The sequence below is a fragment of the Vitis vinifera genome, chromosome 17 (assembly GCF_030704535.1).
Source record: "Vitis vinifera cultivar Pinot Noir 40024 chromosome 17, ASM3070453v1".
NCBI classification, from domain to species: Eukaryota; Viridiplantae; Streptophyta; class Magnoliopsida; order Vitales; family Vitaceae; genus Vitis; species Vitis vinifera.
Genome location: NC_081821.1, coordinates 4997775 through 5108664, shown reverse-complemented (window position 1 = coordinate 5108664; position 110890 = coordinate 4997775). Strand labels below are relative to the sequence as shown.

The following is a 110890-nucleotide window of genomic DNA, read 5'->3' as shown; positions in this document are numbered from 1 at the left end:
TAGATTCATGGGGGGTATGTGGCAGAGTCCCAACAAATTGGAGTGGCAAAAAGTAAGAATGGTAGGTGAGTAGAGAAAGCCAAAAAGGGGAAAAAGAAAAACCCTGATTTGGAGATGAAGCTGTAGATGTGGGTCATGGCCACATGCAATAGCTGTAAATGTGGTTCATCCATGTTGAAAGAGATCTGCCCCTGCCCAATTTATTAACTAAATGCGGCCTGCTGCCTCCTTACTTTTCTTTCTTTCTTTCTATCTCCATTTTTTTCCCTTTTTTTGACTCTTATTAAAGTCATCTCCACCAGCTTTTGGGTTTGTGCGTAGATGGTGCCCTTCAATTATGGGTATATTTCACTCATTGAATGGTTGAATGTAAATTTTAATTTTCCCTTTTTTTTTTTTTCAGTGCCTTCACAAGGTGCCCACAGTTCCACTTGTATCCGTGTGCGTGTTGGTGCCATCTGATCCATAGTATGCTGTAAGTTGAAACAACCCAACTAGAAAAACTGGAAGGTTAAAATGATTGACTCATGGGGGGGGCAACCCATCAACAGAAGCAATCTGAGAACTTGGGACAGGCAGGGATCGTTTGGTAGCATAAGTTGACAATTCATGGTGCAGGTGCCATGTGGTGAGCCAACCTCTTGAACTAGAACTAGGAATGCGACTCTTAAGGGTTAGGCCCCGACAAGTCTAGCTAATAAATATGGGTCCTGGTCTAGCATAAGAGTAGTTGGTTACGGGGGAGAGAGTTTGAGAATTAGTTGGGAAGTAGAAGGTGTAATTTTTGTTTTATTTATTCTTTCTGAGGAAGTGGATTTAGTTTATGAAAATAATGGGTTGAGATACATTACTTAATGAACAATCTTCTAACACAACCAACAACTTCCTATGGTTTATGACTCTTACAAGCCGTGTATCATGGCTTTAGATTTCGTGGGAGTGATAAATTCAGGCAGAGAATGGAAAGGAGATAGCATCTCTAACCAAACACCTGATAATTTTAAGTTCAAATTAGACCACCCAATTGCCAAATGTTAAGCGATGGTTGTAGGGTACTAGTAAAATCAACTGCTCCTGGCCACATATAATCAAAAAATGCCTAGGGATGGTGAAGAGACATGGCCCATGGGCACATTTGTAATGAAGGTGTGGTGAATTCATCACCACAAAAGTAGAGCATGGGGAGATTATACAAGTGTTCAAGTAACAGCTGTACAACTAGTGGTACTCTGGAGGACCAAGGTTCTAAAGTATTAACATCCAAAACAGGACAAATATTTAACTAGATACTGCAGAAAGAGGCCATCAAATATCTTACCTAACAGTTGCCTTGTGGGCTTGCCAACTCATTTCTCCACCCAGGATTCTAATGCCTCCATATGCTAACTACCTCGTAAACTCAAGGGAGGAACTTGCCTTTTCTTCAGACCTAATGTCTATTTCAAATCAACAGGCGGGATGTGGTTGTGTTTCTACATTTTTCTGTCAAATCCATTGTGGGTCTGTCAGTCAGATGTAGTCTCTGTTTCACACCAAAGTTTGTGTTCAATTGCAGATGAAATAAAAGAGAGCAACTTTCTAATAATATCGCCATAAATAAGTACTCCATAAATATATATATAGAGAAATTCTTAAGGGCCAGGAATACAAAAATTTATAATTGATGAAGGTATTTTATAATTTTTTTGTAACTTTTACTTTTCTAAATTCAATTCTTTCTTGAAACTACGAGAAGTTGCAAACTTCTTTATTTTTTAGAGTATTAAGTTTTGTTTATAGACAACAAGAACATCCATTAATGAACACCAAAAAAGGAGAGAGACACGCCCTATGTATACAGGCTGTATACACAGAAATAAGCAAAAACACGTCTCAAACAAAGAAACTCCACACTAACAAATAAAGTAAAATTAACCACAAAAAAAAAACTAGTTAGGAAAATCAATATAAAATCCAACTCCAAAGAATCCCTAATTCATTCAAAAACAGTCTGAATGAAAAGATCTAAACTCTAGTTGGAGGGTTCTTCATCTTTGAAGGTCCTTCATGACGCTCTTTCCAAACACACCAAAATAAGCAAATGAGAACTATGCGCCAAACTGTTCTATATTTCTTTTGAAACCCGTTAACTTTCCATTGAAGAAGGAGAATTCCATTTAGTGTAGTAAGTTTTAACTTTTAACACATCTCTTCCTTTTAAGAATCTATCTTTCACAGGTACGAGTCTTTACAAACAACTGCCTGTCCAATCCCCTCCAGCTTTTGCATCAATTAGAAGAATTTCTTTGGTTTTCATTGACAATAGCCTCAAAAGAATCACATGGAAAGCATAACATCAATTTGCTATAAGCTAAATCTAATGAACTTAAAAGAACATGAATTTTAATACCAACATCCCCTTACAAAAACCTAAGATCAGAAAACATGAAGATCACGATTGAGCAGCCAAAGAGGGCAACGGGTGAGGAAGCCCTTACAACTATGATAACATTTGGATACCGGTTGCGTGAGCAATAAGTGTTTAATTAATAGAAAACCCTTTGATAATATAATAACTGATGTTAATATTTATACACTAGCAGGCATACAAGTAAAACTTGACCACAGTTCCAGGTTATTAAAAGTAGAAAACAACAGAGATTTTCTGGAGATAGATCGTATTGGCCGTCTCTTAATCTGATGACTTCAGATTTTGGTTGTAAAAATTGGACCAGAAAGTTGAAGCTGACATAAATCCTCCTGTGTGCTTGAAAATCTGTTTCTCAATAGGAAGCCTTGGAAGAGATTACGAAGACAGGAGGAGGTAGCCACTAACCAAAATGCCCTGCAAAAATTGTTCTTCCGGTTAAGTGGTGATTCTCCTATGAATATTTCCAATTTGAGGTTTTGTTGTGGATCTCCCCAATTATGAGAATTGGAGTTTTGAAGAAGCATAATTCTTTAGTCCCCTCATCTCCGTTTCTCTCTCTTGCTCTCTGAACGTTCTCTCTCACTGCTGTGACGAGAAGATCTGCTGGGAGAGTCTCTGCTTCCACGTTTATGGTGCTTTGAGTATCTTCTGCTGCTGCTACTCTTTTCTCGAGAGGAACCTTTCTTTCTCCCTTTTGACCTTGAGTGATAACGATCTTGATGGTCGCTCGATATATCAGTGTCTGAACTATCACTTCTATGCCGACGTCGCCTCGAACGTTTTCTACTCCTTTCATCCTCTGATGACGAATCACTGCTCCAATTTTGGCGGTGGCCAGTGGGTGTCTTGGCTTTCCTACCCTCTTGATCCATCTTCTCTGCTTTGATTTTACTAGATTCATTCTCAGAGGAACCAGTGACCTTTATTTTGCTACCACTTGGGCTATCAAGCATAAGTTCATTATTTTGGGATCGAACCTCTTGTGTAGACTCCTGGTCATATGCTTTGTCATGCGGCGCCTCCTGATTTACAGAAGTACCTTTAACAGCAGTATAGGTAGAAGAAGGCTTATTTTCAACTGCCAGGGAGCTAATATTTCCTGGATTAACATCATTACTTTCCTTCTTAGGAGCGGAGGTTCTGGCTTTGTTTATGGACTGAGGCATATCAGGGGGAACCTCCAGGCCTAGTTCTTTACCCAAGGATTCTAAAAAGTCGCCAGCCATCAAACGGTTTAGTGTTGTATTAGCTGCTTCAATTTTTCTTTTTGGATCATCCACCTGATTACTAGTAGAATTCTCTACTTCATCATCTGAATCATCAGAGAAAATGGCCTGTACAAGGACAAAGAACCATTAACAACAAAAAACAAAAGGCATACCCTGCTTATAGCATGCTCATGCAAGAAAGGACAATTTGTATGTGGATTGTGTGAACCATAAGAATGTGCTTGAATAAAAGCAAATATGCAGATGCAAACTCATATGCAAGAGGAACTGCAATATATCCAAAACCTTGTAATTGAACAAGATTAGCATAAATGCAGGACACTACTATGAGTATAGGTAAGCAATTAATTAAAGATACAAAAGCACAAGTCAGTCATCCTGATTCAAGCATCCACAGAGGACAAAATTGAATATGAATAGGGTGCATCGGTGCATGAGGATAAGAATGAGTTTTGGTTTCCATGAGAACAAGTTTTTTTATTCCATTTCCATGTCTAATTAGTAATCTAAACACAGTAATGAATAAGAAATGGAATGATTTCCAATTCCCATTCTATTGTCAAGGATTCCAAATATCAATAGGAGTGGACTGAATAAAGGTACAAAGGTATTTTTCTAGTGGTTAGTGGTTGATACTCCTCCCAAGCTAAAAGAGACGATTTGCATAAGACGATAAGATCACCAGTATTTCATGGTATCAATTGGTAAGCAATTTGAAAAAACATTCATGGAAAGAATGTAAAATGATGGATAAGTGTAAATGAACAATGAACTGAATTCAAATTTTCTTTGGAGTCTATCATCACGCTAAACAGAACCACCTAGACTGGCAATGCTCTTGCCTTTCAAAACCCAAGGGAGGTAAAGGAGGCTTGCATAAGAAGATGTGCCTATGTGATGCCATTTTCTCCTTTGGGTTAAGAGCCAAGAAGAGACCTTTCTATTTAAACTAAACCCCATACGAGAATGAGTTTCAAAAATCTCGAAGAGCAGGAAATTGGTGATACAGGACTTGTTTTGTCAATGCTATATACTCAAGCCTTTGTTAAGTGGATCGCAAGAGAGCATAATGGTGGAACAAAATTCACAAAAGCAATGCTTAAGTAGTTGTGTAAGGCTGAGTTCACTGATGCAAATTTTGAATGTGCATCAATAAATAAATGCATAGCAAGAGAACTAATGGATATCAAATGATGAGCCTTTTCTAAAAATTAAAACCCCTAGTTGATGGAAGAAAGAATACCTTGTACAGGTCAACTGGCCTTTCAACTTTTTCAACTTCCATGTTGACTTCAATTTCCCTGGCATTTACATCTGTGCTGAACTGTTGAGGATCTAATTGAGCTACGGGCAATTTTGAAGTAACAGTTTCATCAACAGTTGTGGATTTCACAGAGTCTGATGTGAAGACAAGAGAATCCATCTTGCTTCTCCTTCTTGGAGCTGGCGGTGGCTGAAAAAAGAAAAATAAAAAGAAGGAAAAATATCAAATAGCCAACCATGCTCTGATAGACAAATGATGTGAATGTGCAGTTCTGAAGAAAACTTACACTTTGTGTACATTTATGGATTTCTCCTAGTTAACAAAACGAACCAGTAAAATCTAAAGAAACTAAGGATGAGTTTCTCATTATAGTGAAATAAGAAATTAGAAACATTATCTATGAACAAATGAGTCTATATATTCTGAAACAAAATCTTTTAACTTCCAACAAGAAAAGCTTGAATGTTGCAGATGAATAAAGGGAAAAGAAGTAAAGAAAGAAAGAACATAAGACTACCTTCAACTATGATCATAAGGAATATTGGAAGTCTTGTGGATTTAAGTAATAATAAATCTGGTGAACATGTAAATGTGTCTCCATTGCAAAAAGGGGGAAAGGGCTAAGCCAATTGCTCAGCACAGAAAAGAGAAATTTGCACCGTTTGTTCTTTAAAGATGAATTCAGGTTATGCTAAAACAAAAGGACAACAAGTTCTCTCACCAAATGAAAAATGCCAAGCGGAAAAAAAAATATAGATTTTCAGAACAATAATAAGAACAGGATTACTGAAGGAGGAAAAAAAAGAGGGTACCTTCCCCATAAATGGATCAATGATATCAAAGCGCTTGCACAAAATAGGTGAAGGTCGCCACTGAAACTCTTCCCGTTTTGGATACATCTTTTTTATTACCAGTTCTTCAGCTTGAGTAACCTTAGCTTGCTGTATTCAGACATTAACCAAACAAATTAAACCCAAAGCTACAAGCTTTTAATAAAAAAATGACACTTCCTAAGACATACCTCTAGTCCTCCAGGAGCAAACTCCATTACTGCAGTTGCTGACATCTCCATAAACTGTTGGGTAGAAAGATTACTTTCCTTGCCCCGCAACCCTTTCTCTATTGTCTCAGCTGCTGCCTCAAAATCCAATTTCTCACGAGCACGAGCAGCTTCTGACATATTACTAGCTCCACCAGAATCTGTAGAGCGAAGCCCTCCATGGTACTTTTCCTTGAGGAACAGCTCAAACCTTTCTTGCTTTGCAGGATCCTCTTTGAAAGGTTTTGCAATTTCTGACAACTCTTTCTATATTACAGCAAGAAAAAAGCAAACAAATAAATAAGTTCTTAAATTGTCTGTCAATACAAACAACACAATAAGGCACCACACACCAGTATTATGAGGAAGTAAAAATTTAGCCAGACTACAAGTTGGATAGCAAAGAAATTGCTAATGCGAGAGAGTCTGTAAATTGCAAATTGGTGATGGACACAAATGATCATGCTACTCACAAGTGATGCAGGTTTTGTAAATGTATCTGACAGATTGAATTGCAGTTGAATGACATCTGCAGAAGCAACAGATGAGTTTGTATCTCTGGAGCTTCTTTCTAGAGGCCTTTCTCCTAGAATTTTTCCACGACTCTCTGCTGTCATCTTCTGCACGGTAGGAGATGATTTCACATCCAATAGCTGCTTGCTTTTGTCATTATGCTTCTGTCGCTCCTCCCACAGCTTTCTTGCATAATAATCACAGCCATTTCCTCCAGTAAGAAAAGAAAACAATGGGTTTGACTGATTCTTCTCTCTGGAGAGATCCTCAAATAATTTACCACACCTAGCTACCAAAGTTGCAACCCCCTCAATCAAGAGTTTCAGATTATTATCCTCAGGAGCAATAGCCTCTGGGGGAGGGGGATCACCATCATGCTTGTTACTGTCATCGAGAGGAGCATGAAATTTGTGGTGGGGTACAAAATTCTTTGGAACAACTGGAGGATCGAATCTGAATGATAAATTGCAAAACAAAGCTGTATTAGAAGAAAATGAAGACCAACTTCATTCAACCAAAAGAATAAACACTTTTTCTTTTGATAGGCAAACAAAAAGATATATAAAAAAGGCCAACAAAAAAAATAGCCGCTATGTAATTTTTTTTAAATACAATTTCAGGATCTCCTAATCCTCAAAACCACTATAACGTTCTAAAACATTAGCTGTTATGGAGAATAAATAAATATAGTTGGTTAATGTTAGACATAAATATATAAACTTTCAGTACATTATAAGTCTACGACTGCCAATTACCTCTCCAACTGATAGTCAAGCTTTGATGCAACTTTAAAACCAGAGAGAACACCCTTTTCCTTGCTTCCCAACTTTTGCTTACTTTCAATGACCAAACCTGAAGGCTCTTCAACTTCTTGAATATAATTATCTTCAAAGTCATAACCTGACCAAGTAGTTAAATTAGGAGGGGAAACTAGATCCTTGGTACTTATGTGAAATACAGAAAGTTTCAATAAGGTAGAGAAGAACCAAATACTAATGGAAAAACCTAAAAATCAAATTTCGAACAAAAAAAAGCACTCTAAAGTCTAAACCAAGCTGACAACCAGCAAGACATGTTTTACTTAAATAACAAAACATCAGTTTTAACATCATACTAAATCACCCAACAGTAATCTCATGGAAAACATCTATAATATAAGAATCCAAAGAAAACAATAAAAGAAGTAATGTCACAAAAAAAGAAAATATATTAAACAATTAAAAAAGTTCCAACCCTGAAAGAAGCATAAGAAAGCTATTCAGTAACTGCAAATCAGACATTTTCTCTGGCAAGCATCTAACATTTTTTTTTGGTAAGCAAACAAGAATAATATTTAAAAGCACCCAAACAAAAAGAGCACACTAAAATACATAGGGAGTATACAAACGGTGCCAAACAGCAAAAGAAATGGATGAGAGAAACCGAAAAACTCCCTCCCATTAATTAGTTTCCAACCAATCAACAAAATCTTGTATGCGTGAGGTCTAAGAAGTACTATCTAACCCAAAGCAAAAGAGAACTCAGGACTAGCTTTTAGGAGTATGATCTCATTACTCCACATTTTCAAATGATCTACAATTTCTTTGTTTCCAAATAGTCGAGAACAAACAAGTGGCAGTCCACACCTTCCATCATTTTTTCCCTAAAAAAGTCTCATGCTAGCTTAACAGAGTCTCTTATCGACAGAGGTAACATTTACTCCATACCAAACAAAGATTATATCCTGATGCTACAGGATCTTTGATTTAGTACAATGTAGAAGGATGTGATAAAGCTGACTAATCAGTATCCAAGCATTCCAAACTACATTAACAGGAAAACTACATTCTAACAAGCATCTAGCATGGTACGCAGACATTCCATTCCTGTAATTTCTTATACAAATCTATAAATCTAACTAGAGCAATTATTACTACCAAGACAACCATTTTAAAATGTTAATTTCAAAACATAGAAATACATACCAGAAGCATAGACATCCTCATCTTCAACATCAAGTTCTTCAAGTGCTCCAATACCAAAACCAGGAGCAACCTTTCTTGCTGATGAATTCAAGTTAATGAGTTAAATCAACCGTGACTTTGAGACAACCAATTCATGCAAGCAAATAAAAGAAACATAAGGAAGAAGGCTGGAAGTAATACAGCTAAGGACACAAGAACAAGAGTGTGTAAGACAATGAAACTTACACTTGAAAGCAAAGAGATCATTTTTCAACCCCAGCTCTTTTTTCCCAGACATGCGTAGTCTCTTCTTTTCTGAAAATAAATCAAACTGTAAGATGCGATTTTCCTGGCAGCACCAGAGCTGTTAGAAGTAACCCTGTTTACTTAAAGAAACTACATACCCCTAAACTCTGGAGCATGCTTGAAAGGATCATAACCTAAACCATGCAAGTCCTGCTTTGGATTGAGTACATAAACCTGAAGACTAAGATATTAGAAACAGTTTCCACCTTCTAAAATATTATAGATGTCACTAATGAATTTTTACTTATAACCATACATAATTAATGAGATAGCACTAGAAGGTAAAATGCAACAATACTTTTATTTATGATTGCTAAAGTACAGGGAAAAGCATAATTCTGAGCAGCACTCTATACTAGTTTCAGGAGAGGAAGATCAATTCATGCAACACATAATCAGACGTATGAAAAGATTCCAAGGTAAAATCAAGCAATAAAGCACAAATTTACAATTAATGAACTCAAAGGATCAACAAGGAAAAATGCTCACTGGGGTACTTTCAGAAGACTTAAGATCATCATTCGCAGGCAGCTCAATGGCATTTTGAAGGTCACTCTTAACACCCTCAGAGACAGCAAGGTCTGTGCTCACATCATCAGAAGAAAGTGCTAGAAAAGCTTTTCTAGCTTCTCGACGAGCATCTGTAAGCAAATTAAATTATGAAGATACTATGTGAGAAAGCACTCAGACATAAATTCCAAGAGAAAAATGCTCTCACAGATTGATTAAATTTCCAAAAAATAGGCAGACAAAAGTTGTAATCACTACACATTGCATAAAAAAGATTGCATTTGACAAACATTGTTTGTGAGAGCCTGTTTTCTATCAGTAAATTAATTTGTTTGCTTCAGAAGAATAGACAGCCTGAAGCTTTCTTATCATAAAAAACCAAAAAAGGAAAAAGATAGATGGTACAGTCCCAACCAAGTTCCAAGCTAGGACACACTTCTTGAATCTTCATGGTAACAGTCGAGGATAAGAATGGGACTTGTTTCAAAAATTTACAAAATTTAATGGATTGAAGACATAAAAGAACAGATTTCTCATACTTCTCTTTAAGTGTTTTCTGAGCCTTTCAAATATGATTGTTAGGAAAAGCTCTTTACGTCTTCCTAGAGTTTCTTAGTCTTCCACACATTCTCTTTCCATTCATACTATATGTTTTGTCCATTTCCAGTTAGGTTCCCTCCAGATTTTGTGTTCAATTCAATGCACTTTCCCACTTTACAATTTTCTTATGCTTCTTGATCGTAGATCACTTCCCAACCTCAAAGATATCAGCCAAATCCGCAAGATTAACAAGTTAGATATACCCAGAAGAAACTATACAAATAACTTATTAAAAAACATCCAAGACAATTACAGGAAGGAGGATCTATAAATATCTCCCAAGCATGAGGCCAACAAAAAGGAAAACTTTAAACCATCTACAAAGTTTGTGAGAGAAAATTCAATCCTCTGAAATTTTCTTCCATCTCACTCTGTCTGGCTACAATGAAAAAGTTCCTAACATCAAAAGACCTTGGGCAAAACTCTAAGAATAGAAGTACACTAAAACCTGTCATTATGCATAACAACCGTGAACAATTAGGATTTGTGGATATGCTGGAAATTACAAAAAACATTCTAGAACAAAATTTTGTTCTTTTTTCACGGTCTAGGAATAACACAGCTTATGCTTTCACTTCGTAAATACGTATACAGGCATGCTGGTAATTACTAAAAATATTCTAGAACAAACATTTTTTTTGATAATCAGAAAGCCAATAGATCTTTTCCATTAATTAAAAAGATCAAGAAGAATGAGACATCCTTCCACAATGTAGAAACTTAGAGCATGACAGGGGAATGGACTCCTTAACAAGTAACTATAAAGCTGAACAAATGAGAGAAGTTACAAAAAGTGAAGCAACATTGAACAACCATTAAGTAGACTCAAGAAGGCACATAATCACCCATTGAATGGAGCATCCCAACTCTGTAAAGATATTGAATATTTAGCACAGCCACCTATCAAGTCTCCATCAATTTCTTCCCTTTTTAGCCACCCATGACATGACGACAACAGAATCCCCCAGACAATCCCAAAACTCTTGCTTGCACAAGGCTTATGTTATTTTTCCCACATCTAAGAACATAACAGCTTATGTTTTCATTTTGTAAGTTCAAATCTGTACGTGCTCGATACTCCATGGTGGAAAATTATTAAAGATGTGCACATAAAGAATGAGATTTAGGAGAGTAGAGCCAGAATTTTGAGTACTCATATCTGACAAGGAAATCAAACCTCTTTCTTCCCAAATGTTTTAAAAGGCTAAAGGCAATCTTGAGGTGTTTTGCTGAAATAAGGCGAGGCGTAAGCCTCAACATAAACAAATAAATCATAAAAAATTAGCAAAAAAAAAAAAATCATAAAATCACAACAAAATTGAATAATAAAAAAGACAAACTTTATAATGATAAAATTAATTATTTTTCATTGTTAATAATTATAATTTAGTTCCTTTTTCTCTTATAAAATTTAGCTCTCTCTCATGGTTTATTTTTCATTGTCAATAGTTGTAATTTAGTTCCTTTTCTCTCATAAAATTTAGCTCTTTCACATAGTTTTATTTGATAATTTTCAACATTATTGTTACTAACACTAGGATCCTCCAAGGAATATAATAATATCCAATTACTATATTATCCTCCCTATTTGTGTTAATATCCACTCATCCCTCTTTTTCTTCGCCCAACAATTGTAGTGGTATCTTTTTTTTTTTTATCCATCAATAATTAGATTATATCTAAGATCAACTACTAGGAGTGATAACAATTCCCTCATTCTTCTTAATCTCTTTTTCCCTTCCACTTTAAAATTTAATTGAAAGTCAAGTCATTATTTTATAAAAGATTTAACCAAGTGGGAACCCAACACACAATTCATGAAATCTATATCAGAAGTTCACAAAAACATAGATGATAGATCCCATTAAAAGTCATTGAATTATTGAGACTTAAGCTTCTTATAAAATATATGCCAAAAGCCCATAAAGGCTGAAAATCCTTTGGATATTTGAAGCTTAGGCCTCAACAGCCTTGAGGCTATAGCCTCAAAGCTATAAACCTCGACAAGTTGAGGCTTAAGCCTCAATTATCTTAACTGAGGCTATAGCCTCAAGACAAGGAAAATGAAGCACAAAGTAAAGGGAAACCCAAAAAATAAAATAAAATCATAACCCATAATCTGTGAATAAGTCATGCATGGGTTTTGTGCCTAGCAGAGCAAAAAGGATAACATGGAAAGTGTACTTATTATTATGTGGGACCAATCTAACCGTGGGTCTTTCCACATCATGAATACATCAAGTTTCAAAGTCACAGCAACAACAAACATCAATATTCAGTCTCAGGCTCACACGTAAAACACTTCATATAGAAATGTCAAGATGACAATTAATGTGTAATAGATTAACAAATCCCACATTAGGAGTCAGACATTAAACAAAATGCAAGATGTTTAGATTCAAAAGGAATATGGAATAGCATACCATACAGTGAATTAGTATGTGAATCTTTGATTGAGTTACCACGTCGCCATCCCATCTTCAGCAGCAATTTGACACCTGTCAACAAGAGCAATAAGGTCATAAAAGATTAAATAACTGAAGAATTTTATCCAGAACATCACTTGTAGATGGACTAAAACAAACCAATAGATTCTGTTGCCAGAAGAACTATTTCGTCAGGAAGAGGTCCAGGAATAGCTGATGGCCTGCAATAGCACAATTACATGAATGAAATCAGAAAATGCTTTCATTGTGCCTTCTGTAGAAGTATAAAAGGAAAACAGAAGATAAAAAGTTCACTGAAACCAAAAACTAAAAAATGAAAATTCCATGTAAAAAGGATATAGATTTGCTGAAGCAGACTGTCCATAATCAAGATAAACTAATTAAATTTTCTCTCAGAAGTTCACAACATAAAAATGAATATGTATGTCTGCTTGAGTTTTTGTGTCTGTATATTTGCACATATATATGGTATTGTATCAGTGCCAAAGCTAAATGCAAAAACTAATTTCTGGGAAGACAGCATCTATACAGAAGAATATTTTGTAAGAATCCAAAGTTTTCAAATGTCTAGTCTTCCCCAGTGAAGATCCAACATTTCGTTTCCATCTCACATTAACACAACAAATTCTTAACTCCCATAAGAAGATGATTAATCCCAAAGACTTGAGGAAGCAACAAAAATCAAATGGACAGAAATGTTAAAGAAGCACCGTAAATGATATAAATCCCTACACAAGGGGATATAATTGGTACAACAGCTTGAAAGGAGAGAAATCATAAAAACAGATGTGCCCAAGGTTCTGACACAGCACATTACCTGGAACTCCAAATATATATAAAGTGGTATGAAACTTAAAATCCAGAGGATGCCATGGGCATTATAATTATATAAATCAACCTTTTTTTCCATTAGCCAATGTCATTGATGAGAAAGATCTTAATAGCATCTCTTTAAGTAAGAATTTTAGCCTGATGATTTGAAGTCCCAGGAATTTGCAAAAGTTTGGTCAACTATTTGACAAGGTTTCCATGAACCACAGTTCCCTCAGGGTAACCCCAATTCTAAAAGATGCAGGATCTATAACTCCCATCTCTATTTTTGGAATAATTGACACCATATATCTCAAAAAACTTTGCAAGAGTTTCTACTCTTATACCCAAGCTTGAATAATTGATACGAAAGCTCTTAAAATCTTTGCAAGAGTTTCTACTCTTATACCCCAAGGTTTTGGGGATACAAATTGAAAAATATACCAGCTTTGGGTCAGAAAGAGGTTTGTTGACATTAGGGCAATCTTAATAACTTTTCTTAAAATTGATTGGCATGGTCAAAACTTGGGCGTTTGACTAAAAATAATGCAAAATGAGAAAACATAATAGGACTTTGGGAACATAAGGTAAAGTTGGTCAAAACTACTGTTGTTCACACACTTGGAAAACATAATAAAAAACTGCAATAGATTTTTTTTTTTTTTTTGATAGGTAAAGGAATGTATATATAAATTAGAAAAAAAAAAGAAGCAAAGTACACCAATATACACAGGACGTATACAAGGAGCACCTAAAGGAAGCCCTCCAAAAAGAGCACAACATAACAACATAACCTTACAGTAACAGTGTATCATCATCCCAACCAAATTATAAAAGTTAAATGAGAACCAATATATTTATAAAAAAAACTTACATCCAAACGATATTAATTTCAGTTAAAGGGAATTCAACTGTAGCAAATTTGAACACATTATAGTTCAGACTTTTTGAGAGTTTGCCTCCCAAGATTTTAAACTAGCGGTAAAAAAGTAAGTGCTAACTGAGGTAAATAGGTCCAACTTTAATGAGGTTATAAACCTATTGATCCCCCATTGAGCAATATGCATCAAAAGCACTTAGACAGTACCTTTGCTGTTGTTCCTTCTCAGCTTGTTTTCGAGCAAGTTCTGCAGCTGTGAATCCAAATGTATCAAACTGCAAAGATGTCCCCAGGGAATGGCCTTCCATTTCCTAAAGTAGGAAAACACAGAAAATTGGTTTAAAAATAAATAAAAACAAATATAAATATTAATATAAACAACTTGAACGAAATTATTATAATTAGAAGAACATTTTACACCAATATAACTTGCATAACATCTGATTAAATCTAGAGTTGTTGATACAGAATTAAATGAATGTCTCAAATATATGAAAAGAAAATATGATGACAGCTATCAATTCCTTTGATAAGTCGTTAAAAATATCATTACTTAACACACTTAGAAACAAAGCAGAAATAAACACATAGAAGACAATAAGTCTACTGAAATAAAAGGGAAGATGTGGTCTATTGAACAGAAAGGCAAACCCATTTACTATCAGCTTGGCCATTAAATCTTAAAAGAAAAGCAATGTAGAACCACAACATTAACAGACAAAAAATTTGAATGGCAGAAGAGAAGATACAACTCATAAATACTCCAAAACACTGTTTGAAAAGCATGGGTAATGTGTTTGAATATATGGGTGTATGGACCCACAACACAATGAAACAAGGATGCTCCTATTTCAGCATTTTATGCTCTTGCATATTGTTCAGCGCTACAACAGAGATCTGTCGTTGTCATCTCAATCAATTTTTTTGATAGGTAAAGAGAAGTACTATAAATAAAAAAGAGGAGATACCAAAAGCAACGCTCTTAAAATATACAAAAAGTATACAGTAAAAGCCTAAAGGCTCATCCCAGAAGGAGAGGGAAAGAAGCAAAAAAACATCACTTACCCTTACTTTGAACCTAACTAATCAATGAAGCTAACAAGAGAAATTGAACTCATATCTACAGACACCCTAGACCAAGACCACAAATTATATACAAAAGAATTTTTCAATCTTTGGATCGATAACTTCTCATTGTCAAATGCTAACAAGTTTCTTTTCTTCTAAATTGTCCAAAATATACATAAAGGGATCACTTGTCAAGCCCTTTTACGTGCTTTACCCATGAAAAACTCATGCCACCCAAGCAGAATTTCCTTCATCGAGCAAGAGAGAACCTAAGACACCCCAAAGAGGGAAAAAAGCAGATGCTAAAGAACTCGAAGCTTTGCACAGTGAAGAAGAAGGTAATCAACTGTCTCTACTTCAAAGAGGCAAAGGAAGCATCTATTTGCCAAATAGTACCTCCTCCTTTGAATTTGGTCCAAAGTTAAGACTTTCCCCTAAGATGCCTCCCAAGCGAAAAAAGCCACCTTAGGTAGTACACACGATCTCCAGATGCTACTACTAGGGAACAAAGGAGAATCTTTAGGCTCCAAAATAGAATAGAGAGATTTGACCGAAAAGTTCCCATACCTCAAAGCTGTCCAAATCACTCTATCATCCACATCCCTATGTACCCTAATTGCTTGAATCTTATGCAGAAAACACTCCACAGAATCCAACTCCCAATCGATAAAGGCCCTAGAGAAAAGAAGGGTCCATCCACCCCCTTCAACTTCAAGATTTCAAACATCCGCTACCCAAGCTTCCTTAGACAAAGAAATGGCAAATAAGGAAGAGAATGACTCACATAGTGGCTCATCTCTACATCATTTATCCCTCCAGAATCTTACTCTCTGTGCATTACCCACTTGGAAGGCCAACCTACTACTCAAAATATCATGTTCCTTCCTTATAGCTTTCCACAACCCCACCCCAAACCTCCCACTCACCTCATGGGAATGCTACCCCCCATCATCTTCTCCATATTTTTGGCTAATGACTTGCTTCCAAAGAGCATCTCTTTCGTTGGCATCTCAATCATGACAACTCCATTTCACATTGCTTAAGCAAATATGAGGAGCAAAAACATAATTAAAAAAGTACAAACCCACAAGAGTTGGCAGTGCTACAAAGGAATGAACTATGGATATTTAGACCGGTAAGTAATTCTACATTTGATGAACTAAAATACAATACATATAGTAGATTCAGTGTGATTTAGAGTTTTGGACAAAAGTTGAATCCTATCATCAAATCTTAAGATTTCAACTATTATGGTTTGGAGGATTTCTATCTCCATCATCAAAACCCTTTCTTTTATCAGGTGGAAATGACAACTAGAATTTCCTTCTCCAACGTCATTCATGAACCCTTCCATTAGGATGATTTCAGAGCAGGTGGAGGCTTTGGAAAACTTTCGTGACTTTGCAAACTCTATCCGTCACTTTGGAACTTGGTGGAGGGCAATGTTTGTAATATAGTCTCACTAACTACCTCTTGAGTCAACATTAATCTGATCTTTTCTTTTTTTATGGTTAACAATTTCCTTTTTGGTCCTTGCTAAGACCTAAAACTAGCATATCCCACATCTCTACCACAACCCCTTGCATCCAGAATTTACCTCCCCTCTACAAAAGCATTCCAAGACTTGAGAGACCATTTTCTCCCTCATTTTCTTCAATCTTTTTGCCAAGACCTTAGCTAAAAGCTTATATAGACCCCATCAAGCTTATAGACTTAAATTCTTTCAAGTCCTCAACACACTATAGCATCCCATTGAAATGGCCTTCCCGACTTTTTGACACCAAAAAGGCCCAATATTGACATTGATCGATTGTTCAAGCCACCACACCATGTGAAGGGGCCCTCCATCAAAGGGAGATCACACAAAGCTAGATCTTGTATGATCTACGTGAACCTTCTTATAGTTGTAGACAAGCCATCACCATTCCTACGCCCCCAAGGATCTAGTTGTACTAAAATATCTCCAACACACCAAGTGTCATCCCACAACCCTTTTACAGCCCCAAACTCAGCCCTTTAGGTTTCTCTATGATCTGTTACTGATCTCTCCAATTAAAAGAAGATTGCAAGAACCTCGCTTATATCCATTCTCAATAGCATAAAGAACTTAACTATCAAAGCTTGGAGAATAAAGTTATTAACTCACCAAAAATGAAGTGAAGTTTCAAGAAACTTAGCTGCATAATATCAAGTTATGGTGACCAAAGAGAATTGTTCATATATTTAACCAATATAACAAAAAAATATAAGGAACCTATTCATTCGAGCATGCCTCCTGATATATTATAATAATTACAAAATTTTAAGAACCATATATAAATATTTAACACCATAAGCATTATGAATCCTCTTTTTCACATAACAAAAATTGAGTATCAATGCAAAGGTATATGTCTTTAAAACAGTTCCCAAACATATACTAAATTTTCAGCACTCCAAATGCAGTTGCTAGATAGGTACTAAAGTGGAACCATATAATGCTAATTTCTAGGTTGACACCCAAAGTGCAGATTTAAACCTTATCCAGCAGAATAAAAAACAATATATTTATGTAAAGGAAGGTGAGATAACACACCGCTATCTCATCATCATCTAAGAAACTAAAAATACTCTGTTTTTTAACTTCAGCCCGGTTCTTCCGTGATGATGTAAATGACTGGGGAGCCCAACCTGCATGTTTATTTCACTCAGTTTACTCACTAGGCTTTACTCAAGAAATTCAGAACTCATGGGACCACTTTAGTTCAAATGCGCATAATACTATACCCTCTTTAGAGCCCACAGTATTGTAGAAACCAGCAGAAAACCCTCCCGTAAATGCTCCATGAAACCGCCTTCGGCCTTCTTCATCTGTAACCTGAAAATTCATAATTACAAAAAAGACAAAAATGAGGTTGAGAATATGCAATGAAATAGTAAAAATATAGCACCATATATTTTTACTTGAACCAAAATTATGCAAAAAACAGAAGTAAATTTATGCCAGTCCAACCAGCATTGATGATCACAAACAACATTAGATCCATATGTTTCCAAATTATATGTGAAGCTTCTGTGATGACATTCACTACCGGCCTTTGAACCATTGACCTCATGAAGATAACAAATCTTCAGCTCCATTAAGGAATAGTCCAGAATCAGGAGTTATTGGGGGCAATATTTCATAAAAAATCCAAGATGAAATATGTAAGTTAAAAAATAAAATTGGGTACTTATTTGGAATAATTGGGCAATCTAGATAATTATTTTTCGAATAATCGACAAGAATGAGTCAGGTATTATAGAAATATAGATTAATTTGATCAAAAAAACACTCAAAAGACCAAGAAAAATTCGGGAATACGTAAAGGATTCTGTAACTATCTAATTGTTGATCCTACTTATCTAGGTTTCATAAATTTATACCATTCTATTGAATTGTAATAGTAGAGTGTTTCCATGGTTTGGGATCAGAAAAAATAAGCACCTCCATTCGACAGAACCATGTGAATTAGTAATGGGGGATTTCTCCATTATCTTCAGAAACCAAAACAGCACGACGACACATTACAATTATACTACCATATTGTACTCTTATCATTTTTGCTCAATTTTCTCAGCAACCAAACAAAGAAACAAAAAAGCAAACGAGAATACCTCTTGCTTCCAGGGAGGGAGGCTTCGCAAGAGACCAGAAGACTCAGCAACAGCTTTCTTCTTACGACTGGTCATCTCTTCCTCACGCTCAATCGGCGTGCCGTAGAACACGTAATCTTCTTCGTCGGCGTCCATTTTTTTTTCTTAGTCCGTAATTGAGATTTGGAGATCGATTCAACACCCTAACGAAAATGAGTATTAAGAATTAGGGTTCCTGTGATCGCAGAACAAGAACCCCAAAGCAATCCAATAAGCATTAGCAAACCCTTCCTCCCTTCCATTTTCATTCTTTTTACCACTAATCGCCACGTAAGCAAAAAAAAACTCTGGTATTCGTAGTATTTTAATTTGGGTGCCATTCGCATACTCATGAGTATGACTCATACTTCTACTATTTTATAGTTTTAAAAATATAAATTCTTTTTAAACCAAAATCTATTGGATGTACGAATTTTTTAAGATTTTGTTTAAGAAATTTTGATAATAAACTTTTTTATTGCTTTATTATCTTCTAAGTTTTTAGTACCAAATTTTGAAAACAGAAAATAAAATCATGTATATAATTTATTAGCGTCTAAACACGTGGCACGAAAAAATACACATGATTTATTCATATTTCAAAGTAAAAGAAAGGAAAAAAAAAACAAAAAACAAAAAGGACGAGAAGACAATAAAAAAAAACAAATTCTTTATCATTGCTTTAAATTAAATCAATCAATATATATTATAATTAAATAATGATCATTTATACATTATAATTATTTTAAATCTTTAAAAGATATTTTGTTTCATTCCTTTTATACGTTGAAAAACAGAAATAAAAAGATAACCCCCCAATATTTTTTCATTTTTCCTTTTTCTTTAAGATCTATGTTTATTCAATAAATTTTCTCATTATATATCACCTAAGCAATACTCTTATAGCTTCCAGCTAGGGATGGCAACAAGGCGGGTTCGGGGCGGGGCGCCCCCCTCCCAACTCCGCCCCATTTATTTAAAGCAATTCTCATCCCCGTCCCATTTAAAAAATTAAACGGGGCGGGACGGGCGGGTATGCTACATTCCCATACCCGCCCCGTTTAACTTTTTATTTAATTTTAATTTTAATTTTTTTTAAATTACTTTTAAAATTTTTAATTATATTAAAATAAATATATTTTATAAATAATTAAATTATTAAATTTTTTATAACTTATTTTATTAAAAATAATTTATTATTATCTATATATTAAAAATAATAAAATAAAAATTAAATTAAAATAATTTTAAATTTTAAATTAAATTTAATTTTAATTTTAATTTTATATATAATCAGAGCGGGGCGGGGCGGAGCAATACTCGAACCCGCCCCGGGTTTCAAAAAAAGTCTCAAACCTGTCCCATACCCGTTTAGGAAAATAATATCCCGCCCCATTAGGGGCGGGGCCGGGCGGGTATCCGAAATGACCCGCCCCATTGCCATCCCTACTTCCAGCTCCAAAAGCATCGAGGGTTATTCCAAATATATCTTTAATTCTAATTTATTTTCATTCTTATGTTAAGTGTTAAGATTCCATTAGAAAAACTCGAAGAAGAAAACTCTGTATATTGAATTCATTCTCTCTCACAAAAATAAATAAATAAATAAATAAAAAATAAACCTATTTACATTATATAGAGGTTGAAAACAAATTTTGTTATAACTGATTTTCCAACTCACTATTTACTGAAAATAAAGTAAAAATAATGCATTATGTTATTCTCATATGAATACTACTACTGATATAGAAAGTACCACAATAATTCTTAATACTCGCTCTCAAGATGGAGTATATATTGTTAACTCTCATCTTGCTAAGCAAAAAATCAAATTGAGTTAGGAAAAGTGGCTTTGTTAGCATTTCTACAAGCTGATGTTGGGAAGAAATGTGCAATATTTTAATGATACCATTTTGGACTTTCTCTCTTACAAGATGACAGTCAGTTTCAATATGTTTGGTGCGTTCATGAAAGATTGGGTTTGTTACAATATGAAGTGTTGCTTTGTTGTTACCGAACAACAAAGTTGGTTTGGGATGATGCACCTGCAAATCTTTAAACAAGGCAAGTAACCACATTATCTTGTAAGTGGCATTAGCCATAGAGTGATACTCTGCTTTAGCAAAAGACCTGGAAATAGTTTGTTGTTTCTTAGATTTCCAAGAAACCAATGAATCCCTAATGAATACACAAAAACCACTAATTGATTTTCGGGTATTTGGACATGATGCTTAATCATTAGCAAATCCCTTTAATTCTACTACGGTTGAGGATGAATAAAATAGTCCCTAACCAAATGTGGCTTTTATGTATTGAAGCACATGACAAACAACTTGCATATAAGGAACTCTTGGTTGAGCAAGGAAGTGACTTAAGCGACCAACCAAATAGGCCGAATCAGATCTTGTTACAGTAAGATATAAAAGTTTTTCTATTAGCCTTCTATTAAGTGGTAGGGTCATTAAGCAATTCACCATCATCCTATGAGAGCATCTCACTTGAATCCATAGGAGTTTTTCTTGTTTTGCAACCAAGAACACTTGCATCCGAAGAAATTGTAAAGCATAATGACATTGATTTAGTGTGATTCCTTTGTTTGATCTACCAACCTCAAAACCTAAAAAATATTTTAAATCTCTAAGATTCTTCAACTTAAAATGACTATCAAGAAACTTCTTCAACTAATCAACATATTCTTGATTATTGCTAGCTATGATAATGTCATCTATATGCCCTAACAAAGCAATGAAATAATTGTCAATGAGTTTCACAAAGTATTGTTTGTAGTAGATTGAACAAATCCTTAACCAATAAGGACGGTGGAGAACTTTGAGCATTGACACAAAGCTTGTTTTAAACCATAAAGGGATTTGTGAAGCTTGCAAACAATATTAACAACCTATGACTCTCCCTCACAGTGAAATTTCGATGGCAAAGTCATATAACCTTCTTCTAAGAATTCACTGTACAAAAATGCATTCTTCACATCTAGCTAGGTCAAATGCCAACCATTAATTGTAGTCAAAGTAAGTAAAACCTTAATAGTGATTAATTTGGTGATAGGAGATAAAGTGTCCAAATAATCAAACATCTCTTGTTGTATATATCCTTTAGCAACAAGGTAAGTCTTGTATTATTCAATTGAACCATCAACATTGTATTTTATATGATATACCCATTTGTAACCTACCGAATGTTTTCTCTAAGAAAGTGTGGTGAGATACTAGGTTCCATTAGTTTCCAAAGCTTCCAATTCAGCATCCATTACCTTCTTCCATTTTAGAACAAGAACAACTTGAGAGAAGGAAGTAGACTCAACATTAGAAGAAAGTTGGCACACAAAATGCCTATAAAAAGGAGGTAACTTGTGGTAATCAAGGACCTGAGACAAATGATGGGATGTAGAATGTGGAAAAGGACTAGTGAAACCAGTGACCGAGTAACAATGATAGTCCTGAAGATAAGATGGACGTTTTATGAGCCTAAAGGATGCGAAGAAGAGCTTGTAGGAGTTAAGCTAGAAGTGGGATCACTAGAACCAAATATAGGTGGATGTGATGTGCCCGAAAAGGGAATATGAAACATAGTGTCAACAAAAATATCCATGTTAGGTTGTACATTGGAACTGGTTTTGAAAAGAAAATTTGACTCATGAAACACAACATCCCTTGAGATGAAAACAAAATTAGTGACCAAATCAAGGAGTTTGTATCCTTTATAACCAGGAGGATAACTAAGAAAGACAACAAGTATAGTTCTTAGAGAGGATTTTGACCAAGTTTTTGCCAATATTGAACCACAGTATAAACGCTCAAAAGCATGGAGATGTGAGTAGGAAGGCCTTTTATGAATGAGGAGTTCAAAAGGAGTTTTATGGGAAATGAGTGGAGATAGAATCCTATTAATGAGATAAGTAGAAGTTAAAATACAATCACCCCAATAGACAAGTGGAATATGAGATTGGAAATGCAATGTCCGAGCTACACTAAGAAGATATTGATGTTTATGCTCAACAATAGAATTTTGTTTTGGCCAATCAACACAAGAGTGGAAAGAGGCGATGCCCTACAAGTGAAAAAAAAAATCAGAAAAAGCTAGTTCAAGGGCATTATTAAAGTCGATGGATTTGATTTGGGCCCCAAATTATGTTTAGATTAGAGCAAAAAACTTTAGAAAAATAGTGGTAACATCATACTTCGAATGCAATAAATAAATCCAAGTGAAATGTGTACAATCATCTACTATAGTCAAGAAGTATTTGTAATCTTCAGTAGTGAATGTGTGAAATGAGCCACATAGGTCACAATGGATCAATTGAAATGGTGTATTAGACAATAATTATTAGAAACAAAAGCTAAGTGTCTTTGTTTAGCCAAATACCAAATAAAACAATGAATAGGTTCATTAGAACAATGAGAAAGTTCCAATTCATTTTTTTAGTGTATGTATTTTTTCATAAGAAGGGTGACCTAAACAGTAATACAACAAAATATTTTTGGAAAAAGAAATACTATTACAAGAAACAAAAACATCTTGGTTGTAGACAGAAAAACTAGTGAGGTCCAACAAGTACAAATTGCTAAGTCTTTTACCCATCCTATTCGTTTTGACCTATGTATGGTCCTAAATGACAATAATTAGACAAAAAATTAACAGAATGTGAGTAACTTTGAGTGAGATCACTGACAAAGTCTAGATTGAATTTGAATTGGGGAATGAACAAGACATTATGCAATGTGAAAGTAGGAGATAGCACAATTATGCTTGTATGAGTGATGGAAACAAAATGATCATTATGCAAAGTAACACAAGAATTAGATATAGAAATAGAATGAGCAAATAAGGATAATGAATAACAAATGTGGTGTGTTGTACCAGCATCCAAAATCCAAAAGGTAGGAGAAATGGAAAAGTTCAAACAAGAAGTTTACATTATATAGAGATCGAAAACAAATTCTATTATAATAGATTTTCTAACTCACTATTTACTGAAAATAAAACAAAAATAATGCATTATGTTATTCTCATATGAATACCACTACTAATATCGAAAGTATGCCAACAATTCTTAATAGATTCTAAACAACATTTCTAAAAATATTTGTGTGCAATGCAATCTGGTTGGTGTTTTAAAATTTGGTTACAAAATTTCTAATAATAAGAAATAAAATACTAAAAATGTTACCATTAGTATCCTTCTTTGGCAAATTTTTATGTTCATAAAAATTAATTTTTAAAAATTAATTGTACCCAAACAAAACCTTAGGCATTTATAAAATTTTATGCACTATTATATTGTTGTCCTAGTATAATAATGTTATAATTTGGGGAAAATAAAAGTGTTCCATGGTTAATTTTTTTATAAATTTATTTTAATTTTATTAATGAGGGAACTTAACTCTTCCAAAGTGTAAAATTTCTATTACTACAAATAGTATTAGAATTTTTCTAATTTTCTAATTTCTTCTCTTACTAGGTTATAGAAACGATAAAGTATAGAAAATATCATGTTCATTCAATGTGGTTGATTTCTCTTTCTTTTTTAAATATCATAAATACATCAACAAATTCAAGTAAAATTAATCAAATCATATATTATGATATTCATGAGTTTTATGGATTTTATTTCAATAGTTACATGAGGAGAGTGTGATACGGGCCTAAGGATGAGGATCGTTCAGGCAGACTAGAAAATTGGTCATATGTTTGGCTTTTTTTTTACAATCAAAATCAAACCATGGATTTTAAAATTCATTGTTGAAAATATGTTTCGAAAGACTATATGATTAACCTTTCAACTTAATATGTTCACAACTTAATTGACTTATTCATTTAAAATCAATTTTTAAATAAGTTAAATAGGTTAAGATTATAATCAAACTAACCAATTCAATTGTTAAATAGGTCGATTTATATCAAATTCGTGTTATATATATTGACAAAAAATCATGTTTATTAGATGGATTGAGATGGACACGAATTTGATTCAAATATAGTTATATTCAACCTAAACCCATGAAAAATATTTTAGGTTTGAACTACGTTAACATATTTTATCAAACTTTACCACTTTTAATATTAATGTGGATCATACTTGTTATTAAAATAGGGAAATCCCATTATCGAAAATGGAAGTAATAATAAATAGACTAGAAATTAATATCATTTTTTTGATGGGATACTCTTATAAGTGCCTTAAAAAGATATAAATAAAAAGTGTAATGTCATTTCTTGAACATCAACTATTCTTTGGAGTGCAAATTAGATTTTATGGTTTTAACAATGACATCATTGGACAACGATTTGAACAAACCATTTATCATGTTACTAAACATTTTTTAATAAGCCATCTATAGGGTTATATTAATAACCATGTTTAAAATACAATTAGCAGAATATCAAGGGAATATTTCAAGTTTAAATACGTTAAATATAAAAAATTTATTATTCTCAATTTTATTTGTCATAAAAATATTTATAAGATAATGTAGAGTTTAGATATTCACATAGCTTAAGAATGACAATGAGGCAAGTTCAAGATGGTCGTGTCGTTTATTTATATACATTCTCATTTTCGCCCAAAAAAACAAATTTAAGAAAGTTATTTTTATTTTTCAAAATTTTTAGTTTTTTCAATTTTTATTTATAAAATTTTAAATTGTATAAAAAATAAATAAAATTTATAAATTAATAAATATTATAAATATTTTATCATTTATTTTTATGAAAGTAATATTTTATGTATGTCAAAATTTTGAAAAAAAAATAATTAAAATAATTTTTATTTAATATTATATATATGATTGGAGTAGGATAAAATCAAACCCGAACCCATCCTAGGTATTAAAAAAAATTTCAAATCAATCTCATGCTCATTCACATTTTTCTCAAACCTGTCCTATTAGAGATGGAACGAGTACCCGAGAATACCCGTACCATTTTCATTTGTAACATACCTTCATTCACAACAAACGAGCCCCAAAGTTGACTCCAACATTTTTTTAATGACAATAACAGAAAAAAAGAAACTAAAAAATCTTGCCCAATGATGCTAAGATTTAGGAGTAAATTAAATGCATTTAGGAAAGGAAAATTATTCTTGACTTAAAAGCTGGTTCGGCAGTGATTAATGCTTTCAATATTTTTAACACTTAAAATTTTTTATCATTCAAGTGTTAAAAATATTATAAACGTTTTTTAGAATCCCTACCAAACGCACTCTTAATGAATCTTCTAGAATGAAATACTATGATTTATTTAAAGGGGTGTTTGATAAATTATTTTAATAATTTAAAATAACTTAATAAATTAATTTAAGTGATAATTAAGTGTATATATATATATATATATATATATGAGATAAAATAATGATATAAATTAAAACAATAAATAATTTTAAATAATAAATAAAAATAATTAGCTTATTCTTATATTCATATTTTTATTATATTTTTTATCCTCGTTTATCCTAATTATTTCCATGATTTTTTTTCTTTTAATTATAATTTATAAAGATAAATATGTCAATTTAATGATTTAAAATAATTTTTAAATTAATTTTATCAAACAACCTTAATATTTAACCTAAAAATTAAGTAATCAATTTTAAATCAATAAATTAAATATAATTTAACTTAACTTATTAAATAATAAACATTAAGTTTTATCAAACATGCCTTAAAATCAACCTAATTTAAATCTTCAATTTATTTTTAATATAATTTTTAAGTAAATTTAATTTGGGACTTATTAATTGAAGGGTTTTAAAATAGAAAATCTTCTAGTTCTAATTGTGGATGACAATTTTTGTTTTTGTTTTTTTTTTCTCATTTATTTGGCTCCGTTATTAACTATTTTTCATTTTGATGCAAAAGGGGAATATCCTCCCTCTTTTCAATTTTTTTTTTATATGGGACCATTTATTTTTCCTTTTTTTTTTTTTGATATTGATGTAATTATTTTTATTGTATGATTGATTTTTCGTTTGGGGTAAAATGCTTTTATTAAATTAAAAAAATGGTGATTTTGACAATTTAAAATTTTAATTTAATATAAATATATTTCAGTTTAGAAAGTTTAAGTATTTCTTTTATATATATATATATATATATATATATATATATATATATATATATATATATATAAATCAATTATGTTAAAAGGCATAAGTTTACATTAAAGAATCTTATCCTTATGATCTATGTAGAAGAGTTACACATTTCCAATATATCCGATATATCCCCGATATATCCGTAAAATCGAAATACCGATATATTCGTGATTACCGATATTTTCATCCTTGATCAAATCATTAAGTAAGCTTTCAATATTTTTTACCATACAATCAATTTCCCTTGAATCAAGGGTTGACAATTCTCTAAAGCAATGGATACAAAAGCATGCCATCTCCAACAAGCAAACAGAAAGATCAAATTCAGACAAGGCTCTTGAACCAGTCAATATGATAAATGCCAAGACAACCACCTCACAACCTATTCAAGTTCTGGGTTTTTGAGTACATGCAAGAATATGGAACCCCACAATCAACAAAAACATTTTCAACATTTTTCGCTACACCAATGGAACGGAAGGGGGCCAGGGGGTCAGGGGGCGTGGGGCGGCTATGTCTATATACAATGTCAGGACTATAGACTATAGAACTTGTACCACGAGCTGATTTGTCAAAGTAGGAATTATAGAATTATTAAATACTACATTTTCTTTCCAACGGTGATGAAAAGAGCCCTTTACCTAATCGTCTAGAACTTGTATTATTTTTTTAATTCATTTTTTATTTTTACTTTTCCGATTTTGAACACATAAAATAGAAGTATGAATTTATTTCTGTATTTATATTTTTTAGAAATTGTATTTATTTAATATAATTAAATTCTTTTTAATATAACATACAATTTTTAATGGTGGCTAGTTGGAACCTGTTGTGAAAGCCCAATATGGGTTTGGGAAGAAGATGAAAATATATAGAGGTAGTTGGGATAAGATAATCTATCCCGATTCCGTACGTTCATGAGTTTAATTTATGAAAATAACTTATTCATATTTGGGGTATAACTTGTTTCAACCTAGTAAATGATATTTTCATTTTGAAAGAATACAAATTAGTTGGGTGTTTGGATAAAGAGTAATTCTGGCTTGTAAATTTTGTCTTTGGACATTGCTTAGAGTGGTTGTAGAGTTGCTAGCACTCTTAGTTTAGAAAATATAAAACAAAATCAAATATAATTAAAATTAGTTAAAAATTCATATATTTTAATTTTTACATCAAAGGGAAAATAAGTTAAATGAATTTAAAAGGATATATAATAATAATTTATTAATTTAAAATGTTTTTTTTTATTGTCATTTCACTTTTTTTCTTTTACGTTTTCTCTCAAATTTTTCGAAAACTAAACGTAGTCAATCTTAAAGGATTTAATTTGGGAATAAATCAAGATTAATTTTGAATGGGTTAGGAATTACTTATGGCTTTTCAACCCTATGGTTAGACATGAGAGAGATGTTTTTGTTTTGAATTTGATTTATGTAGCAGTAGACTTGTCAAATGAAATTAGAAGAAAAATTCACTACATTTCAAAAGACTCGGCCAAATGCCTTGGAACCACTCATCTTGTTGCTTGAATATGACACAGATACATACAAGATGATTGGTTTCCAGGCATTTGCCCATGCTCTTTTGAATTTTATATGTAAATGTAACATGTAGCAGGATTTTCAACCGAGATTATTAAAAAAAAAAATATTATTTACCAATAGAAGGAAATGACAAGTCATTTGATAGTAATTCTAAAAAAGTGTTTATAATTTTTTAAATATTTAAAATTTTTTATGTTTCAAGTATTATAAATATTAAAAATATTTACTAGAATTGTTGTCAAATACAATCTATTTCTATTGTAATATTTATGAATTGACATCTCTATGCCAATAATAATTTTAGAATTAAGGGATGTTTGTGTCCCATATCTACTCTCATCAAAACTCCGGTATAAAAGTATTTTAATGGAAGATTATTTCAATTGAAGTGCTTCTTTTCAAAAATTTTGGTAGAAGTATTTTCTTTCAAAATTGTTTTTTTAAATCACTTATAAAGTATTTCTTTAACAAATATTATAAATGATTTTTTTAAATTTTTTTAAATTTAATTTTTATTGAGCTCAATAAGGATTCAATACAATAAAAGTTAGGGTGAACTCAAATGGGTGCACTAGGATGGATTGACAAGTGGAATAATTAACATACTAGAGTTTGAAAGTTTTGAAAGAGAGAAAAGAGTAGTTAGACTATTTTATAAAAGTGTTCTTTTTTTATAAAAAAAAATGCATAGAGCTCTCAATATATAGAAAACCATTTTTAGACACTCCAAATGATAAAAGTAGGCATCGATCAATCGAGTTCTGGTTTGATTGATTAAGTAGCCGTTGAATATTAAATGCACTAAATGTATAAGATATTTACAATAATCATACAAAGAGTGTATAAGACAACTCATTAGAAAAGAATTTGAGTATTTTTCTATAACTTATTTGCTTCTTTTCTTCATCAAAACACTTCAAATGTTTTAATAAATGACAATTAAAAAAGCAAGTATTAAATTTTATTTTCAAAATTTTAAAAATTCAATAAATATAAAAATAGAATGCTATTTTTTTAAGATAAAATAAAAAATAGAAGAAAAAAATATCCTTTGAATTAAAATTTAGTTTTTTAGTTGGATTTTAAGATAAAATTGAAAAAAAAAATTACCTTCATATAAAATAGAAAAACATTTAGAGGCTTAGTTTTATAAGGTAATGATTTTTAAAAATATTTAAAAATTTTGAGGTATCAAAATTTTTTTATTATCTCAAATTTTAACATTTTTGAGATAATGAAATTTTATCTAAAAATTCAACCAAAATATTTTAATTTTCCTATTTCAATTAAGATATTAAAATACCCAAAAATTTTACCATCTTATTGGTTCATCAAATGGTTCAAATTTACTTCTTGTGACCATCTTCACATTTCAATGCCGGCAACAAAGGATTCTACATAGGTCCTTAAAAAGGGGGGAAAAAAAAAAGAAAAAGTATTTTTGGATGTTGACATGTATGTGAGTGTTTAGCTAGGTTGGCAATTCCGGACAAAATTCCTAAGTGTCCCCTAACTCAGCTTTTCTATTCCTATTCGGACTACTTGACTTTGAAGACTAAGACTTTGCTAAGAGGCCGAGGTATGTAGTTGAGTGTGTGGTGATTGGATGTGAATCAACCCGGTTTTTAATCTTTAAATGTGTTAGAAAGTTGGGAAAAATGGTTTTTGGTGCAAGGATTTCATTCCTCTGTTTCTGGATCGATCCAAGTGTAGGGGTGGATCTATCCAACTAATGTTTTTTTGATCAAATCTCAGCCATTAGATTAAGGGTTTCTTTTTACACTTTAAAAACCAATCTTCTCTCATTTTTCTAATGAGAGAGACTGCAGAAAATGGGTGAGAGCAGCCACACTCCAAGGGTTCTTCATTTTCTCATTTTTGCTTTCCTAAGTTGGGGTTTTTGATTGCAAAGAAAATCCACTTCTCTTAATGTTTTCAAAACTGTTTTCAATGGATTTTCTTGAGCAATAAATGGGTTGATTCATTCCTTCATTCACATCTAAATCTCTCATTCTATTTGGGTTGTGCAAAAACCCATTTTCTTCTTGTGTGGATTCAAGAAGAGGCCGAGATTGAGCTTGGTGTGGACTCCAAGTGTGCTCCAAAAGGAGAAGCTGAAAATGAAGGTACTAGTCAAGTATTCCGGGAAGGATTGGTTGGCTTGAGCTAGGTAAAACCTTGTACTCAGTTTTTATTCTTCATAGTGGAGTTTTCAATCGGTGATAGGCCCGTGGTTTTTGATCTCTTCGGAGGTTTTCCACGTTAAAAATCTGGTGTTCATTGTCTCTTTCTCTCACTCTATATTTTGATTTATTTTTGAGGAGTGTTGAAGCATTTATAAATTGTTGGGAAAGTGTTGATGCATACATTATTGCTTGTGGATGTTTTGCTTTGTTGAAAAGTTATTGGAAGAAAAATTTCTTGACATTAAGATAGTCTAAGGTTAGGTAATCTTTGTTGAGAGAATTTTTAAATTGTTCTACAATACCTATTCACCCCCCTCTAGGTGTAGTTCATTATTGAGATTCACATTTTCAATTGGTATCAGAGCGGGTTTTTTAAAAGAAAAATCATTTTCGGTCCTTGAATCTCAATCATGGAACCTCATCAAGAGGGAGCTTCCATTGGGAGACCACCATTTTTAACTGGTGAAAATTATTCTCATTGGAAAGTGAGAATGCAATATTTTCTCAAAATGCAAAGTGAAAAAGTTTGGAACACCGTTGAATTTGGTTGGTCTCCACCTAAGGTGTTGGATAGAGAAGGTAGACCAACTAATGTTATCAAGCCTAAATTGGAATGGGATAGAAGTGAAAATGAAGCAAGTGAGAATAATGCTAGAGCCATGTACTCCATCTTCAATGCCATTAGTACAAATGAATTCCGTAGGATTGCTACATGTACTTCGGCTAAGGAGGCTTGGGATATTCTCCAAGTGACTCATGAAGGAACTAATGCCGTGAAAGTGTCCAAGCTTCAAATGTTGACATCTAGGTTTGAGACCATTAGGATGGATGATCATGAAACTTTTGGAGAATTTAATGCAAAACTGATGGACATTGTGAATTCTAGCTTCAATCTAGGTGAACCCATCTCTAACTCCAAGGTGGTTAGAAAAATTTTAAGATCTCTTCCTGAGAGATTTAGAGCTAAGGTCACCGCCATTGAAGAGTCTAAGGATGTGGATTCCTTGAAGATAGATGAACTTGTAGGCTCCCTCCAAACGTTTGAGATGACTCTTGTATCACCTAGGAAAGCTAAGGGAATTGCTTTAAAAGCTATTAAAGAAGAGTCCCTAAGTTCTGAAAGTGAAGATGATGAGAAAATGTCGGAGGGTGAGCTTACTAAGTTTGCTAAAAAATTCAAGAAGTACATGAAATTCAGAAAAGCCAAGAAAGAATCAAATGATGGTAAAAAATGGAGGAACTCAATTGGAAAAGAGAAAAAGATGGAGAAAGATGTGAAAAAGGAGTTGAAAATTGAGTGCTTTAAATGTGGGGGAAAGGGTCACTATGCATTTGAATGTCCCTCAAAGAAAAAAGACAAGAAGGCCATGCAAGTTACTTGGAGTGACTCCGAGTCTAATCAATCAAGTGAAAAAGAATCCAATGGAAGTGAGGAATGTACTAACTTCATAGCCTTTGTTGCAAGTGTCAATGAGGAACCTCTTTTAAAAGAAGCTTCAAGTGAGTCAAGTGAGTTAAGTGACTCCAATGATGATGACATGAGTTTTGACACAGCATATGAGACTTTGTATAAGGAGTGTTTAAGCCTTAAACAAGAACAAGTCAAGTGGAAGGCTTCTAAGAAGATTTTAACCAATGAGGTTGATGTTTTAAAGGGAGAAAAGAAAGCCTTGCTTGATAAAATTGCATTTCTTGAAAATGAACATTTGGAAGTGAAGGAAAAATGTGATGTGTTGAAAAGTGAAATTCAAATGTTCAAGGATGCGTTAAGTCTTAGGAAGGAAGAGTTACATCCTAGCTCTAAAAGACTTAATGAGTTGATTAATTCAGGGCGTAAATCTTTTGATAAAAGAGGCTTAGGATTTCTTGGTGAAAATGCTACTCCAAGTAGTAGTAAAACGGTTTTTGTTAAGCCTTGTGAAAAAGAATCTCCTAAGAAAACTCAATCTCAAATCAAGTTTCATTGCAATCATTGTGGAAAAATGGGACACACTTTTGATAGATGTTATGCAAGATTGTTTGATAATTTTCAAAGGAGGTTGACCAACCTAATGAATGAATGTCATGCTTTGAAGAATAGATTGTTGAATGAGAATAAGAGAGTGTCCAAGAAGAGCTCAAAGATCTCTCATAATGGTGAGTTGAAAGGAAGCACTTTGAATGAAAAGACAAAAATTTCAAATGTTAAACAAATTTGGGTGAAAAAGAATGAGTTGAAGTGTTTTGTTGTCCATACCGCACTTAGAGCTATTGAGTCACACTCATGGTATCTTGATAGTGGATGTTCACATCATATGACTGGAAATAAATCTTTGTTCACTTCATTCACTGAATTTGATGGAGGAAATGTGACATTTGGAGATGGTAATATGGCTAGAGTGAAAGGCAAAGGTACCATTTGTGCCCCCAACATTCCTAATCTTGAAGAGGTCTTATATGTTGAAGGTTTAAAGGCTAACTTAATTAGCATAAGCCAAATGTGTGAGAATGAGTTCAATGTCCAATTTTCACAAAATCTTTGCAAGGTGTTTGACTTGAATGATGTTTGTGTGATGATTGGCTTGAGAACTTGTGATAATTGTTATGTTGTTAGTCAAAAATCTCCTTCATCATCTTCTCTTGTGTGTGGAAGTTCTAAAATTGCATGTGTTAATCACTTGTTGAAACATAGATTGTTGCAAAATGAAAAAGAACATCCCATTGTAAAAGTTAGGATTGATAGGGGGAGAAAACTTGATGATGCCAATGTTGTTGATAGGTTAAAGAACCATGTTCTTCATTCTAGATCAAAACATGTGGACATTAAGCATCAATTCATTCAAGACTTGGTAGAAGACAAGATTGTTTCACTAGAGTTTTTTCTTATGGAGGGTCAAATTGCTAACAATGTTACTAAACCTTTGGATGCTTCTAGGTTTGAATCACTTAGGAGCCCCATAGGTTTATATACTCTCTATTAACTACCTCTAGAACTTGTCTAGGATTTTCTTCTTGAATATCTTTGAGTCCTAGGTGTCTTCTCAAGTTCCAAAGTGTCCTTGTGGTGGTGTTCTTTTTGTTTTGGTTCAATCTTTTCTTCATTTTTCATAAATTTTCAACATTTGCTGAGTTCATGAGAGTGACATGCTTACATTTTTGTTTAAAAGTTAAATTGACTCATAATGATCTTAAAAGCTTCAAGATGTTTTTATCTCCATGGCTTGATTGATAAACATGATGTTGAATCCTTGCTATTTTGATTTGATTAGATAAACCACAAAAGGTTAGTTTCATTTCTTTTAAGTGAGTAATAGCTCATGGTTGAACCTTGTGATTACATAAATGGTGAGTAATGCTTTTTGTAGTCTAAATGTAAACTTATGTTTATCTAATGAGCATTAAAAAGTGAGTAAAGTCACCCGGAATATCCTTGAGTGTTTTAAGATTATTCTTCCTTGATTGTTTGCCCTCTCTTTGAAATTTAAAAAAAAAAAAAAAAAAAAGGAAAAGAAAAAATATATATATATATTAAGCTTCCCGGAATGGTTATGGCTCCTTGGCAATGTTTCAAGAGTTAAAAGGCCTCCATTGCAAGAGTGGGACATCCCTTATGTTGTTATGTTGTAAAGGCCACCTTAGTGATCGTGAAGTAAAAAAAAAAAAAAAAAAATTGATCCTAAGGGTGAAGCTCATGTTCGTGTAATAATTTCAATGCTCAATGTGAAAAACAAATGATGTATGAATTTTTTTTGGGATGTGAATAGGCCGTGTTAAACAAAAATCCGGCCAAAAGAGGTGCAAATTGACTTCTTGGAACATTATCTTGAATTTCTCTAGGAAGGAAGTGTGTCTTGAAAATGATTTTTCACTTTATGGGTGGATATAGGTTTATAAGTGGAAAGAAATTAACATTCTCACTATTTTATGGTGTCATGAGTAAGTCTTCTTTGAGCTTAAGCTTCCTTGTTAGAATGTTGATAATCATTTGTTTTTTTATCTATTCATTTGATAAATTTGGAAGGTTCTTCAATCTTTATGTTTATTAATTTTGTCTAAAGTTAAGCTCTTGGTAGCATCCTTGATCAATATGAATCAATTCTAACTCCTTGATTGAAAGACAAGTATGTCATTCTATTGTATTTTAGCTTTGGTGAATCAAATTTTCAATTTTTGGAAAGCTTGTTGGAGTATTTCTTGAGTCTTATCGTCAGTTTTTTTGTCTAAGTCTTTTTTCAGTAGGGTGTCGATCGATCTGCTGAATTTGTGGATTGATCCACTGTGTGCACAGTCTTGTGACCGAGAGCCCTTGAACGAATTGAGGATCGATCCACCAAGATCGATACCACTTGCTCCAACACTTAGAAATTTTCGTGAAAAGTTTCTTGCACAGTTTTTTCCACTGAGAGCTCTTGAACGAAACTTGGATCGATCCACCAAGATCGATACCACTTATCTCTTAGTGAAAAAAAAAAAAAAAAAAAAAAAAATTCCTGTTTTGTCCTTGGTCTTGTGAGTTTTTTTAAAGAGGATATAAGGGGTAAAATTGTCATTCCGTGTAAAAAAAAAAAAAAATCAAAATCCCCAATCTTTAAAAACCCCTCTTCCATTCTCAATTGAGCCCTAATTTCAAAATCTTTCAAAAAGGGTCTTCATCTTCTTCTTCTTTTCTTCTTCATTGCATAAGCTTCCACCACCATGGTTGCTGAAATTTATTTCTGATGAAGTCCTCCTCCGTCATCATTCTTTTCAACATTGGAAATCTCTACATCAATGTTTCATTGGCGCCATTTCTTTTCCGGAGTGGCTCATTCACGGGTTTCTTAGCTTAAGCTATCTTTTTCGGGAACCTTGGGAGTTCGGTTTGTCCATCTTTCTCTCCACCATTAGCTTAATCTAGATGCTTTCTTTGTGTGGAATCCTTTCATAACAGATTTTTTTTGGAGTTTCATTTTTGCCTTGGATTGTTTTTGCTTTCTAGCAATGTTAATCCTAGGCTTTGTTTGCTCATTGTGAGTGCCCTCTATACATTTTCATGCTTGGAATCTATTTTCATGGTGATAAAGCATTTTTTTGGAAGTTTTTAAATGAAACCATGTGATGAGATTTAGGGGGAGTTTCGTATATCTTATGATGGGAGTTAGGGGGAGATTCTTGTATCCTATATTTTTTTTGGGATGTTGATATGGATGCTTGGTAATATGTGAATACTTGATTCTTGAGTATTTGACATTTTGTTGAAATGTGGATGTTTGTTAATTTGGATGTGAGATATTCTACTAATTGAATTGTCATCCATTTGTCTTTTTTCTTGGATAGAAAGGGGGAGATTGTGGCCCTTTGTCTCTTTCTGGGACAAAAAGGGGGAGAGACATTATAGTTATTATTTTGGTGATTGGATATATGTGGATATCTATGTGTTAATTCATTCAAATCTTGTGGAAGTGCCTTAGAATATGTACAGGTGCTACTAATGTTTTTCTTGAGATTTTTTTTGCAGGTATTGTAGTACCTAGGTTGTGGTTTTGAGTGAGTGAGTGGCCTTATATGAGAGTTGGGTGGGGCTTACTTACTTGTACTCATTCGTGTTGTAAAGGGTTTTGTCCCAGAATTGCCAAAGGGGGAGATTGTGAGTGTTTAGCTAGGTTGGCAATTCCGGACAAAATTCCTAAGTGTCCCCTAACTCAGCTTTTCTATTCCTATTCGGACTACTTGACTTTGAAGACTAAGACTTTGCTAAGAGGCCGAGGTATGTAGCTGAGTGTGTGGTGATTGGATGTGAATCAACCCGGTTTTTAATCTTTAAATGTGTTAGAAAGTTGGGAAAAATGGTTTTTGGTGCAAGGATTTCATTCCTCTGTTTCTGGATCGATCCAAGTGTAGGGGTGGATCTATCCAACTAATGTTTTTTTGATCAAATCTCAGCCATTAGATTAAGGGTTTCTTTTTACACTTTAAAAACCAATCTTCTCTCATTTTTCTAATGAGAGAGACTGCAGAAAATGGGTGAGAGCAGCCACACTCCAAGGGTTCTTCATTTTCTCATTTTTGCTTTCCTAAGTTGGGGTTTTTGATTGCAAAGAAAATCCACTTCTCTTAATGTTTTCAAAACTGTTTTCAATGGATTTTCTTGAGCAATAAATGGGTTGATTCATTCCTTCATTCACATCTAAATCTCTCATTCTATTTGGGTTGTGCAAAAACCCATTTTCTTCTTGTGTGGATTCAAGAAGAGGCCGAGATTGAGCTTGGTGTGGACTCCAAGTGTGCTCCAAAAGGAGAAGCTGAAAATGAAGGTACTAGTCAAGTATTCCGGGAAGGATTGGTTGGCTTGAGCTAGGTAAAACCTTGTACTCAGTTTTTATTCTTCATAGTGGAGTTTTCAATCGGTGATAGGCCCGTGGTTTTTGATCTCTTCGGAGGTTTTCCACGTTAAAAATCTGGTGTTCATTGTCTCTTTCTCTCACTCTATATTTTGATTTATTTTTGAGGAGTGTTGAAGCATTTATAAATTGTTGGGAAAGTGTTGATGCATACATTATTGCTTGTGGATGTTTTGCTTTGTTGAAAAGTTATTGGAAGAAAAATTTCTTGACATTAAGATAGTCTAAGGTTAGGTAATCTTTGTTGAGAGAATTTTTAAATTGTTCTACAATACCTATTCACCCCCCTCTAGGTGTAGTTCATTATTGAGATTCACATTTTCAATGTAAAAATAGTCCTCACAATAATTCAACATCTTTCTCTACCATTGAATGTTAGCCCAATTATCAATCGTATCTATCCGTAAAATACAATTGTCACAAGAATTCTTGCTTTGATGAATCTTCTGGGCAACTTGGTCCAGCCGTCAAGCCAATAGACAAGTTGGGACTTGAAAAGCAAAGTCGAACTCCACTTGATCCTGATTTGACAAGTAGATTTGGCCATGCATAGAAAAAAGGATGTACTTATTAATTTTTTTTTACTGTTACAATATCTCTATGCGTGGACTAGAACTTGTGCCACGAACTTACTTATCAAAATTGGAATTATTGAATGATTAAATGTTACGTTGTCTTTCTTTCCAATGGTGATGGAAAGAGCCCTTTACCTAATAGTCTAAAAAAGTATAGAAGAAAGTTATTTTCAAAGATCCGTGGGCTCGTCTAAATCTTTTTTTTTTTTTTGGTTATAAGATGGATTTGAAGGAACCACAAATCGATTACCCAGAATTCCTTTTCACCCCTAATTTATAGAAAATTTTAAAAATATTTTAATTCATTTTTTGTTTTTACTTTTCCGGTTTTGAACACATAATCCATCCTGAATCTATCTTGTTAACATTTTTATCCTAACCTTTAATTTATTTTTTCTTAAGTTCATGAGATTAACATAAAAGGGATGGTAAATTGGAGTTTGATTAGTGCAATAGTTTATTTTAGTGAGATTAACAAATTTTTCTAAGTAATAACCTAGTCACAATATGGAAGTCACTTGTCCATATTTGGGGCATAACTTGCTTAAACCTATTATATGATATTTTCATTTAGAAAGAACACATATTAGTTGGGTGTTTGGATAGAGAGTAATTCAGGGATGTAAATTTTGTCTTTCAACATTGCTTATAATGGCTATGGGGTTGGTAGCATTCTTAGTTGGTATTCTTAATAAATGATTACTATTTGATTATTGAGATAATGCTTGGTTTTTGAAAAGCATTAAAAAAAAATTTAGAGAAAATGATTGTATCATATTTGATTTTATTAGAAAAAAAAATTAAATATAATTAAAATTAGTTAAAATTTCATACATTTTAATTTTTTTTAATCTTTACATAAAAGAGAAAAATAAGTGAAATGAGTTTAAAATGATATATAAGAATAATTTATTCATTTTAATTTTTTTTTATTGTTTTTCACTTTTTCTTTTCTTATACTAATTATTTTCTACTTTTATTTTTTCACATTTTCTCTCAATTTTTTTGAGAAGTAGAGGTAGTCTTAAAGGATTTAATTTACGAATAAAGTAAAGATTAATGAGTTGAATAATTTTGAATGGATTGGGAATTACTTACCATTTCTAAATTTTGCATTATTATTAATAGGATCAATGTAGTTCATCCTTTTGGTAAATCTTAAACATTTTAATCACCACTAATGTACAATGTCTTTCCTTTGGAAGTAACTGGCCTATTGATTCCTTATATTAAATCATTGGACAACATGATTAACATGTTTGTGCCCATATTTAAATATGGGAACGGGCCATCTGTAAAAGATAGTTATACTAATCACACAAGACATTTGAATGAATTACATGAAGAGTATACAAGACAACTAATTATGAAGAAATTTGAGCATTTATCTACAATTTACTTCTTTTCCTCATCAAAATATTTCAAACATTTTAATAAATGACAATAAAAAAATAAGTACTAAATTTTATTTTCAAATTTTAAAAAATTCAATAAATATAAAAATAGATTAATATTTTTTTAAGATAAAATTAAAAATGAAAGAAAAAAAAATTATCCTTTGAACTAAAATTTAATTTTTTTTTCATTAACTTTTAAAATAAAATTTGAAAACAAAAAATAATACTTGCTTTCATATAAAATAGAAGTCTTAGTTTAAAAAGGAAATGATTTTTGAACTTGATGGATTTAGAAATTTTTATTATCTCGAATTTTAAGCTTTTTGGGATGGTAAAATTTTATCTTAAAATTCCATAAAAATATTTTAATTTTCCTATTTCAATTAAGATATTAAAATATCTAAAATTTTTACTCTCTTATAAGTTCATAAAATGGTTCAAAGGCTGGCAACAAAGGATCCTACATAGGTTTTAAAAAAGAAGGGAAGAGTATTTTTGGATGTTGACAAGTAAAAATAGTCTTCATAATAATTTAAAATCTTTCTCTACCTTTGAAAGTTAGCCCAATTATCAATCGTATCTATCCGGAAAATATAGTTGTCACAAAAATTCTTGCCCTGATGAATGTTCTGGGCAACTTGGTCCAGCCGCCCAGCCAATAGACAAGCTGGGACTTTAAAAGCAAAGTAGAACTCCACTTGATCCTGATTTGACAAGAAGATTTGGACATAAAATTAACAACATGAAGGAAAGGATATTATTTCCAATTTTTTATTGGACTGTTACAAATTTTCTATGCGTGGACTAGAACTTGTACCACGAACTGACCCGTCAAAATTGGAATTATAGAAGGACTAAATACCACGTTGTCTCTCTTTCCAATGGTGATGGAAAGAACCCTTTACATAATCGTCTAGTAAAACACACACACACAAAAAAAAAAAAAAAAAAAGGGGAAGAAGAAGAAAGAAAGCCATTCAAACGTGAAATGAAGATGTTTCTGGGAAAGGGAAGGTAGGTTATTTTCAAAGATCCACTGGCTGACCTTTTTAACTTCCTAAAAGAAAAAATAAAATTTATGAAAATTTTATTTACATATTTTATAAATTATATTTATTTAGGATCAGTAATCTTTTTTAAAATATAATATAAAATTTTTAATGGTGGCTAGGTAGGGTGAGCATTGAAAATTTGGTTATAAAAAAAATACTAAGGAAATAAGATGAAAATAAATTTAGGTTATATTTGATTATTTGAAAATATTAAGAAAAAAAAAGTGTTAAGAAATGATTTTTTTTGTATTTGGTTTCATTATGAAAAATATGAAATAAAATAAAATATAATTAATATTAATTAGAAATTTTTATATTTTAAAATTATTTAAATTTTATATAATTCATAAAAGTAATTTAATTTTCATATAATGGAAAAAAAAGTAAAATAAGTTTAAAAAATCATATAAAAATAATTTTTTGACTTTAAATTTATTTTTTCTTTTCTTTTCTTACACTTTTTCTTTCTATGTTATTTTTCTCATATTTTCCCATAAATTTTATGAGAACCAAATATACCCTTAGATAATCAAGTAGAGTTGGTATAAGATAGACTCCAATGATAACTTATTTTAGTTAGATTGTCAGAATTTTCCAAGTAATAATATAGTGGAAGCAACTTATTCATATTTAGGGCATAACTTGCTTTAACCTACTAACGTTAGTTGGGTTGTGTGTTTGGATAAAGAGTAACTCTTGGTTGTAAATTTTGCCCTTGGACATGCAAATAATGGGGAAGGGTTGCTAGCATTTTTAATTGGTCATCTTAATAAATGATTAAAGAAAAATAAATGTTAAAAAAATGATTCTCTCATGGTTTCACATGAAGAAATACAATATGTATATATAAAATAAAATAAGTTAAAATTGTATATATTTTTAAATTATTTGATTTTTATGTAGAAGAGAGAAACATAGGTGAAATGAATTTAAAATAATGGATAAAAATATTTTATTAATTAAAATTATTTTTTTCCCTCATTTTTTCTTTCTATCTTTTTCCTTTAATTTTTTTTGAAATTTTCTAAAAGCCAAACTTAAGCTTAAAGGATTTAATTTGGGAATAAATCAAAGATTAATAAGTTGAATAATTTTGAATGGGTTGGAAATTACTTGCTGTTTCTCAAGTCTATGATCCGAGATGAGAGAGATTTTTTGTTTTGAATTTGATTGATGTGACAGTAGTTTGTCAAATGAAATTAGAAGAAAAAAAATCAATAGATAAGTCAAATGCCTAGAAATCACCCATCTTGTTGCTTGAATATGACACTGATACAATACGAGATGACTGGCTTCCAAGCATTTACCCCATCTTTGGAAATTATATATAGATGTAACATGTAGCAGACTAGTCAGATTGGAAAAACAAACAAAGAAGGAGAAAAATCTTTGCAATCAATTGAAGAAAATGACAAGCTATTTTATGTATGTATATAGTAGACTAGACTTGTCAACTGAGATTATTAAAAAAAAAAGAAAAAGAAAAAGAAAAAGAAAAAACTCTGCAATCAATTGAAGGAAATGACAAGCTATTCTATTTTTATTTTTAAGGGGAAGTTAATATCACTTAAATCTGAACAAAGTTAATATCATTAAATGTTGAAGTTGTTCGTTTTATATATGTGTTTGGAAGTGTTAAGTTATTTGATTTAATAATATTTAAATGTTAAATCTATTTATTTTACATGTTAACACCGTTTATAAAATTAATTATTATTTTTCTACTTTTAATTTGAAAACAAATAATTTTTTTTTTTTAAAAATAGTTTAACATATTTCAAAATATCCTAAAATATCATAATTTATTATTTCAATAAAAATTGTATAATAATTAATTTTTTATTTAACTGGAAATTGATAATTAGGTAATAATTAAGATTTCTAATTATCTTTGATCAATAAAAAACATGAATTTTCTTTTGAAAGTGAACACTTGTTTTTATGTAATGTGTCTTCGGATTTGTATATCTTATATATGTGATTGAAATATATGTTTCATTGTTGGGACTAACTCATTAATTTTTAGATTCCTAACTTGGGAATAATTATTAAATTCTAACTTTTTATTTGTAAAAGTAATTGAAATTGATGACTTCACTAGATATTTAAATGAATAAGCAAATTATGTTTTTGAGCTCTAATTAAAAAAAAGATAATTGTTAATTTATTTTGATTTTATTGTATCACAAGAAGTTGAATTTAAAAAATTTGTTGTAAATTCATTTTTATTATAAATTTCATGAATTTTAATTTTATTCAGAATCTGATGATCAACTATGACATAAAAGTAGTAGCTGCATGGTGGTAAAAATTTGGTTTCGATTTGAAATTTTGTATATTTATTTTAGAATAGTTTCTCATCTAATTGAGTGATTTTTTATATTGTTGGTTTCATTTTTGAGTAACAATATATGAAAAAAATAATTTAGATCTAAATTTTTTGAAATGCAAAAGTAAAATTGACAAAAAAACAAAAAAAACCTATTTCAATTATATCCGTTTTTTTTTCTTCTCTAAATGACAACTTTACTAATTTATACTAAATTTATTTCTCATTCAATCCAATCAAACCCAACTCGAGTCTTATTCATACATTTTTTTTAATCCAAATATGAAAAATTAGTTTGCATTGAGCTAAAGTTAACATTATGTTAAATTGAATTTCGGACATATATGATTTATTTTTAAATTGACTATTTACATGATCCAACTCTCTAAATTAATTGCACTCTTTTAATCACCTATCTTAAAAAATAATCGACCCTAAAAATAATTGAAGTCTTATAACAAATTGCTTTAAGACTTGAGAAAAAAGGGAACAAACCCCTAGTCTTTTAATCCCTTGAATCAAAGATAGTTTCTTTCGAGGAAATAATGAAATGATAATACCATATTTTATCCTTTGTCTTGTTCACTGAAATCGAAAATCAGATATTTGTTATAGTCCGTTTCAAAATTCCATTATTCCATACCTGTATTCCCAAGAGTAAGGTCCGTACGCAAGCTAAACGTGGAAAGTAGCGCGCTTTAGCACATTGCGTAGAATGGGTGGGATAGTGTTGAGTAGCGTGTCAAAGTAATTAATCTTAGAAATGGTCCATTATGTTCTTCCTTGTGTACCATATAAATGGAAAAGTCAACAAACTTAAATTTATTTTGCTTCCACAACTATGCATGATATCATACAATAAGGGAATTGACTTTTCTTTTTTGGAAAATATCTTTTGAATGGTAGTTGATCTCAACTCAATATAAAATAGCAGGATAGAGGTTCTTTTTCTCTTATATAATATCATTGATCATCTTCTGTATTCCAAAATACCTAAAATCAACGAAGAAATGGTTATGAAGTTGGTTCTTCTGCTCATCATCTGCTTGCTATGCCTATGCCTATGCTTAACAGCTGAAGCATCAACACCACTTGAATATCTGGTAAAGCCAAATTGTCAGTCTCAATGCGGAAACGTTGTCATTCCCTTCCCATTTGGGATCGGGGAGAGCTGTTATCTGAACGAGTGGTACTCAGTAAATTGCAGCAACACTTCCGGTGCTGCAAAACCCTTCTTAAACCCTACTAAACTCAACCTGGAGCTGCTGAATGTATCACTGGAATACCAAACAGTGACAGTTTATAGTCCCATAGCTTCCTATGATCAGCAGAAAGGGAGCAGCGAGTTGCAGACAAGTATTAATTTAGACCAAAGCCCGTTTCTGTTCTCGACGCTCGATAATATATTCGTGGTGTTGGGTTGTGGCCATGCAAAACTCATGGAGCATGAGAAAATCTGGGCAGGTTGCACCTCCATTAATTGCAGCGATAGTTTTCCTGATCAAGGTTGCTATGGCATCAACTGTTGCCAAACCACAATTCCAACCATAGATAGCTACTATCTGAGCACCTACAGTGTGAAGTTTACCCTAGATGATGAAGGAAACAACCACTCTACCTCCACTCATGCCTTCTTGGTGGACAGAGACTGGTTTTCTCGCAACTTCACTGAACTGGAGGATGTTAGTGTGAAGTATGCTGCGTTATCGTTGTTGTGGATGATAAAAGAAGGGGACAACGCCGACTCTTCTTGTAACGGCTCCAATTACTACAGCTTGTCGATTGGATCTTATGTTCGTTCTTCTTGTGGCTGCCCACCGCGTTACGAAGGCAACCCTTATCTTCACGATGGATGTGATCATGGTATGCACTTCTTTCTTGATCGACTGTAATCCATGATTTCCTCTCAAATGCATGACCCCCATGTTCTTTCTAGGCTATGAAGCAGAAGGTTTCCTGAAGATTTGAAGGAAAATAACACCTAATCGGAAAATGAAAACAAATATGAAAGTTAGAAAAATAAATAAAAAATAAATTTAAAATAAAAAAATTATTATTATTATTTTTTATGTTATTTCAATCTCATTCTACTTATTTCAATTTTTTAATATAAATATCAAATAATTTAAAAATGTATAAGCTTTTAAACTAATTTTAATTATATTTCATTTTTTTCCATAATTTTCATAATGTAAACATACATGAGAAAATAATTATTTTTAATGTATTTTTTTCTTAGTGCTTTTTGAAATCAAACATATCCCCAGGTCTAGATGTCTTGGTGAATCCCTTCTTTTTTGATAGGTTGTAATTCCCGGTCTTTCATGTTGTCCTTAGGCTATCTTTCTCAATATATGTAGACAGACTTGTTACGTGCACAAAATTTTGGGTGTTGGAGCGTAAACTTTATTTAGATGATCTAGATACAAAAATGTCATATATCCCTTTCGAGACTTAAAAGTTTAGATAAACATTAAATTTTTATTTTTTACTTATTTTATACTATGATAAAAATGATTAACTTTATTTTAAAATATTTGAAATCTATTAAACTTAAACAAAACATATTAGTTATTAATCTAATTATATTAATTTGTTTGATAATGTTTTTAAAAAATACTTTAGCCTTAGAATATGTGAAATAGGATAAGTTTGTCCAAATGTTTTATTAAACACTAATAAAAAAAATTATCAAATTAACAAATTTCAAACTCAATTCCTCTTTTCCTGTAATGATTTATAGTTTCAAAATTCTTATTAATGGATTTCAATATTATTTATGCTCTTTGGTGTTCTAGTTGTCAAAGAATGTGCCAACTGTTTGAAGACATGTGATTATCGTTACATAATCGACAATCAAAGTTATCATATTGAGTACTATTGCATCACAAAGGATAGGTTGTCAAGACCTCTAATTCTAGGTAACATCTCCTTTATTTTCATGTCTTCGTAATACATCATTAAAAACATTTCCTCTATTTTAATGTCTTCGTAATTCAAAACGAAAAAAAAAAAAAGAAGAGAAAGTAATAAAGTTAGGTTTTAATCGAGTTATTGACTTATATTGGCATGTTGTGCTCCAACTTAATTCTAGATGTAAGTTATCATCATGTCTTTTATTAATTCCTCTTTTCTTGATCTTTTGATTGAAGATTTAGAGTTATGAGAAACTACTTATTAATCATTTCTAATAATTAGAATTGGATTAGGCTGAGCTTGTATTGATTCCCACAACTAGAGAAAAAGTTGGGAGGCGTAAGATCGATCATTTCAACCTGAGTCTTATATAAATATATATATATATATATATATATATATATATATATATATATATATTAATCAAGAAACATATAGGAAGAAATTTTGATTGAAATAGAGTTTTTTTTTTCAAATATATTTAGGGTTTTAAGATAAAAGTTCTAAGCTTGTAATATCCTTGAATAATAGTGAGTTTTTTTATCATCTTTGTCTATGAATATAGGATTTCAGTTGAACCACATAAATTATTATGTATTTTTTTTGTGTTTTTTGTTTTTGATTTGAAAGTTTTCTATGTCACTTCACTCCCACGTCCTTACAAGGCCTTTAGATAATGTATGTAGTTACTATTTAAGTTCAAACAAAAGAACAAATTTAGTTGTCATGTATGTGGTACTCTCTATTATAGTGATCCTTTTACTAATGTCTTTCACACTAAGTGTGTAAGGAACAAAATCATCATTATCTTACCTCTAAGATGGTCTAATTTGCCTCCTCCTTTTGTGTTTGTCAAAATGTATTGTTGTGATTTTATGGTGTATTTTCTTTATCATCAAGATCTTACACCTTTTCTTTATTTAACTTTTCTAAACTTTTTTGTCCTATATTTCTTAAAACTTAATGCTCAAGCTCCACATTTTTTCTCACATTAAGGAATTATTTACTTTAGAGGATTTTGAAACATGTACCTTTTACACCATTTGCACATATGAAAAACATACACTTCTTTTTCCTTAATTCCAACTTGCCTTCATTTACATGAATAAGTAGGACATTTTTTTTTTTAATTTGTATAATTTGTGGGAGAACCAAACCATAACCCTTCAAGAGTCCTACAATCAATAAAAATTAAAGAGGTCCAAAAGATAACAAGTTGATTTAACTACCATGACACAAAAGTCCTACAAAAGCCTTGGAATGTTTGAAAACATATATTGTGCTTCTCTAATAGAGTTCCATTCATTTGTCTTGCAATATCATTTTATTGTGGACTATGCTTAATTGTGTAGTATTTGAAAATACTTTCATTATTGTAGAACTCATTGAACTCTTTTCCACATAATTTCATGCTATTATATATTCTCAAGCACTTATTTTGGTTCTCATCTACTTATCAATCACAACTTTTCATTTATATATTGAACTTCCTAAAAATATTGTTAGAATTCTATCTATATCAACCTAAGGCAAACACCTAAAGGGGTGGGGGTTGAATTGGGTGTTGGTCGATCTCTTTTTACAAATTATAGCAATCATCGTTGTACCAACAGAAGCTTTCATGCAAGCAATGTTAATTTAATAACACAAAGACAACCCACACAAAAGTACATGGGGTTTTAATATGGTTTGACCAACCATACTTACATTCATGAATGAGAGAGAATCATTCCACTATATCATAAAGAATATTACAGATGACAAAAAATTGATACAATTATTGAGTTCCTAAAACATTTCATGTTTCCTCACTCCTTGTATCTACACCTTGAACGATGTGTCATTTTACTCCACTAGGTATGTCCTATTCTTCCTCACATCTCTATCCACTTCATATATTCTTTACAAGTCCATCTTCATCTCATAAATTTTTTCTCTTATGACCTAGAATATTTATAGAGATATTCCTAAATCTAATATTATGATGATATATGAATATAATAAATATTCTATAAAATATTCTTTATAAAAAAAAATTATATTGATTAGGAATTTGAGACTTTCTAACAAATATTAACTATGATAAATATAAGAGACAAATAAACAACAAAATAATAAAAATAATAAAGAATAATTGTATATAAATAAAGAGAGTAGGGAATAGAGAAATGCAAACTCAAGATTTATAGTGGTTCAACCTTATCTGGCTTACATACATTTTCCTGATCTAGCTTTAATCCTAAGCTTTAGATTCCATTATATTAAGACTTTTAAACCAAGCCCTCAAGTTTTATACTTGAATTAACTAGCTCCAATAGGCACTCACAATTTTCTTCAAGAGATGTCTCACTCTTGAACTTTCCAAGTGATACCCCATACTTGGTAAACCCTAAGTGATATCTTACACTTAAATTTTTCCTTCAAGTGATATCTCACATTTAAACTCTCCTCACAAGGTATATAATAAAAAATTTGATAAGAATAAAACTTTTAAGTTATAATTTAGTACAATGAAATACAAAAAAACTAAGGTTGAATAGTTTACTAAGATGAAATGCAAGTTTGAAAGCAAGTGTACTCTAAAAGCATTCCCCTAAGGTTCAAATAACATTTAAGAATGATTTAAAACTTGTCTTCCATCAATGCAAGAAGTTGGAGCTTCTAAATAGGAGTTGGAAGCTTAGACTAGCCATTAGACACGGTTTGAGTTCAACTAGTGGATCAATCGATTGACTAGCTACTAGCCATCAGGGTTACCATAGCCTAATTGAAACCTCAATTGGTTGCTTAACCGGTTGAGATTTAGCCTTGACTGATTGATGCTTAGCCTTGACCAATTAAGACTTGGATTAGACTAGTTGAAATAAGGTTCTACCAGTTTTTAGCATTTTTACTCCCTTCAACTGGTTGAGCCTAAACAGTTGAACCAGTTTCCTATACCTCAATCAGTTACATTGAAAACACATTTTTAAGACTAAATTAAGGTTGGTAAACCTTGGCTAATAGCTCCTCAATCTTTGAAAAACCTTTAAACATATTTTAACTACATTGAAATTTAGGTTTTTCCTCATTTCAATTTTTTTTTATCCAATTTATAAAAGAATTGAAGACAAATTAGTACTTAGATGATTTTAGGTGCTTAAGTAAATTAAATGCATGGTCCTGGTGCGTTAATAACCTTACAAAAAGATCTTATAGAAATGGTCTTGATTGATTTTTTTTTATTTTCTTTTTATTTTATGAGGTTTTCTCTTTCTTCTTGATTTTTCTTTGACTTAATTTATCTTTATGATTATCACATTTTGAAAACCTTTTTGCTTAAACACACTTAGATAAATCATTAGTTTCAAACCTTATTTTGTTATCATCAAAATCGAGATTAACCAAACCGTGGCTACTTGATCACACTTAAGAAATGGTCTTGATTGATATTTCTTTGAGGTCTGCTCATTCTTCTTGATTTTCCTTTGACCCGATTTATCTTTATGATTGTCACTTTAAGAGTATTCTTGCCTAAACACACTTAAGATAAATCATTAGTTTCAAACTTTGTTATATTATCATCAAAATCGATATTAAAGCATGTCAGGGTGGCCTAATTGGTTAGGGTGAATGCTAGGATGTGTGGTAGAGGAGCACGGTCCTAGCTTCGAATTTTGCCAATGGTTAAATACCTTGATTTACCTATTGCTAGTTGTTACGGGTGCGGTCAGCACCCTAAGGTTTGGGTCCCCGTGTCCTAAGGGCTTAGCCATGAAATGTTTCCTGATTATTTAAAAAAAAGAAAAAAAATCGAGATTAACCAAACCTTATCACTTAATCATTTTTTTTTAAAGGGTTGATTGATCATTTCTCAAGGTTGATTGATTGCCCTACAAATAGGATGTATTTTGTTGTCACTCCAAAGAAGGGTCAATTGATCCACCACACCAAGGATTGATCACTTAGGGGAATTTTTAAACTTTTTATCATCTTTTATTTTTTATTTGCCATATTTTTTGTAGCATGGTGTGGACCCAACTTTAATGCTATTCAAGGTTTCGTTTTGATATAAACATTTTTTCTACTATGAAAACCTTAAAAAAATAAGAGAATTTTGAGAGAAACATTAGTGTGCAATTCATAATGCTTCACTACCTTAAGATCTCAAAGTTGAAATCATGTCTTGAAATTGGTATGAGTCAAATGCTCTAAAGAGGTTTTCGAAGTATCATCTTCATGAAGTGATTGTGATCGCCACATCAAGGACATGAAAAGACTTTGAGTGTAGATCAAAGCAAGTCCCCGGAGGAATAAGTATGGAGTTTGGCAAAACCTTCCACTATTTTATTAATTTAATGAATTTGGCTTGTGACCTACGACTAGTAGTTTTCCCCTTGAAGAAAGTGGTTTTTTTTAAAGAGATTTCCACATTTGCCTACGTGTTCTTTAGTGTGGTTGGTGGAATATTTACTTTCTGTAGGTGATGTTCAATTATTGAATTAGAATCCAAACAGTAAACTATCTATTAACCCCTTTAGGTAGTTTCAAACATCAAGAACATGTTTTTTTTCACCCAATACCCTAGGGTAGGTTGTGTAATGATGGTCATGACATCAACCTCACAATGTGTGTATGCCCATTGTAGTATAAGGCTAATATATAAGGCCCAAATTTCTTGTTCACGGGGATGTTTTATATTTAACTTATAAATATTAATGATTTGATATTGATCCTTAGTAAATTCTATTTAATTAGTAGATCAACTAGTGCATTCCAATTCATTTTGTTGATTAACTTAAAATTTATTCTTTAGATAACACGTTATTTTAAGTATGTCAAATAGCTTTTAGCCTATCAAAAAATTCATTTGAAAAAAATAATGGTTACTATGATTTTCTTAATTGTAAATGAGATCTTTTTCTTTCATGGTTTAATTTATATTCAAATTTTCATATCATATCCTAAATCCATCAAAATAAGTAACTTACGATAAATAACTTTGTCTCAAGCTTGGAACCACATCTTGTTTTAATTTTGGATCCATCACGTTCTAATTCTTTTCATATTGTAGAATTTACATTACAATAATCAATAGTACTGTATCTCATGATCTTGATTGTAAAATTTGCATTGGGAATTATGGAAGATTAAACTGCTATTAAGCATGCTCTTTCAAATACTAAGATGAGGATATATGACCAGTTACAAAGTATTTATATTTCACTATATTTCATTCCTTGTGTTCTCAAGAAGATTCTAGTATTCATTAGTTTATTGACTTTCTTCATTGATTTAAGATAATAAAGTGTTTTTTTTTCTTTTTAATTTATCTCCAACTACTGCAGGTTTTAGCATTGGTGGTGGATCATTATTACTACTCCTTGGATCTTTTGGCTTGTACAAAGTGGTGAAGAAAAAAAAAGAGATTAGACTTAAAAAACGATTCTTTAAACGAAACGGTGGTCTATTGTTGGAACAACAAATCTCTTCTGACAAAGTTGCTGTTGAGAAAACAAAAATTTTCACTTCTAAGGAGTTGGAAAAGGCTACTGACAACTTCAATTTGGATCGAATTCTTGGTCAAGGAGGTCAAGGAACAGTTTATAAAGGTATGTTAACCGATGGAAGAATTGTTGCAGTTAAAAAGTCAAAGATAGTTGATGAAAGCCAAATAGAGCACTTTATTAATGAAATTGTGATTCTTTCACAAATCAGTCATAGGAATGTAGTTGGGCTCTTAGGGTGTTGCTTGGAGACAGAGGTACCTTTATTGGTTTATGAGTTCATTTCCAATGGAACTTTGTTCCAACATATTCACAATCAAGATAGTGACTTCCCACTTTCATGGAAAATGCGTCTACAAATTGCGATTGAGGTAGCTGGGGCACTTGCTTATTTACACTCAGCGTGTTCTATACCAATTTATCATAGAGACATCAAGTCTACAAATATACTTTTAGATGATAAACATAGAGCAAAAGTGTCAGATTTTGGAACATCAAGGTCTATTTCTATAGAGCAAACTCACTTGACTACTCTTGTACATGGGACTTTTGGTTACTTGGATCCAGAATATTTTCAATCAAGTCAATTTACTGAAAAAAGTGATGTATATAGTTTTGGAGTTGTTCTTGTTGAACTTTTAACAGGACAAAAGCCAATTTGTTCAACAAGATCACAAGAAGAGAAAAGTTTGGCAACACATTTTATTTTGTCATTACAAGAGTCTCGTCTATTTGATATTCTTGATGCTGGGGTTGTAAAGGAAGGAGAGAAAGAAGAGATCATGGCTCTTGCTTACCTTGCATATCAATGCTTAAACTTGAGTGGAAGGAAAAGGCCTACAATGAAAGAGATTACCATGGAATTAGAGCATATTAGAATGTCTCTTCCACCTTTGAAGGTTGAGCAAAATTTTGAAGAGAATGCATGCATCGAAATGGAAATAATAGGCCCTCTAGATAGTACTTCATCTTTTAGAAGGTCATGTTTGAATTACCCCAAAGCATCTTCCTCAGATGAGCAACCATTGTTATTTAACGCATTATGATTGACAATTAAAAATACAAGTGTTGTATTTTAACAATGTTTAGTTTGTATTGTATTATGATATGATTGTCTTATTTCTTGATGACTTTTATGAGAAATTTATGTTGTAGTATTTTAAATTGTCAAATTATCCTTTAATTATGTCTATCTAGATCTAGTAGCTAGGCATGTTGTATGTGCTAGGGTATGTGGCAACCTTTGTTTTCATGTAAAATTTTAGGACTAGATTAAATAAATTAAAAAAAATTACTTGAGTTAATGGAAACTTAGGATCTATTTAGAAAAGGTTTTTAAAACAATTCTCAAAAGATAATCTTTAGAATAATTCTTGTTGGGAATAATTAGCTTATAGTCCAAATAGCTTGGGCTTTAGCCCAAGCTTCCAAATTGAAGTTTCAAAGAACCTTCTCCTATGTGAAGAGATTCATTCTGGCTCTCCCTCCAACACTAGACCATAGACATATCATCCAAATTCCTTCAATCCTACCAGTCATTCCTCTCGGACCAGACGAGGAGGGAATAAAGGCATGAAAAGTGAATTTCATTAAAAACAAAACCTTGTCACCTTGGCCTACTAGGACAAGTATCTTTCCAACCCAAAGCTTCTTGCTAAATTTCCCTATAACTTAATTCCAAACTTCATCTCTTCATTTTCCAAGAAAGTGTTGTTTCCAATGTATCTTCATATTTTAATTTTTATTCAGCATATACAAAAAAATTGAAATTACCTTAAATTTGTTCTAAAAAACAATCAATTTTTCGAATAAATGCTTAAAAAACTGTTTTCTATCATAAATTTATTGACAGGGTTATAAAACTGTTTTCTACTCTAAAGAATAGAAATTGTTTTTAAAAAACATATGTTTCGAAGATGATATCCCATTGAACTCTGATAGGTTAACATAGCCCAATAGTCAAATACACATACTTGACTTTTAATGCATTGTTGATCCAAATGACATTAATATATTGAGGTCTCTTTTAGACCCTTTTTGAAAACAATACTAAAAAAATTAGTTAGTTTTTGAAGATAGTTTTTAAAAAATAATTTTATAAGAGTCTGCTTAATAGTTTCAAATATTTTAAAACTATTATCTTTTACATATTTCTTAAAAATAATTTTTACCTATAATACTTTTCTTTTTCCAATCATCTCCATGCTATGATTTTTTAAAACGCCTCCTTAAAAATAGTTGAAAACAATTTATATATGTTCTAAAAAAACACACTGTCTAACCAAATAAAAATAAAATAAAAAATCAAGTGTAAAAACCAATGCCCATCCAGACTCAATATTTATGGATCGAATGATTATCAATTAACTTGTTAAAAACAAAATTACGGAATGATTGAAATTTAAGTTTTGTGGGAATTTCACCACTCCCTACCCGTTTGGTATGGGAGAGGCCTGTTATGAATAGCAGTTGGCACTCCATCAACAACAATCCTTTTAATTTTAATAATTTTTTTATAAATTAATTAAGTATAATAAATTGATTACTCTTAATTATATTATTTTTTTAAAATATTCCTTTTAATGTATTATTAAAAATGCAAAATTCATAAGTCTTGTATAATAATTATATACAAAAAAAATACAAATGAAATTATATACATTTTTAAATAAAAATAATTAATCAGTAAATAATTTTAATATTAAGTGTATTTTAAAATTCTACATAATATTTTTTAACATCACAAATTATATACATCAAAGTTTTAAACAAAACTTAAATATGTATAGTATTATGCATTCTATCATCTGTTTTATTTATTTTTGGATCTTTTCAAACATTTTTATGAGTTTAAGCCATTTCCGTTTCATCGATATTTTTATCAAAATTTATCCATAAAATTTAAATACTGATATATCCTTGAAAATCAATATTTTCATTTTTACTATCATAAATAAAATTATTTTAAAAAAATACCTAAAATATCCTCAAAATCTTACTTTAGCTGACCTTATTTACCTCATCATCAATCCTAACTAATTAAATTTCTTTAATCCTTTTACATGCATGCCTAATTAATCCCAATTAAATTTTTTGGTACAAATGGAGTAACGCTAATTAACTTCAAATTTTTGTTATTTAAAATCAACTAATAATATTCATATTATACAATAAAAAAATCCACCTATGCAATCATATCAATTTTTTTATATTTTTGTTCAATAGACTAAATTTATTGCTAAATAATGTTAAATAATATAGAACAAAAATATTAAATAAAATCCATTTAGTAATTTATCCTAAATAAATTTTTATTAACTTTAGATCATTACTAAATAATATAATAAAATACACTAAATAACAAGGTCTCTTCCCAATCTCTTTTCAAAGAAGAAGCCTACAAAAAGCTGCAAAAATGACTTTATATATGTTCTCCCTTGTTTCTCTAAGCCGTACGAGACCACGCGGAGGCATCACAAATATAGATGGGAGATCATATAGGGCCTTTAGGAAGGGTTCAAAAATGTCGGCACCACACATTCCCAAAGTTGCAACACAAAAAAAAGGCCAAGGTATATAAGGTGGAGCCATTTTTATTTCCCTTGAAGGTGGGACTCTTGGAGCTCAACATGGCTACTGGGTAGGGAAGAAATGACATTAGGGCTTGTGGTGGCGCCATTTGGACGCCATTTTGACATAAAGCTTCTCAACTCCTTTGACACTTTTTCTATTTATTTATTAATCTTTCCTGATTTTTCTGTATCGAACAAATGATATCCTTGACCAACCTAAAACTTTGGTTGGTCAAAATAGGACTGTGTCATTGATCTTCATGCAACTTTGCTACTATAAAAATTTTCGTACTCTACTCTCCAAAGAAGTTCCCATGACTCGTTATTCATGAAAATAACTATAAACATCAAGGACTAAATGAAACATATGAGAAAATCAAACATATATAAAGTAACACATAATTAACTAGTTGGAGAGTGTGTTTAATATTTAAATTGAGCCTAAGATGCAATTGTTGCCCTCATTACCATGCAATGTATGACATCAATCAACAACCCAAAATCCAAAAGTTAAAATTAGTTCAAGTCCTGGATAACAACTCATATATCTCACTGACGTCAATTTATCACTTATGTATATACTAATACTACCTTAAAAAGAGAAAACCCTATTTGTAAAGACTCAGAGATGAATAACCATAGAGTTTGGACCAGTCTCAAGACTTTGCTAAAGGCACATATTTCCTAATAATTAAATACATAAATAAAAATTATCTTCAAATTAGTCTACCCATTATCAGATACCAATCCAGATAAAACGGATAAACATTAATTAGTCTACCCATTATCACATGACTTTGATTATATATATATATAATATAGGATGACTTTGCATTAATTGTTGATTTTCTTCATTAACTTTAGATAATAGGATGACCTTTTTTTAATCATCTTTGGGCATGCAGGCTTCAGTATAAGTGGGGGAAATGGTCGGCTGCTGTTGCAACAAGTCTCTTTTAATAAAGTTGTTTTTGAAGAATTTTCACTTCTAATGAATTAGAGAAGGCGATCGGCAACTTCAATAAGAATTGAATTCTTGGTCAAGGAGGTCAAGGAACTATTTATAAAGGTATGTTAAATGATGGAAGAATTATTGCAACTAAAAAGTAAAAAATAATTTATGAAAACCAATCAGAGCACTTTATTAATGAGATTGTGATTCTTTCACAAATCAATCATAAGAACGTGGTTGGGATTTTGGGGTGTTGTGTGCATACAGAAGTGACTCTATGGGTTTATGAGTTCATTTCCAATGGAACCTTATTCCAGTTTATCCCTGTTCAAAATAGTGAGTTTCCACTTTCATGGGAAATGTGCTTATGGATTGCTTCAAAAGTATTAGGAGCACTTTTTTATTTACACTCAGTTACAGGGAATTCAACCGTGGTGAATTTGAACACATCATGGTTTGGACTTTTTGAGGGTTTGCCTCCTGAGATTTTAAACTAGCAGTAAAATAGTAAGTGCTAACTGAGGTAAGTAGATCCAACTTTAACGAGGTTATAAACCTATTGATACCCCATTGAGCAATATGCATGAAATGCACCTGACAGTACCTTTGCTGTTGTTCCTTCTCAGCTTGTTTTGGAGCAAGCTCTGCAGCTGCAAATCCAAATGTATCAAACTGCAAAAGATGTCCCCAGGGAACAGCCTTCCATTTCCTAAAGCAGGAAAACACAGAAAAATGGTATGAAAATAAATAAAAACAAATATAAATATAAATATAAACAACTTGAACAAAATTATTACAGTTAGAAGATCATTTAACACTAATATAGCTTGCATAACATCTGATTGACTGTAGAGTTGTTGCTACAACATTAAATGAATTTCTCAAGTATATGAAAAGAAAATATGATAACAGCTATCAATTTCTTTGATAAGTTGGTAAAAATATCATTACTTAACACACTTAGAAACAATGCAGAAATAAACACATAGAAGACAATAAGTCTATTGAAATAAAAAAGGGAAGACGTGTCCCATTGAACAGAAAGGAAAACCCACTGACTAAGGGCTTGGCCATTAAATTTTAAAAGAAGTGAGATGTAGAACCACAACATTAACGGACTAAAAATCTGAATGGCAGAAGAGAAGACAAAAATCATAAATACTCCAGAACACTGTTTGGAAAGCAGGGTTATGTGTTTGAATATATGGGTGTATAGACCCACAACAGTATGTAACTAGGATGCTCCTATTGAAGCATTTTATGCTCTTGCATATTGTTCAGTACTACAGAGATGTGGCATTTTCTAATATTCTGTAGTTGCCATGTCAATCATGACGGCTCCATGTCACATTCCTTATGCAAATACAAGGAGCAAAAACAGAACCTAATTAAAAAAGTACAAACCCACAAGAGTTGGCTGTGCTACAAGAAATGAACTATGCCTATTTAGACTGGTAGCTGGTAGGTAATTCTGTATTTGATGAACTAAAATGCAATAAATACAGTAGATTCAGCATGATTTAGATTTTTGGACAAAAGTTGAATGCTGTCATCAAATCTTAAGGTTTCGACTATCAGAACCCTTTCTTTCTTCAGGTGGAAATGACACATAGAATTTCCTGCTCCATCCTCATCCATGAATCCTTCCAGTAGGATGATTTCAGAGCAGGTGGAGGTTTTGGAAAACTTCTATGACTTTGCAAACTCCATCAGTCACTTTGGAACTTGGTGGAGGGCAATGTTTGCAATATAGTCGAACTACCTACCTCTGGAGTCAACATCAAATATGATCTTTTCCTTTTTAATGGTTAACAATTTCATTTTTGGTCCTTGCTAGGACCTGAACTAGTACATCCCCCAAACCCTTGCCACTTGAGTCTAAATTAAATGCCTTCTTTCAACTAGTGGAGTCAGTCTAAATTAAATGCCTAAATTGGAACAATGACCTTATTAGTAATAAGCATAACATCTAGAATTTACCTCCCTTCTACAAAAGCATTCCTGGACTTAGAGACCATTTTTTTCCACCATTTTCTTCAATCTTTTCACCAGGACCTTAGCTAAAAGCTTACATGGACCCCACCAAACTTACAGATTTAAATTCTTTCAAGTCCTCAACACCTCCTTTCTTTCGGATCAAAACAAAAAAAAGTGGCGTTTACACCTTTTTCAAAACTTCCTAGCTTTTTTTTTTTTTTGATAGATAAACAAAAAGAGGATTATGTAAAAAAAAGCACCAAAACAAGCACACTAACGTACACTGGATATATACAACAACCATCAGAAGGCACAAGCAAAACAAAAGGACAATAAAAAATGACTCCCTCCCTCAATGAGAACCCAACCAACTAACAAAGTCAATTAATGACATTGAGTCTTTATCTATGTACAACTTGTCTAAAACAACAAATGACAAAGAAAACAATTTTTCGGTCTTTGGTCAAAAAGCTCCTTATTTTCAAAAGGCACAAGTTAAACAAAAGAAGGAGAACAAAAAACGACTCTCTCCCCTCAATGAAAACCCAACCAACCAACAAAGTCAATTAAGGACATTGATTCTTTATCTATATACAACTTGGTCTAAGACAACAAATGAGAAAGAAAACCATTTTTCAGTCTTTGGTTAGGAAGCTCATTGTTTTCAAATGATCTTTTGTTTCTTTCCTTCCAAATTGTTCAAAAAATGCATAAAGGAATTGCTTCCCACACCTTTTTTCATTTCTTCTTTACAATGAGGTTACGTCATCCTAAGAGGGTCTCTCTAATTGAGGAAGATAACACCGAAGACACTCCAAAAAGAGAACAATAAATATCACCAAACCCTCATCCTACCACAATGTAGAAGGATATGATCAATTGAATCATTTTGGATATGACATAAAAAAATATCTATTAGCTAATGTCCATCCTATCCTTTGAAAGAGATTGAGGGTCAAAACTTTACCCAGAGTCACCCCACAAACAAAGAAACTCAACTGTACCCTAAGTCACCTTCCACTGTCAAAACTTTACTACCCCCTCCTCCTTCTCTTGGAAATATATTGTCATTTCCACATTGTCAATCTTTTACACAACCTCTCTTCCACCCCATCTTAAGTTGTCACTAATTTATATGAGGCGCCCACCATAAGACCTAAGCAAGTGGATGAAAAATGTCCCACCTTACAACCTAATTCAAAAGCCAAATATTCCATGTTCTCCAACCTCCCAACTAGATTAAGTTTATCTTTAAGCTCAAAGGCCTCAAAGCACATAAGTAACCAACTTAAATAGGTCATTTGATCCTAAGAGGCCTCACAAATAACCTAAAGTATCATCCGCAACCAACAGATGGAAAACTTACTAAACCGTCAAAAAGTCATAGAGAAATCATCCAAATATGGAGCTTCATCTCCACTTAAATCCAACAAAGTACTAACACCTCCTCCTTTGAGCATGGCACCTTCAAACCCCTTGCTTCTTGCTATTCATAGCTTCATAGGTTATAACACTGGTACTAGGTCCTTAATCTCCCAATTTGAACAAAAGGCTACGAAAGGGTTGAGCCATCCCCTCCTTTATCTCATTCTTAGGAGAGCCATACACCATTCACCCTAATCCTAGGTAAAAAAAGTTCCTTATCCTATGCATATTAGCCATTTTAAGAAATAATTGAGTGTTTCTATCTCCCTTCTTCAACAAAATCCCTCTAAACTCCAACATCCAAGAAGCTTTTTCCAACAAGGCATACTTATAATACTCTTCCCTTGCTACCCTCCTAACTTCAACTTCTCCTACAACTAGAGCAACTCCCATCTCCTTAGAATCCTAGAGCTCACTTGATTTAAAGCCTGATCTTTCCTGACTTATACACTACCAGACAACCATTTGTTCCAGGCCTTAAGGAGTGTCTTCAAAGCCATCAATTTGGAAGCCAGAATGAAACTATAAGAACCTCTGAAGATCTACCCCATCCACCAATTCTTAAGCTAATCTCTCAAGCCGTCTACTTTGAGACAAATGTTTTTGAACCTAAATGGAGTTTTGCCTCTCCTCAACCAACCCCTCAAGCAAGTGATCAAACATAGGTCTCAATAATAGACACCACAACATCCCATTGAAATGGATTTCCTGACTTTCCAACACCAAAAAAGGTCTAATATTGACATTGACTGATTGTTCAAGCCACCACACCATGTGAAGGGGCCCTCCATCAAAGGGAGATCATGCAAATCTAGATCTTATATAATCTACATGAACCTTCTGATGGTTGCAGACAATCTATCATCATTCCTAAGTCCCCCTGGGAATCTAGTTGTATTAAAATCTCACCAACACACCAGGTGGCATCCCACAACCCTTTGACAGCCCCAAACTCAGGCCATTTAGTTTCATTTACGATATGTTACTGTTCTCTCCAATTAAAAGAAGATAGCAAGAACCTCACTTATATCCATTCTCAATAGCATAAAGAACTTAACAATCAATGATTGAAGATTAAGGCTATTAACTCAGCCAAAATGAAGTAAAGTTTCAAGAAACTTGGCTGCATGATATCAAATTATGGTGACCAAAGAGAACTATTCATATATTTAACCAATAGAACAAAAAAATATAAGGAACCTATTCATTTGAGCACGCTTCCTGATATATCAGAATAGTTGCAAAATCTTAAGAACCATACACAAATATTCAGCACCATAAGCATTATGACTCCTCTCTTTTACGTAAAAAAAAAAAAAAAAAAAAAAAATTGAGTACCATGCAAAGTTTGATATCTTTAAAACAGTTCCCAAACACATACTAAATTTTAAGCTGCCCAAATGCAGTTGCTAGATATTTACTAAAGTGGATCCATATAATGCTAATTGATGCCCAAAGTGGAGACTTAAACCTTATCCAGTAAAATAAAAAATATGCATATTTATATAAGAGAAGGTGAGATAACATACCGCTTTCTCACCATCATCTAAGAAGTTAAACATACTCTGCTTTTTAACTTCAGCCTGGTTCTTCCAGGACGAGGTAAATGACTGTGGAGCCCACCCTGCATGTTTATTTCAGTTCGTTTACTCACTAGGCCTTACTAAAGAAATTCAGAATTCACAGGACCACTTTAGTTCAAATGCACATAATACTATTACCCTCCTTACAGCCCACAGTATTATAGTAACCAGCAGAAAACCCTCCCTTAAATGGTCCATGAAACCGCCTTTGCACTTCTTCATCTGTAACCTGAAAATTCATAATTATAAAAAAGGCAATGTGTGGTTGAGAATATGCAATGAAATAGTAAAACTATAGCATCAGATATGTTTACTTGGACCAAAATTATGTAAAAAACAGAAGTAAATTTATGCCAGTCCAACCAGCGTTGGTCACCACAGACAACACTAGATCCATATGTTTTCAAATTATATGTGAAGTTTCTGTGGTCACATTCACTACCAGCCCTTTAACCATTGACCTCATGAAGATAACAAATCCTCAGCTCCATTAAGGAATAATCCAGGATCAGAGTTATTGAGGCAATATTTCATAGAAAATCCAAAATGAAATATGTAAGTTAAAAAATAAAATTGCATACTTATTTGGAATAATTGGGGAATCTAGATAATTATTTGGCGAATAATCAAATGAATTTTCTATAGATTAATTTGACAAAAAAAAAAAAAAAACACTCAAAAGATCAAGACAGATTCGGGAATAAGTCAAGGATTCTGTAACTATCTAATTGTTGATCCTACTTATCTAGGTTTCATAAATTTATACCATTGCATTGAATTGTACTAGTAGAGTGTTTCCATGGGTTGGGATCAGAAAAAATAAGCACCTTCATTCAACAGAGCCATATGAATTAGTAACGGGGGATTCCTCCATTTTCTTCAGAAACCAAAACAGCACGACACATTACACATTACAATAACACATCACATCATGCATTATCGACAGCTCATGACGCTCGATATTGGCAACGATGCACTACTATGCAAAGTGTTTCCCGCCAGCCTACAAGGACAGACCCTCTCATGGTTTCATCGCCTACCTCCCAACTCTGTTGGCAATTTCAGGGACCTGTCCGAAGCTTTCGTGGGACAATACTTGTGCTCCGCTCGACACAAGCAAAATATCAGCACCCTCCAAAACATAAAAATGCAAGATAACGAATCCTTGAGGGAATTCGTGAAGCGATTTGGTCAAGCTGTGCTTCAAGTAGAAGCTTGCAGTATGGATGCTGTCCTACAGATCTTCAAGCGAAGCATCTGTCCAGGCACTCCATTTTTCGAGTCACTGGCTAAAAAGCCTCCTACAACGATGAATGACTTATTCAGACGAGCCAACAAATATTCAATGCTCGAAGATGACGTACGTGCAGCCACCCAGCAAGTTTTGGTTGTTGGACTGATTCGTGCCCAATTGGTGTCTCAGCTGATTTGTGTTCAGCTGGTGCTCCTTGATTGAGGGAGTAATCAACAAAATTTATTACCTATAACACCATACACTAGGGTAGCAAAGAAAAAGCTACTATAGTATAGTGGCTCTAGGGTCGTTCACTGGGAATGATTAACAAGCAATCAATGATACCAATTCCAAGTGAATTGGTCTTGTTTCATTTCACGGTTAGCTTAAGAAGTAAAACACAAATTTTGATTGGCAAATGTTGAGACTTAAACTAACTAACTTAACAGAAGTTTGGAATAATTTAGGAAGAAAACATTCCTTGGAGAGTTAGGTTCACTGGGGTGGTTCCTCATGCAAAAGACACGGCTCTGGTCAAATGGTTCATTTCCTCGCATTAGAGATTCAACATATAGTCAATTCTCTAACCGGTGATGTACAGAGACTCCTTCAATTAGATTTCACTTTAATTCTCTCACTGATGCAACTTGCAATGGTTTAAGCCTCTCACTAAGCCTTAACCATTCAAGGTGATCTTTAACCTTGGATTACCCGTCAAAAGCTCGCAAGAGATAACTAATGGATGCCTCCTAGGAGTCCAAAAGCTTACCAAGTGTTGGCTATTCTAGAAAATCCTACCCTGAAGTCACCTACCAGAGGCTCGCAAGGGGTAAACTAGTGCATTTCCATGGTTGGAAATCACTTGCCTTACCAAGTGTTGGCCTAGGTGACTCCAATGTGTTTTAAGTTAACTAAAAACATTGAAATCACTAAAGGATTTCACTTCTTCTTCATTACTAGCTAAAACCACAAAGCTTTGCATTCTTGCACTTGGAACCTTCCTCGGCAACCTTAGCTCCAAGGAATTAGAGGTTTAGTTACTCATTCTCTGGGGAAAACTCCTCAGAGAATTCATAACTTAGAAATAAAATGAAAATACAAAGTGAGAAGGTAAGGTAGTAGAAAGAAATAAACTTTACTTGCTTACCCAAACGTTTACAGAAGGAACTCCTCTCTGAGAACAGGCTCCCGAGAGGTATATATATCAACATATTATAAAACTAATTGTTACAAAGATATTTAGTCTTTTTACTAACTTAAAAACTAAGGAATAATGTAATTGGTGGTTTACAAGGAGTATTTTGGGATTTAGACAACAAAAATCTAATGGAAAATATCTCCCAATGTCGGTAGCAAACTTCGGGAGGCTTCAGGAATCATTTCGCAGGAGAAAAATGGTCTCTGCGAAATTTCGCAGACACCCAAGAGGGCTGCGAAATTATTTCGCAACACCAAGCTATCTTCACAAGGCTGCAAAGTTGGCTTCCACCTTGAGGTTCCCAGCTCCCTTCTCGCGGCATGGTTCGTGCATCGTCAGAAGGAGAAACACCTTACTGTACAAAAATACTGCGAAATCACTTCGCAACAAAAAGGTGATTTCGCAACACTTTGCAAAATGCTTCCTTCAGCTCGGAGTGATTGGCTTGTAATGGATGCAACTTCTTCGTTTCAACTCCGAATTACACACCGTTTGAAGCATTGGATTGTTGACTTCCTGAGCTTTGAAATGGTATATAGCATGCATCATTTGGACTTCAAAAAGTGCTCCAAAAGTGGCTGCTACGACTGTCATCAAGAATATGCTTTATGGCAGATTCTCTTTGTTTTTTCTCCTTGCAATCCGGATTCACTCTTGGCAAATGACTTTTAAGCTTTGCCCAAGATTCCTCATAGCTCTCCTCAGTCTTGACTTGCTTTGGTGATGAAAATACTAACAAAAACACCAAAACTTACACAAAGTGATCAAAATTGCTTTAAAGGATCCTTAACATGCCAATTGAGTTAAAAGGCCTAAACTACTACTCAAAAGTGTTTAAAAGGATTAATTATAGGCTATCAAATAGCACTTTTTAAGTAGTAATCACGGACGGCCATCTAGAAGTGATGCGGAGAGAAATACTAAACCTCCGGATCGGCCAAAGCTGTCTGACCAAAGGCAGGAAGGGCCAAGTCGCCCGGAAAGGCCGCCTCTCACACCTCTTTCCATATCGTATGAGAAACTGCTCCCGATGATCCAGGGCTTGTCCGACTTCAAATGGCCTAGACCCATTGGAACGGATTCATCCACAAGAGATCGTAGTAGGAGATGTGTCTTCCACAAGGATCATGGCCATACAACAGAGACATGTCGAGCTTTTCAGTATCTAGTCGAGAGGCTCATAAAAGCAGGACATCTAAAGCAATATCTTCGCTCAGATACTAAAGGAAAAGTCACTTCCCAACATCATAATTCTGGAGCCCCCAGGGCCCCAGCCGCCCCCAAGGCCGTTATAAACTATATTAATGGAGGTCCATCTGACGAGGAGTACGACTCTAGGCGAAAGAGTCAAAAATTGTTGCGGGCCGCATCAATACGAGAACGCATCAATTCCATCCGGCCTGGGCTAACTGGAGGGGGCCCTCACCCCATAGATGGGACAATCATTTTCCCACCAATAGATCCCACCCGGACACTGCAACCACATCGCGACGCCCTCATCTTGTCTCTGGAAATAGGGGACTTCGATGTGCGGCGTATCTTGGTTGACCCAGGCAGTTCGGCCGATCTTGTGCAAGCATCAGTCGTTGGCCACATGGGACACAGTCTCACAAGCCTCGAAAACCCTGGACGAATCCTATCCGGATTCAACGGGTCTTCAACTACGTCCTTGGGAGACATTGTACTGCTGGTCCAAGCTGGCCCAGTCACTCTCAACGTACAATTCTCGGTGGTACAAGAGTTATCACCCTTCAATATCATCTTGGGACGCACATGGCTTCACTACATGAAAGCCATCCCCTCTACATATCATCAAAGGGTGAGCTTCCTCACCAGCGAATGACAAATTGACCTATACGGCAGCCAGTTAGCCGCTCGCCAATGCTATCAAATAGCACGAGAAGCAAGGGCTAACCAGGAGGATGCATCTCCCCCTGAACCCAGCATTGCACACGACCAATAGCAATTATTGGGTCCGGCGGACAAAGATCCCCCGGCAGTAGATCCCTTACAAACAATCCAAATTTCGGTGGAGAACACTCACCTCACGAACATCAGTTCCCTCATGACAATTGAAGAAACTCAGAGCATGCAAAACATTCTCAGACAGAATCATGACATCTTCACATGGGCACATTCTGATATGAAGGGAATTCATCCCTCTATTGCATCTCACAGGCTTAACGTCTTTTCAGCTGCCAAACCCATCCGGCAGAAAATCAGGCGTTTTCACCCGGATAGACAAAAAGTCATCCGGAATGAAATTGACAAATTGCTAGAAGCCGGATTCATCAGAGAAGTATCTTATCCGGATTGGCTGGCAAACGTGGTGGTGGTACCCAAAAAAGAAGGAAAGTGGCGGGTTTGCGTGGATTACACCAACCTCAATAATGCATGTCCAAAAGACAGTTTTTCCCTACCACGAATAGATCAAATTGTGGATTCCACTTTCAGGCAAGGGATGCTCTCTTTCTTGGATGCCTTCTCCGGATATCATCAAATCCCCATGTCTCCGGATGACGAAGAAAAGACAGCATTCATAACGCCACACGGCCTCTATTGCTACAAAGTCATGCCATTCGGACTCAAAAACGCTGGCGCCACTTATCAGAGACTGATGACAAAAATCTTCAAACCTCTGATAGGCCACACAGTAGAGGTATATATTGATGATATCGTGGTTAAAAGCAAAACCCGAGAGCAGCATATCCTTCACTTACAAGAAGTTTTTCACCTCTTACGAAAGTATGGCATGAAGCTAAATCCTTCTAAATGCGCCTTCGGCGTAAGTGCTGGCAAATTTCTAGGATTTATGGTCAGCCAAAGGGGCATAGAAGTCAGCCCGGATCAAGTGAAGGCAGTCATGGAAACACCCCCTCCCAGGAACAAGAAGGAGCTACAACGGCTCACAGGCAAGCTCGTCGCACTAGGGCGTTTTATAGCTCGCTTCACTGATGAATTGCGACCATTCTTCTTGGCAATACGAAAAGCTGGAGCACACGGATGGATGGACAGTTGCCAAAACGCTTTCGAAAAGATTAAGCATTGTCTATGCAACCACCCATCTTGAGCAGCCCCATCCCAAAGGAGAAATTGTACATGTATCTAGCGGTATCAGAATGGGCAATTAGCGCCGTTCTATTCCGCTGCCCCTCACCCAAGGAGCAGAAACCTATCTACTACGTCAACAGAGCATTGGCGGACGTAGAAACCAGGTATTCAAAAATGGAGCTAACGGCCTTAGCCCTTCAAAGCGCTGCCCAAAAGCTCCGGCCCTATTTTCAAGCCCACCCGGTGATCGTGTTAATCGATCAACCCCTTCGCAACATTCTGCACAAGCCAGATTTAACCGGGAGAATGCTACAATGGGTCATTGAATTGAGCGAGTTTGGAATCGAATTCCAACCCAGATTGTCCATGAAAGGCCAAGTAATGGCTGACTTCGTGCTAGAGTATTCCCGAAGACCCAGCCAATTCCACGAATCAAGTAAACAAGAATGGTGGACTCTGCGAGTTGACGGAGCCTCACGCTCATCAGGCTCTGGAGTTGGGCTCCTACTACAGTCTCCAACTGGGGAGCATTTGGAGCAAGCCATCCGGCTGGGATTCTCGGCCTCTAACAATGAAGCAGAATATGAGGCAATCTTGTCCGGATTGGACCTCGCCCTTGCTCTATCCGTCTCCAAACTTCGGATCTACAGCGACTCACAACTCGTGGTAAGACATGTCCAGAACGAATATGAGGCTAAGGACGCACGCATGGCGCGATACTTAGCTAAAGTAAGAAACACCTTGCAGCAATTCACCGAATGGACAATCGAAAAAATCAAGCGAGCTGACAATAGGCGCGCTGACGCCTTGGCCGGCATAGCTGCCTTCCTCCCTATCAAAGAACCCATTCTATTGCCTATACATGTGCAACCCAACCCCTCTGTCGCAGAAATTTTCACCTGCAATACCATTGAGGTACCCCAAGCGGACAGCCAAGAATGGACGTATGACATCGCAGAATATATCGGGACAAGCACTCTACCCGAAGATCCTAAACAGGCACACAAAATCCGGGTGCAAGCTGCCCGTTTTACCGTAATTGGGGGGCACTTGTACAAACGATCCTTCACAGGACCTTACTTTCGGTGCCTAGGGTATTCAGAGGCCCAGTATGTGTTAGCCGAGCTACACGAAGGAATATACGGGAATCATTCAGGAGGACAATCTTTGGCACATCGAGCCCATTCATAAGGATATTATTGGCCAACAATGAAGAAGGATGCGGCAGCCTATGTAAAAAAATGTGATAAATGTCAAAGGTATGCTCCCATTCCACATATGCCGTCAGCAACATTAAAATCAATCTCAGGCCCATGGCCCTTTGCACAATGGGGCATGGACATAGTGGGACCTCTCCCAGCTGCACCTGCCCAAAAGAAATTTCTGCTCGTTGCCACAGATTATTTCAGTAAATGGGTGGAAGCTGAAGCGTATGCTAGCATCAAAGACAAAGATGTCACCAAGTTCGTATGGAAAAACATTGTTTGCCGTTTCGGAATCCCCCAAGCCATCATAGCTGACAATGGTCCACAATTTGACAACATCGCTTTCAGGAATTTCTGTTCAGAGCTGAACATCCGGAATTCATACTCCACACCACGATATCCTCAAAGTAATGAGCAAGCAGAAGCCACAAACAAAACCCTAATCACTGCGTTAAAGAAAAGGATTGAGCAAGCCAAAGGGAAGTGGGTGGAGGAGCTACCCGGCGTCCTATGAGCCTATCGAACCACACCCGGACGACCAACAGGAAACACTCCTTTCGCCCTCGCATATGGAATGGATGCAGTCATTCCTACTGAAATAAGTCTTCCTACTGTCTGGACTAACGCAACAAAACAGAATGACGCAAACACGAAATTAGGAAGAAATTTGGATTGGGCAGATGAAGTGAGGGAGAGTGCAGTCATCCGGATGGCAGACTATCAACAAAGAGCATCCGCCCATTACAATCGCAAAGTGAAGCCCAGAAGCTTCAAAAATGGTACACTAGTCCTTAGAAAAGTTTTTGAAAACACTGCTGAGGTGGGTGCAGGGAAATTCCAAGCTAATTGGGAAGGACCCTATATAGTGTCTAAGGCAAGTGAAAGTGGAGCCTATCATTTACAAAAGTTAGACGGAACTCCATTACTTAGACCATGGAATGTGTCTAATTTAAAACAGTACTATCAATGAAAAAGAAAGACAAGTACAAATGGAAGAAAAAGAAATATTTTATTGATATATATCAATGAATATACAAAGAGGTCTCCGCACCACGAAAGTACAAAAAGAAGATTACAGCAAAAAAATTGCAAAAAGACAAAAGCTATCAGGGAGCAGCCTCAAAGTTTCTTCTCTTCACCCGGAGGAATTGAAGGGACATCCCGCTTTATACCATTCTTCTTCATACAGCAGCGATAGCCGAAGATGAAGGTATCATCCACTTGTTTTTGGTAGTCCGCTTCAAGTTCCTCCCTCTCTGCAGCAAACTCCCGTTGTAGCTCTTCCTTTTGCGCTGTTAAGCGCAGCTGCAAATCTTCTTTCTGCTTCTTTTCAATAGAAGCCTCTGTCCGGAGTTGCCTCACCTCCCCCCGCAGCCGGGCCATCTCATCCTCTGCCTCACGCAGGCGGGCCTCCATTGATTCCTCCCGGCTCTTTGCATCAGCCAAATCTGCCCGGAGGGCCTCATTCTCCCCCCCGAGCGGTGGATAAGCTGGCCTCAGCCTCCCCCAGTCTCAGGCGCAACTGATCTTCAGTATCTTTGTGCTGAGCGGCAAAGGCCTTCATATAATCAGTGGTTCGCAGCAGGTCAGTAAAAAGATCGTATTAATTGGCCATGCCATGGAGACCACTCACCAGCTGCAGGCAAACAGTCAAACAAGAAAAACAAAGTTAGAAATCACACCACAAACACACATCAGAAGGACAAAAAATCGAAAAAAGACAGTATACCGATTCCACCATCTCGAACATATTGGCTGAAGGCACAACAGTGGTCAAGCCGGGTGGAATCTGTTTCAGCTTATCTTCCAACTCCGCGTAGCTAAAAGAGCTAGCGGAGATGCAAGCCACGTCATTAACATGATTCCCACTTGATGAGGCGACAGAAGGAGACTCTTGTTCCGGATTCGGAGCCTCAACATTTTCGGCCGGATGTGGCTCGTCGGGCGCATCCTCATCCGGAACCACCAGGACGGCTAGAGTCTTAGTTGTCACCTCTACTTCGCCCCCATCCGGATGAGCGTTGTAGGCGGATGAGCAACTAACTTCAATCTCTTGTTGGCGATCTTGAAGCCGCCCGATGAGCCCGGACCTCAGGTTGCGCGCCGAACGAGATCTCTTCGAAGGTGGCCCCTTCACCAGAACAAGAGCCAAACGGTCCGGATCGTCCGAGGGCTGACTCTGGCTTTCTGCCCCCGCTTCCTCCATCGGGGTCGCGCAAACGGCTTCAGCTACATCGGCATCCGGATTAGGGGAGCCCGGATGGTTGATAGACGCAGCTTCATCAGCCAAGATAGCCAGTCGGGCAACCGTTGCCAAGGAGGTACCCGAGTGGTTCAGCCCCGCAACGTGTCCGGGTCCGCTTGAGATGGAGTGGGGGGCAGGATTCACTGGCTCCTCTATTATTACCTCCGCCTCGTGAGTAATTGGCGGAGGAGCAAGTTCATTGGGAGGAGTGGGCTCCTTCACTCCCTTCCCATTTTTCACTAGCTTCCTCCTTTTCGCTGGAGCTTTATTTGCAGGAGAGGCTGCGCCGCGTTTCTGTCCGGGAGCCTTCCGAAGAGTCCCTTCGTTCTTTTTCTTCTCCCGATTATCCAGGAGTGCTCGACGTTTTTCAACGTCAGCCTCTTTAAACTCCTGGTAAATCGGGAGATCCTTCATAGTATAATGCTCCCCAGGCACTACCTCCTTTGGCATTTTCCTGGGGAGAATGTTGACGACATACTCTTGGGACTCCCGGACGACCGCCATCAGGTTCCGCGCAGTCAGCAACGTCTTGTAGTGCCTCTCCTTGGCGTCTATCTCAAATAACTTGCTGAGACAGGCAAAAGACGCCTTTTCCACCCAATCCACGAGGTGACCCCTTTTTTCCGGACCTGCATTAACAGCAACAAAGGATTGATAATACCATCCGGAAAGATCAACAAAAAGACAACAAAGTAAAAATCCGGACAACAGTCGCAAAGCAAACTTACCCGGAATCACTAAAGAATAATTTGGAGAGAAGGGCCTCCCCGGACGCCCTGATGACCCTGCCCATGCACCCCGGACCGCCACGTGTCCCTTCGCCCCTCCCTTCGTCTAGTCGGGTAGCTCCGTCACCAGTTGAAGGGAGGGCAGGTGAGCGGACATGCTGAAGATGTCATTTTTTACCTTCTTCAGCGAATATACAAAAAACACCTCCAGCAGCGTCAGGTCGAGGTTATACAACATGCTTATGATGCTGCATCCCATCAGCACCCGGACGATGTTGGGGTGAATGAAGGCGGGTGGAATCTGGGTAAAATGCAGGAACTCCTTGAACAACGCCGGCAGAGGGAAGCGGAGCCCCGCGTTGAATTGTTCCTTTGAGAAGATAATGGTATTTTTCTCAAACTTCTCAGTCAAAGCAGGCACCTCCTCATCATTCAGTAGTTCCACAATCACGCCATTCGGGATGCAGAACCGGTCCCGGAATTCCTTCACATCCAGTTTGTCGGTCGCTTTCTCACGGACATCGCTAGCGCGGGCAGATGAAGTAGCTTTCTGCTTCGAAGACATTTTTTAGCCCGAGTTTTACCAAAACCTACATAGAAAAGAGTGCAACAGTTAAACACAGCAATCCAGAAAAATCAACAAACACCAACATTCAACACACAGTCGCAAGCGATTTGCCCAAAGCAAGTCAGAAATCAAGCCAATAAACAAACAAGCGCAACAAAGGGAAAACAAGAGCAAAAATGCACGTACCAAATGGAAATGTGGAGAAGAAAGGTTGCTGTCGCGACACAAAATCACCGGCAGGAAAAAACTCTAGGGTTTTTTCACTCAGAAAAGCAAAGGAAAGCACAGGAAGTAGAATAAGCAAAAAACTCTCAGAAAAAACGCAGTAGGAAAAATACAACAGTAGGCACAGTATGCTATTTATAGAGAGACAGCCCCTCGGAAAGCCAAACGCCTAAACAAACGCCATCATTGAAACGACATGCTGCCTGGGAATACCTAGAGTCGGCGGCTCATCATAAATGCCTTTTTTGGCTTCCGCACCCCCACTCGCCACGTGGCCCAACCAGACAAAAGATCGACTTCGGTTTCAAAAACCAATTATTTTTTAACCCACCCATTTTTTCTAAAGCAAAATAGGCAAGTTAAAAGGGGGGGCATTGTAGGGACCCTCCCCTCCGAGGACACATGGTACGCATCTTACAGTGACACGTGGCACGCATTGTCATCCGAGTCACCCTCATTCGGATCTTCCTATAAAGCACACATAACGCGCTTTTTCCCATCCGGACTGCCTCAAGGAAGAGCAAACGACGCTTACAAAGCAAAGGCATCCGGACGATTTCCATAGATGCGTCCGCTCCACAATTACATCCGGATAACCAACATGGGCCATCCGGATATAATTATCCGGATCATTGACTAAAGTAAAGCAAGTCTTACACGCTATCACAACAACCAGCCATGGCTCACGTCCCATCACCTGCAGAGTGAAAGGACAGGATGAGGTGACAACAAGTCACTTCCCACGATCATTCTACATGATCACTTCCCACGATCTCTGACAGCAGCATCACCTACCACGGTTTATGACAGCCGCCAGTAGGGTGGCGATGACCATGCTGCCTCCGAATGTCATCATGACAAACATAAAATATCTCCTCACCATTAATGAGAGAAACAGTACTCCTGGCACTATATATAAACCTTCACACGAAGAGGAAGGTAATCTCTCGATACCTAGAAAAATGCCAACTGACTTATATCTCCTTCTCTGACCATGGCTAACAAAACCATCGGAGGGTGCATCCGGACACCCTGTCCGGATGTCTTTTGCAGGTATAACGACTGAATCAAGAACCTTTATGGGTTGAGATCGCGTGTCCATCTATTCAGCAACTACGTGGAATACCAGGAGCGCGAGGTATCAACAACCTCCTCCTGAATATCTGGTGAAGCCCACTTGTACCGACTTCAACTGCGGGAATTTCACCATTCCCTACCCGTTTGGTATGGGAGAGGCCTGTTATGCCAATAGCTGGTACTCCATCAACTGCAACCATGCAAAACCCTTCTTAAACCATACCCGCCTCAATCTGGAAGTGTTGAATATATCACTGGACTACCAAAAGGTGACGGTTAACAGTCCCATATCTTCGTTGTGCAAAGATACAGAGGAGGTGATGACTGAAACGAAGGCAAACATCGACTTGAACCAAAGTCCCTTTTCGTTCTCAAGGCTAGACAACATATTCATGGTGTTGGGTTGCGGCGGTGCACGCCTCATGGACAAATCCAATGAAGCCATGGCATTGGCAAGTTGTGAAACGATATGCGAGAGTGGTTATGTTGATACTAAAATTTGCTACGGCATCAACTGTTGCCAGACCACAATTCCACACGCAAATAATTACTTTCGTAACAACTACAGTGTGAATCTTACAACAGAGAGTAAAGAAACGGGTTGTGTGACACATGCTCTCATGGTGGACGGAGACTGGTTTTCTCGCAACTTTTCGAGTCAAGATGTTATAAAAATGGGATATGCTCCATTGGCACTGGCATGGACGATAGAAGAGAATGACGAGTACGCCAGCTCTCGCTGCAACCGTTCTCTACACTATGACCTTGATAGGGGAACTTATTCTCGGGATCCTTGTACCTGCGGATCGAAGACAGAAGGCAACCCTCACCTCAAAAATGGATGTCAAGGTATGCTTCTTTCTTAATGTTGTGCTTCGATCTTGGATAAGCTCATACAGCAACAATCGAAAAAAAGACGATATCCTTACCAGTCTGGTTCTATGTTGCTCCTTGGGAAGGATACGTTCGTGTTTTGTGTTTTTTATTTTTTATTTTTATTTTTATCTTTTTAATGGAAATGTTGGTAATGAATAAAGTAAAAACCAAAGTAAATTTCTCAAAAAGCAGTTTTGGAAATATTTTTAAAAAATAATTTAATTTATATTATTTTGAAATAAAAGTGTGGACCCCGCATTTTGGCTCAATGCGTTTCCCACTCGATGGTGAAACTCGCTTTTTATTTGAAAAATTATGATTTCATTGTTGATTATGAAAAATGACTTGGAGTCGCCACTTATTTTTGTTTTATTTTTAAAGGGTAAACAAAATAAGAAAGAAAACCCTAAGTGTGACTCATTATTTTGGAAAATGTGATCTGCGAAAAACCGGATCGGGTTCGGGAGTCAGGTTACTTATCAGGAAGGTACGGTAAAAACCGTAGCACCCTTCTAAGCCCCTAAAACGGGTCTCTACTAATAAAATGAAGCAATCGTGGCATCTAATAAGGAAAATAATGAATACCCGCTTCGATCATGCACGTATGAGTATCAGAATATGTATAGAAAATAACCAGAGTATGAGCGAATGCGTACCTGGGTAGCAAACGGCAACGCGCTATCATGAATTATGGTTAGTGAGCAATGAACAGATATAATTAAGCGCATATCAAGGAATAGAGTAAACCAATCATGCATGGCAAATAAATTAATCGATCATGAAGTCAAGTATATGGGGCCCCCACCAAAGCCTGTTTTATCTTGCTTGAATCAATTCCGATAACTCCATTGTTCGGAATTACAGAATTTGATTCCTTGCTTATTTCAAAAACATTTTAAAAACAAAGGAAGTATGAAAAATTGCTTGCCATAAATAAAAGTGGCAGCAAAGCTTTATTAAAAATGCGATTTTGAAATGCTCTAAGGATGAAGAAAGAGGTGGAACGTCGGCTGGATAGAATTCCGGATGTGAGACATCCGGAGAAGGTGGAACGTCGGCGGGGAAGAAATCCCGGGTGTGATACACCCGGGTGGAATGGCGGCGGAGAGGGATTCTGGATGTGAGACATCCGGATGGAATGACGGCGGAGAAGAATTCCGGGTGTGAGGCACTCGGATGAAATGGCGGCGGAGAAGAATTCCAGGACACCCGGATGGAATGGCGGCGGGAGAAGGATTCCGAGTGTGAGACACCCGGATAGAAATGACGGCGGAGACGGATTCCGGGTGTGAGACACCCCGGAGGGAATGGCGGCGGAGAAGGATTCCAGGTGTGAGACACCCGGATAGAATGGCGGCGAGAGAAGGATTCCGGATGTTTCACATCCGGATGGAAATGACGGCGGAGAAGGATTCCGGATGTGAGACATCCAGATAAGGTAGAACGTTGTTATGAGTAGCGTGAAGGATAGGTATGAGTTGTATGGATATGGAGGCTCGGGTGAGTGGTTTTAATGGGTATGCGAAAGAGTGAAGGATAGCATGCGCCTGGGAGACCCCATGTAAGTGGGGGAGTGGGATGGAGAATGAATGAGAGGAAAAGGGGTGCAATGGAGGATGCCTGATTCCTGCAAGCTTGAGTGAGGAAATGGGTAAGACGACCTAGAGAGAGAGGTGTATAGATGAACGATGGGTATGGGGACGCTGGTGAGGTGAGCTTTGCTGCCAGGACAACTACTCCAGATTTCCTAGGATCTCCTTCAAGCAGGGATGAGAAAATAGATGCGTACCATGGACGGATATCTAGATCAGAGGAGGATAACAAAACAGAGCGCAAGAAGTAGATACAAGAAAATGAGCCCGACAAGCTATGCTTCATATCATACCAACAGGCTTAGACGATGGTGGGTAAGATTAAAGGAGTATTAGATGAAAGGTAAAGCATGGTTACAAAAATATTTCATGGAGAAATCAAAACCAGAGCAAACTAAACCACTACAAAACCATTAGCAAAAATATGAACGCATTCACTCCCAATCAACAAACATCATCCGAGAATCAACAAAAACAAAGTAGAAAAGCACACCATCAGAAGCTGACGAAGAATATACAATAAACGTACCTCAAAATAGCTCTCTCCAGCTAGGGGCACCAGAAATCGGACAGCTATCCTTTCTCTCAAGCAACCCGCTAAGGAATCCCTTTCCCCCTCCGGTCCTCTCAAGCTCAACTCTCCTTTCTCTCCTTTTCTCGTTCTTCTCTGTATCTCCTTTGTCTTTCTTGGATTTGCCTTCCCAATGATCTCTGCTGCAACCACCTTTTTCTTCTACACTCCTTCTGCAGTTGCCTTTCCTGCCACCTTTTCTGTCTTGCTTCCCTACAGTTGCCTTTTTTGCCACCTTTCCTTTTGCAGCTCCAAAAAGCGAGGTGGATTCCTTATGGCCATTAAGGATGTGACACGTGGCTAAAATGTGGTCTGCAAAAACAAATAGAGAAAAAAAGTGACCCATGCCTAAATGGGGGTCTACAAAAAGGTTGAAAATCAAAATGTTTTCAACTCGATTTCTATGTTTTTTTAATACTTTTCAAAATAACTTTTATCTATAATTCACTACTTTCAATCATTTTTCATATTTATGTCATTAATTTTTAAAAGATTAATCGATTAAAAACAATAAAATAATCTCAAATTTATAAATTCCACTCTCCCCTATTTGAATTAACATTTCATTATTTGAAAGAAGGTTTAAAAGATAAGTTATTTTTACAATAAAAAAATGAGGGTATTTTTGTAAAAAAAAAAAAGAGTATTTTTTAGGCCAAGTCTAAAAGGTTAGACTTATTTCATACTTTTTAATTGAATAATCTTCTTTTAAAATAGTTATGAGAAACAACTATAATACTTTACAAAAAAATATGCTATTTTCAAAATAAATTCCCAAAAAACCATTTTTTGTCAACAAAATTAGCAAACTTGTTTTCGATTTTCAATGTCGTAATGCAAAACATTGATAATGTGTGCAATGTCTCTCTTGATGCCACCATAGTTGACATTTTTTAATGTTAAATTAGAGTTGTTGATTCATACTGATGGTTTTGTTCATATTTCCTTGAAATTCAGACACTCGAAATTAAATAGGTCAATCTATGAGTAATAATTAGGTTAACAATATGAACTTAAATATTACATAATTATTAAACAATTATAACATTGTGTAACTTATTTTATAATTAGGTCAAATTAAGTCTTTTTTAAATTAATATGATTACCCTTGTAACTTGATATATTTACCACTTAATTGACTTATTTATTCAAAATAAAATTTTAAATGAGTTAAATAGATTATAAGTATAATAAAGTTAATCAACATAAATAGGTCAATTTGAGATGAATTCAAGTTATATAGATTAACAAAAAAAAAAAAAAAATCCATATGTTTATTAAACAAAAAAAAAAGTTGATACAAATTTGATTAAAACACAATTATATTCAATCTAAACCTATGAAAAATCTATTAGATTCAAATTGTGTTAACTATTTTGATCAAACTTTACCAACCTTGATATTAATGTGAATCATAACTTTTACTAAAAAAGATAATTTCATTATCAACAATGAAAATAGTTGTAAATAGGCTATAAATTGACGCCAATTTATTTATTTATTTATTATTATTATTATTATTATTCATATGGGGCAATCTTTTAAGCACCTTAAGAAGATGTCAACAAAAAGCCTAATAGCATCTAACAAAGATATATATATCCTAATTCCTATTTAAGTCAAACTTATATTCAAATAATTTAAGAATTGCATTATTATTAATAGGCTCAATATAATTCTTCCCTTCTACTAAATCTTAAACATTTTATTTCTTGGAGATCCATTGGACTGCAAATTAGAATTTATGGTTTCATCCAAACAATTGGACAAGCTATATATCATGTCACCAAACATTTTTCAATGAGTTGTCGATAGGTTATATATACCTAACCATGTTTTAGGATACAATTATATGGTTAGGATTAAATTAAGGTATAATTGAATAATACTTGTAAGTAAAAATCCTTCACAAAAAACAATTGGTCTATAGACTCTTCTTGTGACATACCGATGATTAATATATTTGTGTTCATATCTAAGAGTATAGATATGGAATTTGCAATAAATTTCATTAATAAAAATGGGCCTAAATTGATAAATAAAGCCCAATGAATATATCCCACATGATAGGTGAAGTCCAAAGCCTAAATATGACAAATTAAAATAAATTCAATTATACCTAAATTTTATATTCTATAATTTAAGTCTAATTTAATATAAAAACCCAAATCCACCGTTCAAAATAAAACCCAATTTAATATGTAAATCCCAAACATCCTAAATATGCATAATTGTCTTATACCTAAATTAAATAATTCAAAAGCAAAACTCATATTAATTATCAACCGATCCAACATATTTTACTAACAATAAAGGAACCCAAATTCTATATCAACTCACTAACAACAAATGGGCCCAAGAGGAAAGAGAGAGAAAGTGGTGAGATGAGAGATGAGGGGAATGGGAGGTGGTCGTCGGCTGCAGGACGTGTCGTCACTGGCTGGCCGACGGCGACTGGCCGATAATCGGCTGACAGGTGGTGTGGTGTAGTGGGTTTGGGTGGAGAGAAAAAAAAAAAAAAAAAAAAAAGAGGAAAAAATGGGGGTGGGGGGAGATGGTGGCGTGGGTGGAGTGGACTAGGTGGGGGAAGAAGAAGAATGTAAGAAAGAAAAAGAAGAAAGGGGGAAAAAATGGGGAGAAAAAGAGAAAAAAAAAAAAGGAAAAAGAAAAGACAAAGGAGAAGAGAGGAGGGGGGATACGGGAAGTGTCTTCCGCCGTAGGGAGTGGGAGAATGTGTCGTAGGTGGGGTAAGTGGGAGGAGAGAGGAGGGAGGGAAAAGAAAAAGGAAAAAATAGAAAAAAAAAAAAAAAAGAAAGGAGAAGAAAAAATAATAATAATAATAATAAAAGAGTTAATGGAGTAAAAAATTCATGTAGTTGAGATTTAAATTTAAAAATATAATTGAGTTCAAATTAATATAAAATAAATATTTAAAATAAATTTTGAAGTTTTAAAAGTTTTAAATTTTAAAAAATTTAATAAATACAAAAATAGATCATTATATTTTAAGATAAAATTAAAAATAGAAGAAAAAAAATTATACTTTGAATTAAAATTTAATTTTTTTCATTGAATTTTAAAATAAAATATAAAAACATAAAATATAAAGACTTTCAAAGTCTTAATTTAAAAAGAAAATGATTTTAAAAAATTGACATATTAAAAAAAAATTATCAGCTCAAATTTTAAGATTTTTGAGATAGTAAAATTTGATCTTAAAATTCCATAAAAATATTTTAATATTCCTATTTCAATAAAGATACAAATGGTTCAAAGGCCTGCAACAAAGGATCCTCCTCCTACATAGGTTTTAAAAAAGAAAGGAAGAATATTTTCGAATGTTGACTTGTCAAAACAGTCTTCACTTCTCTTCCTTTGAATGTTAGCCATCCATAATTCTTGCCTTGATGAGTCCGGCTGTCCAGCCAATTTTTATTGGGTCCTACAATATTTCTGTGCGTGGAATAGAAGTTGTACCACCAACTGACCTGTTAAAATTGGAATTAGACATTGTCTCTCTTTCTAATGGTGATGAACAGACCCCTTTACCTAATCGTCCTGCAAAATACAAAAGAAATAATTGAAATAATTAAAATAATTAAAAAAATTAAAAAAAATTGAAGATGGGAAGGTTATCTTCAAAGATCCACAGGCTCGTCTGAATTTTTTAACTTCCTAAAAGAAAAGTTTATTTACATGTTTTGTAAATTGTATTTATTTAGGATTAATATTTTTTTTTAACTATAATATAAATTTTTTAATTTGATTATTGGAAAATACTAAGGGAAGAAGATGAAAATACACTTAAGTTATATTTGGTTATAAAATATAATGAAGAAAGAAAAATGTTAAGAAAATAATTTTTTTGTATTTGATTTTATTATGAAAGCTACGAAATAAAATAATAAAGAAAGGAAGAATATTTTCGAATGTTGACTTGTCAAATCAGTCTTCACTTCTCTTCCTTTGAATGTTAGCCATCCATAATTCTTGCCTTGATGAGTCCGGCTGTCCAGCCAATTTTTATTGGCTCCTACAATGTTTCTGTGCGTGGAGTAGAAGTTGTACCACCAACTGACCTGTCGAAATTGGAATTAGAGAACAAATACCACGTTGTCTCTCTTTCCAATGGTGATGGACAGACCCCTTTACCTAATCGTCCCGCAAAATACAAAAGAAATAATTAAAAAATAAATAAAAATTGAAGGTGCTTATGCCAAAGGAATGGGAAGGTTATCTTCAAAGATCCACTGGCTCGTCTGAATTTCTTAACTTCCTGAAAGAAAACATAAATTTTATGAAAAAATTATTTACATGTTTTGTAAATTATATTTATTTAGGATTAATAATTTTTTTTAAAATATAATATAAAATTTTTAATTTGGTTATTGAAAAATATTAAGGAAAGAAGATGAAAATATACTTAGGTTTTATTTGGTTATAAAAATATACTAAAGAAAGAAAGAAATAAATAAAAATGTTAAGAAAATGATTTTTTCGTATTTAATTTTATTATGAAAATTATGAAATAAAATAAAATATAATTAATATTAATTAAAAAATTATATATTTAAAATTATTTAACTTTTATATAATTCAGAAAAGTAATTTAATTTTTATATAATAGAAAAAGAAAATGAAATAAGTTTGAAGAAATATATAAAAATAATTTATTAACTTTAAATTTATTTTTTATTTTTTTTATTTTTTTATTTTTAACAAATTTTTGGAGAACCAAATATAACCTTTGGTAATCAAATAGAGTTAGCATAAAATACAATCCACTAACATAATAACTTATTTTAGTTAGATTAATAGAATTTTCTAAGTAATAATCTAGTCATAATATGAAAGTAACTTATTCATATTTGGGGCATAACTTGCTTCAACCTAGTAAGTGACATTTTCTTTTTGAAATATTGTACATTAGTTGGGTGTTTGGTTAAAGAGTAATCCTTGGTTGTAAATTTTTTCTTTGGATATCGCTTATAGTGGCTATTGGGTTGCTAGCATTCTTAATTGGTCATCTTAATAAATGATTAAAGAAAAATAAATATTAAAAAAATGATTTTCTCATGCATGATTTCACTTAAAGGGATACAAAAGAAAATTAAATATAATAAAATTAGTTAAAAATTTATATATTTTTAAATTATTTAATTTTTACATAAAAGAGGAAACATAAGGAAAATAACTAATATAAATATTTTATTAATTTAAAATTATTATTATTTTTCTTCATTTTTTTCCCTTTATTTTCATTTTTTTTTCTTCATTTGAAATTTTGTATATTTATTTTAGAATAGTTCCTCATTTAAATGACTGATTTTTTTATATTATTGGTTATGCTTTTAAGTAACAATTTATTTTAAAAAATTAAATCTATTTTTTTAAAGCAAAAGAAAAATTGATAAAAAAGCATATTTCTATTATATTAAGTTTTTTCCTAAATGATTTATACTAAATTTATTTCTCACTCAAATGAAATAAAATTAACATAATTTGATTAGTTTTTAAAATAAGACTTATCCCGAATTTTCAAAAATGAACATGGTTTTATTTTGTGTGAAAAATTAGATTTGGGTATTATAATAAGGTTAAAAGGTTGGAAAGAGGAATAAGAAAAAAAAAGTAATTTTTTATTAAGATAAAAAAGTGCAAAAAAATTCAAAAAAAAAAGGAAAAAAAAGAAAAAAAAAAAGGTGCCCTTAGTGTTTCTATTCAGAAAATCAATCCTAGACCCAAGAGCATCTGCATTAAATCAGTGATAGCTGATGCTGATGGTCAACTCAATGGAGTCCTCTTACACAACTTGATAAAATACAGTCTGGAAATGATAGGGATGGAACATATAAACACTGAAAACGAATTCGAAATGATATATAAAAATAATTTATTAATTTAAATTTTATTGTTTAACGTTTTTTATTTTTATTTTTATATTTTTTTATGATTCTTTTTTATATTTTCTCTTAAATTTTTTTTATAATTAAATGTAATCTTAAAGGATTGAATTTGAGAATAAATCAAAGATTAATGGGTTAAATAATTTTGAATGCTTTGAGAATTGCTTCCTGCTTCTTAACCTTATGGTTGGATATGAGAGAGATGTTTTGTTTTAAATATGATTATGTGGCAGTAAACTTTTCAAATGAAATTAGAACAAAAATTCACTATATTTCAAAACACTAGGGTAATGCCTAGTAACCACTCATTTTGTCGTTTGAATATGACACACTGATACAACACATGATCCAGACATTTCCTCATGGTCTTTTGGAATGTATATATGGATGTAACATGTAGCAGAAATTTGAATTTTCAATATATATAGTAGACTTGTCAATTGAGATTATAAAAAAACAATTGGTATTGTAAGAGAATTCTTAATGAGAAATTCTATATTTTTTTTTCTCTTTGAATTTTTTTGTTTTTCGGATTTCAATAATTTCAATCATATTCTGTTTTTATTTTTTGAATTACTACTTTACTAATTTATACCAAATTTGCTTCTTATTCAAATTGAATAAAATTAACCTAGTTTGATTAGTTTTTAAAATAAGACTTATCCCAAATTTAAAAAAAAAATGAAGATGGTTTTATATTATATGAAAAATTAGATTTGACTATTATAATAAGGTGAAAAAGGTGGTAAACAAAAATAAGAAAAAAAACGATTTTTTTTAAGTTAAAAGTTAAAAAAATTTCGCCTTACAAAATTGTTTTTTAAAAAAGTGACAAAAAATAAAAAATATAACTTATAGGAGTTAAATCCAACCAAACCCAACTCGAGTTTAATCCATACATGTTTAAGGGTTTGAGTACGAAAAAAAGTTTGGATTGAGTTCAAATTTACTTCTTGTGACCATCTTCACATTTCAAGGCTGGCAACAAAGGATTTGTCCTTAAAAAGGGGAAAAAAAGAAAGAAATAGTATTTTTGGATATTGACTTGTAAAAACAGTCCTCACAATAATTCAATGTCTTTCTCTAGCATTGAATCTTAGCTTAATTATCAATCGTGTTGTCACAAGAATTCTTGCCTTGATGACTGGGCAACTTGGTCCAACTGTCAAGCCAATAGACAAGTTGGGACTTGAAAAGCAAAGTTGAACTCCACTTGATCCTGATTTGACAAGTAGATTTGGCCATGCATAAAAGAAATGATATACTTATTAATTTTTATAGACTGTTACAATATCTCTATGCGTGGACTAGAACTTGTGCCACAAACTGACTTATCAAAATTGGAATTATTGAATGATTAAATGTTACATTGTCTTTCTTTCCAAGGGTGATGAAAAGAACCCTTTACCTAATCGTCTAGAAAAGTATAGAAGAGAGTTATTTTCAAAGATGCGCGGGCTCGTCTAAATCTTTTTTTTTTTTTTTTTGGTAATAAGATGGATTTGAAGGAACCACAAATCGATTGCCCAAAATTCCTTTTCACCCCTAATTTATAGAAAATTTAAAAAATATTTTAATTTATTTTTTGTTTTCCTTTTCCGGTTTTGAACACATAATCCATCCTGAACCTATCTTATTAACATTCTTATCCTAACCTTTAATTTATTTTTTCTTAAGTTCATGAGATTAACATAAAAAGGTGGTTAAATTGGATTTTGATTAGTGCAATAGTTTATTTTAGTGAGATTAACAAATTTTTCTAAGTAATAACTTAGTCACAATATGGAAGTCACTTATCCATATTTGGGGCATAACTTGCTTCAACCTACTATATGATATTTTCATTTTGAAAGAACACATATTAGTTGGGTGTTTGGATACAGAGTAATTCAGGGATGTAAATTTTGCCTTTCAACATTGCTTATAGTGGCTATGGGGTTGGTAGCATTCTTAATAAATGATTACTATTTGATTATTGAGATAATGCTTGGTTTTTGAAAAGTATTCAAAAAAATTTAGAGAAAATGATTATATCATATTTGATTTTATTAGAAAAAATAAAAAAATTAAATATAATTAAAATTAGTTAAAATTTCATACATTTTAATTTTTTTTAATCTTTGCATAAAAGAGAAAAATAAGTGAAATGAGTTTAAAATGATATATAAGAATAATTTATTAATTTTTATTTTTATTTTTATTTTTTTTCACTTTTTCTTTTCTTATACTTATTATTTTCTTCTTTTCTTTTGTCGCATTTTCTCTCAATTTTTTTGAGAAGTAGAGGTAGTCTTAAAGGATTTAATTTACGAATAAAGTAAAGATTAATGAGTTGAATAATTTTGACTGGATTGGGAATTACTTACCGTTTCTAAACTTTATGATCGGACATTAGAGGAATGTTTTGTTTTGAATATGATTTATATGACATTAGACTTTTTAATTTTTTAAAATTTTGTCAAATATATAATTTTTCTAAAAAAACATGTTTTTAGATTGAAATTACTATTTCAAAACACTATCAAATGAACTCTTCATTAATAGATGTTTAAGTTGTTTGTTTTAAATTATTTTTATATGTTAACACCATTTATAAAATTAATTATTATATTTTTTATTCTTTTAGTTTGAAAACTAATAATTTTAAAAAAATTGTTTAATATATTAATTTTAAAATATACTAAAAATTAATTTATGAAAATAACTTATTCATATTTGGGACATGACTTGTTTCAACCTACTAAATGATATTTTCATTTTGAAAGAACACAAATTAGTTGGGTGTTTAAATAAAGAGTAATTCTTGCTTGTAAATTTTGTCATTGGACATTGCTTAGAGTGGTTGTGGGGTTGCTAGCACTCTTAGTTGTTCCTCTTAATAAATAATTGCAATTTAGTTATTTAGATTATACTTAGTTCTCATAAATTATTAAAAAAAAATATTAGAGAATAATTCTTTCATATTCGATTTTATTAGAAAAATATAAAACAAAATCAAGTATAATTAAAATTAGTTAAAAATTCATATATTTTAATTTTTACATAAAAGGAAAAAAAATAAGTGAAATAAATTTAAAGTGTTATATAAAAATAATTTATTAATTTAAAATGATTTTTTATTGTCCTTTCACTCTTTTTATATATATATATATATATTTTCTCTCAAATTTTTTGAAAACTAAACGTAGTCAATCTTAAAGGATTTAATTTGGGAATAAATCAAGATTAATGAACTGAATAATTTTGAATGGGTTAGGAATTACTTATGGCTTTTCAACCCTATGGTTAGACATGAGAGAGATGTTTTTGTTTTGAATTTGATTTATGTAGCAGTAGACTTGTCAAATGAAATCAGAAGAAAAATTCACTACATTTCAAAAGACTCGGGCAAATGCCTTGGAACCACTCATCTTGTTGCTTGAATATGACACAAATACATACAAGATGACTGGTTTCCAGGCATTTGCCCATGCTCTTTTGAATTTTATATATAAATGTAACATGTAGCGGGATTTTCAACCGAGATTATTAAAAAAAAAAAAAAATTCTTTGTCAATAGAAGGAAATGACAAGTCGTTTGATAGTAATTCTAAAACAGTGTTTATAACTTTTTTAATATTTTTTTTTTCAAGTATTTTAAATGTTAAAAATATTTGCTAGAATTACCGTCAAATACAATCTATTTCTATTGTAATATTTGTGAATTGTCATCTCTATGTCAATAATAATTTTAGAATTAAGGGATATTTGTGTCCCATGTTTACTCTCATCAAAACTTCGGTATAAAAGTATTTTAATGGAAGATTATTTCAATTGAAGTGCTTCTTTTCAAAATTTTTGGTAGAAGTATTTTCTTTAAAAATTATTTTTTTTAAATCACTTATAAAGTATTTCTTTAACAAATATTATAAATGATTTTTTTATAATTTTTTAAATTTATTTTTTATTGAGCTCAATAAGGGCTCAATACAATAAAAGTTAGGGTGAACTCAAATGGGTGCATCCTATGGGTGCACTAGGATGGATTGACAACCAGAATAATTAACACACTAGAGTTTGAAAGTTTTGAAAGAGAGAAAAGAGTAGCTAGACTATTTCATACAAGTGTTCTTTTTTTTTTTTAAAAAAAATGCATAGAGCTCTCAATATATAGAAAACCATCCTTAGACACTCCAAATGATAAAAGTAGGTATCGATCAATCGAGTTCTGGTTCAACTGATTAAGTAGTTGTTGAATATTAAATGCACTAAATGTATAAGATATTTAAAATAATCATACAAAGAGTGTACAAGACAACTCATTAGAAAAGAATTTGAGTATTTTTCTACAACTTATTTGCTTCTTTTCTTCATTAAAACACTTCAGACACTTTAATAAATGACAATAAAAAAAGCGAGTGTTAAATTTTATTTTCAAAATTTAAAAAATTCAATAAATATAAAAATAGAATGCTATTTTTTAAGATAAAATAAAAAATGGAAGAAAAAAATATCCTTTGAATTAAAATTTAGTTTTTTAGTAGGATTTTAAGATAAAATTGAAAAAAATAATAATTACCTTCATATAAAATAGAAAAACATTTAGAGGCCTAGTTTTATAAGGTAATGATTTTAAAAAATATTTAAAAATTTTGAGGTATCAAAATTTTTTTATTATCTCAAATTTTAACATTTTTGAGATAATGAAATTTTATCTAAAAATTCAACCAAAATATTTTAATTTTCCTATTTCAATTAAGATATTAAAATACCCAAAAATTTTACCATCTTATTGGTTCATCAAATGGTTCAAATTTACTTCTTGTGACCATCTTCACATTTCAAGGCCGGCTACAAAGGATCTACATAGGTCCTTAAAAAGGGGAAAAAAAAGGAGTATTTTTGGATGTTGACTTGTAAAAATAGTCCTCACAATAATTCCACATCTTTCTCTACCATTGAATGTTAGCCCAATTATCAATTGTATCTATCTGTAAAATACAACTGTCACAAGAATTCTTGCCTTGATGAATCTTCTGGGCAACTTGGTCCAGCCATCAAGCCAATAGACAAGTTGGGACTTGAAAAGCAAAGTCGAACTCCACTTGATCCTGATTTGACAAGTAGATTTGGCCATAAATAGAAGAAAGGATATGCTTATTAATTTTTATTGAATGTTACAATATCTCTATGCGTGGATTAGAACTTGTGCCACGACCTGACTTATCAAAATTGGAATTATTGAATGATTAAATGTTACGTTGTCTTTCTTTCCAATGGTGATGAAAAAAGCCCTTTACCTAATCGTCTAGAAAAGTATAGAAGAGAGTTATTTTCAAAGAAATGTGGGCTCGTCTAAATCTTTTTTTTTTTTTGGTAATAAGATGGATTTGAAGGAACCACAAATCGATTACCCAAAATTCCTTTTCACCCCTAATTTATAGAAAATTTAAAAAATATTTTAATTCATTTTTTGTTTTTACTTTTCCGGTTTTGAACACATAATCCATCCTGATCCTATCTTGTTAGCATTCTTAACCTAACCTTTAATTTATTTTTTCTTAAGTTCATGAGATTAACATAAAAAGGTGGTTAAATTGGAGTTTGATTAGTGCAATAGTTTATTTTAGTGAGATTAAAAAAAATTTCTACGTAATAACCTAGTCACAGACTCACAATATGGAAGTCACTTATCCATATTTGGGGCATAACTTGCTTCAACCTACTATATGATATTTTCATTTTGAAAGAATACATATTAGTTGGGTGTTTGGATAGAGAGTAATTGTGGGATGTAAATTTTGCCTCTCAGCATTACTTATAGTGGCTCTAGGGTTGGTAGCATTCTTAGTTGGTATTCTTAATAAATGATTACTATTTGATTATTGAGATGATGCTTGGTTTTTGAAAAATATTAAGAAAAAAAATTAGAGAAAATGATTCTATCATATTTGATTTTATTAGAAAAAAAATTAAATATAATTAAAATTAGTTAAAATTTCATGCATTTTAATTTTTATATAAAAAAGAAAAATAAATGAAATGAGTTTAAAATGATACATAAGAATAATTTATTTATTTAAAATGATTTTTTTTCTTCACTTTTTCTTTTCTTATACTAATTATTATGATTATTATTATTTTCACATTTTCTCTCAATTTTTTGAGAACTAAAGGTAGTCTTAAAGGATTTAATTTACGAATAAAGCAAAGATTAATGAGCTGAATAATTTTAAATGAATTGGGAATTACTTACTCTTTTTGAACTTTATGGTTGGACATTAGAGAAATGTTTTGTTTCAAATCTGATTTATGTGATAGTAGACTTTTTAATCTTTTAAAATTAATTTTTAAAATTTTGTCCAATATATAATTTTTCAAAAAAACATGTTTTTAAATTGAAATTACTATTTAAAAACACTATCAAATGAACTCTTCATTGACTTATGTTTAAGTTGTTTGTTTTAAATTATTTTTAAATGTTAACACCATTTATAAAATTAATTATTATATTTTTTATTCTTTTAGTTTGAAAACTAATAATTTTAAAAAAATTGTTTAACATATTTTAAAATATCCTAAAAATTAAAATATCATAATTTATTATTTCAATAAATGTTTTATAATAATTAATTATGTAATTAGTAGTAAATTGATAATTAGACAATAATTAAGATTTCTAATTATACTTAATTGATAAAAATGTGATTTTTTTTTAAAAAGCACTTGTTTTTATGTTTTTATGGAATGACATAAAAGTAGTGACTGCATGGTGGCAAAAAATTTGGTTTTGATTTGAAATTTTGTATATTCATTTTAGAATAGTTCCTCATTTAAATTTGTGATTTTATATTGTTGGTTTTGCTTTGAAGTAGCAGTTTATTGAAAAAAAAAAAGAAAGAAAAAGTCTAATTCTTTTGGAAAGAAAAAGAAAAATTGATAAAAAAAAAATACATATTTCAATTAGATTAGGTTTTTTCCTAAATGACAACTTCATTGATTTATACTAAATTTATTTTTCACTAAAATTATATGAAATTAACGTAATTTGATTAGTTTTTAAAATAAGACTTATCCCAAATTTAAAAAAATGAATGTGATGTTATTTTGTGTGAAAAATTAGATTTGGGTATTATAATAAGGTCATAAAAGGCCGAAATTTGTGATAGCTGATGGTTAAGTCAATGGAGTCCACTTACACAACTTGATAAAATACACTCTGGAAATGATGGGGACCCAATAATACTGAAAACGAATTTCATGGAAGATGGGGAATTTCCAATACTAATTCCGAAGTGTTTACTTTTTCAAATCAGCTGAATGTGCGTAGACCAATGAGAAACGGATGAAATCAAATGGTTCCCATGGAAAATCTTATTCTATTAATTTCCACATTGGAGTCCACTCACAGTTTTTCTCCTCAGAAATTCAATCCTGGACCAAGTCCAAGAGCATCTGCCCGAAATTTGTGATGGCCGATGGTTAAGTCAATGGAGTCCAAAATAAAGGTCTTCAAGATCGTAGGTGATCACGCGATTCACGTCTTGATTCCCCTCTATAAAGCTTACATGAAAGAGCATTGCCTAGGTACATCTGCTTGGTAATAAAACTAACCTCTGAAATTACAGAAGAAATGAGAGGGCAATGGGTGATTCAGCTGACGATCATCTGCTTACTATGGCTAGCAGATGAATCATCAGCTACTGCCCCATCAATGGCAAAGCCAGGCTGTGAGCAGGATCATTGCGGAGACATCCTCATTCCGTACCCGTTTGGCATGGGGAAGAGTTGCTATAAGGATGAATGGTTCTCAATCTCTTGTAGTCATTCGTTCGATCCTCCAAAACCCATTCTAAGTAAACTCAATCTGGAGGTGCTGAGTATAGAAATGGACCGCTTCCAGAAAAGTGTGATGGTTAACAGTCCCATATATTCCAACTGTGAAAATGGAGAGGTGGAGGTGACCAGTAGTCCTTGGCAAAGCAGAGATTTGTGGGGAAGCCCATTCCTTTACTCTCTTCATAACGATCTCGTGGGGGTGGGTTGTCACAATGTGCTGCTGAGAGACAGGAATGAGGAAATCATGGCAGGTTGCGCCTCCACTTGCGACAAGAGTATTACTACTAAAGGTTGCTTGTATGGCATCAACTGTTGCCTAACCAGATTGCAGGAGGATCTGGATTTCTACAGTTTGAGTACCACTGCGAGTTCTAGTGAAAGAGGGGATCCGGATTGCACATACGCTTTCTTAGCGTACAATTACAACAATGTTTCGAACGTTACTACCATTGTTAGAGATGCGAAATATGCCCCATTACTCATATCCTGGCTTATCCCAGAACAAGTCGACCCTCAGAACTGCGTCGATGACACAGTCTATACTTCACGGGGAAATTATCCCAATTATCGTTGTGCCTGTAACTGGGCTGAAGAAGGGAACCCTTATCTCGCACATGGATGTCAAGGTATGCTTCTTTCTTAATATCTTGTGTGTGCATGACATACTGATTATTGAAATAACTTGACATTTTTCATCTTTTAATTCTATTTACAAAATTAACCTTTTTCAATTAGCATTTAATTATACAAAGTTTTTATTTGTAAAAATTTTTAGTTACCAATTATATTTGTACGAAATTTCACTCGAAAATTCTACATGTGAATTCAAAGAGGAATGAGTTTTTTCATCAACAGAATGGAATTTCAGAAAAATAGAATTCTCTTTCATCATTGAGTAAAATCAAATGAGAAATTTCTTAGCATTTTTTTTCTTCCCAAATCAAACATAGCCTTATTTTTTTCCTTCATTTCTCAGTTTTTATTTTAAATTTTTAGTGTGCAATTATAACTTGGATATACAATTTTACAGTATCAACATTTTTCTGGTTTTAGTTGTTAGAGAATGTGCCAACTGTCGCTGGGGATGTGATGGCCGTTACAATAGCAGCACTTACAAATATGACTTCTATTGCAGCACAAAGAACAAATCAAAAGCTTTAATTCTAGGTAATACCCCATTTAATTTCATATGTCCATCTAATTCTTAGTAATATGTCTCTTTATTTATTTATTGTTCTCTTTTCTTTTTGACTTCTCTTATTCATTATTTAAAGTATTTTAAATAAAATTAAATTGATTTAAGTCTTTTCATCAAACTGTTTTTATATCTTTGACCATGCAGGCTGCAGTATAAGTGGGGGATTATTGTTGCTACTCATTTTCAGTTTTGGGTTATATAAAGTAGTGAGAAAACAATTGGATATTAGAGTCAAAAAGCGATTCTTTAAACGAAATGGTGGGCTGTTGTTGCAACAACAAATTTCTTCTGATAAGATTGCTTTTGAGAAAACAAAAATTTTCACATCTGACGAGTTAGAGAAGGCGACTGACAACTTCAATAAGAATCGAATTCTTGGTCAAGGAGGTCAAGGAACCGTTTATAAAGGTATGTTAAATGATGGAAGAATTGTTGCAGTTAAAAAGTCAAAAATAGTTGATGAAAACCAATTAGAGCACTTCATTAATGAGATTGTGATTCTTTCACAAATCAACCATAGGAATGTGGTTGGGATTTTGGGGTGTTGCTTGGAGACAGAAGTGCCTTTGTTGGTTTATGAGTTTATTTCTAATGGAACCTTATTTCAACTTATCCATGATCAAAATAGTGAGTTTCCACTTTCATGGGAAATGCGTTTACGAATTGCTTTAGAGGTATCGGGTGCACTTTCTTATTTACACTCAGCATGTTCCATACCCATTTATCATAGAGACATTAAGTCTACCAATATACTTTTAGATGATAAATATAAAGCAAAAGTGTCAGATTTTGGAACATCAAGGTCTATTTCCATTGATCAAACTCATTTGACTACTATTGTACAAGGGACTTTTGGCTATTTGGACCCAGAATATTTTCAATCAAGCCAATTTACTGAAAAGAGTGATGTATATAGTTTTGGAGTAGTTCTTGTTGAGCTTTTAACCGGGCAAAAGCCAATTTCATCTACAAGATCACCAGAAGAAAAAAGTTTGGCAACACATTTCATTTTATCCTTACAAGAGTCTCGTCTATTTGATATTCTTGATGCTCGAGTTGTGAAGGAAGGTCGGAAAGAGGACATCATGACATTTGCTAAGCTTGCAGGTCGATGCTTAAATTTGAATGGAAGGAAAAGACCTACGATGAAAGAAGTTACCACAGAAATAGATAACATTAGAGTGTCTGCCCTACATTTGAATGTTGATCAAAATTTCCAAGAAAATGCATGTGTTGTAACTGAAATAACAGAGTTTTTGGATATGGATGATACTTCAACTTCCAGGGGATCATGTTTAGATGACACTAAAGAATCTTCATTTGATGTACAACCATTGTTATTTAACACATTATGATAGAAAAATAGAATAGATATATGATTGTTGTACACCGATTGTATATTAGGTTGTGTTTTTAAGTCTTGTATTATCCCTTACCATATATATATATATATATATATCTATCTATGAGAAATTTATGTTGTATTTTCCACTTATTGAATTGTTATGAATTTGAACCCATGGTATACAATTCTTTATTATTCTCCTTGAACAATAATAACACCAATTTTTTTTCACTTCTTATGCTATATGTATATATACACACAAAATTCTCTTAAATAGAAAAACTACGAGTAAATTGAAATCTTTATTAATTTGTAGAAATGTGAGTATAATCTCTATTGTATCCTCCAATTCCTCTATCTCCTAATTCTTCCTTTATATATTATTGTTGAACAAGAATTAGCAAAAGCTTAAATTGGGTATTGATGTTTGCTTGAACTTTAACTCAAGTTAGGTCTTAATTTGGGCTCGAGCCTTAACTTTACATAAGCTCAAGCCTTGGGTTAAATTAAACCTGACATTTGTCTTTGATGATTAACATTCAATTATGCATATGTTTTGAGGTTAAAAAGTTGCTTTTAAAATATTAATTTAGTATTAATCAACTTTCTTAACTTAAATAATTGTTAGCAAATTGTTTGAAGAGACTTATGTGTTTTCAAGGTCTTTTAAACCATTTTACAAGATTTCAAGTTTCTAGGAAGAGTTCAACATATCATATGGAGAAGAGAAAGGGAAAAAAAGTGGATGTGAGAGAGGAAAAGAAACTAAGATTAAAAAGCACATCCTCGATCAATTAGCTATATAGAAGCACCCATGAGGTGCAGTATGATATGAAGACTTGAGCAAAAGTGCCTAAGAGATAGTTTTAGATGTGAATGCTTGATCTCAAATTAAAATTGCTTCAAACTTGATTTTGAAGTGCCTCAAAACTCATTCGTAATTTTCTTTTTCTTCATTTATTTTCCACAAAAGTTTCGTGCTAATTCAACAAATTTAAGATTTTGAGCAACATTTTCAAAATAAAAAATTGTGTCTATGCAATTTGTTCGGTGGTTTAAAATTTGGCTACAAAATTTGTAAGTAATAATAAGAAATAAAATAAGTAAAAATGCAACAATTAGTATTCTTTTTGGAAAAAAATTTATGTTCATAACAACTAATTTTAAAGCAAGTATTGTACCCAAATAAAAACCTAAGGTATTTATTATATTACAATAATGCTATAATACGGGGAAAATAAAAGTGTTCCATGGTTAATGTTTTGGAAATATGAATTATAATTTTATTAATGAAGGAACTTAAACTTTTTCAACTATAAAATTTCTAGTGCTACAAATAGTGTAGCAAATTTCTAGTTTTCTAATTTGTTTCCAATACTAGCTTATAGAAACAATAAAGTGCAAAAAATATTGAATTTATTCAATGGGGATTGATTTCTTTCTCTCTTTAAATATCATTAAATTTTCATATGTCAAAGAATTCAAGTAAAATTAATCAAAATCATAAATTATTTCTTGGATAGTTGGATTGACATTCATGAATTTTAGGGATTTTATTTCGGTGGTTACATGAGAAGAGTGGTAGTATGGACCTAAGAGTGAGGCTGGTTTGGGCCAACTTGTAAATAGCTCACATGGTTGACTCTCTTTTTTTTTACGATCAAAATCAAACAAGAGATTTTAAAAAATTTTGTTGAAAAATATTTTTTGAAGATAAATTCAAAAATGACTTTCACAAAATATTAAACTGTTGAAATTTGTTTACTTAAATAATTTTTTTTAAAAAAAAATAAAAACTATTCAACTTTTTTCAAAATTAGTCTTTAATATTTTTACTATGTTTTTTGAAATTTTCTCTATTTTTCCCCCATTAATTACTTTAACAAAATAATGATTGAATCATAGAAAATATGCAGATTTCTAAGAAATTTTGTAGCACATAATTTGCCTAATATAATTTGAAATATTAGTTATCGAAGTTTTTGTTGTAGCTTATTGGTTGATTCAGCTTTCACAGAGCTTATGCCTTATAAAAATGTAGAACTTTTTTGACCTTTGGAAAAGAATTTCCAATGTCGTAATGTAAAACATTGATAACGTGTGCAACAATGTCTCTCTTGAAGCCACCATAGTTGATCTTTTTGAATGCTAAATTAGAGTTGTTGATTTATATTGGTGGGCTTTGTTTATATTGCTTTGAAATTCAGACACTCGAAATTAAATAAGTTAATCTAAATATGACATGAGTAATAATTAGGTTAATGGTATGAACTTAAATATTACATAATTATTAAACAGTTAAAACAACGTGTAACCCATTTAATAATTAAGTCAAATTAAGTTTTATTTAAATCAATATGATCACCCTTGTAACTGGATATATTTACCAATTGACTTATTTATTCAAAATAAAATTTTAGATAAGTTAAATAGATTATAATTATAATAAAGTTAATCAACATAAATAGGTCAATTTGAGATGAATTTAAGTTATATAGATTAAAAAAAAACCAAGATGTTTATTAAACAAAATAAGGTTGATGCAAATTTGATTAAAACACAATTATATTCAATCTAAACCTACAAAAAAAATCTATTAGATTCAAATTGTGTTAACTATTTTTATCAAACTTTACCAACCTTGATATTAATGTGAATCATAACTTTTACTAAAAAAAATAATTTCATTATCAACTATGAAAATAGTTGTAAATAGCCTATAAATTAATGCCAATTTTTTTTTCTTTTTTTTTTATGGGGCAATCTTTTAATCTTGTGAAACCACTCATGATTAATATATTTGTGTACACATCTAAGAATATGGATATGGAATTTGCAATAAATTTCGTTCAAGCTTAAATTGATAAATAAAGTATGACAGATACATTCCATATGATAGGCCGCAAACCAAAGCCTAAATATAACAAATCAAAATAAATTTAATTAGATCTAAATTTCATATTCCATAATTCAAGTCTAATTTAATATAAAAATTCAAATCCACGACTCAAATTAAAACCCAATTTAATACGTAAAACCCAAGAATCCAAAATATTACCTAAATTAAATAATTCAAAAGCAAAACTCATATCAATTATCAATCAATCCAATATATTTCACTAACAAGAGCCCAAATTTCATAATAATTAACAACTCAAAATCTTACAAACAATTATTATTTAAATTAAATCAAGAAAAAATAAAAAAAATAAATGTATAAATAAACTTACATTTTTTTCTTGGAGAGCATGGAAAGAAGGTTTCGGATGACGGTGTGTTGAGAAAATAAAATAAAATAAAATAAAAACGAAAGAGAATTAGAGGAAAAGAGAGAGAAAGTGGTGAGATGAGAGATGAGGGGAATGGGAGGCGGTCGTCGGCTGCCGGAGGTGTCGTCACTGGCTGGGCGACTGGCTGATAATCGGCTGACAGGTGGTGTGGTGTAGTGGGTAGAGAAAGAAAAAAAAAAAAAAAGGAGAAAAAGGGGGTGGGGGGAGATGGTGGCGTACTGGAGGCGTGGGCGGAGTGGACTAGGTGGGGGGGTGGGTGGGGGGGGGGGGGGGGGGGGGGGGGGGGGTGGGGGGGGAGAAGAAGAATGGAAGAAAGAAAAAGAAAAAGGGGGGAAAATGGGGAGAAAAAAAGAGAAAAAAAGGAAAAATAAAAAAAGAAAAGAAAAGACAAAGGAGAAGGGAGGAGGGGGAATGGAGGAGGTGTCTCCCGAAGCGGGGAGTGGGAGAATGTGTCGTAGTTCGGGTAAGTGGGAAGTGAGAGGAGAGAGGGAGAAGAAGAAAGCAAAAATAGAAAAAAGGGATGAAAGGGGAATTGAAGAAAGGAGAAGAAGAAGGTAAAATATAATAATAATAATAATAAAAAGAGAGTGAGTGGAATAAAAAATTCATATATGATTAAGATTTAAATTTAAAGATATAATTAAATTTAAAATCAATGTAAAATAAATTTTAGAATGTTAAAAGTGTTAAATTTTATTTTTAAAATTTTAAAAATTAAATAAATGCAAAAATGGATCATTATATTTTAAGATAAAATTAAAATAGAAGAAAAAATTATATAATTTTTTCATTGAATTTTAAAATAAAATTTGAAAACAAAAAATAGAAGAACTTTCAAAGTCTTAGTTTAAAAAGAAAATGATCTTAAAAAATATTTAAAAAATTGACATATTAAAAAAAAAATTATCATCTCAAATTTTAAGATTTTTGAGATAGTAAAATTTGATCTTAAAATTCCATAAAAATGTTTTAATATTCCTATTTCAATGAAGATATTAAAATATCTAAAATTTTCAGTAGTCCGTCAAATGGTTCAAAGGATCCTCCTCCTACATAGGTTTTAAAAAAGAAAGGAAGAATATTTTCGAATGTTGACTTGTCAAAACAGTCTTCACTTCTCTTCCTTTGAATGTTAGCCATCCATAATTCTTGCCTTGATGAGTCCGGCTGTCCAGCCAATTTTTATTGGCTCCTACAATATGTAGAAGTTGTACCACCAACTGACCTGTCAAAATTGGAATTAGAGAACAAATACCACGTTGTCTCTCTTTCCAATGGTGATGGACAGACCCCTTTACCTAATCGTCCTGCAAAATACAAAAGAAATAATTAAAAAAATTAAAAAAAATTGAAGATGCTTATGCCAAAGGAATGGGAAGGTTATCTTCAAAGATCCACTGGCTCGTCTGAATTTTTTAACTTCCTGAAAGAAAACATAAATTTTATGAAAAAATTATTTACATGTTTTGTAAATTATATTTATTTAGGATTAATAATTTTGTTAAAAATATAATATAAAATTTTTAATTTGGTTATTGGAAAATATTAAGGAAAGAAGATGAAAATATACTTAGGTTTTATTTGGTTATAAAAATATACTAAAGAAAGAAAGTAATAAAAATGTTAAGAAAATGATTTTTTCGTATTTAATTTTATTATGAAAATTATGAAATAAAATAAAATATAATTAATATTAATTAAAAAATTATATATTTAAAATTATTTAACTTTTATATAATTCAGAAAAGTAATTTAATTTTTATATAATAGAAATAGAAAATGAAATAAATTTGAAGAAATATATAAAAATAATTTATTAACTTTAAATTTATTTTTTATTTATTTTTTATTTTTTTATTTTTTATTTTTAACAAATTTTAGGAGAACCAAATATAACCTTTGGTAATCAAGTAGAGTTAGCATAAAATAGAATCCACTAACATAATAACTTATTTTAGTTAGATTAATAGAATTTTCTAAGTAATAATCTAGTCATAATATGAAAGTAACTTATTCATATTTGGGGCATAACTTGCTTCAACCTAGTAAGTGTATGGACCCCGCATTTCGCCTCATGCGTTTCCCACTTGATGACGAGCTCGAATTTTATTTTTTGAAAAATTGATTTTTATTGATTATTTGAAAATGACTTAGAGTCGCCACTTATTTTTGTTTTATTTTAAAAGGGTAAACAAAATAAGAAAGAAAACTCTAAGTACGACTCCTTATTTTGGAAAAGGTGATCTACGAAAAACCGGATCAGGTTCGGGGGTCAAGTTACTTATCGGGAAGGTACGGTAAAGACCGTAACACCCCTCTAAGTCCCTAAAGTTGGGTCTCTACTAATAGAATGAAACTGACATGACAATTAATAAGAAAAATCAATGAATACTCAGAGCGAATCATGCACATACGAGAGTCAGAAAATGCATATAGAATAACCAGGGTGAGAATAAGTTCGTACCTGGGCAACGAACCATTATGCGCTATCAAGAGAAAGGGTTAGTGCACAATTAAAGAATAATAGCATGCATGCCAGAGAGCAGAATGAAAAACAATTATGCACGGTAATTAAATCAATCAATTAATCCATCAATCATCAAAATCATGTATATGGGGCCCCCACCAAAGCCCGTTTATTTTTACATGGATTAATTCCATAAATTCCATCACTTGGAATTACGGAATTGAATCTATGCTTATTTTAATACATTTTAAAATCAGGAAAGCCTTGAAAGTTACATGCCGAAGAGAGGTGGCAGCAAATTTTATTGAAAAACAGGATTTTGGAACTCAAAGGAAACCTAAGGATGAAAGATGAAATTTAAATTATTTGAAAATTGGGATTTGAGGGATTATTTTAAAATCAAAGGTGGAACAAAGACAGAAAGACATGTGGCTTGAAAGTGGCCATGCACCATGCAGAGTGGAGTCCTGGACTTGGGGCACCTTGAACACTAGTTGCATGTCGTTTCTGAAGCCCCGATGAAGGTGAGATGATGAATTCTGTAGAATGATGAGTGTACTGAAGCTGGAGATTGAGTGAGAGTCGGTCAAAAGTACCCCAAGGTGGTCATGCAGATGAGGAGTCTTGTGAACTAGACATCATTTCACCCTTGGAGGTACAATACCCAGGTCATGAATAGATGGACTGCATTTCTTGGACTGTAGGCCAGTGGCTTAAAGATATCAACAGATTGACTAAAGCTGCGTTCGTCCATGTCCATGGAGGTCTTGAAATACTATTCATTTGTATGTTCACGCATAGGACGCTGACAAAGAAGAGAGTAAGAGCATGGCGGTCACAACTGTACTATGCAGCCCGAGAGTTGCTGCTGCTACCATTGCCACAGCAAGACCACGGACAGCCTCAAAAGTCGAACCCTTGCCTTCAATGTGGCTGCGGCGGCCATCGAGGTCATGATACTGCCGGGCTCCATGCACTGGGCGGCGACGAGAGTGGAGGCAGAGGTGACCGCCGTGACGATCTTCACCATCTGCCTGTCCCTTCCGGCTCCGGAGGAGGCAGCTGTGGCGACTGCTATTGCGGCGATGGCAGTTGCCACTCTTACGATAGAAACAGCGGCGTGGAGCTGGGCATTCTGATGCTCGAGTGCTTCCAGTAGCACCCAGTCTAGAGGAAGATTAAAGCCACTGACGCCGGAGAGAGAGATGGCTATGGCGGTGCTGGAGAAAGCAAGCTCACCCACAGAACCAATCTGCTCCCGTTTCTTGACGTTGCTTCTAGGTGCAACTTCAGTTCTTGAAGTTAAAACTGCAACATGATAAGCACCACAAGCTATCTCCTCCATAAAACTCTTTGCAAGTTTTTCGTCAACACGGGTTGGGAGTTTCCCATCAGCTTGGGGATTTCCTAGCTGCCCATAAATAGGACTTCTCATTGATTCCAATTCAGAGCGTCTCCCATGGATTCAAGCTGACATTAACTTTCCGATGCTCTTTAATAGATTAAAATTAACCCATTTCATGCGTTCCTTTCACTGAATCTGATTTATGAGTGCTATGATTCCATCCTTAGCATCCTCAGGTTTAAGTTCTGGGTCCTTACAGCAGCATCCACTGTCCATTGGTCCACTTGGAGGGCTTGAGCATTCCCCGACACTGCCAGATTGATCAATGTGAGTGTCATTTGGAACTCGGCACTTAAGAAGGAATAATTTCTTGAGATGGAATTTTAGAGTGGAGCTTCTTTTCAATAGCAAGCAATTTATCGTGCTCATCAGAATATTGGCTGTCTACATTCATATAAGCAGAAGAATGATCAGGAGATCCACAGGCTATGCGGAGCCTCTTTTTCTGATTAACCTTTTGCAACACCTCCCTGATGTACTGGCGCTGCCAGCAATTAGTGCCCATAGCAACATATAAGATTCGGAGGTTCCTTTTCTGATATCTCCCAAAAGCACATAGAAGGTGCTGTAGAATGCCAGAACAGAGAGTTGCAATATTTCCTGCTCCTTACTGAGCTTGCCGAAATCATGAATATCCGGTTCCGTAACGTTCAGCGTCATAGCATAAAACCTTTTCCCGATCCTCCCATGGTCTGAAAGTATTCTATTTGCCTCTCCTTTGCCTGATTAAATATCTCCTTGATTCTCGACTTCTCAAGCCCGTAAATTCCAGTGTAGAACTCCAAAGAGCTTCTGTTCTCATGATCATTTCCAGCCGAGCATGTACGTCCCGAGAGAAACAGAGGAAACCAAAGAATAATAACAGGAAAATAACATGAAGCCTTTAACAATCATGTCAGACCCATTTCATCATTTGATCCATAGGTCCAACAAACAGTTAAAATAAGACTTATCCCAAATTTAAAGAAAAATGAAGATGGTTTTATATTATATGAAAAATTAGATTTGGCTATTATAATAATGTGAAAAAGGTGGTAAACAGAAAGAAGAAAAAAAACCATTTTTTTTTAAGTTAAAAGTTAAAAAAATTTTGCCTTACAAAATTGTTTTTTAAAAAACTTAAATTTATTTTCCTTCCACGCCTGTGATATCATACGATAGGGAAATTGACTTTTCTTTTTTTGTCTTTTTTGGAAAATATCTTTTGAATGGTAGTTGATCTCAACTCAATTGAAAATGGCAGGATAGAGTTCTTTCCTCATTCCTCTTATACATATCATTGATCATCTTCTGTATTCCAAAACACCCAAAATCAGAGAAAAAATGATTATGAAGTTGGGTCTTCTGCTGATCATCTCCTTTCTATGCCTAACAGCTAAAGCATCATCACCACCAGATGAATATATGGTAAAGCCAAATTGTCGGTATCGATGCGGAAACGTTACCATTCCCTTCCCATTTGGGATCGGGGACAGCTGTTATCTGAACGTGTGGTACTCAGTAAACTGCAGCGTTAATATGTCTTCTGGTGCTGAAAAGCCCTTTCTAAACCATACTAAACTCAACCTGGAGCTGCTGAATGTATCACTGGAACACCGAACGGTGGAAGTTAATAGTCCCATAGCTTCCTATGATCAGCGGCAGGGGGAGAGCAACACGTCTCAGCCAAGTATTGATCTGGACAAAAGCCCGTTCCTGTTCTCGAGGCTCGATAATATATTCGTGGTGTTGGGTTGTGGCCAAGCAAAACTCATGGATCATGAGAATGTCTGGGCAGACTGCACCTCCATTTGCAATAATAGTTATCCTGCTCAAGGCCGCAATGGCTTCAACTTTTGCCAAACCCCAATTCTATCCACAGATAGCTACTATCGCAATAACTACCTTGTGGGTTTTACCCGAGGCTGTGAAGGAAACAACTACTCTAACTCCACTACCCATGCCTTCTTGGTGGATAGACACTGGTTTTCTCACAACTCCACAAAACCTGAGGATATTACAAGAGTGAAGTATGCTCCGTTATCATTGTTGTGGAAGACAAAAAGTGGGGACAACGCCAGCTCTGACTGTAACCGCATCGCGTACTACAACCCGATGATGGGATTATATGTTCATTATTCTTGCAGCTGCCCATTGCGTCACGAAGGCAACCCTTATCTTCCCAAGGGATGTGATCATGGTATGCACTTCTTTCTTGATCGGCTGTAACCCATGATTTCCTCTAGTAGATACCAAAAGTTGAAGGAAAATAAAAATCAACAAATTATTTAAATTTATCGCTTATTTTAACTCTTTAATATAAAAATTAAATGATTTAAAAATGTATAAATTTCTAATCAATTTTCATTTTTTTTATTTTTTTCTTTGTATTTTTTTAATAATTTTTTAATACTTTTTGATAATCAAATATAATAGAGAAAAATGTGATTTGATTCACTCACATAAAAATATAGGGAAAAAAGAACTCATATATTTTAAATTAGTATTATCTTCGTTTATTTAAAAATAATTTGAAATTCATACACTTTTTAATGAGTTACCAAATTATTTTAAAAAATGTTATTTTACTTGTCATGTCATTCAAATTAATTGACAACTAGATGTTTTAATTCATTTTAATATTTTTTTAATTATTATTTATTATTTTGTTATGTTATTATTTGAGATTTTTTTCAGAAACAAACATCTCCTAGGATTCTTATTTTAGTTTCTTAAAAGTTTAGGAAATATTGTGAAAAAAATATCCTATTTAAATAGGATTAATATTTTTTTTTATTTCCTAGAATTTGAAGAGGAAATATTGTCAAACAAATCTTATTTAATCATAATTACGATTTCAAAAAATAATAAGGTTATTTATTAAATAATAAATAATAATTTAATAATATATAATTATTTTAATTATGATTAATTTATTTAATATAAAATATTTATTTATTTATTTATTTTTATACTATATATCAAAGTACGACCATATTGTAAAACATTTTATATTTGAAAATCTCTTACAAACAAATTTTATTCTCTATTATATTAAATAATTATTAATATTTTATAATAAATAAAAATTTATTATTGATTTATTTATTATCAAGAATATGAATATATTTTTAACTTATTAATACTAGAATAAACTTATTTTTTCTTTCAAATCCCTACTTTATAATGTTTCTAGAGAATTTTTTTTTTCAAATAAAATGATAATAATAATAATAATAATAAAATATTTAAAAAGAATGGAAATATTTACATAAACGAGTCTAGTTGTTAATTGATTTGGATGACATGACTAGTAATGAGCATTTTTGAAAATAATTGGATGATTCATTAAAAAGTGTATACATTTCAAATTATTTTTAAATAAATGAAGATAACACTAATTTAAAATTTTTGAGGTTTTTTTTTCATATATTTTCATATTAGTGAATCAAATCTCACTTTTCCCATTATAATACCTAGATGTCATGATATGCCCTTCTTTCTTCATAGGTTGTAATTCTTGGTTCCCTGGATGCAATTTCATGTCCCTAGGCTATGAAGCTTAAAGTCTTTCTCAATTTACATAGACAAAACTTTGCTAGGTGCACAAAATTTTGGGCATTGGGGTTTGGTGTTTGTAAGTTTTATTTAAATGATCTAGATACAAAAGTGTCGTATATCTCATTAGAGACTTCAAATTAATTTTAAATTTTTATTTTTTACTTCTTTTATACTATGATAAAATATTATTAACTTTAAAATATTTGAAATCTATTATTAAACTTAAAAAACATATTAGTTATTAATCTAATTATATTAATTCATTTCACAGTGTTTTTTAAAAACACTTTTAGCCTTAGAATGTGTGAAATAAAATAAATTTATTTATCAGATCATTTTATCGAACACTTACAAAAAAATTATCAAATTAACAAATTTCAAACTCAATCGATAATTCCTCTTCTACTATATTGGTTTATACCTTCTAAATCCTTATTAATGGATTTCAATATTATTTATGTTCTTTGGTGTTCTAGTTGTCAAAGAATGCACCAACTGTCGGGGAACATGTGATTATCGTTACAGATTTGACGATCCAAGTTATCGAAAGTATCATATTGAGTACTCTTGCATCACGAAGGATAGGTTAAGACCTATAATTCTAGGTAACATCTCCTTTATTTCCATGTCTTCTTAATACATCATTAAAAACACCTTCTCTATTTTGATACCCTCTTAAAAAATCATAACAAAGGAATTCAAAATGACAAAAAAAAAAAAAAAAAAAAAAAAGCGTGGAGGGGGTGGGGGAAGTAATTAAGTTAGGTCTTAATCGAGTTATTGGTATACATTGGCATGTTGCCAACTTAATTCTAGACGTAAGTTACCATCATTTCTTTTTTTTTTTTTCATTGAAGATATAGATTACATTTAATTTTTGGAAAATACTAAGGAAAGGAAGAAAATACTAAAAAAAATGATTTTTTCATGTTTGGTTGTTTTATGAAAAATATCAAAGAAAATAAAATATAATTAAAACTAATCAGAAACTTATAAATTTTTAAATTATTTAATCTTTATATCAATGAATTAAAATAAGAAAAATGAATTTGAAATAACAAATAAAAATAATTTATTGACTTTTAATCTATTTTTTATTTTTATTTTATTTTTTCTTTATTTTTATTTTTATTTTTATTTTTATTTTCTTTCCTTTACATTTTCCTTCAAATTTTTCGGGAGCCAAACATAACGTTAAAGTTATGAGAAACTATTTATTAATCATTTCTAATAATTAGAATTGGATTAGGTTGAGCTTGTATTGATTCCTCCAACCAGAAAAAAAGTTGGGAGGCATGAGATCGATCATTTCAACCCCACCTAAGCCGAGTCCTATTTGTTACAACAAGATTGTTGAATGAGCCCCACTATGTAAGCACGCTTATATAGAATCATTAGCCAAAATTGGTTATATATCTCCATCTATATCACCAAGGCAAAATTTCCTCAATGGATCATGAAAAATAAACTGACCCATATTAGTGTATTTTTTATAATTGTCAAGCAAGATAGCTAGATGTTTATGCCATGTCTAGCTCTAAAGAAGAAGAAAATTTATATGGTGTTATCATAATAAGTATAATTGTTGGAAAGTTCTATTATGATATATATGTGGTGTTATCCTATTATAAGATTTTCTTGTAGAAATAAGTTTCTTTTTCTATTTAGGCGGTTGGTTCTCCAAATGAAATATTTCTATGTAATCAAGAAAAATAAAGGAAGAGATATTGATTGAAAAAGTCATTTTAAAAAAATTGTAATTAGGGTTTTAAGATTTAAAAGTTCTAAGATTGTAAAATCCTTGAACAATAATGAAAGTTTTTTATCATCTTCGTCTATGAATATAGGTTTTCAATTGAACCACACAAATTATTCTGTATTTTCTATTTATTTATTTTTTTGTTCTCTTTATTATTATTCTTTATTATCGTTATTCATAAGAAATTATCTCCACCTTGACTCAAATTCTTAAGCTTCAAATTGATTTGAAAGTTTTCTATGTCACTTCATTCCCATGTCCTTAAAGGGCCTTTTGATAATGTAGTCGCTAATTAAGTTCAAACAAAAGGGCAAATTAAGTTTACACGTCTGTTGTACTCTCTACTATAGTGATCATTTTACTAATGTCTTCCACACTAAGTATATAAGCAACAAAATCATCATTAGCATACCTCTAAAGTGGTCTAATTTGCCTCATCTTTTGTGTTTTCAAAATGTATTGTTGTGATCTTATGGTATATTTTCTTTATCATCAAGATCTTACACCTTTTCTTTATTCAATTTTTTGAATTCTTTTGGCCTATATTTCCTATGTTCAAGCTCCACATTTTCTCTAATATCAAGAAATTGCTTTCTATATCAAATTGCTTTTTTCCCTAGGACTTACTATAGCGAGCTCATTAAAATCACATCTTTACTAATTAGAACTTTAGAGGATTTTGAAACAACATGTATCTTTTACACCATTTGCATATATGAAAAATATACACTTCTTTATCCTTAGTTCCAACTTGCACATGAATAACTAAGATATATATATATATATATATATATATATATATATTAATTTGTATCATTAGTGGGAGAACCAAACCATACCCCTTCATGAGTCCTACAATCAATAAAAATTGGAAGGACATCCAAAAGATAACAAGTTGATTTAACTACTATGACACAAAATTCCTACAAGAGCCTTGGAATATTTGAAAACATACATTGTGCTTCTCTAGAAGAGCTCCATTCATCTATCTTACAATATCATTCTATTGTGGAGTATGCCTGATTGTGTAGTATCTCACAATACTTTCATTATTGTAGAACTCATTGAACTCTTTCTCACAAATTCCATACCATTGTATATTTTGAAGCACTTGATTTGGTTTCTATCTACTTATTGATCACAACTTTTCATTTATTAAACTTCCTAAAAATATTGTTAGAATTCTACCTATACCAACCTAGGACACACACCTAAAAGGAGAGGAGGTTGAATTGAATTGGATGTGAGGTTGAATTGGATACCAACCTAGGACACAGACTTGATATTGAATTGTATCCCAAATAACTAAATGGGTTATACCTAAAATCTTTAGACATAAAAAATTGATTTTTACCTTTTAGAAATATCCTATGATTAGTTAGAGATAAATAATACAATTATCAAATAATAACTACTAAAATAACCATCCTAACAAACTTAATAACAACCCAACAAATCAATCAAAGATAATCATTATAATTAATTAGAATATAAACAAAAATATTAAGATATGAAATGAGACACAAGATTTTTATATGGAAAATCCCTACACTAAGATAAAAAACCACAAAGTCTAATACCGCTAATCTAAATCTACCATTTGAAATCAAGTTACACAGATTTACCTAACTGTTTTACCTTACCTACAACTTGATTCACATCCGTGACGCAACAACTTCCTGTTGTTTCCTAGTAGATCCTTCAACCACTTCCAATGGACAATGGTCTTCAATCCAATAATCAAATATCAAATCTTTGAATGAGAGATCGAGAATTGTGTAACACGTTAGATGACTCATGCCCAATTGGTGTCTCAGCTGATTTGTGTTCAGCTGGTGCTCCTTGATTGAGGAAGTGATCAACAAAATTTATACCTATAACACCATACACTAGGGTAGCAAATACAAAGCTACTATAGTATAGTGGCTCTAAGGATCGTTCACTGGGAATGATTTGCAAGCAATCAAGGATACCAATTCCAAGTGAATTGGTTTTGTTTCATTTCACGGTTAGCTTAAGGAATAAAACACAAACTTTGATTGGTAAAGGTTGAGACTTAAACTAACTAACTTAACAGAAGTTTGGAATAATTTAGGAAGAAAAGCATTCCTTGGAGATTTAGGTTCACTGGGGTGGTTCCTCATGCAAAAGACATAGCTCCGGTCAGATGGTTCATTTCCTCGCATTAGAGATTCAACTTATAGTTAATTCTCTAACCGGTGATGTACAGAGACTCCTTCAATTAGATTTCACTTTAATTCTCTCACTGATGCAACTTGCAATGGTTCATGCCTCTCACGAGCACTTACCATTCAAGGTGATCTTTAACCTTGGACTTCCCTTCACAAACTCGCAAGAGATAACTAATGGATGTCTCCTAGGAGTCCAAAAGCTTACCAAGTGTTGGTAATTCCGGAAAATCCTACCTTGAAGTCACCTACCAGAGGCTCGCAAGGGGTAAACTAGTGCATTTCCACGGTTGGAAATCACTTGCCTTACCAAGTGTTGGCCCAGGTGACTCCAAAGTGTTTTAAGTTAACTAAAAACATTGAAATCACTGAAGGATTTCACTTCCTCTTCATTAAAAACTAAAACCACAGAGCTTTGCATTCTTGCACTTGGAACCTCCCCCGGCAACCTTAGCTCCAAGGAATTGGAGGTTTAGTTACTCATTCTCTGGGGAAAACTCCTCAGAGAATTAATAACTTAGAAATAAAATGAAAATACAAAGTGAGAAGGTAAGGCAGTAGAAAGAAAAGACCTTTACTTCCTTACCAAATGTTTACAGAAAGAACTCCTCCCTGAGAACAGGCTCCCGAGAGGTATTTATATCAAACTAATATCAAACTAATTCTTACAAAGATATTTGGCCTTTTTACTAACTTAAAAACTAATGAATCATGTAATTGGTGGTTTACAAGGAGTATTTTGGGTTTTAGACAACAAAAATCTAATGGAAAATATATCCCAATGTCGGTAGCAAGCTTCGGGAGGCTTCAGGAGCCATTTCGCAGGAGAAAAGTGGTGCCTGCGAAATTTCGCAGACACCCAAGAGGGCTGCGAAATTATTTCGCAAGACCAAGCTGTCTTCATAGGGCTGCGAAGTTGGCTTCCACCTTGAAGTTTCCAGCTCCCTTCTCGCGGCATGGTTCGTGCATCGTTAGAAGGAGAAACACCTTACTGTACAAAAGTGCTGCGAAATTCTCGCAACAAAAGGCTGATTCCGCAACACTTTAGAGTGTCTGGCTTGTAATGGCTGCAACTTCTTCATTTCAATTCCGAATTGCGCACCGTTTGAAGAATTGGATTGTTGACTTCCTGAGCTTTGAAATGGTATATAGCTTGCATCATTTAGACTTCAGAAAGTGCTCCAAAAGTGGCTGCTACGACTGTCATCAAGAATATGCTCCATGACTGATCCTCTTTGCTTTTTCTCCTTGCAATCCGGATTCACTCTTGGCAATTGAATTCTAAGCTTTGCCCAAGATTCCTCATAGCTCTCCTCATTCTTGACTTGCTTTGGTGATCAAAATACTAACAAAAACACCAAAACTTACACAAAGTGATCAAAATTGCTTTAAAGGATCCTTAACATGTCAATTGAGTTAAAAGGCCTAAACTACTACTCAAAAGTGTTAAAAAGGATTAATTAAAGGCTATCAAATAGCACTTTTTGAGTAGTAATCATTAGACTCTCTCTAGGATCTCTAAAATGATATTCTCAATGAAACTTTCTCAACTAAAATGAGATCACTTTGTTTCTCTCACTCTGTAACCGTCAAAGGTTTATAAGGAGATATTTATAGGTGAATACCATAAAGAGTTTCTATATCTTAAGTTTCCAAAATAGAGTTTGAGTGAAATTCATCCAAAATCTATTTCTAATCACGGTAGGATTGTCATGACCGCTTGAGTGGACTTACACCACTTGAGCGATCCGCTTAAGCAATCCCTACTTCTTTTGAAAAATCATTTTAAAACATTTTAAGTCTAAAAATGATACAAAACCTTTTTATACCTCAAGTGAGCCTAAAATGCCACAAGCCAAACCTTTTTAGATGTACCTATGAATTCCTAGTTGGACAAACGACAACCCTTAATCTTCAATAAAGAGTAAATCACTATCTAAAAAGACTTTTATGGTCAAACATTAGAATGAACAAAATTGTCATATAAATAAGGCTCAATGTCCTAACAAAGAGAATTTTGAGAGAAATATTAGTGAGCTATTCATATTTCTTCACTATCTTAAGATCTCAAAGTCTAAATCATGTCTTAAAATTGATACTAGTCAAATGCTCTAAAAAGGTTTTCAAAGTATTATCTTCACGAAGGATTGAGATCGCCACATGAAGGACATGAAAGGACTTCGAGTATAGATCAAAGAAAATCCCTTGGTAGAATAAGTATGGAGTTTGGTAAAACCTTCTACCATTTTACTAATTTAATGAATTTGCCTTATGACCTATGACTAGAAGTTTTTTCCTTGAAGAAAGTGGTTTTTTGAGGGCTTTCCACATTTGCCTATGTGTTCTTTAGTGTGGTTGGTTGAATATTTACTTTCCACATATGAGGTTGAATTATTGAATTAAAATGCAATTAGCAAACAATCTATTAACCCCTTTAGATAGTTTCAAACATGAAAGACATGTTTTTTTTTTCAAACTATGTAATTTAGTATCACTTCTTTATTCCATGATATATATCTTATATTTCAAAATAAAGATTCACTACTTTGTTAATTTTACATAAAAAATAATTATTTAAGCATAATATGATAAATTAGGTTTAATTAACTAATAGGACTTTCATACTGTTGTGATTTTTTTTTAGAAGTTACATTAACACCAATAGTATTGTGTCACATGATTTTAATTATAAAAACGCCATGTGAATTATTAAAACTAAACCATTACTGAACATGCTATTTCAAATACTAGGACAAGGATATATTAATCATGCGTGAAGAAGTTTTTGTGTCAATCTATGGCTTTCATGTTTTCTTTATATAATCATTTTGTTAGGAGTAAATCCCTATTTATGAAAGTAATAACACACCAAAAACAGAAAATAGATTATCCATATATTGGATTTGTAGTGATTTACTCTCAATATGAGTACTACATTTACTCCATCGTTGTAGAATTTCCATTATGTTTGAAAAATTATAAGGTGACCTCACATCTTACAGTAATCATCTTTTCTCTATTTTTTCCACAAAAATTTGATCACCTTAATAGTCCCTTCTATAATACAAAAATTAAGGCAAACTCATATGTGTAGAATATTTAAAACATCTCTTAAAAATTCATTATATAACCATATATATGATTCATTCGTGGCCATGGGGAAAAGTCTATAGTATGGTTAAGGTCTACAAAACTTAACAAGTTTTATCTCTATGGACTATATATCATGATTTTTATTTCACTATACTTCTTACTTCTTATGTCTTCAAGAAAATTTAAGTTTTTATTAGTATGTTAATGTTATTTATCAATTTAATATAATAAAGTGACTTTATTTTTAAATTGCCTTTGTGTAATGTAGGTGTCAGCATAGGTGGTGGATCTTTGTTACTACTCCTTGGAAGTATTGGGTTGTATAAAGTAGTGAAGAAAAAAAAGGAGATTAGACTCAAAAGACAATTTTTTAAACGAAATGGTGGTCTATTGTTGGAACAACAAATCTCTTCTGGTGAAGTTGCTGTTGAGAAAACAAAAATTTTCACTTCTAAGGAGTTAGAGAAGGCCACTGACAACTTCAATTTGAATCGGATTCTTGGTCAAGGGGGTTAAGGAACAGTTTATAAAGGTATGTTAACTGATGAAAGAATTGTCGCAGTTAAAAAGTCAATGATAGTTGAAGAAAGCCAAATAGAGCACTTCATAAATGAGATTGTGATTCTTTCACAAATCAATCATAGGAATATAGTTGGGCTCTTAGGTTGTTGCTTGGAGACAGAAGTTCCTTCATTAGTTTATGAGTACATTTCCAATGGAACCTTGTTCCAACTTATTCATAGTCAAGATACGGACTTCCCATTTTCATGGGAAATGCGTTTACAAATTGCCATAGAGGTGGCAGGGGCACTTGCTTATTTACACTCAACATGTTCTATACCAATTTATCATAGAGACATTAAGTCTACTAATATACTTTTAGATGATAAATATAGAGCAAAAGTGTCAGATTTCGGGGCATCAAGATCTATTGCTATTGATCAAACTCATTTGACTACTCTTGTACAAGGGACTTTGGGTTACTTGGATCCAGAATATTTTCAAACAAGTCAATTTACTGAAAAAAGTGATGTATACAGTTTTGGAGTTGTTCTTGTCGAGCTTTTAACAGGACAAAAGCCAATTTGTTCAACAAGACCACAAGAAGAGAAAAATTTGGCAACACATTTCATTTTGTCATTACAAGAGTCTCGTCTATTTGATATTCTTGATTCTCGAGTTGTAAAGGAAGGAGGGAAAGAAGAGATCATGGCAGTTGCTTACCTTACATATCGATGCTTAAACTTGAATGGAAGGAAAATGCCTACAATGAAAGAGGTTATCACAGAATTAGAGCATATTAGAGTGTCTCCTCCATCTTTAAAGGTTGACCAAAATTTTGAAGAGAATGCATGCATCGAAATGGAAACATCAGGCCCCCTAGATAGTACTTCATCTTTCAGAAGGTCGTGTTTGAATTACAACAAAGCATCTTCCTCAGATGAGCAACCATTGTTATTTAACACATTATGATTGACAATTAAAAATATGATTGTTCGTATTTTAATTATTTTTAGTTTGTATTTTATTTTGATATGGTTGTCTTATTTCTTAGTGACTTTTGTGAGAGATTTATGTTGCAATATTTTTAATTGTCGAATTATGATTTGATTATGTCTATCTAGATGTATTAAGTATGTTGTATGTGCTAGGGTATGCACCAACCTTTGTTTCCATGTAAATATTTAGGATTAGATTAAATGAATTAGGAAAATCATTCTTGAGTTAATGGAGACGTAGAATCTATTTAAAAAAGTTTTTGAAAATAGTTCTTACTTATTTTCAAAAATAAAATTCTATTTGAGAACTTAAAACATGAAAAGAGTTTTTAAAGTTTATTTTCTATAAAAGCATTGTTTTGAAAGTATTTTCATATTTTAATTATTATTCAAAATATTATAGAAAAATTGAAAATACCTTAAAAGATTTTTTTTTTATAAAAAAAAACAACAACCAATTTTTAAAATAAATGTTTTAAAAACCTTTTTCTATTAGAAAGTTACCAACTGTGTTTTACGAGTTATAAGATTGTTTTCTAAAAAATAGAAACTATTTTTAAAAATGGTTTTAAAGATAATATGCCATTGAACTCCAATACATCAACATAGCCCAATAATTAAATACACATACATGACTTTTAATGGATAGTTGAATAGCATGATGTTTATTGAGGA

At 32.9% G+C, this 110890-nt stretch overlaps 5 protein-coding genes and 1 long non-coding RNA gene across 9 annotated transcripts; 4 read left to right on the top strand and 2 right to left on the bottom strand.

Moving 5' to 3' along the window:
- Positions 1-2507: 2507 nt before the first annotated feature.
- Positions 2508-19021, bottom strand: LOC100242404 (G patch domain-containing protein TGH). The gene is made up of 16 exons (XM_002271520.4): positions 18656-19021; positions 17786-17876; positions 17595-17689; positions 14159-14262; positions 12400-12461; positions 12238-12312; positions 9194-9345; positions 8803-8878; positions 8645-8713; positions 8420-8497; positions 7211-7355; positions 6416-6908; positions 5925-6209; positions 5716-5844; positions 4883-5092; positions 2508-3744 (listed from the first exon to the last, which is right to left on the bottom strand). Exons 1-16 carry the CDS (start codon positions 18788-18790, stop codon positions 2950-2952), a joined length of 2994 nt encoding a protein of 997 aa, XP_002271556.1. The 5' UTR covers positions 18791-19021; the 3' UTR covers positions 2508-2949.
- A 24183-nt stretch (positions 19022-43204) lies between these two features.
- On the top strand, positions 43205-51754 carry LOC100259516 (wall-associated receptor kinase-like 1). 2 transcript variants are annotated; one of them, XM_010665218.3, is made up of 3 exons: positions 43205-44088; positions 45024-45146; positions 50469-51754. In XM_010665218.3, the coding sequence occupies exons 1-3, from the start codon at positions 43236-43238 to the stop codon at positions 51671-51673; spliced, it is 2181 nt and encodes a 726-aa protein (XP_010663520.1). In that variant the 5' UTR covers positions 43205-43235; the 3' UTR covers positions 51674-51754. The 2 variants fall into 2 exon arrangements, with proteins under 2 accessions (XP_010663520.1, XP_010663521.1); XM_010665219.3 differs by lacking the exon at positions 45024-45146.
- Positions 51353-60367, bottom strand: LOC100854578 (uncharacterized). 2 transcript variants are annotated; one of them, XR_002032257.1, is made up of 4 exons: positions 60275-60367; positions 60083-60177; positions 55756-55860; positions 51353-51464 (listed from the first exon to the last, which is right to left on the bottom strand). It is a non-coding gene; the product is annotated as an uncharacterized LOC100854578 (long non-coding RNA). The 2 variants fall into 2 exon arrangements; XR_002032256.1 differs by lacking the exon at positions 51353-51464 and having other exon boundaries at positions 55524-55860.
- Positions 60368-70541: 10174 nt separating this feature from the next.
- LOC109124303 (wall-associated receptor kinase-like 6) lies at positions 70542-72533 on the top strand. The gene is made up of 2 exons (XM_019226395.1): positions 70542-70575; positions 71701-72533. Exons 1-2 carry the CDS (start codon positions 70542-70544, stop codon positions 72531-72533), a joined length of 867 nt encoding a protein of 288 aa, XP_019081940.1.
- Positions 72534-88040: 15507 nt separating this feature from the next.
- LOC100250718 (wall-associated receptor kinase-like 8) lies at positions 88041-91168 on the top strand. The gene is made up of 3 exons (XM_002274773.4): positions 88041-89056; positions 89484-89597; positions 89773-91168. Exons 1-3 carry the CDS (start codon positions 88225-88227, stop codon positions 90981-90983), a joined length of 2157 nt encoding a protein of 718 aa, XP_002274809.1. The 5' UTR covers positions 88041-88224; the 3' UTR covers positions 90984-91168.
- Positions 91169-99444: 8276 nt separating this feature from the next.
- On the top strand, positions 99445-110195 carry LOC100262756 (wall-associated receptor kinase-like 22). Of its 2 annotated transcripts, XM_059734152.1 has the most exons (3): positions 99445-100314; positions 102152-102280; positions 108985-110195. In XM_059734152.1, exon 3 carries the CDS (start codon positions 109251-109253, stop codon positions 110187-110189), a length of 939 nt encoding a protein of 312 aa, XP_059590135.1. In that variant the 5' UTR covers positions 99445-100314; positions 102152-102280; positions 108985-109250; the 3' UTR covers positions 110190-110195. The 2 variants fall into 2 exon arrangements, with proteins under 2 accessions (XP_059590135.1, XP_059590136.1); XM_059734153.1 differs by lacking the exon at positions 108985-110195 and having other exon boundaries at positions 102152-102391.
- Positions 110196-110890: the final 695 nt, after the last annotated feature.

Bases quoted from the DNA above. Each gene is read 5' to 3' on its own strand.
- LOC100242404 (XM_002271520.4), bottom strand. From the start codon at position 18,790: ATGGACGCCGACGAAGAAGATTACGTGTTCTACGGCACGCCGATTGAG. The intron at 8,879-9,193 runs GTGAGCATTTTT...CTTAGTCTTCAG, and splicing joins AGTCTTCTGAAAGTACCCCA to GTTTATGTACTCAATCCAAA. The intron at 5,093-5,715 runs GTACCCTCTTTT...TTCTTTTTTCAG, and splicing joins TTGATCCATTTATGGGGAAG to CCACCGCCAGCTCCAAGAAG.
- LOC100259516 (XM_010665218.3), top strand. From the start codon at position 43,236: ATGGTTATGAAGTTGGTTCTTCTGCTCATCATCTGCTTGCTATGCCTA. The intron at 44,089-45,023 runs GTATGCACTTCT...TTGGTGTTCTAG, and splicing joins TCACGATGGATGTGATCATG to TTGTCAAAGAATGTGCCAAC. The intron at 45,147-50,468 runs GTAACATCTCCT...CAACTACTGCAG, and splicing joins GTCAAGACCTCTAATTCTAG to GTTTTAGCATTGGTGGTGGA.
- LOC109124303 (XM_019226395.1), top strand. From the start codon at position 70,542: ATGCACGTACCAAATGGAAATGTGGAGAAGAAAG. The intron at 70,576-71,700 runs GTTGCTGTCGCG...CCATCTATTCAG, and splicing joins TGGAAATGTGGAGAAGAAAG to CAACTACGTGGAATACCAGG.
- LOC100250718 (XM_002274773.4), top strand. From the start codon at position 88,225: ATGAGAGGGCAATGGGTGATTCAGCTGACGATCATCTGCTTACTATGG. The intron at 89,057-89,483 runs GTATGCTTCTTT...TTCTGGTTTTAG, and splicing joins TCTCGCACATGGATGTCAAG to TTGTTAGAGAATGTGCCAAC. The intron at 89,598-89,772 runs GTAATACCCCAT...TTGACCATGCAG, and splicing joins ATCAAAAGCTTTAATTCTAG to GCTGCAGTATAAGTGGGGGA.
- LOC100262756 (XM_059734153.1), top strand. From the start codon at position 99,459: ATGATTATGAAGTTGGGTCTTCTGCTGATCATCTCCTTTCTATGCCTA. The intron at 100,315-102,151 runs GTATGCACTTCT...TTGGTGTTCTAG, and splicing joins TCCCAAGGGATGTGATCATG to TTGTCAAAGAATGCACCAAC.